The following is a 144,179-nucleotide window of genomic DNA, read 5'->3' on the forward strand; positions in this document are numbered from 1 at the left end:
ATCCCCCTGAAAAAAAATTCAGCCCCCCCCCCCCCCCGAAACGAAATCCTGGCTACGGGCCTGGTCACAGGTTCAAATCCGAGGAGCGGCGTGAGCTTCTGCTGTTAGCCCCAGCTTCTGCCAACCTAGCAGTTCAAAAACATGCAAATGTGAGTAGATCAATAGGTACTGCTTCGTCTGGAAGGTAACGGCACTCCATGCAGTCATGCTGGCCACATGATCTTGGAGGTGTCTACGGACAACACCGGCCTAGAAAGCACCAACCACCAGAGTCGGACACGACTGTCAGGGGAAAACCTTTATCTTTACTACGAAGCAAGAAAGAGGGGAGTTTGAGACAGCCAAGTTATTGGTACAGGGAGGCTGAAAGGTAACAGTAATGGAGGAGTGGCAGATCTGTTCCTTCTGCCTTATGTCAGTGATAGATAATTGACACCACATACCCTAATTATACTTTAATTCTGAGCTTGCTCCTTAATAGATTTGTGGGAGTTGAAGTCCAAGACACCTGGAGGGCTGAAGTTTGCCCATGCCTGATATAGACTCTGCAGCTCAGCAGGTGAAACTGAAGGTCTATAGGCACGACGACTACATTTCCCAGTAAGCCCTGTGCTACCAAAACCTAACTCGTAATGATTTCTGGCGCAAAGGACAACGGGAATCGTAGTTTTCTCCTCTCCATATAGTGTAGGAGCCATAAGGAAAAGCTACAACTCTTTAGAGCATTGAACCATGGCAGTTGATCTGTCAGACTGTATTGATACTACATTAATCTGTCAAGCTGCATTGATTCTTCACTGCATGGGCAAACTTGGTCCTCCAGGTGTTTTGGACTTCAGCTCCCACAATTCCTAAAGTCCAAACACCTGGAGGGCCGAAGTTTGCCCATGCCTGCTCTAGAATCTGCAGCTCAACATAACCTGAAGGTCTATAGCTACAGTGACTACATTTCCCAGTAAGCCCTGCGCCACCAAAACCTAACTCGCAATGATTTCTGGCGCAAGGGACCATGGGAATCGTAGTTTTCCCCTCTCCATATAGTGTAGGAGCCATAAGGAAAATCTTGGGGTTTCTTCCGCGTATCGAGTAGCCCCAGCCGCACCACGTGAACAAGGCGGCACGCGCCACTAGCCAATCCCAGCGTGACACCGCCTTTGTGTGTTCCCGCGCTCCTCCTCCGTGACCAATCAGAACCCAGTTCAGGTTTTTAACTGTTTTCTAAAGGGAGGGGCATATTTCTGAGCCCAGCCAATGACAAACGACCTCCGCATGACGTTCTGCCGAGCCGGCCAATGGGCGATGGGCGTTCCATTGCCGCTTTTCTCAACCCTCGCAACAAGAAGTGCCGTTGCGGGAAGCCGTAAAGATGGCGACTCCTGCCAAGCGCAAGTCAAAGGGCGCCGAAGCCGGAGAGAGCAGTGGCAGCCGCCGCAGGGGCCAGCGGAGCGTGGAGGTGGCAGAGCCGGAAGCTGGTACCCAGCGGGAAGGAGCGTCGCGCTTTGTAGAAGGTGCTATCCTGCGGATATCTATGGAGAACTTCCTGTAAGTGGGGGGGGGGGGGGGGGGGGTGAGGACTTGGCACGGGGCTTTGGGTTACCATGGAGACAGCGCTCCTATAAAAGAGGGAGGAGCGCGCTCAGTGGGTGGAGATGCTGGATGGTCCTGGCACAGGGCGGAGGGTTCTCTCACTGCAGAAGGAGTCCCCAGTCAAGACACACAATTCAGCTCCGGGTCATAGTTTGGGTGATAGTATGATAGCTGGGTCACCGGTTAGGCTTAGGGTAGTAATAATAATAATAATAATAATAATCTATATATATATAAAATGCTCTGTACATAGTGAGTACCTTAAAAACAAAAGAACCAATGAACGAAATCACACCAAATTTGGCAACAAAACGTCTCACAACACAAGGAGTGACCATCACTCAAAAATTATGATTTTGTCATTTGGGAGTTGTAGTTGCTGGGATTTATAGTTCACCTACAATCAAAGAGCATTCTAAACTCCATCAACGATGGAATTGAACCATACTTGGCACACAGAACTCCCCTGACCAACAGAAAATACTGGAAGGGTTTGGTGGGCACTGATCTTGAGTTTGGGAGTTGTAGTTCACCTACAACCAGAGAGAACTGTGGACTCAAACAATGATGGATCTGGAGCAAACTTGGCACAAACACTCAGTACGCCCAAATATGAACACAGATGGAGTTTGGGGGGAAATAGACCTTGACATTTGGGAGTTGTAGTCACTGGGATTCACAGTATACCTATAATCAAAGAGCGTTCTGAACTCCACAAACCACAGAATCGGGGCAAACTTCCCACACAGAACTCCCATGACCAACAGAAAATACTTAAGGCCATTCAATTCAATTCCCCTCATCAGGTCAAGAAAACGTAATCAAAGTCCTCCTGACAAAGAGCCATCCAGCCATAGGTATAGATAGACAGATCTGATTCACACACATAGAGATATAGTATCATAAATTTGAAAGGGACCCTTAAAGAAGGACAATATGTTGCATGTTCCAGGGTGGGCAAACCAGACACTCTCCACATCAACACTGACATAGAAACAGAAATACTGTTTACCCACAAGCATAAAGAAATTACATATATTAGAAACCAACACTTTCTAATTACTTTATTTTCCAGATCAATAGACTGGGCCACAGCAACGTGTGGCAGGGGACAGCTAGTAATAATAATAAAAAACTTTATTTATACCCCGCCACCATCTCCCCAAAGGGACTTGAGGTGGCTTACATGAGGCCAAGCCCATCAAATACAAATACAACAGTACATCAACAAAGCAAACAAGCAAATAAAACAATATAAAAACATAAACATATAAGCAATAACACAAGATTTAAAACACTATAGCAGGGCCAAATGTAATAGAAAAAAATTAAAAACACTGGGTTTGTACAGAGTAGGGTATGTCTAAACATGGGGGTTTTAGAGGGTGATGTAGGGAGATCAATCCAACGGATAAAGTGCAGAGGATGTATAGTAGAAAATTGGTCAGATCAGGGGCTTATTTCCTTTATTCAGGGAAGGCACACTAGAACAGCCACGTTTTCAAGCTCTTCCTAAAGACTGCCAAAGTGCGGGCTTGTCTGATATCTTTAGGGAGTGAGTTCCAGAGTCGGGGGGCCACCATAGAGAAGGCCCTCTCCCTCATCCTCGTTAGGGTAAGGTTTAGGGTTTGTGTTAGGGTTACGATTAGGGTGAAGGGTTAGGCTTAGGGTATTATATTCTAATAATATTCTAATAATATAATATATTGTGTATACATACATTTATAATATTATAATGTACTGCAATATGATAATAATAATATATTATAATTATATATTTACATTACTTGTAATATTACTAATAATATTATGATATAGTGGTATGGTGCAATATAGCAATGTTTAATGCTGATATTGTACTATGCTAATAATATAATATATTGTATGTAATATATACCTTGTAAGCCGCTCTTGAGTCCCCTTCGGGGTGAGCAGGGCAGCACATAAATGCTGTAAATAAACAAATAGGGTAAGGTTTGCAGTGGTTCTCAACCTGGGGTCCCCAGATGTTTCTGGCCTACAACTCCCAGAAATCCCAGCCAGTTTACCAGCTGTTAGGACTTCAGGGAGTTGAAGGCAAAAAACATCTGGGGACCCCAGGTTGAGAACCACTGGTTTAGGGTAAGGGTTCAGGTAAGGCTTAGGGTTTTACCATTAAAGAACTCTTACATTCCTTCTATAACAGGGGTCCTCAAACTTTTTAAACAGAGGGCCAGGTCACTGTCCATCAAACTGTTGGAGGGCTGGATTATAATTTGAAGGAAAATGAACGCCTATGCACACTATACATATCTTATTTGTAGTGGGGAAAAACACTTAAAAACAATACAATAATTAAAATGAAGAACAATTTTAACAAATATAAACTTATTAGTTTTTCAGTGGGAAGTGTGGGCCTGCTTTTGACTAATGAGATAGGATTGGTGTTGCTGCTGCTGCTGTTGTTGTTGTTGTTGTTGTTGTTGTTGTGTGCTTTCAAGTCATTTCAGGCTTAGGCTGACCCTGAGCGAGGGCCGGGTGAATGACCTTGGAGGGCTGTTTCCGGCCTCCGGGCCTTAGTTTGAGGACCCCTGTTCTATAATATCTTGTGTTCCGTTCTGCGTTACACAAACAGCGCTCCCGAAGGAGCGAAGCAGAAAGAGCATAAGACTCAGAACTTCTGGACCCAGCTTTCATACTATTACCGCAAAACCCAGTGGTTCTCAACCTGGGGTCCCGAGATGTTTCTGGCCTACAACTCCCAGAAATCCCAGCCAGTTTACCAGCTGTTAGGATTTCTGGGAGTTGAAGGCCAAAAACACCTGGGGACCCTAGGTTGAGAACCACTGGCGTAACCCCTAACCCTAATCCTAAACCTTACCATAAACTTTATCCTAACCCTCCCCTCCTTTCTATCCTTCCACCAAATTGAAGTATATTCCCGCCCTCAGTGTGCTGCTCTCCCTTTCCCTTATTCACACCCGCCATTGCGGAATGTGCGTAAGTCTCGGAGCTTCCGGACCCAGCTATCATACTGTCACCCAGCTCCATAGCATTGAGCTAACATGGTTATAGTGGTGTCAAACTACATTAATTCTGCAGTGTAGATGAGGCATGGGCAAACTTGGGCCCTACCTCCAGATGTTTTGAACTTCAATTCCTAACAGCCCCAGGCTCTTTCCTTTTCCCCTCAGCCGCTTAACCTTTCCACTTTCCCTCTAATCTCCCCACTCTGGTAGAAAAATGCCAAAGAGACATAGTGACAGAGTGAGTACAGGGGATTGAGGCATTTTTCTTCTCCAAGCAAGAGCTGGGTTCATACAGTGAAAGCCTAAAAGAAGCATTGATGGCCAATGTGTTGTCAAAGGCTTTAATAATAATAATAATAATAATAACAACAACAACAACAACAACTCTTTATACCCCGCCACCATCTCCCCAAGGGGACTCGGGGCAGCTTACAAGGGACAAACCCAAAAATTACAAATAGAACACAATCAATTAAAAGCATTATTTAAAATATAAAAACAATCACAGTTGTAAACAACACCAAAACAATATGGCTGAGAAAGAATATAGCTGAGGTGCAGGCTCCATGAGTGCAGTACATCCTGAAGGGAGCGCAAGGAAAGTGCAACAATCAAGTAGACAGGTCTGGGAATAGTGTTATCAAGAGTGTTGAGGTGGGCGATAAGAGGGCCGACGTAAAGTGCTGAACTTAAAGTAGGGACAGAGAAATTACTGGTGGACTGCTTAATCAAAAGCACACCGGAACATCCAGGTTTTTAGTTGTCTCTGAAAAGAGGACAAAGTAGGAGCTTTCATGACGGAATCACTGGTTTGCTGTGAGTTTTCCAGGCTGTATGGCCATATTCTAGAAGCATTCTCTCCTGACGTTTCACCCACATCTATGGCAGGCATCCTCAGAGGTTGTGAGGTCTGTTAGAAACTGGGCAAGTGAGGTTTATACATCTTTGGAATGTCCAGGGTAGGAGAAACAACTCTCATTTGTCGGAGAAAAATGAGAATGTTGCAATTGCTCCCCTGGATTAGCATTTCATGTCCTTGCTGCTTCAAAACCTGGCTGTTTCCTACCTGGGGGGTCCTTTGTTGGGAGGCGTTAGCTGGCCCTGATTTATTCTTGTCTGGATTTCCCCTGTTTTTTTGGGTGTGCCTCTTTATTTATTGTTCTGATTTTAGTGTTTTTTTTTAACACGGGTAGCCAGATTTTGTTCATTTTCATGGTTTAATAATAATAAACAACTTTATTTATACCCCGCCACCATCTCCCCAAAGGGGATTCGGGGTGGCTAATCTAAAGTCCAGAAGTACAGTACTACAAAATAAAACAAAATCCAAACAGCAAATAATAACATCAAAATACAGCACATATAATAACAGAAAATGAAATAAACATATGAAAATAATGTCATTTCTGTTGAGGAAAACCATGAAAATGAAAGAAAGGAGGAAACCATGAAAATGAACAAAATCTGGCTACCAGTATTTAAAAAACTCTAAAATCAGGATAGATAAAGAGCAACACTAAAAAAGCAGGGGAATTCCATAAAAGAATCAATCAAGGCCAGCTAATAATCTCCCAACCTCCAGGATACCTCCAGGCAGGAAGCAGCCAGGTTTTGAAGCTGCAAGGCCATTAAATACTAATCAAGGTAGCCAATTGCAACATTCACTCTTGCCTTAAGCAGACAAGAGTCCTTTCTCCGACTCTGGACATTATTCCTTAGATATATAAACCCCACTTGCCTAGTTTTCAACAGACCCCTTGACCTCTGAGGTTGCCTGCCATAGATGTGGACGAAACGTGAGGAGAGAGTGCTTCTGGAACATGGCCACACAGCAACCCAGTGATTCTGGCCATGAGAGCGTTCGACAACACAATGTAAATATACAATTACAACATTAATGTGCTACTATATGGAATGCCTTTCCATCAGAACCTCAACATACTCCAGTTTGGATCTAAACTTCTCTCTAACTCCATTACTTCTAAGGTTCAAACAAAAGAAAAAAACCCCTCAAAAGACTACATTTTTTCAGTCACACAGAATATAGAGAAGTCTGAATGAAAAGGTGGGAAAAGAAGTTTGACCATGAGGTCTTAAAACGTGCAAAGAAATGCAATTCTACATCATCACTTAGAGCCGTAGCAAACTAGGATTTTGCGAGAGCAAACTAAGCCAGCACGAGCGATGCTCCGCCTCTTTCTCCGCCTATTTCCCTTTGATAGGGCAGCGTTGCGAGCATACGCTCGTTCCGCAGCAAACTACAGGAAGCTTGCGCTCGGGCTTGCTCCGAAGCCCCGCCTTCCCCCCCCCCCCCGAGGCTGCTCTCTCTCTTGCTAGCGTGCCTGTTTTCCATTGCAGAGGGCAGGGATGCGAGCATACACTCACAGTTGAATTCTGCCAACTGCAAGAGTACACTCGCATCGCTTCCCTAGCAAGGGAAAACAGGCACACTAGCAAGAGAGAGAGAGCAGCCTCGGGGGGGGGGGGGAAGGCGGGGCTTCGGAGCGAGCTCGAGCACAAGCTCGCTCTCACTTCCAGTAGTTTGCTACGGCTGATGGAAGGAGTGACTGAGAGAGAGAAAAAATATACATCAACAGACATTCGGGGGGGGGGGGGGATTCCCTCAGCCTAGCCTAATGCTATCTAGTTGCTTATCATTGAGGACTGGACTTGAGCAGTGAATGGTTGAATTCCAACAGTTAACACATATTTAGGCATCATATTTATTTGAGCAAATCTCTGATATCCCTCTCTTGGACTTTAAATAGAATTGATGTTTTTACTACATGTATTGGGTATATATACACCCAGCGTTGCAGCTGCTCTCCTTCTTTAGTCCCTGCTTTCTCTTCTCTTCTATTTTTTCCTCCTTTCTCTTCATTTCCTCCTGTTTCTCTCTCTCTCTCTTCACCATTCATTTCTTTTTTTCTTCTTATTCTTGCTTCACTCTGAGAAGGTCTACCTCTCAATGTCTCCATGGCAACATGGATCTCTTTGTGGCTCTTTCTTTTATTCCTTCCATCTCTTCATACACCTTTCCCCCCTTCGCTCCTAGTGACATCACAGAGAGCCACTTCACATAGCAATAGTCTTTGTGGTACAGACAGACATATTTTTACACACACACACACACACATACAGATTAATGTGCACCACTTAAACATCATGGATCTAATAGGTATATAAATATTTGCCAAAATATAGTGGTTTCTAGAAAGCAGTGTAAAGCTTAAATATAATGTACAACTGCTCTTGTAGTTCAATGTTTATTCTTTTCCAGTTGCGCATGCATATATATATATATATATATATATATATCTTTAAAGGTTAACTTTGTGATGACATTACTTTTCAGGACATACGATAACTGTGTGGTGTATCCTGGGCCCCATCTAAACATGATAGTGGGAGCTAATGGGACAGGTAAATCCAGCATTGTTTGTGCTATATGCCTGGGATTGGCAGGAAAACCTTCCTTCATTGGAAGAGCAGACAAGGTGAGAAAAGCTCTTTCCAACCTTATACAATGATGCTAGCAATCTGCAGTTAATCTGTTATGGTATATTTAAATGGTGTGAGATAGTTTTCTTATAATAAATGAAAAATAGATGTGTTGAATATCCTTAAATCATTTTGGTTTTTTTGTTTTCACTCTATTTCCTATGTGTTTTCAGTACCTCCTTCTAAATCTTTGATATATTGTATCGTTGTGTATTGTAGCACCATGATAAGCAGACACAAGGTTGCTTGATTATATCTGTAATAGCAAATAAATAGATGAAGCCCTGGTCAGAGGATTCTTTGTAGTGTCCAGAGACAGTATCATGGCATCTTGGTCTGATTTTGGTTCTCCCTTTATCCCTTGAAATTCCTCTCACATTTTTGTAGGAAATCGTCTGTTATAATTTCTTCAAATATTCTTCTGTCTTGAACTGCTTTTGTTTTTGTTGTCTATATCCTCTCCAAAAAGCAGGCAGAATATCTTGATACTTGCTTTAAATTTGTATACCTAGTCATCCACTCCCATCAAACAGATCCAGTCAGCAGTAAATCACTGATTTCACTCTTCTGCAGCTGTACATTTGTTTTGATTACTCACAGGTGCACAGCATTTTTCTCAAATGTCCTTCAGGTCAGCCAAACACAGTTTCACTGAAGGAAATGTCTTCCAGCTATCACTACCAAATGTTCAACAAATAGAAAGTACAAGCCCTAGATTTCAGATTTCAATCCTTATAGTCTTTTTATATCTTAATCCAATAAAATAAATGTTGTGTTATTCTTATTCTATATCATCTAGTATTTAATGTTCAATGTTCCAGTATCTCCTATAGCTGATGTAAAAGAAAAAACAAAACAAAACAGGTCTTAAAAAGGAAAGCAATCCCATAATCTCCAAAAATTCCATTCATCCAGCTTGCGGCTTCTTCAATTGTTTACATTCTCCACAAGTCTTTGTTGTTAATCAAAGAAGGAAAAAAAGTACTAAATCAAGCAAAGAGCTGATGATAACTGTTAGGGAATTCTCCCAAAAATAGCAGAGCTTCCAAAAATACAAACAGGATACTTAATTGAGCAGTCAGCTCATCACAAGCAGAAGGTGAAGTGTTGTGGCTATAAAAGAATTCTTGAGCTTAGGAGGCAAAGATGCAGGGTCCAATCTTTAAGGTTTCAAAAGGTTTATTTAAAATATAAGAACTACAATTCTTGATAGAAAATAATTGGGTCTAAGCTTCTTTCTAACTCCATTACTTCTAAGGCTAAAAAATAGGACAAAAACCTCCAAACACTATATTTTTAAAACATACAGAGTCGAGAGAGGTCTGCATGCAAAAATACAAAAAACAGAAGAAAAATAACATGAGGTTTCAGTTATAAAGTTGGAGGAGAAAGACAGAACAAATTGATACATCAACAGACATGGGCGGGGGGGGGGTATACCCTTAGCCTAACCTAAAGCTAACTAATTGCTCCTTATTGAGGACTGCTAACTTGAGCAGCATGAGGTTGACTTCCAACAACACCCTGAAAGAAGAAAACAGACAAAAAACTCCCACGGGCAGCAGTCTCCTTAATTCAAAAACAATAAATGACTTGAATGTTTCCCAAATACGTTTGCTTGTAAATCTTGCCTTCAATGTTATTGTTGATATCAGAAGAAAAACCCTGCTCAATCATTTACCTGGTTGTTCACCAAGTGGCACTCAATCATGAAGGGGAAAATGTCTTCTACAGCAGCATTTTGGGTTCATGAAGATTTCCCTTTGGTATCTCTTTCCCAGGAGATACCTGGCAAAAGTTTTTGCAGCTTCTGCAACAACCCAATCAGCTGTTTCTCAGGCCTCCCTTGGGAGCTCCAAAGAAACGCGTCTGATCCCTGGGTTTTTTGAAAGAATAATAATAAGAAGAAGAAGAAGAAGAAGAAGAGGAGGAAGAGGAGGAGGAGGAGGATTTAAAGATAGAACTGCAAAGACTTTGGCACAAGCCAGTAAAGGTTTTCCCAGTGGTGATTGGCATACTGGGTGCAGTGCCTAAAGACCTTGGCCTGCACTTAAAAACAATTGGCACTGACAAAATTACCATCTCTCAGCTGCAAAAGGCCACCCTACTTGGATCTGCACACATTATTCACTGATACATGACACAGTCCTAGACACTTGGGAAAGCCAGCATAGTGATCTTGTTAGCTGTGTACTAATTTAATTGCATATAAAATAATAATAATACTTACATAATGGCTTGAATGTTTTATTTTTTTCATTCTTTTTCTCTTGTGCCAGGTTGGACACTTTGTGAAGCGAGGTTGTAACAAAGGAATTATTGAAATCACACTGTGAGTCCCCAAATGTGTTCATCTTTTTATTTTGCATAAATGTTTTTTATTTTTTTCTTTCTGATTAAAGTAAATGAGAAACTACAGTATCAATATACTGAATGATATACTGGATGAGCATGATTTTTCCATTTTAATTTTGGTGTTACCTATTTTAGTCAAGGGGAAAAAGTTACAAATCTTTTTTTATAACTAGGTCTAAAAGTCCAAAAAACCTTACTATCACACGGGAAATATCTGTAACAAACAACCAATCTACTTGGTTTATTAACGAAAAGCCATCCACTCTCAAAGCAGTAGAGGACCATATCTCGGCATTAAATATTCAAGTAGGGAATCTTTGCCAGTTTCTTCCTCAGGTATGTAAGGATTTTGTTTTTAAGAGAATATTCCTTTTAATGCAACTGCAGTTGTAAGAACTATCTCAAATCTTTTAATATACGTATAAAGTTTGTTTCCAAAAGGTACCAGATTGAAACAAATTGAAAAATGAATTACAGGTGGCAGCATAGTTTTGGCTAGGAATATAATATTCTACACAGATCAAAACTATCCAAATGTATCAAATCACTTGGGTACAGGGCTTGAAAAATTGCATTTTATAGCAAAATACTGCATACCCTCAGCATGTTTCTTTTTCTGATTCCTGTAAAGTTTGTTCAGATTAATTTGGTACCTTTTGGAAACAAGCCCCACTTTATTGTTTATCTACTTTTTCGGAGCGTTGCTATGTCAGAGCAAGGCTTATTCCCTCTTTAAAATTCTCCAGAGCAAACATTTGGGTGCTTTTTTGTTATTTCAAAAGGGGCAGCACAGGCATAGAGAAAGTCTCCAAACATCCACTATGGTGTGGGGGTGGGTGAGTTACTTTGCCCTATTTTTTTATTCTTGTATTGCTGCTTATTAGAAAGATCATTCAGAGAGCCCCCACCTGGGCAGCACTCTGAAACTACCCCTACACCCTATGGGCCTTTCATGATCCCTTCCTTCCATCCTGTGCTTAGCAAAGGAAGCAACCCTTTCAGATTTTCTGGGGACCAGTAGTTGCCTTTGCCCCCTGATAGTGTGGAGTTAACATCCCACCTCACTGTGGTTTTAAACTCTGTAGGTTTTAAAGTGGGAGAGGAAAGTCCTGTCTGATGATGGAAACTAAGCAAAGTCAGTGCTAGTTAATGTTTGAAAGGGATACCCGCAATGGTAGGTTATATTTCAGAGAAAGGAATTGGAAAAAAAAACTTTGTGGGGCCCCATTTAGCTTCAGCCACTCCTCCCCCTCTTTCTCCCTCCCCAGCTGGAGAAGAAAGCTGGGCTTGGAAAGGTTTGGTTTCAGCTTCTGACTCTCCTTTCTCTTTCCCAAGGAGGGAAAGCAGCTCTGTTTCTCCTTTGTTTTCCAAGTTGGGAAACAGGGGGAAAATAGCCAGGGAGGGAAAGCAGCTCAATTTTAACTCTGTTTCCCAAGTTGGGAAATAGGGGAGAAATAGTCAGGGAGGGAAAGCAGCTTCATTTCTCCTCTGTTTCCCAAGTTGTGAAACGGGGGGAAAATAGCCAGGGAGGAAAAGCAGCTCAGTTTCTCCTCTGTTTCCAAAGAGCCCTTTCACACAGCCCTATATCTCCCAGAATACCAAGGCAGAAAATCCCACATTATCTGAGTGTGGATTCAGACAACCCAGTTCAAAGTAGATATTGTGGGATTTTCTGCTGATATTCTGGGATATAGGGCTGTGTGGAAGGGCCCCAAGTTGGTAGACGAGGGAGAAATGGCCATGGAGGGAAACTGGCACCATTTCTCCTCCGCCCTCAACTTGGGGGATGAAGGAGAAATGTTGGGAAGGGAAAGAGTTCCTGTTTCTCCTTTGTTTCTCAGGTGGGAGACGAACGAGAAAGGCTTGGGGAGGGAAGCCCCTGCTCCATCATCAGATGGAGGCTGGCAAGTTTGCTAGCCTCACCCTGATGGAGAGTCAAAGGCACCTTTTGGCATACAACTGTAATGTGCCATCAAGTCAAATGTGCATCTCAATTTTGGCTAAGCAATTAACCCCAAAAAAGAGGTGCATTAGAGTTGAGTAAATACAGTATTTAAATGCATTAGTTCTTCAAAGTTTTGCTGGTTGCTTGAGAGTTCCAGTTAACTGAGAGTCTACTGTATTTCTTATTGAAAACATTTATGTAGGTTTCCCTGAGCAAATTGTTCCCAGAAGTTTTTGCAGAAAAGTTGCTTTCTGTAGATAGGATACCAAGTGGGTATTTTTTGGGTGTGTTTGTGTGTAATATTAAAATAACCTGTCCAGGTCACAGTACACGGAGCCATCTATTTGATGAGTGAAAGGCTATTTGTAGGAAATGCTTCATCGTCTGGGCAGCATGAAGTATACGCCTTCTAGTTAGCAAGTTGTTAGCAAGCTTTAGACATTGTGTGCTGGAGGTTTACATGAATTCTTTAATAAAATTGTAAACGCATATCAGTTGTGGTATTCTTGGGATTGCACAAGGAGCAATCCATTGTGGATGGTTTATCCTGCATGTATCTGCAAGAGGATAAGAACTCAGCACACAGGACCATCCATTTGTGGTGGATCCCTCCTTTTGCTATCCAAGAATGAACCCTCATGGCAAATCCAATCTTTAATTTTAATTCCTGCTTTGCAGGACAGAGTTGGAGAATTTGCAAAATTATCCAAGATTGATCTACTGGAAGCCACAGAGAAATCGGTTGGTCCTCCAGAGATGTACAAATTTCACTGTGATCTAAAGCGCTTCAAGAATAGAGATCGAGAGCTTGACGTAAGTGGCTAACTTTTATAGATAATATTTTCCTCTCTTTCTAACAAACATACACATTTCAAAATTAATGTGTAACCATGTTTCAGTTTTAAAAGGATGATATATCATTAGAGCTGCCCTTCATTAAGACCAGGAATTAGGGGTCTTAATGAAGGGTAATAATGTGTTGCATCCTCACAACTGGTCCTTGGAGCAAGGTATTTTTTTGTGATTTTTCTTTTTCAATTGCTGTTTTAAACGAATTATTGTTAAGATAATGTTTTCTTATATTGGCACAGTGTCTATCTTTTTTGAAACACTGAACTAATACTAAAAGATAAGACAGCCCCTGTCTGAATGTAGAAAAAAGTAAAAGGCTTTGAGCAGGGAAAGAACTGGAACAACTGTTCTTTCTTTGCATGCAGGATGGAGTCAAGCTGGTTTTCCCATTTAGTTTGATATATGTGTGTGTGTGTTACTTTAAAGTTTCTGTTTGTGAGTAGCTTTGGAATTATTAATTGATATTGTATTTCACTATCTCCCCCCCTCCAAAAAAAGTAATGGCTTATCTATAAACTTACTCTGTTGATAGCTACTTTACACCTCTTTTCATAAGGAAAACTAGGCTATGAATATAATTAACCATTTTGAAAAGTTGTTATGTACTAGAACTCCCTGAATTCATTAGCTGTAAATTACATTCTACAAGTTCCAGTGATTCCCTTGTCAGTTATGGTTCAGGCCAACTGACCTCCTGTTGAACTCAAGTATTTTCTGGTTCCAAATTGTGATCAACTGGAAACCTGAATTCTCATGTGATCATTTGATTTGTAAATAGGATGTGGGGCAGTTATAAAATGAGGACTAATTTTATTCATTCTGACAGAATGCAATAAAAGAGAAAACTCACAACCTCGAAAAAATGAAGCAAAAGAATGCAAGGTATGAGCAAGATGTGGAGAGATATTATACACATCAGAGACATCAAGATAAAATTGCAATTCTTGAGAAAAAAAGGCATTGGGCGGTAAGATAGTATTTTTAAAGGCTTCTTAAAATGTTTCTTTAAAATATGTAGACACACAAACTTGACATAACAGTGATAGTTGGCTATTAAAGTTATCAAATAGAAAAATGACACAGCATGGGAAAACTACATAGAATTATTGAAGAGACTGCAAGGGCCATCCGGTCTAACCCCTTGTCATGCATGACACAGACAAAGCACTCTTGACAGATGACCATCCAGCCTCCGTTTAAAACCATATTCCCAGGTATTGCATTCCATGGCCAAGAAACTTACATCTGGAAGGTCTTTGTAATATTCAGATGGAATCTATTTTCCTGCAGTTTGCTCTGTTGCTCTGTGTCCAAAGGCAAATCTACACTGGCCATTTAAGTGGATGTGGCCCAGATCAGCTCCATGGCAGCCAAGTGCCATATGGAGCTCATCTGGCATAAGAAGGGGCAGCTGCAACCGCGAACATTGCTATCCTGTGTCTCCCAGGCTCATGTAACCCAGGGACACAAGATGGCACTTAGTTCTCCTCCCATTCTCTGTGTCATGGTGGTTTATGGCTGTGATGTAGGTCCTACCTGTACAGAGTGCATATGATGACATGATTATGGTTACAGCAACAAATTCTTCAAGAAGAAATTTTACATAGGCAAATGATCAAAGATTTGGTAAAAGCTGTTCAGGCCAGTCTTAATTGCCTGTTGATTACAACCATGGAGACTTCCCCAAGATTTCCAAGTCCATATCTGGAGAATCTCCCAGTAGCTTTAAGGGTTTGTTGTTGAAGGCTTTCTAGGCCGGAATCACTGGATTGCTCTGAATTTTCTGGGCTGTATGGCCATATTCCATTCTCTCCTGATGTTTCACTCACATCGATGGCAGACATCCTCAGAGATTGTGAGGTCTGTTGGAAACTAGGCAAGTAAAGTTTATATATCTGTGGATTGTCCAGGGTGGGAGAAAGAATTCTTGTCTGTTTGAGGCAAGAGTGAATGCTGCAATTGATCACCTTGATAGCATTGAATATCCTTGCTGTTTCAAATCCTGGCTACTTCCTGCCTGGGGGAATGCTTTGTTGGGAGGTGTTAGCTGGTCCTGATTGTTTCTTGTCTGGAATTCCTCTTTTTCTGAGTGTTGTTCTTTATTTATTGTCCTGATTTTAGAGTTTTTAAAAATACTGATAGCCAGATTTTGTTCATTTTCATGGTTTCCTCCTTTCTGTTGAAATTGTCCATATGCTTGTGGATTTCAATGGCTTCTCTCTGTCTGACATGGTAGTTGATAGAGTGGTCCAACATTTCTGTGTTCTCAAATAATATGCTGTGTCCAGGTTGGTTCATCAAGTGCTCTGCATCTCAGCATTAACAGAAAGTCCCTAAGCTATTTTGAACACAGTGTAATGTCTTTAATAACTGCATTTCTTGCCAGGTATACGAATGTGTTCGTAAACAATATGAAGAGGTGAAAATAAGTCGGGATCATCAGAAAGCAGAACTCAAAGGTTTAAAGGAAAAACTGTCTCCCATGAAGTGTCAGATTGAACAGGCTGAGAAGCAATGTCGAATGCTGGATAACCAAATCAGCGAGAAGGTTAGTTTTTTAGATTGCTGTTATCAGTTTGCTTGTCTCATAAATAAGCTGAAAATCAATGTGCACACCAATTGTTTAGGTTTGTAATCTGAGGTATTACATAAAAATGAAATGCAAGTTGTTTTAATAATCAGTTTAAACAGAGCTAATTGACTAGGATATCCTGTGGGATGCCTCCTGTCTGTTCTCTAACTTAGATTAAATGCTACAGAATGCAAACTGTATTATATCATAAGAATCAAGTATTGTTCTGTGAATGGATATTCTGGATGATTGATTAATCTCATTGAAGGGACTGTTTCCAGTTCCAAATTAGGTGCTGCTGCTTGGCAGGCAGGCAGTGGTTATGATTAGCTTTATTGGAATTTAGGTTGGAAGGTGCCTTCTCCAGTTCAGAGTCTATGAGATCAATGTCTTGAACTGGAGAACTAGACCTGAAGTACAGGAAATATAATATATTGATCTGCTGATCTGCAGAAGTTCAAGCTCATACTTTTACTTCCAGGTCTGGTCAGAGCAGAAAATTCGTATTACGCGGTTTCTCCAAAAATAAGCCCTAGCATGATTATTCGGGATGCTTGTAATATAAGCCCTACCCCAAAATATCCCACAGTTAAGGTCAGCCAGACAATAGCATTTACTACGTTCATTGGAACACACGACTGATGTATTCAGTTATTAAAAAAATAGTTTTAAGAGATAATAAAATAAATAATATGTGACGGACATATGCAATTATAAAATAATATTAATAGATTATAAAATAAAATACATTATATTATTGACATTAATACTTAAAATAAAAGATACCTTATATGTTCAAGTATAAGCCGACCCAAATATAAGCTGGGGCACCTAATTTTACAACAAAAAACTGAGAAAACATATTGACTCAAGTATAAGCCGAGGGTGGAAAATGCAGCAGCTACTGGTAAATTTCAAAATAAAATAGATACCAATAACGTTACATTAATTGAGGCATCAGTAGGTTAAATGTTTTTGAATATTTACATAAAACTGTAATTTAAGATAAGACTGTCCAACTCTGATTAAACCATTAATCTAGCCTTCTTCAGTGTAAATGTGCTTATGTATCCTTCCAATAATAATAAAGAGAAAAAGTAATAAATGTAATAAAAATAATAATGATAAACTAAAACAATGGAAATGTTACAATAACAGTAATAATAGAGAAAAATAATAAATGTAATAATAATAAATAGAGTAAAATAATAAATGTAATAGAAATAATGATAACAACAGTAAAATAATAAATAACTTTGACTCAAGCCTAAAAAGGGCTGAAAAACTCTGCTTATACTCAAGTATATACAGTAATACAAATTATAGTTAAGCATTTGCAAATACCCAAGCAGCTGTCTTTGGATGGGAAGTCGGGATGTGGAATTTGGAGAGCTACGGCAATGTTCCAGAAGAAGATGACACGACTGTCTTTGAAGTACATGAAAAATTAAGAAATCCCCTGAAAATAATCCCTAATGTACTTTTGGAGCAAAAATTAATATAGGACCCAGATCTTATTTTTGGGAAAATACGATATGCGTGGTTGGGAAGGTCTGGTATTCTCTTCAGCCTTGAAGCTGATCAAGTAAAAAAAAAATGCAAGGGTTGTCCTGTATTTGTGATAAAACTCCTGGTTCAAGCACCTGAACATGCAAAAAACTCATATAACCTGCTCTTTCTAAACAAATGTTCTTTTTTACTGGCCCACATACAGCACTCTTTTTTAATATTTGTAGCAGTTCATGATGTCCCAAGGAGGGAAGAAAAGCGTTTTCTGCTGAGGTTGATTGCAAGTGGCCTATGAGCCTCATGTGGTCACCCCCTATTTTTTTTACAGCCCCATTCTTCACTACTACTTTTTTGTGTCAGGAGCGACTTGAGAAACTGCAAGTCGCTTCTGGTGTGAGATTAACTGGCCGTCTTTAAGGAGGTTGCCCAGGGGACGCCCAGATGTTTTACCATCCTGTGGGAGGATTCTCTCACATCTCTGCTTGGGAAGCTGGAGCTGACAGATGGGTGCTCATTATGCTCCCTGATTTGAACCACCAACCCTTTGGGTCTGCAGTCCTGCCAGCATAAGGGTTTAAGCCATTGTGCCACTGGGGGCTCCTTCACTATTACTTCACAACTACTGAATCAGTGTCACAAAAGGAGGCCATAATTCTGTAAGAAAACAAGGAGCACTGGTTATCACTGGTTACTAATTTTCATGTTTCATGTTTAAATGTCCTCTGAGAGTGAACTGTCCTATTGGATTTATGGTTTGTTTTATGTATGTAAGGCATTGAATTTTGGCATTAGTTTTTGTAAACCGCTTTGAGACCCCCCCCCCCCCACCCCGGTTGAGAAAAGCAATATATAAATACTGTAAATAAAAAAAGAAATACAACCAGAAATTGTTCCAATCCGGCCCAAAGACTATGCGTAGGTCAATTAATTGTATAATATAGTACAGTAGCACACACATGTTCACTCTAATTCTTTAACTGAGTTTGCTAGGACATTTCTTAATTAGAGCTAACTTCTTTTTAAAAATGTTTTACTATAGACTGCAGCTATCAGAGCAGCCTCTGAGAAATGTAAACAGCAACAGGATGCTTTGGAGAGAAAAGACAGACAAGTAAGACATGTTTTTCCTTTTAAGATCATAAGATAAATTGCATCCTGACAAAGCAAATACAATCCTCTTCTTCCTACTTGTGTTGATTTTTTTAAGCTTTAATGTTATTTTCTTTCATTCATTTTTTTTTTACAAATGTTGTGAATGCAAATAACGAGAATTCTGTATTAATGGATCTTAATGTTTTGCTTGATGTTGGCACACATCCCACATAATATGAACAGAATGGTTATTTAGATAATTTACTTCTGTATAATTTAAAAATGAAAAAGCCCATTAAAAAATTCAAGTAGAAAACAGATAAGCCTCTTATAAAGTGAAGCTGTGAAATCTTCATTGCATTATTTCCCATGCTAAGGGAGAAGGGCCATAGCTTGTAGCCATATTGTTCACACTTTGAATATCTAAGATCACATGCTCAGTCCCTCTTAGGGCAGAGATTTCCAAATGGTGTGTTGTGTCATGTTCATGTGCCGGATGCAGTGTGTATGTGTGTCACAGTAAGGTAATGAGACATGTCTAAAATCTTGGAAATGTATGTTATTATCTTACAAACAATGTATTCTTAAATAAATTATGAAAGGTTTTCATGAAATACGTTGTGTCCCCAAACATTTCATTATTACAGTGTATGCATGTGTCTGTATTTCTTATAAGGGATTGGTTTAACCTCAGGTTTGCTAGTAAAACTGAATTACTGTGTTGCGAAATAATGCATATCTGAAAGTTGTACCAGCAGCATGAAATGTTTGGAAAGCTCTGTATTGGAGAGCCGCAGTCAATCCATATCAGCAACACTGAACTACTTGAACCAAAGGTTTAGCTATTAACCCAGTGGTCTTAATAAAGCAAGTCAAGCAGATTATAGGATAGTCCAGGCATGGGCAAACTTTCTAACTTGAAGGCTGCATGCTAGCACTCCCTGCTTGGAGGACTGGCTGCCTGGTGATGGAAGGAAGAAGGGAAGGAGGAAGGAAAGAAAGACAAAAGGAAGGAAAGAAGGACAAAAGGGAGGAAGGGATTTTTTTTTGTTGTGTCAGGAGCGACTTGAGAAACTGCAAGTCACCTCTGGTGTGAGAGAATTGGCCGTCTGCAAGGACGTTGCCCAGGGGACGCATGGATGATTTTTGATGTTTTTATCATCCTTGTGGGAGGCTTCTCTCATGAGGAGCTGGAACTGATAGAGGGAGCTCATCTGCCTCTCCCCAAATTCGAACCTGTGACCTGTCGGTCTTCAGTCCTGCTGGCACAGGGGTTTAATCAGGAAGGGAATTATGGAATGAGAAAGAGGGAGAGAAGGAAGGAGGGTTGAAAGAGAAAAGGAAAGACAAAAGGGAAAAATGGAAGGAAGGAGTGGAAGGATAAAGGAGAGAAGGAAAAACAAAAAGGAAGGAAGGAGAAAGAGAGAGTGAGGGAGGAAAGAGGGAAGGATGGAAGAAAGGAAAGGGAGGTAAGGGAGGAAGGGAAGAGGCAAGGAGGAAGGAAAGAGGAAAGACGAAAGGGTGGAAGAGAAGGAAGGAGGGAGAAAGGGAGGTGAGGGAGGGAAGGTGGAGGAAAGAGAGAAGGAAGGGAGTATAGGATGGTGAGAGAGAGGAGGGTCTGAGAAAAGAGTCCAAGGGGTCGCATCTGACCCCTGGGCCTTGGCTTGCCCGTACATGGTATAGTCCTACTCTTTCAAACAAGTAGTGAAGAAATCACCCAGATTTTTAAATTTACAAATAGAATGATGGTGATTATATTTACTTGGGCAATAACTTTAGTTTATTGTCATTAGAAAATTGTGAAATCCTCCCTTTTCTTGCTGCTTTGTAGAAAAATCTTATTTATTGATGATCTGTTTGGAAAAAAATCTTTCCTTAGATTGAGGAAGTTAAACGAGCTTTCAGGAATAAGAGAGAGGCAGAAATGGACCGTCAGAAGAGAATGGAAAACACTCGTAAGATGATAGAAGATTGGCAAAATGAGCTAAAAAATACAGATAATGCTGAGAATATTCAGCCTCAGTTGGATCATGTCAATTCTACCATAAAAAATCTGCAGGAAGAGAGAGCAAATGTTGAAGGGAGTCACCAAGAGCTGCACAGACAAAAGGAGAACTTGCTGCAAGAAAAAATAGGTAAATAAATTGCATAGGTGCTATTAATATACTTGGAATTCCACAGAAATGCAAAATATCTTGTTTGAAGTTATACAGTCCCATTCAGCTTATCAATTGCATGGGAAGGAAGGAGCTAAGAACAACTTGGCTTCTACAGGGTTTTTTGGATCCTGTCATTGGTATTTGAATATGTTTTTGCACACTAGGATTTACCTAATACTTTCTCATTTTGATCTAAGTCTCCATTGACAGTGTATGCTATTGTGGACATTTATATTGGGATAGCTGTAAATTCTTTCATGCAAAGTTTAGCTCTTTCATTGTTATGTGAATGCCAGAGGTGAAAAATAAGATTTGTCTTCCTGTGTTGATTCTGGACCTTTCCCCATATACAGTCCCTCATACAAATATTTACTATCTCCTGTTCTTTCCCCCACAATTTGGTGTATTATCACCTGGAACTGAAATAGATTCAATTGGCATTGTTATCATTGCATTGTATAGATGTCTGATTAAATGCACCACTTTTTGGAGGGCCCTAGATTATGTTGGCATTCCTATCTCTAGCATCTATTAAATAAGACTCGCAATTATTACTGCTGCCAAAGGTGTTTTTACCAATTGCCACCTGTTTTTGGTTACTTAACTTTTGTGCCATAGTTTTTTTGATCTTCCCATTGTTGAGCTGTGTGTCTGCTTTAAGTGTTGAGAATACCAATTACATTTATTTCAGCTACAGATCGTAACACAATAAGTTGTGAAAAGTCAAAGGAGTTGAATATTTCTGCAAGGCGTTGTAGATCTTTCTATTGACTGTGTGTCAGAGTAATGGGCTCAGCTGAAAGCATTCTGTTTTAGACATTTTATTTTATTACTATAGTAATAAAATAGTGCCTATATTTGTGAGTATGAAAGGTTTAAAAAGTTTCCAAACATGACTTTTAAAGCTGTGTCAAAATTTCAGGGGTAACTGGTCGCATTGAGCAGTTTGAGAATTCGATGAATATGAAGGAGGAGAATCTGAGAAGGAGATTCCGAGACACACACAATGCCCTTTTGTGGTTGAGACAGAACAAAGACCGGTTTAAAAGGCCTTTCTCTGAACCTATAATGCTTGCAGTAAGTTGATTCATTTCAGTATTGCACAGCTTAATCATCACTAAAATTTACACATTGCTTAAGTTACAACCCCAGTTTTAAAAGTTTCCAAAATAATCCACTATTTTAAAATGAATGGTGAAAATTGGCATACATGTATCCTCATGCCTTCACTTGGTTCTGCAGGTATAATTTGCTTTGTGAAATTGTAAGCATGAAGAACACAGAATATTATGACACAGAAATAAAGTAAAAACACTACTACAGTGCAGCCAAACAGACTATGAATTAAAGAATTTATTTATTATAATTTGAGTCACTTCAAACAATATTTAAAATTCCATTTGTTTTTTGATAAACACTCCATGTAAGCCAGACTTTTTAAATTAATAAGCAATTAAATTGAAAATTTGCCATGGCACAAATGAAGTAGGTTTGAAAGACCTATGTGGGTATATGTGCACACCTTTGTCACACTGATAGTGTCAGACTGTGTAATATTCCTTAGTTCCTGGGTAATGTTTTTATTATATAGGCATGTTAAGCCAGATTTTATTTAATCAGTATAATATTTAGAAATGAAATGTCATCTTTCCTTTGCCATTCTTGTATTTTCTAATGGCATGGTAATGTAGTACATCACCTTCAAGTTCAATTTACAGTTATTTTTCTGTTGATTCTTTTATAATTGTTTCTATTTTTCTTCCTGCACAGATCAATATGAAAGATCAGAAGTATGCGAAGTATGTGGAAAATCACATTTCATCCAATGACATGAGGGCCTTTGTCTTTGAAATCCAAGGAGATATGGAAACCTTTCTAAGAGAGGCAAGGACTAAGCCACATGATTACAAAATGGTTGATGCCCCCATATGAAGATCTCAAAAATAGGTTGTTTATTTGCCAGAATTTAAAAAAGTTATGATATCAGTATAAAAAATTAGAAAGAGCTGCTGATTTTCTTGTCCCAGCGGTCTATTTATATAGTATTCCCACTCCATCCCCTGCAAAAATGAGAGAATAATAATAATAAAAAAAATACTTTATTTATACCCCATCTCCCCAATGGGGACTCAGGGCGGCTAACATGCACCATTTCACTAAAACAGAAATGGGCAGAAGGTGGCTTGAGGACTACATACTGTTCCTAGGGGTGGTTTTTTTCCTCCTGTGATCATAGGGTTCAAAAGTGACTTCTGTTGTTTTTTTTAAAAAAGGCCTTTCCTTGACAAAAATGTGGGAAAATGCCCCCGGCTTCCTAGAATATATTAGGGGGCAAAAAAGTAATTTTTTTGTCTACACTGGATGCAACAGGACTGTGGAACTCTCAGGGTATGAGGGAATGTTGTTCCATAATAATAATAATAATAATAATAATAATAATAATATGATCCAATACAAAGGCGAGCAAAGTGGCGGCTGTGGACTCATCTTGTTGTGTTTCAAATAATAATAATAATAATCATCATCATCATCATTATTATTATTATTATTATTATTATTATTAAAAAGAATACATTCAATGATCAGAAAAGTTTTCAAAAGCAAGTTCAATGGAGGCAGTACCATCAAGGCCATAAACCCCTGGGCCATACCTGTCATAAGATATACTGCTGGCATCATAAATGAGACACAGGCAGAACTAGATAATTTGGACAGAAAAACAAGAAAACTCATGTCCATTCATAATTCACTGCATCCTTTCAGTGATGTTGACCTACTCTATCTGCCTAGAAGATCTGGTGGCAGAGGACTTTTACAAGTAAAGCAAGCAGTTGAAGAAGAAAAACATGCCCTGGCAGAATATGTAAAGGAAAGCAAAGAACCTGCTTTAATTGAAGTCAGTAATCGGAAACTTCTCAAAGCACAGCAGACAAAGAATCAGTATATGAAAACTGTACTCCAAACCGGAGCTGACAGCTGACACAACAAAGCATTGTATAGGCAGTTCCTTGACAAAATTGAAGGAAAAGTTGACAGGGAGAAGACCTGGTTATGGCTCACGAATGGAACACTGAAGAAGGAGACAGAAGGCCTGATTCTTGCAGCCCAGGAGCAAGCCATCAGAACAAATGCCATTAAGGCCAGGATCGAAAAATCAGCTGATGATCCAAAATGCAGACTGTGCAAGGAAGCTGATGAAACAATTGATCATATCCTCAGCTGCTGCAAGAAAATCGTACAGGCAGACTACAAACAAAGGCACAACTCTGCAGCCCAAATGATTCACTGGAACTTATGTCACAAGTACCATCTGCCAGCAGTAAAGAATTGGTGGGATCACAAACCTGCAAAGGTAGTGCAAAATGAACATGCAAAAATATTGTGGGACTTTCACATCCAGACTGACAAAGTTTTGGAACACAATACACCAGACATCACAATTGTGGAAAAGAAAAAAGTTTGGATTATTGATTATTGTTGCCATACCAGGTGACAGCCAAATTGAGGAAAAACAACAGGAAAAACGCAGCCGTTATCAATACCTCAAAATCAAACTGTAAAGGCTCTGACATAAACCAGTACAGGCGATCCCAGTGGTAATTGGCACACTGGGTGCCGGCCCAAAAGACCTCAGCTGGCATTTGGAAACAATAAACATTGACAAAATCATGATCTGTCAACTTCCAAAGGCCACCTTACTTGGATCTGCGCGCATCTTTTGAAAATACATCACACAGTCCTAGACGCTTGGGAAGTGTTCGACTTGTGATTTTGTGATACGAAATCCAGCATAAATGTCTCGTTTGCTGTGACATACTGTGTTTTTGTGTCAGTAAATAATAATAATAATAATAATAATAATAATTTTAATTTATTTATTACCCACCTCTCCTTCAGCTCGAGATGGGTCACAATATAGTTAAATAAATCTATGAAATCACATTTTAAAATATAATTACAACCATGAAAGCATATATTAAAACATAAACGTATTAAAATACTGAGACAAAAGTTAAAACACAGTAAACATAGAATGTGATTTAAAACTTAGTTAAGACTTATTGGGTGGGGCTGCCAGAAGAGATGCACGTCTTTAGATGGTTTTTAAAATCCCAACAGCTCATTTAGCTGTTGGAGTTCTTCCAACAGGTCATTCCACAGTCTTGGGGCGGCTGATGAAAAGGTCCTTTGGGTGATGGACAACCGGTCAGGTTCTGGCTGGCTGGAGTTGCCGTAGCTCAGAGTACCTAAGTGTTCAGGGTGGATTGTATGGGAGAAGGCCATCCTATAGGTAACCTGGACCCAAGCAATCAGCACACAGGTGTTAGCTGGCACTGATTGTGTCTCTAAAATGAAAAAGAAACTCTAAAATCAGGACAGTAAATAAAGAGCAACACTCAAAAAACAGGGGAATTCCAGACAAGAAATTAGGGCTAATTAATACCTCCAAACAAAGGATTCCTCCAGGCAGGAAGCAGCCAGGCTTTGAAGGTACAAGGCCATTCAATGCTAATCAAGGTGGCCAATTGTAACATTCACACTTGCCTCGAGCAGAGAAGAGTTCTTTCTCCCACCCTGGACATTCCATAGATCTATAAACCTTACTTGCCTAGTTTTCAACAGACCTCACAATCTCTGAGGATGCCTGCCATAAATATGGGTGAAACATCAGGAGAGAATGCTTCTGGAACATGGCCACACAGCATGGAAAACTCAGCAACCCAGTGATTCCGGCCCTGGAAGCCTTCGACAACACATTAAATCATCACACACATTTTGGTACCTCAAATGGTATACCTGTTTTTGGGAATGTTTGACCTGCTGATTCCAAAAATGGCACTGGCTTTCCCCTATGTTATCGTTTTGATGTAACTTTAAAGTCTTTTCTCTTCCTTGGTGTTATTTTTCAGGTGCGTGACAATCAGAAGCTAAAAGTGAATGCAGTGTATTTAGCTACTGAATCGTGCGCTGAAAGCAAACCTTCAAAACCAATTGAAGAGTTATAGTAAGTGCGAAACTACTAGTCATAAAATCTAACACTAGATTAAAGAACACAATTTACACATCTAATGATGAGGGAGGATTTCAGTTGAACCAAGTGGCTTTTTCTCTCTGTTAAATTTCTATGATGGCTGTAGGGGGAGGAGGATTAGGGTTGGAAGAAATATATAATCCTGACTGTAAAAGTGAAAAGTTTGACTAAAGTTAATTTTCTATCTTAGTTTATTTTTCTTACTATCCTTGCTTTGAGAATTATTTATTTTTGTGATGGAAGGGTAAAGTAACTGAATTTTCTTTCTTCAGCCGGTATGGATTTTTCTCTTACATGCGAGAATTATTTGATGCTCCTACCCTTGTGATGAGGTATTTGTGTTTTCAATATCGTGTTCATGAGGTCCCTGTTGGAACTGAGAAGACCAGGAACATGATTGAAAGGGTGAGCCATATTATAGAACATGCAGAAGGGGTTGTAACACTTAGAAAAAACTACTGATAAGGTTTTGTTCTGAAAATAAAAACTAATACCTGTTCATTGGATATTCACACCTGCCCATTGTCTTATCTAAGTTATTGTTATATTACAGTATATTCATATTGTTTATTCAACATTTTTTATATTTATTGTTCAACACTGAAATCAGATTGACTACATCCTTTGCAGTCAAAGGTGGCGGACATCCATCCAGTTGGTTAAAACAAGACCTGGGGCTGACTGTAGTTCAGATCATGAACTTCTTATTGCTTAATTTAGAATAACACTAAAGAGATCAGGGAAAGCACATAGGGCAGGTAGATATGATCTCACTAACATTCCCAGCGAATAGGCAGTGGAAGTGAAGAACAGATTTAAAGGACTAGATTTAGTAAATAGAGTCCCAGAAGAATATGGAGAGAAGTCTGTGACATTGTTCAGGAGGCGGCAACAAAGTACATCCCAAAGAAAAAGAAAACCAAGAAGGCAAAATGATTGTCTGCTGAGACACTGGAAATAGCCCAAGAAAGGAGGAAAGCAAAAGTAAACTGTGATAAGGGGAAATATGCCCAATTAAATGCGCAATTCCAGAGGTTAGCCAGAAGAGATTAGGAACTATTTTTAAACAAGCAATGCATGGAAGTGGAAGAAGACAACAGAATAGGAAGGACAAGAGACCTCTTCCAGAAAATTAGAAACATTGGAGGTAAATTTCAGGCAAAAATTGGCATGATAAGAAACAAAGATGGCAGGGACCTAACAGAAGCTGAAGAGATCAAGAGAAGGTGGCGAGACTACAGAAGATCTGTATAGGAAGGATAATAATATCGAGGATAGTTTTGACGGTGTGGTGAGTGAATTAGAACCAGACATCCTGAGGAGGGAGGTTGAATGGTCCTTAAGAAGCATTGCTAACAACAAGGCAGCAGGAGATGACGGGATCCCAGATGAACTGTTTAAAATCTTGAAAGATGATGCTGTTAAGGTGATGCATGCCATATGCCAGTAAATACGGAAAACACAAGAATGGCCATCAGGCTGGAAAAAATCAACTTCTATCCCCATACCAAAAAAGGGAAATGCGAAAGACTGCTCAAACTTCTGTACAATGGTCCTTATTTCTCATGCCAGTAAGGTAATGCTCAAGATCCTGCAAGGAAGACTCCAGCAATACTTGGAGCGAGAGTTGCCAGGTGTACAAGCTGGGTTTAGAAAAGGCAGAGGAACGAGAGACCAAATTGCCAGTATCCGCTGGATAATGGAGAAAGGCAGGGAGTTTCAGAAAAACATCTACTTCTGCTTCATTGATTATTCTAAAGCCTTTGACTGTGTGGATCATAATAAATTGTGGCAAATTCTTGGTGGGATGGGCATACCAAGCCACCTTGTCTCTCTCCTGAGGAATCTGTACAAGGACCAAGTAGCAACAGTAAGAACTGACCACGGAACAACAGACTGGTTCAAGATTGGGAAAGGCGTACGGCAAGGCTGCATACTCTCACCCAACCTTTTTAACTTGTATGCAGAACACATCATGCGATGTGCGGGGCTTGACGAATGCAAAGCTGGGGTGAAAATTGCTGGAAGAAACATTAATAACCTTAGATATGCAGATGACACCACTTTGATGGCTGAAAGCGAGAAGGAGCTGAGGAGCCTTCTAATCAAGGTGAAAGAAGAAAGTGCAAAAGGTGGGTTGCAGTTAAACATGAAAAACACCAAGATTATGGCAACAATAATGATGGACAACTGGGAAACAGAGGGAGAAAATGTGGAGGCCATGACAGACTTTGTATTTCTATGTGCAAAGATCACTGCAGACTCAGACTTCAGCCAGGAAATCAGGAGATGCTTACTTCTTGGGAGGAGAGCAATGTCCAATCTTGATAAAATAGTGAAGAGTAGAGACACTGGCAACTAAGATCCGCATAGTCAAAGCAATGGTATTCCCCATAGTCACCTACGGATGTGAGAGCTGGACCATAGGGAAGGCTGAGCGAAGGAAGATAGATGCTTTTGAACTGTGGTGCTGGAGGAAAGTTCTGAGAGTGCCTTGGACAGCCAGAATATCCAACCAGTCCACACTTCAGGAAATAAAGCCCGACTGCTCATTGGAGGGAAAGATTGTAGAGACAAAGATGAAGTATTTCGGCTATATCATGAGAAGACAGGAAAGCTTAGAGAAGACAACGATGCTGGGGAAAATGGAAGGAAAAAGGAATAGGGGCCGACCAAGGATAAGATGGATGGATGGGATCCTTGAAGTGACTGGATTGACCTTGAAGGAGCTGGGGGTGGTGACGGTCGACAGGGAGCTCTGGCGTGGGCTGGTCCATGAGGTCACAAAGAATTGGAAACGACTGAACGAATGAACAACAACAACAATCTGGAGAAAGGTGGGATTAAAAGAGTAAATATATAAATAAAAATATAGAAGTTATATGTCAAAACCATAAAGCATCTTAAAAACGAGTTCCTTACAATTCAGTTTCATGCAAAAATTTAAAATTGCAGACATAATTCCACTTCAATTCCAGCTCTAAGAAAGTATAGCAAAGTTTGAACTTCAAATGTTTTTGCTAGTCCTCTAGAGCTGGGCTTTTAAAACCTTTCCACATGCAACCCCTTTCAGCCTAAGAAATTTTACATGACCCTAGGTATATAAAATAAGTATAAAAACCAAACATTTGCTGATAACAAATCAGCATTTGCAAGACTTGCCAAATGGGCTGATTTTCCTTTTTAAGAAGTACAGTTGAAGCTTGTTCAGCAAAGTAACTCTGCATAACAGATTCATGTACATATCTGAAACAGCCACTAGTGCAGTGGTTCTCAGCCACTAGTGCAGTGGGGTCCCCAGATGTTTTTGGCCTACAACTCCCAGAAATCCCAGCTGGTAAACTGGCTGGGATTTCTGGGAGTTGTAGGCCAAAACATCTGGGGATCCCAGGTTGATAACCACTGCACTAGTGGATGTTCAGAAAACCTTTTCTCCTGCCAATTTTTTGGGGCCCCAGCATTGAGCTAAGGGGACCCCATTTGGTGTTGAGACCAACAGTTTAAGAATTAGTGCTACAGAGAAGGGGCAGGAAATAGGCAGCTCTCTGGGTATTTATGGACCACAGTTCCAAGAATTCCCCATCAATCATTTTGATGGCTGCACTCCAACAACACCTAGAAGGTGTTCCCACCTCTGACCTTGTTTTGAAGAGATTTAAGTGAAGGAATAAGTCTTTCTACAGTTTCGGTAAAAGTGGGTATAAAAGCAGAGCAAGAAGGGTTATGGAGCAAGGCTTGGACATTCAAGCCATTTCTGTCTTCTGTAAAATTCTGCTTAATGAGTGGTAGTGAGATGGGGTGGGATATCTGTGTCTCTAACATCTGTTTCCTGTTACCCAGAATAAAAAAAATACGTGTTTGCTTTTTATTTTATGATTTCCCTTAGTTTGGCTCTTCTTTAAATGTCCCTCCCTTTCAGAATTACTTTTTTTATAATTGTATTCTGCTGGCTTTCTTTCATGCTCAGATCATAAAAGAAACTAAACTGAGACAGATCTACACAGCAGAAGAGAGATATTCAATAAAAATATCAGCTTACACAAATGAAACTGTATCCAGTAACACACCGCTGAGGCCAGCACAATTCCTTACTGTCACAGTAGATGCAGATGAAAGAAAACAGTTGGAAAATCAAAAGTCTGTAAGTTGATTTAATGTTCTTTTTTTCAAGAAAATAGCAACTTATGACTTTAAATGCTTTGGAATTAATAATTCTGCACTGTTTGGCCTCAGCAATTTGACAAGCATTTTCTATTCATTTAACCCATTATTACCACTTCGAGGCAACAATTTCAGTGAATTCACTTGCAAGGAGACTTCAGGTAAATATTTTTAGAATCAAGAGTAGTCACACCTGAGTTTTAAGATGATCTGTTCTAAAGGTTTTAAGGAGCCTTTTCTCTCATTTTATTGACCTTTGCATAATTGTCTTTGCAAACCCTTAATTACATTGCTGCTTGTGTATGCTGGGTAATTTTTTGCTCCTGGGAGATTGCACACTTACTTTAGTAACTGGCAATAGGGCAACAAGGCAGGACGGGGACTAGCCACCCCATTGCCGAACTGTCTTGTGCTAGAGCTGGAGGTGATCTCAGAAGTGGGGTTAATTTCCCCAAGACAGTCTCTAATCTCACCTTTCTAAGTAAGGACATAGAGCAATTGCTAACAACACAACTCCGGGTTTCCTTGAATAAAACAAATTATCTGGATCCATTCCAGTCTCAGTTCAGATTTGGTTATGGGACAGAAATAGCCTTGGTTGTCTTGTTGGTGTTTGATGGGAGGTTATCCTGTATAAAACCCCCAGAAAAATAAACCAGACGAAGTCTATTAGTCACTAATCTAAATGCCCTCTTGGAAAGGCCTTGACTTAGCTTCTAAATGACCTTGGTAAGCTGGCAATACGTGCCTCTCAAACGGGAGTAGTGCCATATGCCCAGCCTAACCTCACAAAGGTGGTTGTTGTTGGCTTGAAAGCCTTAAGGGGTGGGTGGGGTGAGATATTATGAAAACAATATTTACTTCAACATCATTTGCATTCTGGCAGGAAAACAGTTTTATAAGGAACTAAAGTGTTAAATATTTGGTTTCTGAGACTATAACATTAGAGTAATACAGACAGTCCCCGAGTTAACAAACTTCTGACTTGCATACATAGTTAAGAATAGGGGTAAGATGACAGGAAGTGAGAGGAACTTTACCCCTAGGAAGGGAAATGCACTCCTAAAAGAGTTAGCATGGGGGGAAAGGTGTATTAACTTTGTCACCAATCCTTGTTTCCAGAACAACCCAAAATGTTCAAAAACCAATTGTTACATTGAGGTGAAAACTTCTGAACAACAAGACAAATTTTACAGGGGCATTAACCCTTTCCTATGCTATCCAAAACTAAAAAAATATTTTAGCTAGAATTAAACTTAAAATGCACCTGTTCTGATTTTCATGCACATTCAGCTTAAGAATAAACCTACAGAACCTATCTTGTCCATAACCCAGGGATTGCCTATATTATGTTTTCAATTTATACTGAGGAAGTATGTGTTTTTAAGAGATTTTCAGCAGGCAGAAAGTTGTCCAGGAAAGCTTTCATTGCAGGGAGGTCATTTGGCAGGGTGATTCAATTAAATATACAAACCTAGAAATTTGTCTAGGTATAGCTCCTATTGGTCACTGGAACTAACTTCTGAGTAGATATGCAGGCAATTTCACAGTTGACAAAGAAATTTGTGGCTAACATTTGTAGACCTGGTTGTTGAAGGCAGACGACAGTTAATTAGTCCAAATGGTAACTTAATGTTTTGTTCAACAGGATTGTTGAATGAGGAGATATGTTGGTTTCAAGCAGCAAGTGACATAGAACTTTTGTGGGATTATGCTAAGAACATTGTCAAGTCATATTTTCCTTCTGTGCTGTTTATATTAGGAAATTGACCGTCATTTACAGTCATTAGATTCCCGTCTGGCTGAACTATCTGAGAAACAGAAACGTCTGGAACACAGAGACAATGAGCTACGACAACAGAAAAAGGAACTTCTAGAACGAAAAAACAAAAGGAAGCAGTTGGAATCAAAAATTAGCGTGAAATATGACAGGTGTGCGATTTTATAATATTACACGTCATTTGTTTAGGATATTATTTTCAAAAAAATTATTTAAAAAATAAAGCTCAGCAAATTGAGACAACTGGTTCAAGATTTGTATGACTTTAATATTAGCAGTCATAAATAAATTGGGTGGAAAAGGTATGTTTAGAAGAAAGAACTTACGACATAGAAGATACAGGTGGGCATTATTTATTTCTTTATTGTATTTATATCCCAATTTCCATCCAGAATGGGACTCAAAGCAGCTTGGAATATAAATTAAAATAAATTAGCTAAAGGCTGAAAATACTGAACAGTTGATCCTATTCAAATATGACTTTAAAGACATCAACACATGTTACATATCAAGAAGCGCACATCTATTCTATGTCCTTCCACCCCAACCAGTTAAGGCTGAAATAAGATAATCTGTGCGTATGGGCTAAAGAGAGCAGAGCAGGGGGTCAACAGTCTCCCTGCAAAGGGAAATCCATAGCCTAGGAGCAATAACTTAAAAAGCTCTCTTCTATATCCTTACTAGATGAACCTGATGGTTTTGGGACAGAGAAAGCTCTCCCTCCCTTGGTTGTAAAAATTGGGCAGGCTTTCAGATACTCTGGAACTAAGCTATATAAACAATTGAATGGTCTGGTTTAGAATCTAGAGTTTCACCCTCTTTATTTAGGTCTTCAGTGGTGCTTTATTACAGTGGTACTACATGTTTGCCTCTGATAGTTTCCTATAACATTTTAAAAATATAATTTGACATCCTGAAGCCCTTCTATTCTGAAATTTCCTAGTCGGATATGTTTGCCATCAAATTCCTTCATTCACTTCACTTTAATTTGTCCTCCTTAGCAGTTCTTTCCGACATGTAGTTTTACATGGTTTGGTTCCCTTTGCCCTAAATGTTATTTCCTTTACTATAGTATCAGTACTGCCACTATTATTCAACTACATTTCTCCCAAGTGATCTTTCTTTTGGGAAATTTGATTCAGCCAATCAAGAATTAGAGCAGGCTGCCTCAACCTGTGGAATTCTAGGTGTTTTGGACTCCAGCTCCTAGAATTCCTGACCATTGAAGAAGCTTGCTAAGGCTTCTGCGAGTTGAAGGCCCAAACACCTGAAGAGGCCTGGATTAGAGGGAAGGACATTGGCTATCCAGCTGTGGCCACCCCTTGATAAGTTGTACTTTTAACATCTTGCTCATGGAATCAAGATAGGCTAGTTCTATTCTAGTAATACTATTGAAGAGCCTGAAGGCACCAAACCCATTCCGATCTTGGAAGTTAAGCAAGGTCTGCCCTAGTTAGTACTTGGCTGGGAGACCACCAACAAATATCATGTTATATTTCAGAGGAAGGTTATATTTCAGAGGAAGGAACTGGTAGAACAACGTCTGTGGATTCCTTGCCTGAGACAACCCTATGTAATTCGCGAGGTCACCATAAGTCAACAAGTGACTTGAAGGCGCACACACACACACACACAACACTATTAAAATTATTTAGAACCTTTTTTTAGACTTCTAAGATTGCTCGTATAGCATATTTTCTGTGTATTGAAATTTATCTGTCATTTTAGTTGTTGGTGATGTCTATTAATAGTTTCTGGGAATTGTGTTGTGATTCACACAATGTCCATAAAATTTTCTTGCACAGTTTAAGACAGATGGAACAAGATGCCATCAACCTGGAAGAGGAGGATGAGCAGGAAAACAAGAAAATAAAACAAATAAATACAGAGAAAGTACAACTTGTAAAAGAAATTACACAGCTAATAAAGGTAAAACAATTTCTAAAGGGCGACTGTTGGCACTACTGCATATTATGAAATTATGATGAAATAATTACTCTAATTTCTTCTCTTGATTATGGCGCATGTATAACTACAGTGCATGAATTGATATGCATATTGGACATGATTCTTAATTGCTTGCCATTCAGTAACAGTCTCCATGTTAGAAGAATTTTGCTGAATGGTATTGGATGATATGAAAGATCAATAACAGATGTCCAACACATGCAAATATTAATTGTGTTATATGATGTGCACTAGGTGAATGCACATTGGATTGGTGGAATTTGTGTATTTGGTATCAGTGTTGTCCACCTACGTGTTCCAGTATGTGCCTCAGGAGTTGTCTAGTCTGCAAAAATATCCATTCAGATCTGTGTTAAAAGAAAGAATAATTATTGTATTTAATCTCCTTTGTTTAGTGTGAGTATGGGTGTTTTTTTCCTGCTTTGCCTTAGAGAAAGGAGGAAGGAGAAGGGAAGACCCAAGTTCCAAAGTGCTCTATTTCAGATTTTGTAAATTGCCTTGCCTTTGAAGCTCCAGAGAGCTCCGTTTCAATTTTGTAAACTATCATACTTTTGGAGAAAAAAAGGAAGGAAGAGAGAATCTGAGCCCCAAAAGGCTGTGTAACAATTGCATGAAGAAAGGCTGGAAGCCAATTTTGGACCCAAAAAAAGGGGATGCCACTGTTATGCAGTGGCAACTATTATGTAGTGAATTGCTGTAGTTAACTCACCCTGGGCAAAACAGTTAAAGGAAGGTTGAGCTTATGACATTACGTTTCTTTTAATTCAGGGCTGTGGAATGTCAATTCCCTAGCAAGTCAGTTGTCAGTCCTTAGTAATCCTCCAAGGCCTGTCTCTTATGTCCAGCGCCCAGTGCTCCCGACCTAAATTGGAAGTTGGCTCTTCCAAATGTTACCCAGATTATGTTAACCTGTACTCTTCCCCTCTTCCCATTCCTCTAACTGCTAGCACTCCTTCATTTGGGAGGTTGAATGCATAATTGGTATTAGAAGTACAGTGTCAAAGAGGAGTCAAAGGCTTGAAAAAGATCACAGATCTGCAGAGTATTTCTGCTGGAAGGAAAATGTGCACTTACTGATGCTTGCTAATTTCAACATACTCCTCATGAATGCTGTCACATTTCTGTCATGTAGATAAGGACTGCTCTGGCTTTAAATAAATGTTTAGAGAGTCAAAATATGGAATATATACCTTAGGGAGGGTGGAAAGAAGAACAAGAGCCATGTTGTTTTTCCTCACTGATGTTGCAGACACCAGTTGCACTGCAGATTGCTCAGATTATGACAAACATTTTTGAAGAAGAAAGGCACCTTCTTCAGTGCCTAAATGCTGTGTTTTACAGCAAGGAAGATATGGTGTTGATGTATTTGAGACATTTCCCCAAGACACTGATTGCACTCAATAGCTGAGCAACAGTCAGGAAAAAGAATCTGGAATGGCTCCTATCCATCCCCTCACATACTGATGCTGCACTTGACTGAGCATCACTCATTATTGGGTTGCTTAAAGTAAGGGTAGAGAGAGCTTTCCTTGGCTCTACTGCTTGTGTACTAAAATGCCACTGGATACTCCTGGGTTTTAGATTTAAGACCTATGCAAATGTCTTACGTTTTATGTTTGTTTATGGCCAATGTTTTATCGTTTATTGGTTTTAATCTACTGTTATATGCTATTTTTAGTTATGTAATGCATTTTATATTGTGAGGCATTGAATTTTGCCATTTGTTTTGTTGTGAATTGCTTTGAGTCCCCCTAGGGGCTGAGAAAAGCAGTATATAAATGAAATAAATACATAATAAATAAATAGGCCCACATATAGGGACAAAAATACATTTTCCAAGTTGAGGATCATAGTAAATAAAAAGTCCCATTATTGTGATGTCTGGGAAGATACTGTGAGGTATAGTATGGCAAAAAAGTGGAGTCTATAGAGCAGACATCCTCAAACTGCGGCCCTCTAGCTGTTGGGCCTCTAATTCCCAGAAGCCCTAGCCAGCTTGTTTAATGGTCGGTGATTCTGAGAGTTGGAGGCCCAAATTGTTGGAGGGCTACAGTTTGAGGATGCCTGCTATAGAGTCATGTAACTGGTCTCATTCATACAAGATGGAAGAGCATAATAAAAACCCACAATCCAGTTTGAAAAAGATAGTTTATCCTGGATATTCATAGACGTTAATGATTAAGCTAGAGAAGACACTGTATTTGAAGTATAGAAACTACCCACATTTTAAATTACACTATTAAAATACATCTAGCTTATACCTAAGTTCTAAATACCTAAAGGCAACAGACCCTGTCTGATTTTGGAAGCTAAGTAGTGTCAGCCCTGGTTAGTACTTGGATGTCAATGAATATCAGGTAGTGCTGTAGGCTGTGTTTCTGCGGAAGGAGCTGGCAGAACCCTATCTGAGTATTTCTTGCCTGAGAAAACTGTTTAAAATTAATTCGGTTGCCATAGGCACCTCTAACAATAAATTGTTAGCACAAAGAGAAAACATGCAGCAGTTTCAAGCATGACAAATGTTTTCTTTAGCAACTTCTCTGACATTTTTTGCAGAATTGTATCACCCTGAATCAACAAAAAACTGCTTTGGTTCTGCAGAAAACCACAGCTGCTTTTCATAAGAGCAATTCGGAGTCCGAATCTAAAGCTGCAATTGTAGAAATCCAAACTGTAGAGGTAAGAGTTCCACTTTTCACTTTCTTGAATGAACATAAAAACATACTTAATATGTTAACATTTGGACAAAGTATCTGATAAAAGCCACGGGGAACCATAGCTCTGTGACAGGGCAGAGCGTTCAGAACCTGAAATCTCAAAGTAGGGATTGGAAAGTCCTCTGAAAAACCGGAGAAAGTCCTGCTGCCCCTGAAATCATAGTTTTACTCCTGTCTCCCAGAACAGGTAAGTAAAGATGGGAAGCGTTTTTATCTTTTTATTTTATTTTTAAAGAGGAAAGTATATTATGACCCAGATAGCAAAGAAGGGGTTAAATATGGCTTTGAATAACAGAGAAGATTTTACTGTATATACTTGTGCAAAAAACTGACCCACCAAAAACCAGGGTGGACTTATATATGGGTCAGTGCAGTACCTCTGTCTGTTTTTAGTTCTTTGAATATCCACACAGTAAAATAGTGATGGCAGGGCAGCTCTTTGGCAGGGAGAGCTGAGTGGATTAGTGCTTCCTCTACTGTAGTCTCTTCCTGGAAGGGCTACGCTCTCACACTGGTCCATCTGAGAGGCACCTTAGAGAAGTGGCGATACCCCCCCTCCCACACCACCCACTCACACACACACTTTTCTCATTTTGGCCATAGCTCTTTGGCAGTTTGATGCTTTGGCAAGGAGGGTAGAGGGGATTAGTGTTTTTTTAATGATAGGACATCCTGGTTGGATTCTTCACTGCTTGCCGACCTCCTTTGAGGAGACAAGCAGGTGGCTGTGGACAATTGAGGGGAACAGATAGCAAAATGGAGCTGAAGAAAGCAGGCAAAATAAGAAATTAGGAGCCTCTTCAGCCAAATAGTTTTCATCACCACTGGTGATACTTTGCTCAGATTTAGCTGGATCTCTCTGCCAAGGTTGAAAGGACTGCAGATTTTTTTGTTTTCTCTTGGTGGGGTGAGGTCTCCCTGCTGCTGCAGCAGCGGATAGGAATAAAGGGGGTAGGTGTTTCTTTTAGGCTTTCTCAACACAGACCAAGCTCCAAGATCTGAGAGCTTATTCTGTGTTGGCAAATCCTGAAAGAAGCAACAGCCATCTCTGTTTGATGAGATTTTCCTCCACAGTTGACAGGGGTCATTTCTCTACTGTGGTGAGAAAGCAGCAAAGAGTTGCCATTACCATTATTGCCAGACATTGGAAAACATTACTGGAGAGAGTAGAAGAGGTTGGTTCTTTTTTTAGAATGGTAGTGTGGCAGGAAAATGGTGGCAGTGATCTGGGGTGGTTGACCATCTGAGGTGATGCTGACAATTTTCTTCTTTTTGGAATTATTCCCATGATAAGCTTCAAAGTATTAACACTGGCTTTTCAGTGGGTTAAATCGTAGCTCTATCCTCGACTTTTATTTGAGGGTGACTTGTACGTGATGAATACAGGCAGTCCCCAAGTTACAAACATCCGACTTATGAAAAAGCAGAACTGATAAAAGTAAGAGAGAGGGAGATCATAGATTCAGTGGAAGGGAAAAGGATCATGGGTTCCTTCTCTGGAATGGGTGCAAATTGATAGTAACCCAAAGGATTGTGAATTGCTCCTCTACACTATCCAGAGAATTGTTGAGAGCTAAGCCTGGACATAATGTATGACTAATAACAAAAGCTTGCCCAAGTCATTTTGAGCATTATTCCTTCTCTAGTATAGTAATTTGTTTTGTTACTGTTATAATTACTTCTTATTATTGACCTTAGTGGGACTTAGAACCAGATGTATGCAAAATTGCATCCTTAAGTGCACATAGTAAGGTAACAGGGAGAACGCTATATCTTCACCAAGCAAAATTTTAAAATCCTTATGATCCTTTTTATAAAAAGAGGAAGACCATTTATTTAATGATGATGATGATGATGATGATGATGATGATTTGATTTGATTTGATTTGATTTGATTTCTTACCCGCTGCTCCCTATGGCTCGAGAAGACCACCCTAAAGTTTTTGGACCTTAGGATTATAACAATAATTATTAATTCTGAAAGATAGCAGTAGCATTCCACAAGGTGGAGCAATTGCCAGGTTCTAAATAAGGTACCTTGATATGTTCATGTATATCTTCCATAATCATCAGAAAAATAATATGAAACGGCACAGTGCTTACACAGATTACACTACCTTGATAAAGTAGGTCAACATTTCTCATTCTTTCTGCACATATAAGCAGACATGAGGAGGGGCTCGGAATGTTTCCTGTGATGGTTCCTCTTACCTCTTAAATGCATCCAGTGCTTGCCCTTTGAAAGCTGTGGCTTCGGATGAACTAGACTGCAGCAGTTAGTGTCTGCTGCTGTGATATAACCAAGAAGACTTGAACGATCAATTTCATGATGTCTTGGATATTTTCCTGTTCTTGTGCATTGTGTTGATAGTCTTTCATGGTGCTTTGAGCAAGCTTGTGGCAGACAGGCAAAATACAATCCACTTTTTTCTGTGGGAGACAAATGCCACATATGTGCCTTCTGTGAGCTTAACACAGGGATTCATTGAGAGTAGTACAACATTGTTCCTTGGATTAAAATTTGTTGCCCTTGTTAACATATTGTTAACATGCATGCACATTTTTTATAAAAATGTCACGTGAATGTTGGCAGTTTTTGTGTGTTTTTTGTATTCAACATTGCTTTAGATCATGATCTCAAGTATTATCATAAGCAACTACAGTTAGTTGATTTGCTTAATGAATATGAGTAGCAAATGTGTGTTTTTATGACCCATATGGAACAGTCAGGGGGATTGTTAGCCCCATCTGCTCATCAGATAATTGGCACTGTCACCTTTGTGTTTGACAACTGTTTTGAGAGAGACTTGTTAATTGTCTTGCTGGGTGTGATTTTTTTTGGTACATGTGCTGTGCACATTTGGGGGGAAAATTCACAAAGTGTTTCTTAGAACATACATTACAGTATTTATTTTAGAACACCTTTCAAGAACATAGCAGTCCTGTTTCCTTCTGTCTGTATTGTTCATATGTAATAATTTGGGACAAATGTGAGCTTGTGTGTTACTCAAGATCAGTATTCCAAGAAATGCCGCCCCACAATTAATTCCCGTGTTCTTCTTGATGAGAGTGGAACAATTTGTTATTCAAAAATATGGGAAAATATCAATGTTGTATAAAATATCTATTTGAGATTACTGGTAACAAGTATCAGATACATTTCAAATAAAGTGCATAATAGTTCCAAGGTTGCAAAGCAAGGACAATGTTTATTATTCTTTAGAAGCCTTAATGTAACTATGCTTAATGTAAAGAAGCTTTTTCTTCAAGAAAGTTGTCTTTTGATTGATAAGAGATACATGTATTTACTTACTGGTTGCCAGTAGTCCCTCTAGCCCAGTAGTTTATGATAGAACCTCCGGTGTAACCTGAAACGATTGCCTGGATTAAGTCTCCAGAAGTTATGACCCACTTTGTGAAATGCTATTCATCTCCCATGTATGTGGGCTGCTGGATATTTGCCTCCCTCCAGTTGTTGCAGTCTGAGACTGATAGATTTGTTGATATTAGTGGTTGGCCATCAGGTTTCGTCATTGGCTTTGTTTTTTTTTTCCTGGCACATCACAGTTTCAGAAGGCCATGGTCTTACCATTTTTGTTTGAAGTCAGCAAGTTTGTTTTTTTTTTTTTACAAGCAGAAAGACTGTCCTCAATTTTCATTGCTTCTATTTGTTATAGCGCCAGGTTATGCGGTTGGAAAAAGAGAAACACACACTTTTGGAAAAGTGTAAAGAATTATTGCGGAAAGCTGAACAAGCTTGTGGTGTCCGAGCAGGTGAAAAAGTTCCAGCACTATTAAGCGAGTTAAGTACCACAACAGAGAATATCTTCTCTCTCCTTTCTCTCTGTTCAGTCTCTCTCTCTCTCCCCCCCCCCCCCCCCCATTATCTTCTTTTGGAATTGAAACTATATTCACTATGGTAATAACATATCTTCCTTAAAGTGCTTATAATATATAGAAGTTAGACTATCTGGCCCAGATACTTTGCCAGTCTTATTCTTTTTAATTGCTTTAAATCTCTCTCTTACATTATAGAAATAGTCAATATCTGTTGCTATGAACCTGAATTTACAGATAATCTTGTTTATCTAAATATTCTTCCACCTTTACTGTTGAAATTTGTTGTTATTTATATTATGAGGAATATTATTAGTAAAACCACTTTATAAAGTTCACATTATTGATTATTAATACTTCCCCCTCTTGTATCTTAAAGATTATTTTATCTCTCACTTTCTTTTCTCTATTTATAGGCCGGCCATCTCCTTGGCTTATTTGCGAGTTCAAAGTTCTTTTGCTTTGCATATTGCATCCTTTTTTCAGTCTCACAGTTATCATTAACAGCCATGTCTGTGAAATCTTTTATTTGGTCAATCACTACCATATTCACAAGAAACATTTTAAATTTCTCTTCTTTTTGTTTCCTCCAAGAGTAACTTGATTTTTCTCTTTTTTGTCTCTCTTTTTAAAAACTGTGTGCTGATTTATATAGCATCCTCTCATAAAAGCATTAATAGCATCCATACTATACTAATGTCAGTACATTTATCCAAATTATTTTCAGTTGTTTCAGTTTTCATTTTCATCCTAGATAAGAATTCCATTCAATCTCCAGTTGACAAAACCTCTTTTACTCTTTGAAGTTAAAGTCACTGGATTATGGTCAGAAAACGTTTTAGACAATGTTTCCATTTTTATAATTCCATTAACGTAAGTCTTTGAAGTAAAAAATCTCACTTTTTAAAAGGGGGGCAAATCTGCAATAGAAACAATGAAATTCTGGAGGTAAAGAATAAGATATGTTGGTCCAGGTGAAGGTGGTACAAAGAAAAGGGAAAGGGATAAGGTTTAAAAAATAAATGTTTTTTTTTTTTAAAAAAAGGGATTTGTACCTTTTTGGTGTGTATATTAGCATATCCATATTTAAATTGCCATACATCTCTGAATTAAAAATTGATATTTGCCTTGCTGGTCTTTTTTCTTTTAATGAGTATTCTGTCCAATTGAGGGGAAATCACTCTATTCCAATCCCCCCAAAAGAAGTTAATTCCCATATGAATAACTTAAAAAGAATATCGATTAAATTTTCATTAAAAATACCCCTATTTCCTCAGGAGCATAAACCCATTTCACTAAGGTTTAAATCCAGTTTCCATCAGTCTAGACCCCCATATGCCTACTGTATTTGTCTTCAGTTTTTTTTCTGTTGCCAACTGTGTTTTTGCATAGATGACAAACCCATTTTTCCCTTACCTGCAACAGAAACATGTTCTTTAACCCAGTGCTTCTTAAACTTTTTCCTCTCACAACCCCATTTTGCCCCCATTTTTTTACGCAACCCTGGGTATATAAATATATAAAATAGATATAGAAATCAAATGTTTACTGATAATAATTCATAAAGAAATTTATTTTAAAACAATTATTTGGTATACATATCTTTTTACCATTGGTTAAAGATGAAAGTAAATATGTATACTACTGAAATACATGTTTGTTTGTTTTTTGTAAAGAATTCAATCTTAGGTGAATATTTGATACTTCAGGACAGAGCATCTTCAACTTTTTTTCAGATTTGATCGATATTTTCATTTTATCATTGTCAATACCACTTTGCATAAATACGTAGTACAAACTGGCAGAAGTATGTTGAAAGCTATTTCAGAAATTGTTGGAAATTCTGTCTTAACACCAAGCCAAAATGTATTTCATGCATCCCCCCCCCCCCAAAAGAACACAAGTTTTAAATCTATATCACTTGATAACATGGCAATTCTTTTTGAACTTTCAATTGCAAATGACTGACATCTTTTATTTATATTAACTATGGTTTATGAACCCAACTTAGCTTTTTAGAATAAAAATGTGAAGTTTATCTGAAACCGTCTCCATGTACTTCCGAAGCTCAAGATTACTGAGTGTTTTCATGTAATTGTTTGTAACTCTTACAATTAAATCTTTGGGAAGGTTATTTTCAATTATAAAATCATCTGCAACTGTAGACATTTCTCAGGAACTGTTTTCCACCCTATTCTTCCATATGCTATTTTAAAAAGTAAAACTGTGCATTTTATCTTTTTAGCATAAATATGCTACATTTTATTCCTTGAAGCAACATGTTTCATTGAGTTTTTGAAAATATCTGACAAATAACACAGTTATGAATGCTTTGACAATTTGAAAAATTAACAAAATTGGATTTTTACTTAGTCAAAAATATAACAACTTCATCTTTCAATTTCATCAATCCATTTAAACTTCACTCTCTTGAGAGCTACTTTATCTCTGTATATAATAATAAGCTTTTGTAATGGGGGTCCATGTCTTAGCAAAGATTTCAAAACAAATTTGAAGCATTCGTGGACATTTTTGAAAATCTATTTGGCATTAAGTACCTATCTATTTTTGCTTCATTGACTATTCTAAAGCCTTTGACTGTGTGGATCATAATAAATTGTGGCAAGTTCTTGGTGGGATGGGCATACCAAGCCACCTTGTCTCTCTCCTGAGGAATCTGTACAAGGACCAAGTAGCAACAGTAAGAACTGACCACGGAACAACAGACTGGTTCAAGATTGGGAAAGGCGTACGGCAAGGCTGCATACTCTCACCCAACCTTTTTAACTTTTATGCAGAACACATCATGCGATATGCGAGGCTTGATGAATGCAAAGCTGGGGTGAAAATTGCTGGAAGAAACATTAACAACCTCAGATATGCAGATGACACCACTCTGATGGCCGAATGCGAGGAAGAGCTGAGGAGCCTTCTAATTAACGTGAAAGAAGGAAGCGCAAAAGCTGGGTTGCAATTAAACATCAAAAAAACCAAGATTATGGCAACAAGAATGATTGACAACTGGAAAATAGAGGGAGAAAATGTGGAGGCCGTGACAGACTTTGTATTTCTAGGCGCAAAGATTACTGCAGATGCAGACTGTGGCCAGGAAATCAGAAGACACTTACTTCTTGGGAGGAGAGCAATGTCCAATCTCGATAAAATAGTAAAGAGTAGAGACATCACACTGGCAACAAAGATCCGCATAGTCAAAGCCATGGTATTCCCTGTAGTAACCTACGGATGTGAGAGCTGGACCTTAGGGAAGGCTGAGCGAAGGAAGATAGATGCTTTTGAACTGTGGTGTTGGAGGAAAGTTCTGAGAGTGCCTTGGACTGCGAGAAGATCCAACCAGTCCATCCTCCAGGAAATAAAGCCCGACTGCTCATTGGAGGGAAGGATACTAGAGACAAAGTTGAAATACTTTGGCCACATCATGAGGAGACAGCAAAGCCTAGAGAAGACAATTATGCTGGGGAAAGTGGAAGGTAAAAGGAAGAGGGGCCGACCAAGGGCAAGATGGATGGATGGCATCCTTGAAGTGACTGGACTGACCTTGAAGGAGCTGGGGGTGGTGACAGCCGACAGGGAGCTCTGGCGTGGGCTGATCCATGAGGTCACGAAGAGTCAGAGACGACTGAACGAATGAACAACAACAACCTATATATATATTCTTTTAAATTACTGGCCAAAGCAAATCTTATATCTTTATTCCACATTTCCCTGAAGCATCCATTTGTATATTATGTTCAAAATGTTAGGCTGAGCTTGTCATATATTCTTTTCCAGATTCATCTTCTGACTCTAATTTCAAAAGACGATTGTATCCTTTTAAAGTTACATGATCATGTAATTACGCACTTCTAAATACAAATAATTTTCTCCACTCTTTTTGACAAGTTCTTGCCTTGTTTAACTCTTTTTAAAGTTATGAATAAACAAACCAGTTGAGATCTGTACCCTTCTACCTTTACAAAAATCTCCTTCTAAATACAAAAGATAGTTCTCTTTTCAAAAACACTTCCTGTGTTAAGTTAAATAGTAATATATTAGGGGAAAACCATTGCTTCTATGTCACAGGAGAGCCTTTCGGTTAAATGTTTTCAGGTACTAAAAGCACACACATGCATATATTTGAGATTGGGTAAACAATCTAGGTTCAGAAATTGGTTTAAATGAACTGTGATATTTTTGGTGTCTTGGATTTTGAAGAAGGAGACGAAGATGGTCTTTGGAGTGACAGGAGAAAGAGTCTTGTCAGTAATGTGGCTCTGGTCTTGAGAAATGCTTGGTGTCCCATCAAGGCTCAGCCCAATTACAAAAAGCCCCTTTTCTGTTCTTTTAAAGCATATGGCCATTTGCAGTAGGAGTATCATCCCACTTACACTGAAGAGCAGGAAGACTTGGCACTAGACATTTCATTGTTTTTAAGTGTCTGCATGAGATTTAGGAGGTTTCAGAGAAGAGGTGAAACTGTTGTTGAAGGTTTTTAATCCCAAAAAGGTAAACGCAACTTTTGGGTCCCTGTAGATTCTGGAGCACAAGTGTACATGAAGCAAAAGTAGAGCTTACATGCATAGGAAAGAGAAGTATTTCTACAAAACCTAACATAAATGTTTGCATTGCCATTACCATCTTATTTGACAGAAGCTTGATACAAATGTTATTTTCTTGTAGGCACTCAAACATAGCCCAAATTCAGTGGAAGAACTGTTTGCATTGCCATTACCATCTTATTTGACAGAAGCTTGATACAAATGTTATTTTCTTGTAGGCACTCAAACATAGCCCAAATTCAGTGGAAGAACTTGACGCTTTGCTGAGTGAAGAGAGGTCTAGAGCTTCCTGCTTCGCGGGCCTCAGTGCTTCTGTATGTATTTTCAGTGTTTGACTCCCACACTGTACTAGGTTGCTTGGTGATAATAATAATAATACTAAACTAAGCAGCAGGAACAAAATGTGTTGTAAATGCCTGTATATTAAAATTTTTAAAAGTCTTTTTTAAAATTAAGGACCAGTGTGTTCTATGCGGCTTCTGTTCTTTAAAAAAAGAGGAGGAGGAGAGGGAGGGAAGACGTGAAAAAAGAGGAGAGAGAGAAAATTCACTCTGGCTTTTACAACAATTTATAGAAGCAGGCTTGTTTCTTTAATACTGGGCTGACATGTATCTGACATGCCCCTTTTGCTTATAAAATCAGATGCTGCTGTTTGCGTAAAATATGAATTAAAGATTCAACTGTATGCTGATCTATTTTAATGAGCCTGCTAAACTCCATCTTGACAGAAGCTGTTGTCCCGTTCCCCCCAAAGACCTGTATTGTTTGCTGAGTTTTGTCATTTGTGTCCCACTAGAAATGTTGTAATTGCAATATCATGTGTCCAAGGACTAACAACCAGATGCAAGGTTATATATAATGCCAGAACCTGATAGTATCCTCTTAAACAACAAACATTGTCTGGATACATTCTGTGCTGGTCACATAGACCACAGATATGGATTATCACCTGTGCCTTGAATATTTCTTATGAGTACTTTGTTGTTGTCTGCGTGTATCTATAAAATATTGATTCTTAGAGTAAACTTTATCTAACTTGACCAGTGCTGTGTGTAAGCTGGACTGAAAGTAGTGCTGGGACTTGGTAGATTCTTTGTTGTCTGTTTGCCTTCCTGCTTGGTTTCAGGGTTCATTCACTGCTATTGCTTCCATTTTGTATTTAATCAAGAGTGGATTCCATTTTTAAACTGATAGGTTTGCCACTCTGGCATGTAATTTGAGTCTGTGTTTATTGGAATTCCAGTGGTGCCTTGGATTTTTGTCACTTAAGCTAGAAATGTATTTGAGATTACAAATGAACGATGTATGCATCATAGCTTATGTTAATATTGTAAATGAGCTGCCCATAGAAGGGTTTGGACTGTAAGTAGGTGCGCTGAATTTCTTTCCATCTCACAGTCTGATAAGGACCCACACTCTCAAAATAATTCCAAATGAAATAATTTTTTTGCTTTCGAGAGGGATACATTGGGAAGCAATCAGGGTTAACCAAAGTTACTTAAGTACTATATAGGTACAACTTTCCAATTGTAGTCCAATGAAAGAGTTTTACAGGCCAATGGATACTTCACCTCAGACATCAGAAGAGCTGCAAGACCGAGAACAAGCCACGAGAATAAAGACGAAGATCCACCCAGAGGAAAAGTGTTCTTGCCATACATCAAGGGAACCACTGACCGCATAGGGAAGCTGATGAGGAAAGACAACATACAAACTATCTACAGACCCACCAAGAAAATCCAACAAATGCTACGTTCAGCAAAGGACAAGAGGGATCCTCTCACTTCTGCAGGAGTCTACCGTGTACCATGCAACTGTGGAAAAGTCTACATAGGGACCACCAAACGCAGCATTACCCAAACACGAATCAAGGAACATGAAAGGCACTGCAGACTACTTCAACCAGAGAAGTCAGCCATAGCAGAGCACCTGATGAACCAACCTGGACACAGCATATTATTTGAGAACACAGAAATTCTGGACCACTCTCACAACCACCATGTCAGACTACACAGAGAAGCCATTGAAATACACAAGGATGTGGACAATTTCAACAGAAAGGAGGAAACCATGAAAATGAACAAGGTCTGGCTACCAGTATTAAAAAACTCTAAAATTACAACAGCACAACAACAGAGAGGAAACAAACAAGGACATCTAATCACCTCTCAACAAAAGTTTGCTCTAGGCACTGTCAGGCCATTATATGCTAATCAAGGCGGTCAGTTGAAACATTCACACCTAGCTCCAGCAGACAAGAGTCCTTTGTCTCACCCTGGTCATTCCACGGATATATAAACCCTTTTTCCTAGTTCCAACAGACCTCACAACCTCTGAGGATGCTTGGCATAGATGCAGGCGAAACATCAGGAGAGAATGCCTCTAGACCATGGCCATATAGCCCGAAAAAACCTACAACAACTCAGTTTTACCTTTGTTGGGAGGTAAAAAAAGTTAAGCCATTGGCCTACCCCTGAATATGTTTCAAGTTAGTTAGACAAACATTGAACTGAATACTGTTGCTCATCCTAGCTAGAAAATAAATCCTTGAATCAGTTGGATTTATATACCTGTCGATTCAGCTGGACTCTAGTTGGAACTGACCAATAGGATCCATGCTTTTTGCAGCGCATGCCCTGGGAAGTAGCCAAGGAAACAATGGAAAGATTAATCAGAAGTAATGAAGTTAATGTTGGCTGACTTACAGTTCTTTTTAAAAGACAAAAAAAAATCCTTTTCTTCTAAGAAGGTTCTTTGTGGTTTTAAACTTGAGTCCTAAACTCCTCAAAGCAAGTAGGATTTTAAACTTGGAGTAGGGGGAGGTTTGTATCAGAGAATGAATTTCATGTATGTAGGAGGGCATTAATGTTCACTCCTGTGGTCTCTTAAACCAAATTCCTCATGGCACTGCTACAGTCATGATCTGCTCATGTGTGACTTGTACTTCTCAAGGAACTGAGTATATTTCAATCCCCGTAACTGTGGGATATGTTCTGAGACTTTGTGTTGCTAGGTAAAACTGCAGATAATAGTGGACCTTATTGAAAAGATGTCCCTCTGGCCTAAGAATACCATAGAGTTGCACTAGAGCAGTGGTTCTCAACCTGGGGTCCCCAGATGTTTTTGGCCTACCAACTCCCAGAAATCCTAACAGCTGGCAAACTGGCTGGGATTTCTGGGATTTGTAGGCCAAAAACATCTGGGGTCCCGGGTTGAGAACCACTTCACTAGAGACTCTAGAAAATGCATAGAGAGGACATATTTTGTTGAGCGTTGATATATGAAACCACAGATCCAGATTATTTGTATTTGGACAACTAATAGAAAATACGGTATTCTCAGGATGGATGAGAGGCTCAATCTACAAAGTTTGGGTTTTCCACATCCAAAACCTAACTGGCAGGAAATAATAATAATAAAAAGACATTGAGAATTGCTCCTCCCATCATCCCAGATTGAGTATTCTTGGTGAGTGTAACTTCTCATTTTGCATGACTTGCATTATACTGTCCATTTGGAAGATTCTTTCAACAAAGTTCCTTCCTCCTACCAGGTAGTTGAAGAATATAAAAAAAGGACAGATGAAATTGAACAGATGACACTAGAGCTGGAGAAGGATCAAAAAGAGTTGGAGAATTATAGGAAAAATATTTCACAGGTATTTTGCATGGATTATTATTTTCATTAGTTTCACAGGTATTTTTGTACTAAAAGAAATTCTATTAAAAGTGCAATGGTGTATAATGACCAAATTCTGGTACCAAATGCTGTCAGTTAAGCATTTCTGTGTATGAAAACCAGATTGCAAGAACTAGAGTGTGTATCTGCAGGAGAACCAAAAACCATGGGCACATGTTTACATCAGTCTTCTCCTCCCTCCATTACTACTCTGATGCAAAACAACCCACAGTATGATAAAGCCCCATCCATACTTCAAATGCCAGGGATTAAGAGGTGAAGATAATGGCAACACTGAGTGTAAACATGAGCAGAATTGGCTCATGCACATCTCTAATCTGAGTGACAAAAAGTGTGAAATTGGTGGGCTGTTACTGCGCAAGGGTTTTATCTGTACAGTGGCTTTCAGAAACCACTGCTTGATGATGATTTTAGTTCATCTCTATGCATGCTTCCAGGATCTAGGACAGGGCTGTCAAACTCATTTTCATCAAGGGCCACATCAGCTTTATGGTTGCTGTCAGAGGGCCGTTAAATCCATGGACAGAGAGTCCGTGCCTACAGAAGGCCAACTATATTTTTTTTCAGATAGTGGTTGTTACTCTTTAGTTTTTACCCCATATGGGTCCCCAGACGTTATTGAAGCTCCATAACTTGATTATCCACCATGTGGATTGGGGATGATGGGAATTATGACACGAGAGCACTTGTGGTTCTGAGATTGGGGAAAGTTTAAAGAGCATTTTGAAGTCTAATATCATATCCACAAGCCTTTTATCTAAATTCAAATCCCACTATCCTGACTAAACGGAACAAATTGCAGCCTTCCAGATGTTACCGTAGCCCAACTTCTTATCAGCTGTAGTCATGATGAGGAATTCTGGAGGTGTAGTCCAGCATCTGGAGAGCCACATAAAATGACATGGTGGGGCAGATTTGGCCCGTGGGCCTTCTGTTTGACACATGTAATCTAGGGCATGGTGGAATATCAGATGGTGTAGCACAGCACAGGCTCCCCTGTTATAATAATAATATAATAATAATAATAATAATAATAATATAATATACTTTATTTATATTCTGCCCTATCTCCCCAAGGGGACTCGGGGCAGATTACAGACACATATACAGCAAACACCCAATGCCGTTACACAATTAACAAGGACAGACAATGCATAAACAGAGGTATAGGCTTTCCCATTTTTTTCAATCTCTGGCATCTGGAGCTTGTGCTTGACTCCAGCCTCAGGGTGGTGCTGTCTCTTCTAGACACTCTCCCGATCATGTCGTCGGCATGTCCACATGGGCGCCTTTTATTACTTCCCCACCAAAGTGGTACCTATTTATCTACTCAGATTGCTGTTTTTGAACTGCTAGATGAGCAGAAGCTTGGCTGACTGTTGGGAGCTCACCCCAACCCGGCTTAATTTCCTGCAGCTGGTGGTTTAACCTGCTGTGTTAATGTCTGGCACTACAACTGGATAGCCCCTGGTGGCACAATAGGTTAAGCCCTTGTGCCGGCAGGACTGAATCCTGACAGGTCGGAGGTTTGAATCTGGAGTGAGCAAGTTGAGCTCCCTCTGTCAACTCCAGCTTCCCATTTGGAGACATGAAAGAAGCCTCACAAAAGGGTAGTAAAACTTCAAACACCCAGGAGTTCCCTTGGCAATGTCCTTGCAGATGGCCAATTCTCTAATACCAGAAGTGACTTGCAGTTTCACAAGTCACTCCTGGTGCACACACACACATACAAACTGCAACTGGGTGTTCAGTGTGCCATCTTCTCTTTGCCCTCTTGCCCACCTCCTTGGCCCCAGTTTACATCTGGCATAGCTCCTTAGTGCACCTACATTTTCCCACACTGCTGCCAGAGGGGAGGGTGGTAATTAGGGGCATTAGCAGTATATTACATATTGGAAACTTCCGTTGAATGGTTATTCAATCACTGTGTGTGGAATCCTCAGCTTTGATATCCTGTTAACATGTTCTGAGTCTCCTTTATTTTTAGGTTAAGGAAAGATGGCTAAATCCTTTGAAACAGTTGGTTGACCAAATCAATGAAAGATTTAGCAGCTTTTTTAGCTCTATGCAGTGTGTAGGAGAAGTGGATCTTCACACAGAAAATGAGGTATGATTATCTGGATTATATATTGTTTAACGAAGAGAAGTAATCTCTCCCTTGGGTGCCTGAATTTTAACACCTCAATTAAGAGAGGAGAAATAATCTTCATATCTGATTGCTTTTGGATATCATTGCTTCAGAAATAGTTATGGGAAGGTTGTAGCACACTTTCTTGAGAAGTATAGACTTTTTTCCCTGAATGGAATTAGCAATAGCATACACATCTGAACACTTAAGCTTTATCTGATGCAAGACTATTAGCAGTTTCAATTGCAGATCACAAACACTCCAGATTTGTTCGCAAGATTTTGTGTTTAGTTATTATGCTAAGAGATGGCATTCAAAATAAGCATATGTAGATGAAAAGAGCAGAGGTGTGCAAAGGCTGTGGGGCACAGTTCTCCATAACAACGTTGAATTTGACAATGTAAAATAAACAAGGGTAGACTGCAATCCCATGCACATCTACCTAGGCCTGAGGGCGTTTGAAAACAACACCACTTTCCTTTGAGTAAATACAAATGCATACAGCTGAAGTAGCAGTGTAGAATACAATTGAAAAGAAGTAACACCTGGTGAGTAACCTAAAAACAAGGATCAGCAAGGACAGCACCCTCCAGTGAATCCAGGGATCTACTTGCTTTACTCAATCATATATTGAAATGAATATCTTCCTGTTCACTTCAATAGCAAGTGCTGCTGTTCGTAACAATTCTGTGGTTAGGTAAAATCTGTCTTCAGTCCCAGATCCTTGTGTTGAGCAATTTCAAAAAGCATTTCTAAAGTAAAGAAGCAACAACTGCAGTAGCAGCAGCAGTTTAGCAGATCAGAAGCTTCTTGAGCTAGCCATAAAGCGAATGAGCTTCAGCAATACAGGAGCAGAGTCAAGCTTTAAAAGTGATAAAATACTTTATTCAAACAACTACATGACTAGATAGGAAAGTAAAGCCTATCTATCTTAACTATGTAACTCTCTGGAGACATCTTGTCTCTCTCCATGTTCACAGGAAAAGAACAAAAGGGAGCTTGCAATGTGCTCGGAAACGAGTCCCCGAGAAGTATCAGCTGAACAAGCAGGGGATATGAGGAGATAATAGAGTGACAGGCAGACAGAGAGGGCAATGAGGGAAATATAATAATAATAATAATAATAATAATAATAATAATAATAATAATAATAATAAACTTGATTTTGAGACCACCCTCACTCCCTGAAGGGACTCAGTGGTTTACAGGCACAAAACAAAAAGGCAAACATTCAGTGCCTCAAATGAATACAAACGCATCAAAATAATGCACAGAAAGAACAGTAAACTTAGAACAAAAATTAAGCATTGAGATGAAAAAAAACAACAGTCTAATAAGACATGTTCAACTGAAACATGAGCAAAATATTACAACATATACCTTAAAAGCAATAAATACTGGTTTTAGCCATTTTAAAGCCGTTTTAATTACATTAAAATGGCTTTAAAATGGCTAACACCAATATTCATTTAAGATGTATCATAACAGCCATAAAGGACTCTCTCTGCCAACTAACTCACCTGCCTTTCTAAGTCCTTGATGAGGACTCTAAATTTGTGTAGGATGTTGTTGGTTTCCAACACATTGATGGCTCAGTGCTTAATAATAGAAATCTGCCAGGATAGTCCTTTAGCACAAAGATACAGTGTGCATTTCTCAATGTCTCTCTCTTTTTTCATGCTCAGACTCAATATGCACTGCCCCTGGAAAGTTGTTGACCCTCCTTTATCTTAATCGGAATGTAGTTGTTTGCATTCAATTATTGTGCAGTGTGACAAAGCTGTCTGCTTGGCATTAGTACTACATTATTAAATTAGTAAAGAAAACTAGTGCATGGTTATGACTTGAGGGTTCTAGAGAGTCTGGAAAATATCTGTGTAATTGCTCCTCCATAAATTTTGTGCCATAGGAAGTGCCATACTGAGTTTGATTTTGAATGCTAGTGCAAGGCTGCCTGTTCTTTCATGCTGGCTGTAGGCACAATCCTCTGAATTGCTGCGCTTGTGAAAAGAATTTGGATAGTTTCATTAGATAGAATTTGGCAAGCCTATGCTATGCAGCGGAGATTGCCCAGAATAGCCCAAGATACCTACCTAAACAAACTTTCAAAAAGATCACTGGGCAGAATATTCTTTATGACAGCAGTGTGTTGGCAAATCCACTATATCAATCCATGTTTGATATAGAGGCATCTATCTTCCCAAATGAGTTTTAAAGTTGCTCTTCAAACACAGTATAGTGGATCCTTTGTTTCTGTTAGGGTTTGATTCAAGGATCCTTTGTGGATTCTAAATCTCTGGATGCTCAAGTCCCATTAGAAATTGGTGTAATAAAATCTTGTATAAAATGGCAAGATCAAGGATTGCTTTGGGGGAGATTTTTTTCTAGATGTTGATGGTGGAATCCATGGGTGCAGAGTCTGTGGATATGGAGGAACAACTGTAAAGTATTAAATAAACCTTACATTTATTCCAGTGTACTGTCAAAATTGCTTGCTTTGTTGTTGAGATTGTATTTGGAAACAGGAGTCTCCAGACACTCCTACTACATTGATTGCAAAAGTTTAACTTTAGTTTGGATGTAATGTCTGAATTAACAAACTGTAGGTTTTGATGCAGAAGTTAGTCTGCAAATCAGATGTATATGTTATCATCATGATGGACAATCACTCGTGGCCGAGTATGATTGTGGTGACCCCTCCGGATACAGCAGTCCAGTCAGGGATAATTAAAAAGGCAGACTATGTTTAGGTCGCCATTTCTAGCCCTCTCCTCATATGGGGTGAACAGAGTGGATCCTAATAGGGTTGCTCTGACATGGATATAGCTGCTTAATTGCTCAACTGCCTCGGATCTTGAGTTAAAACAAGTGAATCCATATCCACCACTCACATGCTGCCCATGTTAATTTTAATGTTAAGCCAGTGACTCTAGTTTTGTCTTAATGCTCTGCCTACAGTCAGGAATAAGGATTAGCCCCTAGTACTAAGCTGATGGGATATAAAAATGAATAAATAGCTGTTGTCTGTGACTTTTCTGTTGAATATTTAGAAGTTCAAAACATGGCTGCATATCTTGGTTGGATGTGCTGTCTAAATTGGCCACTATAATTTCTGTTTTCTCATTTATTCTCAGTGGTCGTATAGTAACTTGTAGATCTCTAACACTAATGTATTTTGTGACAGGAAGAATATGATAAGTATGGGATTCGGATAAGGGTTAAATTCCGCAGCAGCACGCAACTTCATGAACTGACTCAACACCATCAGAGTGGAGGGGAGAAAAGTGTTTCCACGGTGTTGTACTTAATGGCTTTGCAGGAACTCAACCAATGTCCCTTCAGAGTAGTAGATGAAATAAACCAGGTATTGTTTCCATCATTGTTATGCATATGAAAATGGGACTTTTTTCAGTTGTAAAATATTAATGTATTCATTTCTTTTAAAGGGAATGGACCCTGTTAATGAAAGGAGAGTCTTTGATGTAGTGGTAAAAACTGCCTGTAAAGAGAGCACTTCTCAGTACTTCTTTATTACTCCAAAGGTGTGTATGTACAAACTGTTTACCATCTCTGCCTTCAGTACTTTGGATTTCTGTGTTAACAGAATAAAAATGGAGATCTAACAATAAATGTTGTCTGGAGCATTTAAAATACAGCTTAAAAAATTTAAAACTACTACATCGGTTCTCAAAGTTTGATCTTCCACATGTTTCAGCCTTCAAATCCCATAAGTCCCATTGCTAAAGTAGAAGCTGAACACAGGAGAATGCAAGTATTGGATTTGTTTCATTGCAGGAGTCATAACAAGTGTCTGCTACAATACTGGAGTAATCCCTTCCCTTCTAGGTGAATGGGATAATAACAAGGCTTTCAGGGCTTATTATGGCTAGTAACAAATTAGCATGGAAAATGAGGAAAATAATTTCTAGGGGTTAAATTTTTTTTTATAGAAGTTATCTTTTAACTGAAATTCCCAGACTACATCTAATATGACAATTTTCCCAATCTGTTAAAAAAGCAGAAGTAAAAAACAAAGTAGGCTCAGGAATCCCATTGTATGTCTACTCCCAATGTATAAGCTTGTGTCTCTTCCTAATGAGCTTTACTGTTTTTTGTGACTTCCAGGGGAAAGCCCTGCTCTCGACCTTCTTGATAAAGTAATGAGGTCTTGAAAAAGGTCTGGGCCTTTTTCAGTTGAGGCTCTGTGGAAGTTTGAAACAGATCTGTGTCTTCAAAATAATAAAGAAAATTAAGTCTTCTGAAGTCTTATTAAAAATTAAGTCTCCCAAAAGCTTTTTTTCTTCATGTGGCAAGAGTTCTCTATGGAAGGACTTCTTCCATTGAAATAAAAAAATACTTTTACAGTCTTAATCCATTGTGAATCTTGTGCGGGTAAGGCTTGAAAGCTTTACAATAATGAGTAAAGTTGAGTATCCACCAGGAGTGGTTTGAATTTCTAGGGTTTTTTGAATTTTAGAATACCTGTATTTGCACACACTGATAATAAGTTATCTTGGAAATCGGACGCAAGCCTACATATGAAATTCATTAATATATCATATACATTATAAACATAGCATAAGGTAATTTTATTCACAATATTTTAATAATATTATGTATGAAACAAATTTTGTGTACATTGAGCCATCAAAAAATAAAGGTGTCACTATCCCGGTCAACCGTAAGGATAATTTCAGATTTTGGAGTATTTTCAGATAAATTGCGCTCAGCCTGTGCTTAATAATGAAGGTTTAGCTCTATAAAGAATAATGCTGAACATCTGGCAGCTGATGTGCAGTATAGAGGCACAGGAAGTTATTAGAGGTTGTGGTAACAGTGAATGGGCTGGTGCTTTGCTATTTTCCTCTGATAGAAGCCCTTTTTTCTTGAAGTGAAGATTTATTGGAGAGCTTGTGGGCATTTCTCAAAGCTGGTGTAGGCCCTGAGGAAAATCCTATGGCGCTTCAGTCCCTTTGAGGCTAGGTTCAAAGTTATTTGAGTATGGTTGGTCCTCCACCCAGAGTGATATTACACATTGTATTATTTAGTGATGTTGCTTTAATGCTCTTTGATGACTTTTTTATTTCTAAAACATCTCTTAATATTTACCTCATTCTATTGTTATCATTTGCTTTTCTTAAATGTCATTCAGCTTTTACATAGGTCCCGCAGTTGTGCCAGTGGCAGAAATCTGTGAGGTGGTACCCATCAATAACTTTCATGTTGCGATGCTTATGTAGCCAATATGAGTGGAGTGGAGCTTTATAGTAATAGTGGAAGATGAACAGAGATCTTAATTTATTCAGTATGTGTCATCTGTAGGATATTATCTGTAGGATTTTCCTCAGGTTTGAGAAATGCCCATAAGCCCTCCAGTAAGTGGGAGGCTACACAGGGTTCTGATGGATTAACCAGCTAATTGGCCCAGTTGATTGGAAACCATTCACTGGTAGGATGTGTTAAGCATTTTGGGTTTTTTTTTTTGTGTTGTTTTGTTGTCTTGTGGTATAAACAGAACATTGAGTAAATACTGGTCATTATAGTACTGTTATACCAGCTGGTTGTGAGAGAGCCAGCTGAAGGACTAGGTAATAGTGAGAGGACTAACTAGAACCATCTGTTGGGTACAAGGCGGTCCTTTGGTAGGAGTAGGGTGCTGCTGGATTAACTAAATATTTATTATTTATTTGTTTACTGTATTTATATACCGCCTTTCTCATCCCTGAGGGGATTCAAGGTAGTTTACGAGATGTTAATGGCAAACATTCAGTGCCAACATACAAGTAAACCAGGAAATCATAACCAACCACTACATATAATTATGACTCAAAATGATTAAAATCATTAAACATACAACATTAAACAATATTTAAATATTAAAAAGAAAACATTAAAAACATCCTGGCATAAATATTCAAATAACATCATCCAAAAACCGTACACCATAGTCATTTCGATTGTCATTACACATGTTCCTTTAATTACTCTTTGCACTGCATAATTTTACTGGCCAAAGGCTTGGTCCCACAACCACTTCTTTGTTCTCTATCTAAAGGCCAGGAGGGAGGGCGCTGATCTAATTGTCTAACTAATTGTCCTGGTCAATTGAGAATACACCCATTGATTGTGTGTCAAGTGTTGTTGTATTAATGGGTTTTTTTTTTACATTTTCATTTTGTGTTTTTGGTTGTTTCTTCGGTTTTTTATTTGTTTGTTTATAATTCAGTGTATTCAGAACTTTGAGCAGCGATACAAGTCATACAGGGCAGAAGGAGATATGGTAATGGCAAGGTCACATACCCTTATAGAGGAAGGAGAGAAATGTGTTTAATACCTGTCCCACCTTCCAGTCACTCTGCCAGCCTGGGGAACTTGGAGTGTGAGCCAGACCATACAGAAAACCTCACCTTGCACTTAATCAATGCTTGGTCAGTGAAAAATGGGGCTCATATCACCTGTTATCACCTCAAAGATGAAGGAGCTTACCTAGCGTGCTTCACTGAGATGATAGTAGTCCCAGGCCCTCCCAGATTCCCTGGCTGAGCTCATGGAACTGGTCTTAAAAGTGTTGTTGGAGTCACCCAGGACTTTGCTTCTGGGCAACTTCAACATACCACTGGAGTCCAGTTTGTCAGATGCAGCTCAGGAGTTCATGGTATCCATGACAAACATAGGCCTATCCCAATTGGTTTTTGGACTGACACATTCAGCAGGTCATACCCTTGATGTGATTTTCAGCAAGGAACGTATGGATCTAAGGGTGAAGGTGATCAACACCTCCAAGTTGTCACGGACAGAACACTTTCTTGTCAGGGCTGGTATCACAGCTACAACCTACCCCTGCAGAGGTGGGGAACCTATTAAAATGGTCAGCCCTTGAAGGCTAATGGATCCTCAGATTTCAGGAGGTTTTGGAGGGTATTGTGGCTGGCATCACCAATGATACTATTGAATCCCTATAAATGGAATCGAAATCTAACTAGGGCTATTGACATGATCGCCCCCAAATGTCCTCTCCGACCTGTTACAAATCAGGCTCCCTGGTATGCAGAGACCCTCAAGGAAATGAAACAGGAAGAATGATGACTAGAGCGCAGATGGCAGAAAACCCAACTTTTATATGACAAGACATGGTATAGAGGGCACCTCTGCTCCTATAAGGTGGCAGGCATGCAGTGCAGGAAGCTTTATATTGTTGAAGACTTTCATGGCTGGATTCACTGGGGTGTTGTGTGGTTTCCGGGCTGTATGGCTGTGTTCTAGCAACATTTTCTTTTGATGTTTTGCCTGCATCTGTGACTGGCATCTTCAGAGGATTTGATGGTGGTAACACAGGTGGAAATTGTATACCTGTGGAATGTCCAGGGTTGGAAAAAGAACCAATGTCTGTTAAACTAGTGTAAAGGGTGCAGTTAGCAAGTTTGATTTGCAAGTCTTTGAGTGGGATCCATCCACTATCATGTGAGGTAATTGGTTGACTATGTGAGCCCTCACTATTTGACTGTGTGATCCTCTTAGTTACTCACATGCTAATGGATGTATTCCAACACTTGCAAATCAAGTTTGCTAATTTTTTTAGATGATGGTGTATTTTTAGCAATGTTGAAACCCGCTTTGATCGACAAGGAGAGAAATAAAATGATGATGATGATGATGATGATGATGATGATGATCATCATCATCATCATCATCATCATCATCATCATCGTCTTGCCCACCTGGCAAAAATGCCTGACTATGGTCAATAAAAAAGGAAGCATAGAACAGCATATGTATATGAGAAATAAAATATAGGTGCTGTATATTGACTAAGTCACAATTGTGCTTGCTGTGTGTGAGTGTGAGAGAGAACTGATTTAATTGAGTTATCTTTCTTGCTCACTTCACAGCTGTTACAGAACCTCACTTATGACCAAAAAATGACTGTGTTGGTGGTCAACAATGGACCTTCTATGCTCGAATCAAGAAAGTGGAACTTAGAAGCTTTCCTTAGAAGACGTCGGCGAATTCAGCCATGACTAATCAGCAAAGATCTTCTGATGCCTTTTGGAACCAAGGAGGAGAACAGTTGGAGCAAGCTGAAGAACTTAAATTTCTTCTAATATTTAAAGCACATCTCTCTTGAAGAAGCTGTTGATGGTCTTCATTTTAAGTGACCATATGTTTCAGTTTTTATGGTTATTTCTTCTGGAAGACCACAAATACGAATTCTAAGGAGATTTTTTTTTTGTATTAGCAGTCATCCGGTGGTGCATTTTGGGTTGTAGTCTTTTAGAGCTTTGATGTATTTAGATCCTTTTTGCGTGAGTTGTAAATGTTCTGATGTCACTTTTGCAGGTATTCGTGAACTGGTAAAGATATCTGTTGAGCAAGACAGTATTAACTGGTGTTTCAGTCCAGTATTGTGCACTCAAAAGAGACTGTCCAAACTGTTTAATGAAAAATTATATGTAATTTATGGAGGACTTTAAAAAGTGCTTTCTCAGCTTGCCCCTAGAGCAGTGGTTCTCAACTTTTGGTCCTCCGGGTGTTGGATTTCAGCTCCCACAATTCCTGACAGCTGGTAAACTGGCTGGGATTTCTGGGAGTTGAAGTCTAAAACACCTGGAGGACCAAAGGTTGGGAACCACTGCCCTAGAGTAACATCTTAATTGTGTTTTAGAAGAGGAAAAGTTTCAAAGAACTGCCAAAGATCCAAAACATGTTCTACCTTCTTATTGAAAACTCAGTAGGAACTATTGGGTGGACTCATGATTGATAATTTTATACCAAAGGCCATAAGATGGGACCTGTTTACATTTTCCCCATTGATTTATTGTTGGAAAAATAATCTTCCTCCATGTGTTGCAAAAAAAATTGTATAATAAATTTATACTGGAATTTTTTTTTCATTTGTCATATTTTCAAAACATGCCTCGGTTTTTAGATTGTTCCATTGAGAGAAAAATGTAGACATTCCACAATCCTCAAATCATATTCACCTTTGAACTGTTTTCCTCAACACACTACTATTATGACTGGTGATTTCACTGAATTTTTAGAATTAAGTATACTTAACGAGAGTTAGGGAGATGAGAAAGGGAAAGAGAAGAGAGGTGACTTATACTATATTATGCAGTCTTTTAATCAAGATCTTCTGGTGAGATGTAGAATTTTTCTCAAATTGACGGAAGGGTATATGTTTGCAATTCCCAATAATAATAATAATAATAATAATAATAATAATAATAATAATAATAATGTAGACGAAGGGTGTACAACCTTTTGGCTTACCTAGGCCACATTAGAAGAAAAAGAATTGCCTTGGTCGCACACTGCCATAAAACTGAAGCCACAATTTCGTGTTAGCTGCATTCATAGCCGTTCTGGGCCACAGATAGCAAGAGTATACTTCACGCAGCAGCACTGTGCCTAGTGCAAAATACATTTTTTTTTCAAAATTCATTTTTCATGACATTGTAATAGACTCTCTTGCTCTTTATTTTATTAATTAATTTAAAAAGTTTTTCATGTCTTCTGGCCAAACTGTTTGCATTTTAATAGGACGACTGACCACTGTAGTTTTATATATAGTGTTTTTAAAGTTGTTTTTGTAATTGTGATATATGATATTTTAATGAGTGTATATGTTTTTTATGGCTGGAAACCGGGCTGAGTCCCTCAATGAGGTTGAGAAGCTCGGTATAGAAAACTGTGAAATAAATAAATAAATAAATTATAATGCGAATTACAGATAATACTCTAATATTTGTAGATGTAACATACTGTGATTATTCCATTCATTTCTGTTGTTGTCAACAAAGTTTGTACTCAAGAACTGTACAATCAAGTTACCAAAAAAAAAAAAATCAGAATGATTTCAGTAGTTTATGATTTTATGTTGGGCCTCATTCATAGAGATCCTGGGCTGCATGCAGCCCATGAGCTACAGATTGGACAAGCCTCATTTTTAGGCCATAATAATAAAGAAGAGGGAATTTGAAAAGGCCCATTGAATACAGTGATACTGCCAGCTAAACATAGAATGTACTAACCATTTAATTCTGGAGTGCAGTAGATACTCAAAATTGTGCTGCATATGTTCATTAAAGTTATTGACCTTCAATGAGATGCCACCAAATTGTTTTCCCCACTGTCACATATGCAATGCTGTTATTTCTCCTGCAAAAATGAATATTATAGGTCATGCCTGAATCAGTGATTTTCAGACAAAAAGTTTAATTAATAGAAAGGGCACACAAATGTCTCATCTATCAGACTTTTTTAGTACTTTCCTTGAGAATGAGCATTTAGAGCAGTGGTTCTCAACCTGTGGGTCCCTAGATGTTTTGGCCTTCAACTCCCAGAAATCCTAATAGCTGGTAAACTGGCTGGGATTTCTGGAAGTTGTAGGTTAAAACATCTGGGGACCCACAGGTTGAGAACCACTGATTGAGGGGGTGGGGAAAGGTAAAGTGGAAGGAATGGTCTGTTGTACTACATTTTGCCAAAAGCTACACATCTGGCTGTAATGCCAACTTTATTTTGTGGCATCTTTCCTTTTGCAGGTTTTAAACATTTACGATCTTTTGAGATTTGGGTATTTCACTATGCTAACAAAAACAAGGTTTGTTTTGATTAGATCCTAATGGCTAATCATATAATTGCTTACTGTGATTTTAAGAGCTCGGGCATGACCAATTCTTTGTTTATATTGGGGCCACTAGCACTTCTTTAGTCATTATATATTTTGGCTACTATCAGAACAACTATAAATCTGATGTGAGAAAGAGAGATGAATTGGATTCATGACAAAAGAAAATATAAATTATTCCACCCTCCCTCAAAGGACCAGCCATGCAATTTCCCTTGCTAAAGTTTGGGAGTGGGCCGAATAAAAGTTCACGCTTCATGTCACACTATCGACATTCATGTCGTGCTGGCACCATGTTTACTGTTGTTTTCATAACTTCTTTTCCCTGGAAACTGAGAATGCTTGTTAGGTCCATACATAAACACAATATATACATAAAGAAAGACCATATATACATAAAGAAATGGCAAGGTGTGCCATTTCAATTATGGATTTGCTAGATTATTCTTTAATCAAGCAGCAACAAAACCGTTGGAAGGAGCATCTGCTAAGAATGCAATAGTAGCTAAATTATATGCTGTATCCTGGAAATCTGAGATTTGGATCTTTACCACTAGAGGCCACTGTAATACCAACTGCTGGGTGACTGCCTTGCCTTGAAAAGCAGTAGTTTGCACAGAAGGGGAAATCATGCCTTTCATTTTCAATTTGACTAAGGTGCTTGGGCTCCTTCTCTAAAATGTGTTGGGCTTCCTTGTTTCCTTGCAAACAAAATTTCTTTGTTAACTGGGTAGGAGTGAAAAACAGGTTTGTGTCAAGCACCTAGAAGAAACAAGAGTCAGGAAAAGAGGAAGTAGATACTGGAGATGTGGAGATGGTAGTGCCCTGATATATCACAAAGTTTCTGATAAGAGGAGAGCTGACTTCAATCAACATTTGAACCTCTTGGTGTTAGCAGGCTGATCTTTTGCTTGAAACAGATAAATAATGTGCAAACTGAATACAACTTACCAGACAGAATTGTTAGTTATACAGTCCAACACACAGGACAACAGCAATTTTTAGTGTTAGATCTTATTTATTTACTTACTTATTTACGACATTTATATGCCGTCCTTCTCACCCCAAAGGGGAATATATATGTTCCATTTATCATATTTATTTACTGTAATGTTGTGTTTTGGAGCCCCCTGTGGTGCAGTGGGTTAAACTGCTGAGCTGAAAGGTCGGTGGTTCGAATCTGGGGAACTGGTTGAGTTCCCGTTATTAACCTCAGCTTCTGCCAATCTAGCAGTTTGACAATATGCAAATGTGAGAAGATCAATAAGTACCGCCTTGGCGGAAAGGTAATGGTGCTCCATACAGTCATGCTGGCCACATAACCTTGGAGGTGTCTATGGAAAACACCGGCTCTTTGATTTAGAAATGAAGATGAGCACCCCCCCCCCCCCAAGAGTCGGACACGACTGGATTTAATATCAAGGGGAAATCTTTACCTTTATTTATAAGTGTTTTATTTAACATGCTGTATAGAGTGTAATCATGTCTTATCAAGCCTTTTTGTTTGGTTTGGTATTGTGATATGGCCTAAGGACTAATCAACAACAACAACTTCAAATGAGCCTTTATGATGTTAAGAGCATCAGAATTTAAATGGTGGATCATGCTTATGTTTCATGGCTATTTCAGAAATTGGCAGAGTTTTATTGTACAATCAAGTTGTTCCTCCTAATCCTTGTCCCTGGTATAACTCTTAGAACTGAAAAGCAATAGCCATTCTGGTTTCATCATTAGCTACTGAAGCCCAAGAATTTCCTGCAGTCTAAAGTCTGTTTCATTGCAATCTGTTTTTTCCCCAGAACTGATATTGTGACTTCTAGCAAACTATTTATAGAAATATGGAAATTAAGTAAGGCAGAATGTGCTTTACTTACTTACTTACTTAGTCGATCCCTCGTAGTCCGAGGATGATGGTCCTCCAAGTGTATTATCCTGGTGGTGGGTCCGTAGGTGAGCCCTATTCTTGATCTGCATCTTCTCCCACAGTGAGGGTATTGGTTTCCAGGTGGAAGGCGGTCCTGGTCGGGGTTGGCTTGACGCGCCTTCCTCTTGGCATGTTTCTCTCTTTCACCCTCCATTTGTGCCTCTTCAAATTCTGCAGCACTGCTGGTCACAGCTGACCTCCAACTGGAGCGCTCAAGGGCCAGGGCTTCCCAATTCTCAGTGTTTATGCCAGAGTTTTTAAGGTTGGCTTTGAGCCCATCTTTAAATCTCTTTTCCTGTCCTCCAACATTCTGTTTTCTGTTCTTGAGTTCGAAGTAAAGCAACTGCTTTGGAAGACGGTGGTCGGGCATCCGGACAACATGGCCAGTCCAGCAGAGTTGATGGCGGAGGACCATCAATTCAATGCTGGTGGTCTTTGCTTCTTCCAGCATGTTGACATTTGTCCACTTGTCTTCCCAAGAGATTTGTAGGATTTTTCAGAGACAGTGCTGATGGAATCGTTCTAGGAGTTGCATGTGACATCTGTAGACTGTCCAGGGTTGGGAGGACAATAGCTTTATAAACAAGCACCTTGGTCTCCCTACGGATGTCCCAGCCCTCAAACACTCTCTGCTTCATTTGGAAAAATGCTGCACTCTCAGAGCTCAGGTGGTGTTGAATTTCAGTGTCAATGTTGACTTTTGTGAAGAGGTGGCTGCCAAGGTAGCAGAAATGGTCAACATTTTCTAATGTTACACCATTAAGCTGTATTTCTGGCATTGGAGAGGGATTGGCTGGTGACTGCTAGAAGAGGACTTTGGTTTTCTTGATGTTTAATGAGAGGCCAAGCTTCTCATATGCTTCTGCGAAGGTGTTTAGAGTGGCATGTAGGCCTTCTTCTGAATGCGCACAGACGACGTTGTCATTGGCATACTGGAGTTCTATAAAAGATGTTGTAACCTTGGTTTTGGCTTTCAGTCTGCTGAGGTTAAATAGCTTGCCATCTGTCAGATGATTTCCACTCCAGTGGGAAGCTTCCCATCAACAAGATGAAGTATCATAGTGATTAAGATGGAAAATAAGGTTGGGGCAATAACACATCCCTAAACTTATTTTCCATGTTCATCGCTATGATACTTCATCCAGCAGTCACTGGCCAATCCCTCTCCAATGCCGGAAATACAGCTTAATATATATATGCCCTTAGATAAAACAAACACTGCATGCACACCTATATCAAATTAAAGTTGTGATAAGGACACATCTACACACACATGCATACACAAATATCCATATCTGTATCATCTACATCTATAACATATTATGTATGCTTACTTTTCCATCTCACCATGGCAGAACCTTTTCACATTGGTGGGATTGTGTGTTTCTCCGAGGCAAGAGGCTCTGCTGACAGTAGCAGTGCTGCTAGTAGGGTTTCTCATGTCAGATAGGATTTGTTGAGGAGTTGGACTAAATGTGCCAAACAGCTACTAGACAGCAGCAGTCGTGGAGGGTGACACTGGCAGAGGTCGCAGGTTCAAATCCGGGGAGTGGCATGAGCTCCTGCTGTCAGCCCCAGCTTCTGCCAACCTAGCAGTTTGAAAACATGCAAATATGAGTAGCTCAATAGGTGAGAAGGTAACGGTGCTCCATGCAATCATGCCAGCCACGTGACCTTGGAGGCATCTATGGACAACACTGGCTCTTTGGTTTAGAAATGGAGATGAGCACCACCCCCCAGAGTCGGACACGATTAGACTTAATGTCAGGGGGAAACCTTTATCTTACTAGTCATTCCAGTGAATATAGTGTTAAGCAGAACTATCATCAGATTTAGTCCTTCAGCAGCAATCCTGGTCCCATTTACTTGAGAGTGAACTCTATTCAATACATAGGATTTACATCCTTAATAATAATTCATACAACCACAGTGAAGGTGAAGCTGATGGAAGCACAGGATCATCATTGGTTGTAAACAGGAAAAATAAAACCTGGTAACATTATGTCAAGTAAAGATAGCTTTGAGGAAGGAGCAATGGAATTTTTTTAAACGCCGAAACCATATATAACAGACACTGGCAAACTTCGGCCCTCCAGGGGTTTTGGATGTTAACTCCCACAATTTCTAACAACCAGTAAGTTGGGTGGGATTTCTGGGAGCTGAAGTCCAAAACACCTGTAGGGTCGAAGTTTCCCTATAATATGCAAAAACACACCACATGTGGATTAAATACAGGTAAAGTAGAGGAAGGAAATAGAATAGAAAGAATTATTATGTTGTAAACATCTACATTTGTTATTGGCCAAAATTTGCCCGTTGTGCCTTTTTCGGTATGCTTCATTTACTGGCTGTGATTTTGGAGAGGGTTTGGTTGCCATTTTCCATCCATGCCTTGTAACCTTTAAGACTGATTAAATGTGTGAGTGTGTAAACACACAACAAACACAAAACATCAGAAACTTATCTGTTAAACTTTCAGAAAAGTCCAATTAGAAATAGATTTGGGGCCAGGTAGAAATAGAGATAAGGTGAGGGTCAGATAGAAATTGATTACATCTTGAGAAGATTGGGTAAGGCCAGTTAAGAAGAAAAGAACTGATGTGATCTGAATAGGGTTGGTTTGATGGGAGCTGACAGTATGGGAAAAGTTCAGGGAACTTCATGTTTAACTTACCCGAACAACACACAATGTTGTCCAAAATTGAGGTCCAGATACCAGATCAAGAAAATAATCCTGAGCATAAAAGGACAAAGTGAATAATGGTTGGAACTGTGGAGTCAACTTGGGGGGTGTGGGGTGGGGTGGGGGGTGGGATTCCTATGCTCAGGAATGATGGCCATCATTGATCAAATATTTGTTAGGCCAGGTTGTTTTGAAGTGTCCTCGCAATAGACCTTGCCTTAGAAAACCATATGAAATGCATGGAGATATCATAAACTGACAGGTACTTGAAGGCACACACACATGCATCCTCTGCATGTATTACTGAAGCGGAACATGTTGTCATGCATTCATTATTCATGTGGCTGGTGATGGTAAAAACCAACTGTGCTGTAGTTAGCTTTTGAAAGTTTATGTCTCTATGCTTGTAAGATATACAAATTGCTTGATGACCAAGGTCTTGGGGAAGGGAGCCATTGGGAAGGGTGAGTTTAAGAGCTTTGACACTTTGTGGGAGGAGTAAGAAAGAATAGGTTGGGCTCTTCAAAAACGAATAAAATCCAATGGCTCATAGTGGTTTGTTCATCACAGAATGAAGGGTAACATCCCGAGAACACCAACTATTAGTAGTCTAGAGAGGAAACATGGAATGAAATGAATTAAAAGGACATTAGACAGAATGAATGAGAAAAACATTTCAGAACAATGTGGAATGCAACGGTTTAAAGACAGCCATCTGGTTTCAGTCCTAAGAATACTGCCTTGTAAACTGGGACTGTAATATCACAGAAAAGGCTGTCACCCTCAATTTCCACATTTTATTCCTTTGTTTAAAATCTCATAATTTTTCATCTAGCCTAGAGGCCCTACATGGGACTTTATTATGGGACAGGATTGTCTTGCTGTCACCAAGGCCAGGGATGTAGCTGCAGGATGGAGGTGAGTGGGATGGAGGCATTGCCTCCACAATTTAAATGTTGCATCTCCCAAGGATTTTTTCCATTATTCTCTGAATTTCTAGCATTGTAATAAAGTAAAACTTTAAAACCGAGTTTAGTTTAGCTCCCCAAAGGGCAGGCAGAGATACCATGAATGTGTGAACACAGCAAATATGAATTCTAGTTGTGAACTATTTCAAGTGTCTCACTTTGCAATGATGAAAATTTGGCAACTGGAGGAAAATATTATTTAGGGGATAGAGAATGCACTTTTATTTGAAGATGTGAAATGGTATGTCACTATTAACCTTAGAAGACTCTTCCTAAAGATTTATTTTTCTCAGCGGAGTTACATGACAGGGGCTAGAGGTAGGCAAAGATGAAAAACAACACTTTTGGACTACGTGGGAGTCTTAAAATTTAAGTTTTTGGGTTGCACTTCTGTGCAGTTATAGAAGAGTGAAAGACTCTTTCTTTCTATAATTTTATAGTTTATTTTTGGTCACTTTTTTGGACCAAATTTAACATTTAATTGATAATCTGAGTCCCATTTCCAACTTCATGTTGTATTAAAATTTGCACTTACACCTATAACCATCTAAAAATGTTACAATCACTTCTGCGACAAGAACAAAAAGAAAAAAAAAGAAGTAGTTGGTAGTATATTATGGCAGACTACAGCATAAACATGAAATAATATAAACAATGCTCTGCCAAATTCTTTGAAATTTTGTCTCTTAAAGCAATATGGCACAAAGTATTTTCCTCTCTTGTAAATGGCCAATGTTAGAGAATATTGATGTTTGGGAAGTTATTAGATTTTCAGTTTGCAAAATAGGTCCACTGTTTCCCCATTCATCTTTCAAATCTTAGGAATTGCATCTATGGTCCAATAAAAATGTACATCTTCCTTTGACAATAATTTATCAAGATCGATGTTCATTCTTCTCCTGAGCTTTATCTAAGAAGAGGTAATAACTTGCATGTGTGTGTGCCTTCAATTTGCCTGTTCAGTTATGTCAACTGCATGCATGAAGAGTTTTCTTATGCAAGGAGTAAGAGGAAGTTTGACCTGTTCCTTTCTTTATAACAGAACCTACAGCACCTGGTATTCCTTGGTGGTCTCCCATACAAGTACTAATCAGGTTTGGTCCTGATCACTTTCCAAGATCAGATGGTGCCCTTGGGGTATATATAACCATAAAAGTTGTACAAGATTGTTCCCAACTGTTACCATCTTCGCCACCAACCAATAGCTGAAAACAACCTGGTATCCAACTTGTTGGGATTAAAAATAGGATTTTGGTATTATCTTATTTGTTTAGAGCATTTACATCTAACCTTCAGCCAATGCCTCCCAGAGAAGCTTACAAATTGTTAATTTTACCATTTCCTGCCCTTACCCTGACAATCTAGACACAAAAGGAAAGGGGAATGTCAAAGGAGGAAAGGACTAAGTCTCAGAAACACTAGCTGCTCTACTCTCCATCACAGCCTATGGTAGTGGCAGTTGTCTTGAAATAAATTCAAATATAAATAAATTCAATTCAGGCCATTGAGTCAAATGATGTATTTACCCATGTTTTCTATCCAATGGTTTTGGGAGCGATGAGGATTGGGAGCGACGTGGGGATTGCCCTAAATAGTGAGGTGAGATGAGCCCAGCTGATTCAAAGTAAATTCAAGTGTCTCATCTAGTTTTTTTTAATTGTGTCAGAAGCAACTTGAGAAACTGCAAGTCGTTTCTGGTGTGAGATAATTGGCCATCTGCAGAGACATTGCCTAGGGGATGCCCAGATTTGTTACCCTCCTCTGGGAGGCTTCTCTCATGTCCCCGCATGGGAAGCTGGCGCTGACAGACGGGAGCTCACCGCATCTCACGGATTCAAACCACCGACTTCCAGGTCAGCAGTTTATCCGGCACAAGAGTTTAACCCATTGCATCACCGCGGCTCCCATCTTGTCTAGTGACCATCAAGATAGGGTCATAATGTGAGGAGTAAGAAAGATGCATTGGACCCACGCTGTTCAATTCTTCAATGGAACTACTGTATATTGTTGCATGCTACAAGTTGTATCTGACTTATGGTGACCCTAAAAATACTTTATTACCGGTATATCCCTTTGACATTTTAAAAGCATTGATATGCCTAGGTGATCTAGATTCTCTTAGTGATCCTCTTCTAATGGATGTCACCAACATTCCATGTATTAATGATGGTGTCTCCGCTTAGTTAGAGGTGTGATGTCCTTCAGCTTTATAACCATCTTATTATCCCCTTCTATTTGAACTTTGGCCTTGATCTTTTCGATAGGAGTGTCGAAGCTCAGCCTCCCCTCTACTTCCAAACTCATAAATCAGCACTTTGTAGCTGTCACAGTGACTTTGAACGTCTTACCATCCTGTACCATTTCAGAGATGCTTTTCACATCCTTGCCTTTTTCAATCAACTCATCTGAAATTGCCTTCATAAATGGCTTCAATTTTCAAGGCACTGGACCATCGAGTCACATTGGAGGACCTAGGGATTCCTAGACAGAATATTTTAATCAGATCTGTGAATAATCAAATTTGCAAAACTCAAACTTGGAAATGTTGAGGGGTGACTAAATTGTACTTTCAACTCCGTTTGCAATACAGTAACTCATGTAAGTTGAGGATAAGTGGGCAAAGTGAGAGGAGGAGAAATAAACCGGGACATTTGAAAAGCAGCTGAAAAGGGGAAAGAGGATTAATTATGATTGTTCTTTCCCCAAACTGGGATGATCCCTGACAAAGTGGAGGTTACATGTAGACTCCCTGCAGCTGATGTGTGGATCCAAGTGAAATGTTTTGCAACCACAATGGACACAAATCATTTCAGACATTGCTGTTTCTTTTTATTATTTTTTTAATTATTATCTGGACAATTTATATACATATGTACAAAAACACCTATGCCTACTTTTTTCTTTTTTTACAATTTCATGTGATTTACAAAACAGGACAGCAAAATAACTTAGAAAGGATACGAACACTGTACAAAAATAAAATGGATTAAACTTGTAAAGGTTGGTATTTTACAGTGTTACAGATTTGTTAATCTGTCATAAAACAGCATTTGAAGAGCATCTGAAGTTCTGGTGCATACTGGACTAATTCCATCAGCAAACAGAAAAGAGACCTATATAGAGGTCCTCAGAGTTGTTCACAAAAGATGTTGTATAGCTATAGTTTTAAAGCCATGGCTTCTCTAGGAAGGTCTTTCAGAACTGAGGAGAGGAGCCGCCTTCACATCAGCACTCTTTTAAGAATTTTCAGAGTAACGTGGCAAGTATGTTCGCAGAGAACTTGATCTTTCTTTCTTCTCAAAATTTGCAAACAGTCGCCTCCTAAACTCCCTTTTCTTAAAAAGATTACAGCTGATTCTGAAGTTTGCACATAAAATTCATTGACTGCTTTGACACCAAGAGACAAACACATTTTACTTTGATTTGTTGTTGTTGTTAGTAGTAGTTGTTAATAAAGTTTGGGCAGCTTCTGATGTTACTTTTGGAAGACCCCCTAAGAAGCATGGTTTACACTTCAATGCTGATCAGATTTATTTGGAAGCAAGTCTTCTGAAACTTGCCTTCAAATAAGTGTGTTGAGAATTACAGCCAAAGAAACAGTCTTCTGCTTCTAAGAGTAGAGTCATGACCCTCCTTGAGACGTGTCCTATATACATATCTCTTCTGGGGGCACAGGCATGTAAGTTGCTTTTCCAATAACATATTTCCATGGATACACCTGGGCCTATATACATGTTTGGGCCTGGGAACCCTTGTCGCCATTTCTCTGCTGCAAAACAGTGGGGAGGAACAACTTGGAAAACAGAAGCAGCTAGATTACTGCTCACTCGTGGATTTTCCTTCCACTCTACATTCCTCTGCTTAACTCAGCTTGAGTAAAAGACAGTGGTTGGGTGGGGAAGGGTAAAGTACCACCCCAGGTATTATTCCTCTCCTGAAAATCATTATTTTATCCCCTGAATTACTTTTACAGAAAAGAAGTGGCATCCAATATTCCCAATCAAAGTCTGAATGGTTACTTTTCCAAGTTACATTGAGGACTGCAACTCCCCGAAACCTCCATCTGTACAGTGACCAAAATCAGCGTAGGATTATGAGAGTTGCAATTCAGAAAAATTACCATTTCAAGCTCTGTCCCAACATGATAATTGCCAACAAACACATACAGCAGCCCTTGAAAACCTAGTTATGCACACCCATATCTGCTCAAAGTAACATAGGAAGCAGTCCAGTGTCACTCTGTGACCAAAGGCTGGTGCACAAGATTTCTCCACTCATAGTGGTAGTTCTCCTTCCATAATGCTGTGGCAAAGCCAAGAACACTGGGTGTAGTGAATGAGTTGTCTGACAAGCTAAACCAGCCACACACCTTAGTGTGAAGCTACAAGTAAGGCAACTATTCACTACAAACCAGGGGCTGCACTTCAAACACCTCCACCATAAGCAGAGCGCTCGTGTGCACCTCACTATAGTGACAATTAGGAGCAGACTTCCCCCCACATCCTAGTGCCACCAGGTCTGTTGAACTGCAACTCCTATCATCTGCAGCATTGGCTGGATATAGGAATTGTACTCCATCACACCGGGAGGACTCTCGGTTGTGGGAAGGCTGATTAAGAGTTTCACAAATTTGAATGTTAAATGGTTTTTGGAAATTTTTGGCTGTTTTTGGAATCTTTTAAAATGGAAGATCTATTAGAGAATAAACCTAAACATTAAGTTAATACATTCTGTGATAGCCTTTGCACATTAAGGATGTTTTAAAGAGAGGAACAACTCACACGATTATTTTGTTTTAAACGATATTCTGCCTACAAGCTGTGCGTAAATGCAGTGTTAGGGCACAGCAAAGTGTTGTTTCAGGCTGTTTGGCTGGTCGGGTTAAGGCAAAGCTATTCCTTTAGCCTACGGTAGACAAGAAAACCGCATGTCTGGCACCATCAGGCCACCTTGGGCCTTCTAACCTGAGAGGCCAGGTGATGACTTCCCAGCTGGGAGTGAAGGTGACCATAGTGGGGAAATCATATCCATCAGGAATATACCCAGTGCCACACCTCATTTTTTAATGTGCCTCAGTCTTCCATCTGACCAGATTATTTGCCATGGAGATGTTGTTCATGGTGACTGTGGCTTGCCTTCCGAAATAACAGCATTCAGCATTCAAGCTGTAGTTAGATAATACTGCACTTGTGCTACATCAGAGCAACAGTATTGTTCTAGTTAAATGAGCAAGACTTCCTCAAGAGTTTAGGCTCTGACAAGTTGGTATTTTATAGAAGGGGAGGACGGTTGGAACGATACGACTTTGTGAGTTGCTGGCCTACCTCAAGGTCCTCACCCTAGTCACACAAGGCAGCATTAACAGTACTGGTAAAGCAGAATACTTTTTACACGAGAGCGATAGAAATAGCCAGGCTACCTATTTTTTTATATAAGGAAGAACAAACGTCCCTACAACTTATTTTGGACACCAGAAATTAATTTTGGTTTTATCATAAAACAAACGTTTCAAAAAGCTGAAACGGAGGTAGAAAGTGTGCTTGGTTTCCTGACATGTCTTCACTGAAGAAAACTCATCCCTTTTTGCTTTTAAAATGCCATAGATTGTTCTTTGCCCCTAACACCTTTATTTAGAAGCCATTCTCTTCGCATAGACAGATTTTTATAATGAACCACACAGGTAAAAATGCTAGATGCATACTGAGTTCTAGTGCTGGAAGCCACAGACGATTGTAGAATACTCTACTCTCTGAGATGTTGTTGTATTTATTTTTTTCTAGGAAGCTAGCTTTTTCTCAGGTGAAACAAAGATACTGTCATTGCAGGTGTACTTTACAAGAGTTGTATATGTACAGATTCTTTACAACGATGGGGCAAATTGATCCTGGTATAATCCCACCATCTGCAATGTGATTATCTCAGGAATTAATTTAGCCCTATATTTAGGACAGTTGCACCTCATCTTCCTTCATGCGAAGGAGGAGTAAAGAACATACGACCAGGAGAACATTTCTGGGGTTGGATGGGGTGGGTGTCTGTAAACATAATGCTCCACCATTACAAGAGATGGGGGAGGGAAAGTCTGTGATTACAACCTCTGTAAGGTTCATGCTTTTAACATTAACAAAGATGACAGCTTGGCTAGACGAGAGAGAGAGAGACCCCCCCCCCCCGACAATGATGCGTTTGCTCCTGTTCGAACGAACAAACCTTAGAGTTGAAACAGGTGAAATATTGCCATGGTCACTGACTACACCAAGCCTGCCACACAGAATGAGGCTGCAGAGTACATCAGGGCAAGGCTTGTGTCGTCAAGAAAGATTCTGACACACCTCCTGCGGCGGTTGTTGTTATTGTTGTTGGTTTCCCCTCCCTGTACTCTGTACAACAGCTGCAACTTATGAAAAGGTAGAAGTCTGTTGAAAAGTTTTTAAAAATGAGTAGTAGTTGCCTCTGATCGAGCAGAGAGTGTTTTGTGGGTGGGGGAAAGATACCTTGTTCCCTCCATAAATGCACATAGTTCCCGTTGGCTGATACAGGAATCTGGCAAGTAGATGAAAAGAATGCACCATTGAGAAAGAGAGAGTGAGAGAAAGACAGTCAGTCATAAGGAAAAAAACCCTTTACAAAAGTGGTAGCTTATCAAGATGGTAGCTGCTGTTATGCATTCATTCCAACAAAACACAGCAGAATAAAGCACTGTTAGTGGTATTCATATAGTACAGTACGGTATACACTTTTCAGATGAAAGTCTAAGAACAGCTGAAAGAAGGAAAATGTTATGATCTCATACTTCTGCCACATTCTTTAGAGTGGCTTGTTGCAATGTTGTGATTTTTTTTCCCCAACGGCAAGCCAAAAACAGAGCCACATACGTACGATCCTAGCTTATTTCTCGTTTTCCATTTTTGTTCAGAATTTTTCACCAGAAAAAAAGGAGCAGCTTATAGGCCAAAGTATAGCTAATTTAAAAACAAAGAACAAAAAACCTCCAAAAGACCTGGTTGTACCCAACAGGTCTTCCTGAGTATAAATTTCAGCTTCGCTCTTCCTTTGTTATTTTTCGTATACCAATCCGCTAATAAAAACAACAGATGTAATGGTTTTTTTTACCCTTTAACAGTCTTGAATAGAACGGTTCATTGAGAAAGAGAAGTGAACCTTCTTCTAACAATGTGCTATGGAGCTTGGTTTCTTTTTAAAACTTAAGAAATACTTATGCGTGTTGGAAAGTGGTTTTTCTAAACTTTTTTTGTTTTGTTTTTTTAAATACAAGCAGCATTACATTAGTCAACAAAACATGTCCATGACACAGCAATCACGAAGAGCTTGGAATCACTACTGTGGTGTCACAGGTCAAACCACCCAGTCGGACATATATACACCAGTGTCGATTCTTTGAACTATATATATAAAAAAGTTGCATTATTTCTGCTGATCCCCACACTTCTTTCCACCCTACCCTCCCTCCCCATTCCCACCCAGCAGCCACTGATTTAAGACTGTTGTTGGTAGCATAGCAGGGGTGGATGGGACAAAATATTAAATCTTTTGTTTTCAAACTTCCAGCTACATGTGCTTTAAAAATGCAAGTCGGGGGAATATCACTGTACAGTGGCGGATGTATTTGTGCTGATCAGTTATGCCCCTTTTGATGGTGGTGGTGGTGGTGGTTTCCCCCTCCGTCTCCGCCAGTCATTCCTTCAAAAGGAGGCCGAGCTGGCCTTTTTCGACCGCTTGATCATGCTGGGGTGGAATTCAGTATGGCGGCGGGCATGCTTTGTCAGGTGGTCGCTCCTCATGAACCGCTTCTCGCAGAGTGGACATCGGAACTGCTTCTCCCCGGTGTGGGTTCGGTAGTGCCGCGTTAGCTCATCAGAGCGAGAAAACTTTTTAAGGCAATCTGGCCAAGTGCAAGGGAATGGGCGCTCACCTGTGGGGAGGAAGAGAGAAGCAGTGGGTTAAGGAAACAGAAATAGGAAGGCTAAGGCCTGTAGTATTTGACTGATTAGAAGTTTGGAAACTGAACACTGCAGCATTTGGGCGCAGAGAGTATTTTTAAGGAAGTCTAAGATTACTGTGAAGGAAGTAACTCAAGCCATTTTTTTCAGTATTGCAAAATATCTCAACAATATCAAGGTTTCAAATCCAAATAAACCAAAGGCATAATTGGGGAAATACAGAGATAAGGCAAGTTACTGTTGTCCCTTTTTTGGGAGGAATACAGCTCCCAGATTCCTGCAGGCAGTATGTCCATTGGTCATGCCAACTGATGAATCTTGGGAAAGTTGATGCAATGGGTTAAACTCTTGTGCCAGGTGAAAAGTTTTGCCCAAGCTCTGGGAATTTTTTTTGGTACAATTCCAGTTCAGGCATATGGCACTATTCAATAGTCCAGACAGCCCAATTCTGGCAACATATGTCAAAGGTTTTCTTGAATCCTCAATGCAGGAAGGTTTCCTGTTTTGTAAGATAGCGAGTAGTCAAATTTTTATCCAGGGTTAAAAGCACAAGTTGTACTCTTGGGCCACTGGCTCTGGCTCTCATCTGTAGCTTTTAATCTGCAGAGAACAAATTAATTAAATTCATTAATGTTATTAGCCTTAACAGCATCAGTGCCAGCAACAGGAATTTCCAATACTAAGAAAAACCAAAAGTAATACCTTCAACCAAGATTGTCACTTTTTAATCTGGTTAGGTTATGAGCATGAAGAAAATACATCAAAGATCCTACTGCCAGCTTACTATGGGTGGGTATTTAACTATTTTATTAAACATTATGCCAACATATATCACTAACAGGATGTCTGCTAAAATCTGAACACAGATAATTAATAAAGAATGCAGGCAAACTCATCCTGAATGCAATATCAAAACTGTAATACTTTTGTACAGCACATTAATCTCAATCGCATAATCTCTCAAAGGATCATCATGGTCATCATCCTCATCTTCAGATTGAATCTGTTTAAATATTTGTTGTTGTAGTTGGCCAGAATCCTATTTGGGTTGTTACAAATGCATACCAAGTTGCATATTCATGACTGCTTCATATACATACATTTAGGGGATTCAAAGGGAGCATGAAAGTTTGCCAATTCCTACATACTGAGAGCTTACTGAGCCCCAGAGTGTGGTGGAGGCTTCTTCTTTGGAGGCTTTTAAGCAGAGGCTGGATGGCCATCCGTTTTGCCCAAGCTCTGGGAATTTTTTTTTTGTACAATTCCAGTTCAGGCATATGGCACTATTCAATAGTCCAGACAGCCCAATTCTGGCAACATATGTCAAATATAGTTTTCTGGATTCCTTTGAATGTGATTTTCCTGCTTCTTGTCAGGGGGCTGGACTGGATGGCCCACGAGGTCTCTTCCAACTCTATGATTCTACTGGCAGCAGAAGCTGCAATTGGTAGAGGTTAGCTCCCCCATTACTCAGGAAGTGGCTGGCCCTGCATGTGGTGAGCAATGTCCCCTGTGAGCGGGGATTGTAACAGTTACACTGTTTCTGCCCTCGTGACACAGATTGAAATTTCTTGTGCAAGGGATGGAATAAAAAGTTTTCACCTGTTGACTGAAGGGCAAGGAGGGAGGCATGCTAATCTCCCTTGGGAAGGAATTCAAAAGCCTAGGGACAGCTACTGAGAAGATCCCCAACCTCTCTCTTTCTCTCTCTGTGATCTTTCAACAACTGGGTCACAATCTATTTGAGATAGGGACTACATATATTATTTAAATGTGTATTGCTATGTACTAGTATCCAGCTGATCTAAAGAAATAAATGTTGTAGCTCAACATGAGTTCCAAGATTGAAGAATAATCTGGAGCATTGCTGCTTTGGACTGGACCTGGATTCTGATGAGCTATTTTCATCCTTCACCTCAGAGCCATGTGCAAAGTCCAGCTTGTTACTAGATGGTCACCCTTGCCTGGGCCATCCTTTGTCTCCATGACAGTCATTCAGGGAGCTCCGGAGAGCTTGTGGACATTGCCAGGCATCTCTGCTGGCATCAGTAAAAGAGCAGTATGACCTGGAAAAAGAAGGGGGCAAACAACCTCCTTTCCTTAGGACATGTGGGTGCCTTTGCTGACCTCAGCAAAGATGTGAGTGATGACCAGAAGTTCTCCAGAACTCCATGGCCAGCTGCTGTAGTGGCAATGGTCAGCAAAGGTAAGATCCATCCCCCTTTCCCTGTGTCATGAAGCACGGGCTGGCCCATGTGCATAATGGAGTGGTTCAAATTAGAAATTAACTGTCTACACCAACCACAAAGTGCAAAACTCTGGAGCAATCTCCAACTTCTGTTAATGCAGGGTAAAACCAAGTTAACCAGTTTTACAGCTCATAAGTGTGTCTATTCAGGTCCACCTTCTGGACTGTTTTGGGGTTTCTGGCCAGTGTAGGTAAGCCTCCTTCATGTGGCTATCTGTCATCTAACACAGAAGAGCTTACTCAAAGGAAACATGCATAGGATTGCTCTCTGCAGGATGCATGGTTCAGATAAATACAGTGTGTAGAAGGGCTCTTTTGGAGGGAGGGGTTTCAGAAGCCAGGATCCCCTAACCAACATGGTTAGTGGACCATCGTGCTCCAAATCATCAATGGTATAATCCTCATCTTCATCATTGTCATCATCTACAGCAAACTGTGAATGAATCAGAGAAAGCCTCTTATCATAAAAAACATTCCCAGGAGGACAGAAAGTTGGTGGCTAAGACTAAAATCCTTCCATGCCCTTTTAGTAGTTTAGGTGCTCACCTAAACAGAGTGATATTTTCCTCAGTCACTGCCAACGATGAGTGTTTTGTGTTTGGAAATGCAGAAGTAGACTGGAATGTTGGTCAGAAGAGCTTTTGCTGCTAAAGTCTTCAGACTGTTTCACCTGGACAGTTGCCATGTAGCATGAGGAGCCAAGGAACGAGAACAAGGAGAGCTCAGTTTTCTATGAATCATCTCTACAAACCTGTGTCAGTTTTCTTTCCCCTCTTCTCTTTTACTGGCACCAGCAGCTTGTAAGATGTGATTAATTATTTTTGTATCTATGAGCCTGCTAAATCTCTCACACATGGCATTTTAATAGAGTCAACTGTAGCTTTGAGGAACGAGACTAAAAAGAACCCACATTCCAAATAAATAGAGAAAAATACATCTGCTCTATCTACTACTTCGGCTGATTTGATTAAGAAAATTTCACTCCATTTCCCCTTCGAAGCTTCGACAAGGACTGATGTGACTGAGTCAAAACCTACCATTCTCAAAGCAACATTCAGATAACTAATGACATATGCTATCAAAGCCATTTACCCTGAGCAAACAGCCATTAAGAATCACTTTTACTCCTACAGACTGCTCTCAGAGAAACTAACATCCACATTAGAGATCTGTGAGGATCACATAATCTGCCAGATACTCATACCCTACCCACACGTGGCCTACAGTACTATCAAACAAAACCCAACAGAAAATGCCAGCCCCTGAGACAAAGCAAACAAAACTTACAGAAATGACTGTACAAACTCAAGAACACAAAATGTCAAAGCTCTGTTGCAAGGTAGGTGATTTTAACAAGGGCATAGTGCCCTCAAGGCGCAGGATCTCACGTGATATTAGAAACTAAGCAGGGTCAGTCCTGGTAAGTATTTGGAAGAGATGCCGCCAAAGAATAAAGGCACCAGATTCTGTTTGATCTTAGAAGCTAAGTGGGCTCAGCTCTGGTCAGTACTTGGATGGGAGACAGTCAATGAGTATCATGTGTTGTAGGTTATATTTCTCCTTCTCTGAGTATTCCTTGCCTAGGAAAACCCTATGACAATCAAGGGATTGTGACAGGTCCACAGGTGGTTTGAAGACACACACAATCACAAGCTGTATTCCAGAAGACAGAACTTGCAAAACCACCTCTGTTTATTCCTTGCTTAAGGAAACACTATGAAACTGATATGGTTACCCATAAAGAGATTTGAAAGCTCATACCTACACAGAGCAAAATAAGGTATGTCCAACCCTAAGCATACGTTTTCTAAGCTCTGTGTTATAGTCAAAGTGTGCACACATCCATTTCTTTTGATGCAATTGACATTTGCATGTATGTCAATTACATCTGAAAAGAAGGCTCATATGGTCATGGGTCAAAAACAGGGAAAATGTGCAGAGTAGTTTTCAATTTTGAATGTGTTTTTAGAGTCCTTTCAGCAGTGTATGTGCAGAATTTCAGAATAAACAGGCTTCCCTATTCAGTTCAGTAGATCTGTATTTGTTTAAAAAGATAGCTGGGTGGAGCTGCATCTTTTTAGGAAGAGAAGCTCTGCCTAGTACAGTGAGGTGCGGGTGCAGGTGACCATGAGCATATGAGATTCTGGATTATTTACTAGATCTACTCTAGCTGGATTATTTACTGTTGTTTGGCCAGATGACTGCATATTCTCAAATACAGCTTCACAACCCTATAGCCTAGAAACCTATTTTTCTAAAAATAAACCAGAATGAAAGTTGCAATGAGTATGAATCAAAATATTACACCAGTCAACATACTCCCTAAGTAAAGCCTCAGACTTGAAGTCTGTTACTAGCCATTCATTTTAATATAAATGGATACTGAGGCTTTTATGCGCCCTCTTAGAAGTCTCATGAACCAAGTAATATGCACAGACTTGGATACTTGGATTCTTGATTGTTGACAAGAATCACAATCTTAGCTAATTTTGCATTCTGTCCCAGTAACTGTCTTATTCAAACCTACTGGCAGTAACAGTGGGGAGATATTTTTGTTGTAGTTTCAGCATGACATTCAAATTAGGACATAATTGCTATTTGTAAGCAAAATTATAAAGCAACAAGAATTTTGTCATATCAGCTCATGAACTAATTAATTGATGTCTAGGCAGCCTTATTGTCTTTTCCATATGATAAACTTGAGGTATAATTTTCAACAACTGTCCCAAATTTTGAAGCCTCTTCCCAGTAATGTTGATGATTTTTTTTAAAAAAAATGTAAACTTTTCAAGTCCATTAAGCATTCAAGTGAATATTTACATTTTCTAAAGCTGCTTCTTCCTATAAGGAGCAGCTTTAGGGCCCATCCACACAGCCCTATATCCCAGAATATCAAGACAGAAAATCCCACAATATCTGCTTTGAACTGGGTTATCTGAGATAATGTGGGATTTTCTGCCTTGATATTCTTGGATATAGGGCTGTGTAGAACAATTTAGTTTTAAAATGTTTTTAGTGCAAGATACCACTGTTAATGAAAACAACATGATAGCAAAAAATCAAAGAATCTAAATTTTAGGAGACAAACTTAAATGACCTAACTCAGAGTCCACATGGACCATATAATGTAGGACTAAGCCAGAGTGGTATGGCTACATAGCCCATCTCTGTCCTACTGCAATGAAAGGATGGAGTTCCTCAGTCTGGGAGGCCATCCATACTTCTGTCTTCATTTGTCACTTCTGGTAGTGGCCACAGATCTCTGGAGAGATCCTTGTGTTGCTGGACATCTTTGCTAATGGCAGGAAAGGCGGCCACATGACTTGGGAGAAAAGAGGAAGGTGATCAAGTACCCCCCTCCCCCAAAGTGCCATCCCTTTCCCCCCTGCTGTGGTACATATACAGCCGGGCTGGTTTGAATTAGACTACACCAAAGTAGAAAGGACTCTGTGCTTCACAACATTCATTCTCCAGCTCTTAAAAGTTGGTGCAGAGCCAGCATAGACAATGGACACAGATAATGATACTTGTACACAACACAAGGACCACTGCACAGGTGTCTGGATAGGTGAGCATCGCTGAATACTACAGAGCCTTGCTATCATTTCTCAATGCCAGAACCCATAAATGGCTCTACTCTCCAAGCCTTTTGGATCTCTTCCATCCTTTCCTCCACAAGACACCCTTTAAACATTTCCTTACTCTTGCAAGGAAATAAAAGTATGTACAATATAGCAGAACTCCAGTGACTTATTAAATAAACAGTTTATTGGAATGAAAGAGTCATATGAACTATTAAGTAATAGTGGTAGACCTCTATCTGGGACCACAATACTAAGTATACTAAGTGGTTGAACAAAACATATACATAAATACAAACCCTCAATCTAAAAATCTGAAATGCCCCCAAATCTGATATATTTTTGCTACCAACTGCCTGCTTCTTCCTTTGAAGTGGCAGCTGGGGCATTCCTGCTCATTCATTCACAATGCAAAAGTGATCTCTCCTCAGAGATCTTCTGTACAGTACTGTATTCCCTGCCCCTCCCAAATATCAGGTCCCTTATATCCTCAGTTTCCCCACAGACTTATATCTCATACGCATGTAGTGAACAAACAAGATGAGGTACTGGAAAGAGATACTGGGCTGGATGGTCATGTAATGCTGGGAGGTAAGGATTTGAACTGAACACTACATTTGGATTCCAGCTATTTCACAGATGTTCTAAAATCCAAAAGAATATATCATAAATCGGAAACACTTCAGTTCCCAAGCATTTTGGATAAGGGATACACAATCTGTATTATAATTAATGGTGGTGGAGTGTTTAATATTTAATAACTGCCCCGAGTCCTCATGGGGAGATAGGGTGAGATATAAAGTTTTATCATTATTTATTATTATTATTGCTGAGGTCTGAACAGGGGTGAAGGGTCAAGAGAATCACTATTGGAGTGCATATTTATTTATTTATTGGTAGAAGAGCATTGACTAAGCTTGATAAAATAGTAGAGACATCACACTTGCAATGAAGATCCGAATAGTCAAAGCATTCCCTGTAGTAACCTATGGATAAGGAAGGCTGAGTGAAGGAAGACAGACATTTTTGAACTGTGGTTTTTTTTTTTGGGGGGGGGGGGGATTCTGAGAGTGCCTTAGATCATGAGAAGATAAAACCAGTCCATATTCCAGGAAATAAAGCCCAACTGCTCACTGGAGGGAAGGATATTAGAGGCAAAGATGAAGTATTTTGTCCACATAATGAGAAGACAGGAAAGCTTGGAGAAAATAATGAGGCTGGGGAAAATGGAAGGAAAAAGGAAGAGGGGTCAACCAAGGGTAAGATGGATGGATGCTATCCTTGAAGTGGCTGGCTTGACCTTGAAGGAGCTGGGGGTGGCCATGGCTGACAAGGAGCTCTGGTATGGGCTGGTCCATGAGGTCATGAAGAGTCAGAAGCAACTGAATGAATAAACAACAAATGTATTTAACATTCTTGGTTTTGATATGAAGTAATAATTCTTCTATTAAGATGCAGGATAATGGGGAGTAATGGTGGTGACATAATGTGAATACCTTCCTAAGCTACCTATAACCCAATTATGAGATGATCAGTACCAAAACAATATTTATGTAAAACGATGTACAACTTTATGAGCTAGGTCCAAGACGTTGTGTATGCACAAGAGAAACAAGTGAATGCTACCACAATGTAGGAAACATAAGGTCCCATGAGATACACTGTGAGAAGTAAATTATCTGCTTATTAGAAGAGGAAGATTAATCTGTGATAAAAAAGGATAAAGCAGCCCCGTAATCGCTACAACGGTTCTGTACCTAAGTGTATTTTTGTGAAGTGGTAAGGCATCATGTTGAGTACATTCTTCCATGGTAGTGTCATCCTCTTGATACCCTCATGAATTCTAACAGTGTTCCTAGCATGTTTTTCTCAGATTAAAAGCAAGGCTTTGTATTTCATTCCATTGAACTTCACCACATATTTAGTCATAAAAGATGACCTTCATTTCCCATTGTGAGAAGTATGTAAGGATGTTCCTTATTTTCCCGGGATGAGGACATCTGATGTATATAACCAAGATTAAGGTACATTCAGTTATAAGTTGGCCATCCCCACTTTTCTCTCTGTACTTTTGTATTTCTAATTTTACTCAGACTAGCTGTTGTGTTTATATTGTCTGTTTTGATAAGGCCAACTGGCTGATCAATAAAACTGTTTTGACCCTTCTTTTCCCATATGATTTTAGGGTGAAAGTGGGGTCTAGAATGAGAAATATAAGCAGTAAGTACACATGTGTTATAAATACATGCAGAAACATTTCAGGAAAAATTAACATTTGCCACCTCACTGCAGGAAGTCTTATGAGGAAAAGAACGGGTTAAAATGGGAAATGATTATTTTATGATGGTTTTTATATTTTGAAGAAGGCAGCTGGGAGTTTAAATCAGGAGAGATGCTTCTTAAGAAAGGCTTAAGTTGCTTTTATGCAACTTAAGGATATATTTAATCAAGATAAGACAAATGTAGCAATCGAGAGCTAAAGAAAATGAATGTTATTTACAGTTGTGCAAAGATTATGAATATGCCTATAAATGGTCTTTGAAATTAGACACAGAAGATGAGGCTATACAAGAGTTAAAGCTCAAAACTTTGGATACACTATCCGAATGAGATATGGGAAATGTGGAAAATGTGGTCTAAAAATACAAAATTGGTGTAGTAATTTAAAAGGAAACATGTATACACATGTAGAGATGGTACCTAACTTCAAATAAGCTTTAAAATGTCTCAGAATATTTCAAGTCAATGGTGAGGATTTCAAGATAAGGAGGGCAATTTTTCCATATGTGGGGGATTTGTAAGAAAGCAAAAAGTTTATTGGTCTAAGACAGTGCTTCCCAACCTTTTTTTGACCATGGACCACTTGACCAGGGACCACTTTGACCAAGGACCACTCTCCAACATTAGTACCAAAAGGGTTACAAATCAGTTTTTGGTCAACTTTAGATTTGGTTTGGTTATTTGGGGTGCTGATTTAGACAATTGCATTGGATAGACCACATCAGCTCTAGTTTCTGATACAGAACATATGCCACCCAATAGTCTCCATTTGCTTGCCCACAGAAAACCATATTTAATAAGCCTCAGCACTATAAGAGGGTTTTGCGAGTCTTTCCTGTTGCAACAGTGTAGTAATGGTGAGGCCACGGACCATATTTTAGTTCTTGTGGACCACTGGTTGGGAACCACTGGTCTAAGATTTATATGTTAATCCAATACATGTAAGTAAGTATGTATGTATGTAAAGATCCATTTTGTAATATCAACAGAAATGTTTTTGCTGGATATTATTGATACTAAAATGGACAGCAAATATGAATTACTTCTTCAATACAGTTGAAAGAATACTGTTTTCTCGAACCTGTCATTGACTGAAGCATCAGTGACACAAGAATGAATTGTTAAGGTGGCTGAGTTAACCCAAATCGTTTTAGTAATGGGGATTTTTTAAGGATAAGTCAATTGAAGATTTTTTTTAAAGGATTGGAAATCATTTATGAACTTTTTGAGTAATAAGACATTTACTGATGCAATAATATGTAGTTATGCTCACTAGAAATTCTAGTAGGATTATGGTTACAAGAAATTCTAGTAGGATTATTTAGTTGGAGCTGTAATGGTAGAATAATTATTGTTATTATTATTTTATTTTCATTATATTTGGCATTGAGTGTCAGAGCCCTACTGTGTTTTAGCTACATATCTCTTCTTTTTCCATTTCTTTTTCCTCTCTCACTTTTCCTATCTGTTTTTTTTTTAATTCTCTGAATGTATACTATTTTGGCTTTGACTCTAATTTAGATTTTCAGTGTTAAAAGTCAATACAGAATATATATATAGAGAGAGAGGGGAGAGGGGGGCAGTTGAGAGGTTATGAATGGCACTCAGAGTCATATGGAATCCAATGAAATGTAATGACTCGTGTTCAGAGTCCTTCTGGGCACATAAGAACCTGATAAAAAGGGTTCCGGTTGCATTGACAGTTCAGCTTTTGCAGAAGCAAAACAGAAGCAGAAGAAGAATGTAGAAGAAAGATAATGGACTAACCTCGGTATTTTTCAAGGCAATACTTTAAACTGAGAGCTCCAGACAAGACAAGAAGGAAATACAAATATAGTTTTAACAATTATACTTTCTGAATAGAAATGAAAGACAACTAGGATCCGCATATAAACCATAAAAAGTTCAGTAGGGGAAACTGCTTGGGAAGACTGAGGGCCCTTCCACACAGTCATATAACCAGGAATATCAAGGCAGAAATTCCCACAATAATGGCTTTGAACTGGGATATCTGAGCCCACACTACCATATATTCCAGTTCAAAGCAGATAATGTGGGATTTTATTCAGCTGTGTGGAAGGGGCCCAAGTTAGCCGTTAGTAAAAACCTACAGAGATTACTCCAGAGAGCGGAGGTAAATTCCTGGCTAAGAAGATCAGTTGTTCCTCTTATACTCTGCTGTCCTGCACTTGCTGGCTGGCCTTGGATCTACCTACTTGGCAATGGCTTTAATAGCTCAACTACACTTACGCTGAGACTTGTACTTTACAGACAAGAAAGCAGGCAGAATAAAACACCAGTGTAAACAAATGTCTGCCCTGGCAATGTGTGTAGTACTGCTAAAATAGCCAACATCTATTTTATTGCAACAGTTCATTGTAATGGCTCGGCTCATAGCTTGACAAAAGACCAGAAAAATGGTTTTCAAGCCAAACTCAATATTAACTGTTGTTTCTTCCTACCATAAAGTGCCCATTTTAAAAATGCACTATGTCTATTTTGTTAATATGTTTAAATTGGGGAGCCAGTGGTGGTGCAATGGGTTAAACCCTTGTGCCTGCAGGACTGAAGACCGACACGTTGCAGGTTCGAATCTGGGGAGAGCGCAGACGAGCTCCTTCTGTCAGCTCCGACTCTCCATGCATGGACACAGGAGAAGCCTCCCACAAGGATGATAAAACATCAAAACATCTGGGTGTCCCCTGGGCAACATCCTTGCAGATGGCCAGTTCTCACAAACCAGAAGCGACTTGCAGTTTCTCAAGTCGCTCCTGACACACACCAAAAAAAAAAGTTTAAATTACTGACTTTTATTTTCTGCTATGGCACCCTAGTTGTCAACACATTCCCCCTAGAGCAGACAATGTGCTCTCAGACATTGCCTATCTTGCCCTCTTGGCTGGAAGGACAGGCTGGGTCCCGGCTGGAAGGGACGGGCTGGGAAAGAGGGTAGCCAGGCACACACTGGGTGGGATGGACAAGGGGAGGGCCTAGGAGAGGGCGGGGCCAGGAGGGGGAGGGTCATTCTCAGGTTGTCCTAGCATAAGGATGGGGCGGCTCACCCTGCACCAGGAGAAGAATGAGACATGTGGCGACTGCTGCGATCTTCCTCCCCAATACATTTTCCTCAATCTTCAGGCTGTCTTCTTGGCATTAGGCTGGGAGGAGGATGAGACAGACAACGTCTGAGAGTGCACTGGAGGGCTCTCAACTGCTGTGTGCCTTCCTCAAGTCATCCTCCCGGCATAAGGACAGGGCTGCTCACACCGTCCTTATACTGGGAGGAGGGCGAGTCATGAGGTGGCTGAGAGCACTCCAGAAGGCTCTTAGCGGCTGCATGCCTTCATCCCCCATCCTTTCTGCATAAGGATGTGGCAGGTTGCCATGGCTTTATACCAAGAGGACATGGAAAATGAGGAGGGCCTGCGGTAAGAGCCTAGGGGGCTGCATCTGGCCCCCAAGCCTTGGTTTGACCATGCCTACCTTAGAAGCCCAATTGGTGCCAATGCTGGTGCCATTTTATCTCCAAGTAAATATATGACTTTTGGGTCTAATTTATTCCATTTTTATAAACAAATATTAATGATGTCAAATTGTTTAAAACGTTTTTATTCTGTTTAAGCTATTTCTTATTTTTATTCCATTTAAACTGGTTAAACTGACTGTATTGTAGGTTGGCCTGTGCTTATATGATATACAGCAGGATGTAAAATATTTTAATAACTAAATAGATAAAACTACGTCACACACCCATTTTCTTTTCTAACAGATATGATTCCTGGTTGTTACTGACCATGCTGAGTCCACACAATAATAATTTGTGTGTGTGTCCTCTCTTTTAACAAAATAATTATTTGTATATGTTTCAGTCTCACCCGTCTCACCCAACACACCCCTCATTGCTCAGGCACTTTGTTTTAATTTCTGTCTAGCGGACACTCAACTATGTGAGTTTTCTATAAAAAGGACTATCCAATTTTGAAAACAAAAAAAATCTATAATAAAACAACAACCAATTATTATATTAAATATTAAACATCTTTCACTAGAATGGAAATCCTTAACAGTTTTCTGAACTCTAATAGAGACGGACTTCTGCAAGAAATCATTGAAGTGGAAATATGATGGAATGGGAGCAATTCTTGAAAAAGCCAAGCTTCTGCAGCTGCTGTATCCATGAACATAGTTTTTCATTGCTTCTCCCCATCAATGGTTAAGAGGCATCTATGGCAACAGCTGTGGAAAGTGTACATCCACAGAGGGGGAGAGCACAGGGAAATGCACACGTTCGTTCATACCCAAATCCAAGAAGAAAAACTTAATCTATCTCTATACCAAGTGAGCTCAAAGTACAGTTGGACCTTCACTTCTGCAGGTTTAACTTTTATGGATCTGATTATTTGTGGATATGATTCCCTTTAGGAATCATTCCAGTTTACCTCTCTGATCAACGTCCACAGGTTTTTCCTTTTTCACCTGGATCCAACATTCTAACTTTAGTGAATGTGTAGGGCTGACTGTCATTCTAAACTCATGTCACTTGGAGTACATATGTATGTTCTGAATATATTATCTGTCAGTTATGAGTCATAATAGCCATATAGTATAAGCTATGATCTGGATCAGAGAGACAATGGTGCCTTCTACAATGCCATATAATCCAGATTATCAAAACAAATAATCCACATTATCTACTTTCACCTGGATTATATGGCTCTACATTGCTTTATAATGCAGTTCATAGAAGATAATCTGGATTTTATATGGCAGTGTAGATGGGGCTAATGTGCCATTGAATGAAGTCAAGAGTCAGCATTCAGAACAGAACATCCTGTCTGTAGGAAATATAATGTTAGACTGTAGATAGTCATACAGTTGGTCAAGTAGAGCTCTTCTTAGGCCTCTTCTACACTGCCAAATAAAATCCAGATTATCTGATTTGAACTGGATTATATGGCAGTGTAGACTCGTATAATCCAGATCAAAGCAGATAGTGTGGATTATCTGATTTGATAATCTGGATTACATGGCAGTGTAGAAGGGGCCATAGGTACTACAAGATTTAAAGAATTCTGATTGATACAAAGAAGAGAGATAACCTTCTGGCCTCCAGAAATCAGGCTGTTACTTCTTCTGACAAAAGGGCTCAGCTGACATAAAGTATATCCACCCAATTCTATGGATCTCTCTGCATCTCCCTATTCACTGCATTCTGCAAGAACCTGCAACCCCCCCCCCCCCCCGCCGCCCCAACAATTTAATGGATCTGGGAAGATCTATGGGGAGAAGGGAAAGACCCCTTCTGTCAGTCTGATTTAGAGAAATAACTATTGATCATGATATGGTGAAGGACACTAGATTATATAGTTTAGGAAAAGATTAGACATATTTGTCAAAGAAATCTCTCTTCAGGGCTGTAGCTCCAGGGGGGAATATAGGACCCGTCCAGGAATTACCTTTATCCCAGGAGCTACCGCAGCAAACAGGAGGGTGGCCAAATGCTATTCCCTGAAAACGCAGAAGCAATAGCTACAAATGGCAAAAAATGAGAGATTTTCAGGTGCCGAAAATTCGCATCTTTGAATGTCTGCAGGTCCCTACAATCGAAAAACATGTGATTTTTTTAAAATCTGGGATTGTTTCTGGGTTTTAGATATTTGTTCCTGATTGGTGACTTCCTAAAATGAAGGTGACAGTTGAGTAGGAGGCAAAAACTTTGCTTGGGTGCCAGAAACTTCATGAAACGTGTAGAAGGCACATTTTCTCTGGCCAGGGCAAAGTTGTGGCCCCCAAGTCAACGCTGTACATCTTTTTACAATAAGAGCAACCAGGAGCAGACATACCCTGGCTGCACAGATGACCCTGCAGCCTATATAACTCAGGAATGAAAGTTTATACAATGATTCACATATTCGCATTTTCAGGTTTTTTTTAAATTGCCCACATTTCCAGCAGAAGTCCCATGATGGCCATCTTGGGAGCCTCTAAATCCCACAAGAAAGCACAAGTGTGGATGATGGAGGCAGAAATCCTGGGATCAACAGGCCTGTATCTGGACATCTTCTCAGGTTCCGGGGTTGTCGTTGTTTTTTTTTTTATCTCTGACTATAGCGCGCAATTTGGTGCTGTCTGGAACCGCCCGAAGTCACGGCTCTGCAATAAAAACTCTTTTGTTCCAAATGAAATTCTATGGCAGAAAACTTCCCCAAATTTCTAGCATTGCAGTAAATTAAAATTCCCTCTGAGCATTAAGAAATATAATTAGACATCCCATGAAAGGGGAGGGTAAAGTTACCAAGGGCACGTGAATGTAGCAAATATGACTTTTTGGTGTTTGGGGACTCTAGAGACCAGGGTTGAATCCTTACTTGACCATGGAAACCCACTGGGTGCCCTTGGGCAAATCACTCAACCTCAGAGAAGGCAAAGGCAACCTCTCTCTCAAGAAATCTTGACAAGTAAATCCCACAATAGCGTTAACAGCTGTCAGAAATGACTTGAAGGTACACAACTACTTGAGTACTGGATGCGGCAGCAGACTTTCCACCACAAACACAACTGTGGCCTAAATGTCTGGCTATTGTTGTAAATTAATGCCAGATCAAATGGACTTTGCAAAGGAATTCATATTCTTAATGTTTATATTTTGAGTGGAGAGTTTGCTGTGCACCCACTCCATAAATAAAAGCATATACTGGATGGAGAGCAGATGAACCCAAAGCATGTTCTCACAGTCCAGAAGCACGAATATCCAATCCACATAAAGAATAAATACAAAACAATCCAAGATGCCATGCATTCTTCTTTGTCTCCTAAGGCCTCTGGAATTTGAACATTCCTCTTGCATCCAAGACTGCTTAGAGCTTTTGTGTTGTCCAGGCACACATCCCCTGTCTTGCATTAACATTAGACCACCATCCTCACCCTAAGCTCTCTGGATACCTATTTAAGAGAGTAATATGTCAGAACTGTCCAGAAATTATTATTACGCTTCCATGAAACAGCTCCAAAAACGTGTTCAGGTTAGAGTTTCTATTCCATATTCCAGAATGGCTGCTCTTATCTCTTTGGGCTGTTCCCTTCTATCCTTTTTTTTTCTTCTAGCACTGATTATTCTGAACGAATTATTACTGGCCAGCCAACAGAGTCTGAACACCCAATCCAAGGACTTGATCTCGGAATTAAGGATTCCACTCTCACTGAATCCAGATGTTCACATACGGCTGTATACTTCTTGGCCAGCTGGCAACTTGAAATAATACTAATGCTAGCAAGAAAGAACATGGATTCAGGTCACTTCTTGAAAGTATTGAAAATATTACTGTAGTTCTCTCAAACTAGCCAAGCTGGTCAAAGTATTTTGAGAGTTATAGTCTAAAAGAGTAGCTTCATAAGTTCTCTTCAGGCTTAAGGTTGATGAATTGAATTTCTATCCTCTACAGACAAGAACACTGAAGGGAATGCCTGGTATCCTTTTGGGCAGTGCTGACACACAAATGGCTATCTGCATCAAGTTCTCTGTGCTAATGTGCCAGGCACAGTAGGTATGGGCAGCAAATTAGTTGTTCTCACTTGGATGGAACAAATGTAATTTGAACTGCTGCATGGCAGAACAGTTCTCAGCGCACCAGTTAAGCAGCAAGAGTGGGAAGCGAGATCTCCAGATTAACCCAGTGCAGATAAGAAGTATGAGCAAAATATCTACTTGTCTGTACAAGATATTTTCCTTGCTGCATTGTATAACATATGCAAGGCACCTGGCATTCCCTGTATTAAAATAATGAATGCTAGGACAGATGTCTTTATACTGGAAAACAGTGTTTTCCATTCCACACCTTCATACGTGCCCGCCCCCCTTTCCTGTGTCTTAGTGCCCTGCAGAATTTAGAAACTTGCATCTTTTTTTGTTTCTTTCTGAATGGGCAAAGGGATGTGAACATGTTTTCTTAGAAGAAATGTGTATGCACATTGCCTCTTTGGACTAGAAAGGGCAGAGTGACATTGGTTGAATAATATCTGCAGGTGTTCAGGATGAGCAAGAGCAAGACCAGATATTTGAGCTTTCTTAACCTGGGTCCCATAACCAGCTTGATATGAGTAAAGCAACACTTTTCTGTGGTTGTGCCTAAGGGAAGAGTGTACATACTCAGAGATACATGTGGTCATTTTTTTCTAAGTGGCACACAAGCAGAGTTCAAACTCTTCCCTAGTCACTTTCCATGATAAGATATGATTTGCAATAACAATTCATTAACTGCAATTTCCTGGCTCATCAGCACCACTGATCTGAAGATCATTGGTGTGTGTGTGTGTGTGTGATGCTTTTCTTTCCAAGAAGCTCCTGTGTTTTTCCTGGACTCTGCTATGGAGCAAGAAGAAGCTTGATTAGTTGGCTGTGTGTGGGGCTTGAGTACAAGTGAAAGCTTCATCCTAATTGTGGTTCATATAAGATGCTTACTACAGTTAATTGAATTTAGTTGTCATCCTTACTCACTCATCCCTAAGTGTTTGGGGTTCTGTATAGGACCAGTAGTTTTCCAACTGTGATCCTCTAAATCAGTGGTCCCCAGCCTTTTCTTTGACCAGGGACTACTGTGACCAGTGACCACTTGACCAGGGACCCCTTTGACCAGAGACCACTCTCCAACATTAGTACCAAAAGGGTTATTAATCAGTTTTTGGTCAACTTTAGATTCGGTTTGGTTATTTAGGGTGCTGATTCAGAAAATTGCATTGGATAGACCACATCAGCTTTAGTTTCTGATACAGAACTTATGCCATCCAGTAGTCACCATTTGCTCGCTCACAGAAAACCATATTTAATAAGCCTCAGCACTATAAGAGGATTTCACGAAACCAGGTGTAGTACTGGTGAAGCTGCAGGCCATATTTTAGTTCTTGCAGACCACTGGTGGTCCACAGACCACAGGTTGGGAACCACTGCTGTAGATGATTTGGACTTCAGTTCCCCAAAACCCTGAGCTCTGAGCAAGCTGATTCTGGCAGCTGAAGCCCAAAATTTCAGGTGCACCAAAATATGAGTATCATTGGCATAGCTTATTGTCTTATTAATAATATCACAGTACTAGTACTATCACAACTTTGCTGTTTTGGCATGGGACTGGATCTAGTATTGTAGGTGGGTTTCCTTAAGGGGCTTTTGGGTGTAGGCAACCAGGTCAGGGGCAGATGGCTTTTCCTTACTTCCAGGTGGAAAGGAAATCATGCAGGGCTACCCAAGAGGCATGTTGGATGAATGGAATTCCAGCTACCAACAGAAAGATCAACTAATGAATGGGCCACCACTGGCTAGTAGGCCGGACAGCTGATGCTTAGAGCAGTGGGACAAGTCAATTAAGCTGTAAGTAACAATATTTTGAACTTTCCCATTCCAACAAAATGTGTGTAGTGCTGATTCTTGCTACAAGTGAAGCCCTGAAATCTGGTGTTTTCAGACTGCCCATTACTAGTAACCAAGGCTACCAGTCTTTCAGAGCTTGGATTACTCCCACAATCACCCTGCCAGCATGGATTCTGACAACTGTAGTCCAAAACGTGACTATCCTAAGCTTCAACTTCTTGGTATGAAAGGAAGAAACTGATAAGTAAGTATGACTTGCTGCTTTCCATATATATTTTAATTCTCGAGCTAGAATTTGACAAGGTTCTTGTGGGTTTTTTCGGGCTATAGAGCCATGTTCTAGAGGCATTTCTCCTGACGTTTCGCCTGCATCTATGGCAAGCTTCCTCAGAGGTAGAGGTACTGAACAGCATAGGAAGCCAAGAGTGCAGCAGTATTATAAGGGCAACATACAGAAGTGGTCTGCAATATTCTTTTTCTGGATAATACTGTGCAAGCTTTCAGAGTTAACAAACATGATCAGGGTCAAGTTCTATTAGATGTAGTTTTCAGGCATCTTGATCTAACCGAGAGAGACTATTTTGGTTTACAATTGGCTGATGATTCTACTGATAACCCGAGGTGGCTGGATCCAAACAAGCCTATCAGGAAACAATTGAAGAGAGGATCGCCTCACAGTTTGAACTTCAGAGTCAAATTTTTTGTAAGCGATCCTAATAAACTTCAAGAAGAATACACACGGTACCAATATTTTTTGCAAATTAAACAAGACATTCTAACTGGAAGGTTGTCCTGCCCTTATAATACTGCTGCACTCTTGGCTTCCTATGCTGTTCAGTACCTCTACCTCTGAGGAAGCTTGCCATAGATGCAGGCGAAACGTCAGGAGAAATGCCTCTAGAACAGTGGTTCTCAACCTGGGGTCCCCAGATGTTTTTGGCCTACAACTCCCAGAAATCCTAACAGCTGGTAAACTAGCTGGGATTTCTGGGAGTTGTAGGCCAAAAACATCTGGGGACCCCAGGTTGAGAACCACTGCTCTAGAACATGGCTCTATAGCCCGAAAAAACCCACAAGAACCTAGTGATTCCAGCCATGAAAGCCTTCGACAATACATAGAATTTGACAGTTTTCTAATTCAGGTGAAGAGGAAGGGGCAATGAAAAAGCTTCCACCTAAACATTAAGAAGACATTCCTGATGATATGAGCTGTTCAGCAATGGAATAGATTGCTTTGGAGCAGGAAGGACTCTCTAACTTTGAAGATCTTTAAAACAAGGTTGAATGGGCATCTTTCAGGAGTGCTTCAGTTGTGTATTCCTGCATGGCAGCAGGTTGGATTTGACAGCCCTTGTAGTCACTTCCAAGTCTATGATTCTAGGAAATGAACATTTGATAACAATAACTGTAAATAATTTCAACAAAAGTAGTCCACTGTACCCTGCAATCCTGCAACCTGTTATACATATTATATTTAAAATCAAATAGAGTGCATATATCACTAGCATATGCATTAAGTACCGTAGTAACAGGATTCTTGCAAAGGGAAATCCTTCCTGCCAAGCCAGTAACTTCAAGTAGCCATTTTGTTCACGAGACTATATCCATGAGCCATCCATTCACATATCATATTTCTCCCTGTGAGTAAACAATAGAGGAAGAAAAAAGGTGGGACTTCTGATGTGAAAATACAACACCAGACGGTGGCTCAGAAGGGTGTACAAGGACAAACAACCCACAGCAAGGAGCTTGTTCCACTCTCCATTTCTGCACTCATTTCATTACTTAAGGGAAAGACATTTTTTACATATATGGATGTATTCATATATTATCATCTAGGTAGCCGAGCTCTGGGTAAAATGGAACTTTTGGGTTGCACATATCCTGCAAAACTCCTTGTGTTTATGTATTAAATGGCACTGCCATTTGCTCCCTATGGGGCACATAGGCAACCTCAAAATGTACTTTGTTCCTTCTTTGCCCTCTTCTAAAATTTTGTTATGCTACTGGCACAACATACTGTGAGAGTCCTCTTTCAGTAGATTAGTTTTAAAGTCCTTAGGTAATTCTCATCTTGTCTTCACCTGCAATTGCAGCACTTTAATGTTAATTACCATTGTGGACTTAAGGGGTGGGAAATATGCAGCCCTCCAGATGTTGTTGAGCTGCCACTCCCAGATTTTTTCATACTTTCCTATGCTGGCTGGAGTTGCTGGGAATTCGAAGTCCCATGGCATTTGGAGGGCTGCACGATTTTGGATCAAGGAGTTATTAAAAATGTAAGTTGATATTATTTGTGCAAGAATCCTGGAACTCACACCATGAAACATGGGAAGGATGCATTATGCAACCATCAAATCCCAACTTTGCAGCTGAGACTCTGACTTATGGCAACCCCTGCAAGATTTATTTAGAGGTGGTTTCTATTGCCTTCCTCTAAGGGTGAGAGAATGCAACTTACTATGGACATTCAGGGGTTACTATGGACTCCTGTAGTTCTACTCCAACACTTAAAAACACTAACCATGGGGGGCTCCCAGGGATACTTAGTGAGATACAGCATGACCTCTGTATCTGTGGAGGAATATTTCTAGTCCTTACTGAAATGAAGGATTTCCAGCCCAAGAATATCAAGGAATTGTACTGGAAGATCTAGACAATGCCCAGTGAGTGCATATTTTGTCAGATGGAGCCCCAGGTGGCGTAGTAGGTTAAAGCGCTGAGCTGCTGAACTTGCTGACAGAAAGTTCGCAGGTTCAAATCTGGGGAGCAGTGTGAGCTCCCACTGTTAGCCCCAGCTTCTGCCAATCTAACAGTTCGAAAACATGCAAATATGAATAGATCAATAGGTACCACTCCGGCAGGAAGGTAATAGCGCTCCATGAAGTCATGCTGGCCACATGATATTGGAGGTGTTTACAGACAATGCTGGTTCTTCGGCTTAGAAATGGAGATGAGCACCAACTCCCAGAGTTGGACACAACTGCCAGGGGAAAACCTTTACCTTAGATAAAACATAACATGCCCATCCCTCACTGAGCATTTTCTAAGTCCACCAGTACAATTCCTTGATATTCTTGGTTGGAATACCTCTAAATGAAGAAAAAGCTTGAGTGAAAAATTATTGTAAAAATCTAATAGTTAGATTTACAGACCACAGCACTTTCACTCTCCATCTTCATCTTGATCTTCCACTACCTTCAAGATTTTCATGGTTTGGACTATGATAGATTACTCTTGCAGGGCGAGGCCAGAACAGACAAGGGGTTGAGGTTCATACAGCTGTTCACTGGCTTTCATGTTCCCATTCACTGGGGTGGACCAAGCCTATCCTAAATTTGAGAATACAATGGTTCCTACAGCTGGGAGATCTCGCTAGAAATGCTTTGTGGCAAGGGTACTGGAATGGCTGAAACTGCCCGTGTGCTCATACATCTTAACAATTATAATGAATCAGAGCTCAGTGAAGAACATGTTACTCAAGGAAAATGAGTAGGAGGGTGAACATGGGTGCCAAGAGCAGAAATTCAGTCCCTGTTCTTCAGAATAAAATTCAAGAGCATGTGATAAGCATTAAAAATGTAAGACAAAAGAGTAGCTGAAGGCGAACACGCATCGTCTTTACACTGAGGCTGTGAGAGACTGCATAGTAAATCAGACTGATGGCCCAGAAACCAGATGCAGAAAGGGGTTATTATTGTAATCTTAGAAAAGTTACTTTTTTCTACTGCAACTCCCTCTGCCTGAGTGAGTCTGGGAATTATAGTTCCAACAAGTAACATTTCCAGGCTTTGTTTTGTAAGCTACTGGAAGAACTAGAGATAGGAAAAAGAGATGTGCTGATGAAAAATGAAAAGGGGGGGGGGGGGGGGGATACTAGAGCCAAAAACAAGATCTGACAGAAGAACATAGTCAGGAAATGCCACTTTATAGCTGTGGAATGCAACAAGAACCACGAGTTTCCAATCTGGCTGGCAAGGTTTATATTTGCATGTAGAGCTCACATGCTCATTCGCTCAGGACAACACTATATTGATCTACTGGATCAAGCTATGAAAGACTCCCTTGCTTTTCTCATTTGCATCTGCTGCACTTCTGCTATAGTAGTATTTCTGGTTCATACTAGGTCACATACTAGAACAACTGTGCTTCTTCAGATGTTGTTCTGTTCTAGTATAATTTCCATTGACCCTGGCCATGCTGGTTGGACTAATGAGCTAATAGGAGCTGGAATCTAACAATATCTGAAGGGCCTCTACTCCTCTACTCCAGCACTTATTTGAGACTGTTTCATCAGTCATTTGTGCCATTTATAAATGTTGCAAGCAATCATCCAGCAATACATTTACTTACTATAAATTGCTGTTATTTCAAATCAAATCTCAAAGTATTGTTTAATAATTGCCACACAGCACCTTTCTTGGTAAAAGACACATGGCTAGATTCAATGTTATTCTCAACTGCAATCAGTTCAAGGTTGGGAATCATGTGACCTTTTGGTTGCTGATGGACAGCCACCTTCCTCCTGTCTTTCAGAAGGAAACTTAAGACCTGGCTATGGGACCAAGCATTCAACCAGTAATAACAGCAAGTAAAAGAAGTTTTAAGACAATGAATTGACCTGGACTGGACCTTGGACTCTGGATCTTGGATTCTGATTTTAACAGGCATGTTTTTAATCAATTGTTCAATTACTGTTTTTAATATTTTAATGCATTGCTGATTGTTGATTGTTTTTATGATGTCGGTATCCTATGATGCTTTTGTGAGGCCGCCATAAGTCTCCCCTCGGGGGTGAAAAGGGTGGGGTAAAAATATAGGAAATAAATAAATAAAGTCCTAGCATTCCAAGCCAGCATGAAGGAATTCTAGGAGTTGCAGTCTTCTGAAGGGCTGTTCAGTTCCCACTCCTGAGTTAGATCACTTAATCAATGGGAGAATCATAAGTCAACACTTACAAATGTCCTATTGATTCCACCAGTCCACTCTGGTTAGGATTAACAACTGGATTTAGTCTAGACTTGAATAACTGATGCTATTCACTGAACTAACTTGGTGGGGAAAAGTCTTGAGCTCAAAAATCATTTGAAGTAGTATGCAAGTGGGCATATATATAAACATGATCGGTCAATGAATAATGCAAGTACTTTACATTACTAACTTACAGAAGGGCCTTAGTCAATAGTTCTGAGGAACAGCAATCAGATGCTCTTATCAGTAGAATATAAACCAGTGGCAAGAAGCAGGAACATGCATGGTATTTTTGATACTGCAGCAGTTCAGACGAACTTGAAGCTTGCTCATGCTGCTTCTTTCTGTCTTGCAGTTGAAAGATTTTGTTTATTAGTTCTAACTTAATGAAAGTCAATGCATTTCTACCACTTTAGGTATTATGCTTCCTACTACCATGTGGATCCTTTCTCTTCCCCCTCCTTTCATTGCTAAAAGGAAACAAATCTCGCATAAAAACAACTGGCGTGGCATTTCAGGCAAGCGAGCACGACTTTTGTGGCTTCATAAATGAGTGTACCAAGCAAGCGGGCTGGTGCTCACACACGGTCTTTTCCTTCCTGTGTTCTGTGTTTGTAACCACAGGAATCACTGCTGAGTGACACACGACACTCCTTTTCCTGTTCTTCTTCCATCCTGCACAGCGCACGATGCCAGTTCCGTGAGCAGAAAAGCAGGGCTGGGATTCTCTCCCGGGTTTCCTTCCAGAGCAGTGAGAACTAGGCCAGAACGACACTTCAGCGGGAGTTCAGCCAGGATCCATGTTTTGCCACTCCCTCCTGGAGGGAGATGCAGCTTTGTACACAGATGCTTAAATACTATCTTTTACTGGCTACTAAAATGAACTCCTTTCTCTCTCAGTCCAGTTTTATTTTAAAAGACATCAGTGTTCCATGCTGTTTCCCCACGTGTTTTATTTACAGTGGTATTTTATGCAGAAATACTAACACTGAGCATTGTAAACCTCTGCTTTCCCCCTCTCTTTTCCCCACTACATTGGCTTCCATGTGCACTCATTTGAAATTGCTATGTGAGTTGGGTATGTAATCAACCTCCAAAAAGAGCTTTTTTTTAAAAAAAACAAACAAAACAAGATGGTTTGCAAGAATCTGAATGACCGCAACATACATATTTCATATATTACTGAGTTAACATTCCACTAAATAGTTGTATCCTCTATCATTCATATTTGCTAGGTTAGAGCATGGATTGCTCTTAGGGCTAAGCTAAGTTACGGATAAACAATATTCACTTTGGCTCCTTGTCCCATTTTTAAATGAAGGAAATTTATGGAAAAATCCTTATTCACAGAACGTAGAAGGAAAGCCTTTCAAAATTTAACCAACTCTGTATCAAGGTGGTATTGGGAATCCTCCTCAAATTAGAACAGTGGTTCTCAAGCTGTGGGTCCCCAGGTGTTTTGGCCTACAGCTCCCAGAAATCCCAGCCAGTTTACCAGCTGTTAGGATTTCTGGTTGAAGGCCAAGACATCTGGGGACCCACAGGTTGGGAACCACTGTATTAGATAATCTCCAAACATGCAACTTCTAGAACAGAGGGAAGTCTCCATTCATCCTACCGAGTTTTCCGCCAGACTGTGTCAAAAGAAGCATCAGATGAACATCAGTCACACCCATTTCCAAAAGGAACAATCTCCAACTCAAATGCAGAGACCTTTTTTCTTGGGAACTGTGGATACCAATCTTATAACCACCGAAAAGTTATATTATGGAAGTGGTTCTCACTGAACAACTGTATCCTCTATCATTCATATTGGCCAAACCAGAGCATGGAATGGCTCTTAGATCTAAGCTGAGTTATGGATAAACACTCAACATTTTTAAATAAAGGAAATTTATGGAAAAATCCATATTCACAGAATGTTGAAGGACATGCTTTCAAAAATCCATAAACCCTGTATCAAGGTGGTATTGGGAATATTATGGCAGTGGTTCTCCTCTATCATTGATATTGGCCAGATCAGAGCATAGAACTGCTCTTAGAGCTAAGCTGAGTTATGGATAAACACTCAACATTCATTTGGCTCCTTGACACATTTTTAAATAAAGGAAATTTATAAAAAAAAAATCATACTGACAGAATGTGCAAGGAAAACCATTCAAAAATCCATAAACTCTGTATCAAGGTGGTATTGAGAATCCTCGTCATATTAGATCATCTCCAAGAATGCAACCTCCAGAGCAGCAGAAGACTCCATTCATCCTACTAAGTTTTCCCGCCAGACTGTGTCAAGACAAGCATCAGATGAACATCGGTCACACCCATCTCCAAGAGCAACCATCTCCAACTCAAATGCAGAGACCTGTTTTCTTGAGAACTGTGGCTACCAATACATAATCTCATAACCACCGAAAAGTCATATTATGGCAGTGGTTCTCACCAAACAGCTGTATCCTCTATCATTCATATTGGGTAGATCAGAGCATGGAATTGCTCTTAGGGCTGAGTTATGGATAAACATTCAACATTCACTTTGGCTCCTTGTCTCATTTTTAAATAAAGGAAATTTATGGAAAAAATCATATTCAGAGAATGTAGAAGGAAAGCCATTCAACCATCTCCAACTCAAATGCAGTGACCCCTTTTCTTGGGAACTGGCTACCAATACATAATCTCATAACCACTGAAAAGTCATATTATGACAGTGGTTCTCAACCTGTTGGTCTCTCAGATGTTTTGGCCTTCAACTCCCAGAAATACTAACAGCTGGTAAACTGGCTGGGATTTCTGGGAGCTTTAGGCCAAAACATCTGGGGACCCACAGGTTGAGAACCACTGTATTATGGTAATAAAACATGTTCCATCAATTATAATCCTACAGGTCATCATTATAGTTTACCCACCATTTCATACTTTCTCATGGATCATATTGAAAAGATACCTATGCAGCATGAACAGATACTACGGGTTTTGTGGGAAAAGGTGGCAAAGGTGGCATTTGCCCATCACTTGGTCCTTCACAAAAGCTCTCCCTTGCTAAACCTACGTGGAAGTGGGCTGTTTGCTCTTTCAAGGCATCACATTGCCATCTGCTAGTGATGTACATGCAATGACTGCAGCATACTACCAGCTGTACTCAGAAGCAGAGAAGGTAGCTCCATATTACGGATTGAAGTTTGACCGAGGAAGAAGCAAGCATACCCTTGGAAATGCCAATTTTGACTCAACACAAGCAGATAAGTTAGTTCTCTAAAATAAAAACGGACCAAAACGAAGACAGCCTTCATATTTCTCAAAGCTAAGTGAGCACAGAATGCCTGTAAAAGGACAGATGTTTTCAGGTTGTATTGAGCATCTCCAACTGCATCCTATGGGCAGGTTCAACCTCACATAAACACTCTGGTTTGCCTTGCCTGCCTTTTTGCTCCCCAGTTAGTGTTCTGTTCCCAGGCAGTTAAGACATTAGGAGCGCCCACGTGTTTCTTCATGAGATTTCGGAAAATACGTCATCAATTCACGCCGACTCATGAAACCTGGCCACGCCCATTGACTTATAGAGAGACAAGATGTGCCAGGAAGGCTAAGCCAGGAACAGCACTAAGAAAAGGCGGCTACTATAGCTTCAGAAGCTAAAGGGGGAGAATCGTGAGGTTAGCTCACTGCGCCACATACTCCTTTATTTATGTTGGGGAAAAAGGCCATTTCCAATGCTATGCCATGTTACATAAAATGGGTGGGAAGGCCTTTGGAGAGAGATAAAAACTTGTCCTGGCAAGAGCTGGTCTGAATCGATTGAAAGCCCTCAAAGCTGTGTGCCTGGCACCATCTCAAGCCATCCACATAGGTCATTGGCTGTCTCTCTCTCGCCCCCCTCCCCCAAAATATGCACACATATTCCTTTTAGCTTCAAATAAGCACTTTTTTTTGAACTAAACAGCTCCTCTACTGGTCTGACATTCTCCGTGTAAGCAGTCTTCAGCAATGTGCAGAGAGGGAGGAGAGAAGGGGGAAAATGCAAGATTGAGTCGCACCAGAAGCAAGCGAAACGCTCTGCCACCCACCCGCCCGCCTGCCAGTCCCGACGTGCCATTTGCCTTCACGCCCTGTGTACCCACATGTACCCACCCGCCTGCTCCCCCCGCTTTTTCTTAGAAGCCTGGAAGAGGGGAGCCCTTTCTGTGGCAGCAGAGAAGCCGAGCCAGCGAAGGAGAGACAAATAAGCAGCACGCAGCATCTTTAAGAGAGGAGTTCAAACGAGGACAACCGACATACTGAGGAGAAAAAAATAAAAAGGCAGAGATGGAGAGAGGCAGGAGCCGCAGAAGCAGCAGCAGCAGCAGGAAGACTGAAGCCTCGCTCGCTCGCCTTTATATAACCGAAGCCATTCTGTAAACAGGTTGGGCTTCCCTGGCAAGGTCTCCGCCTGCCCAACGGGGTCAACCCCCGGCTGCACCTCCTCACCCCCTGCCTTATGTCTTTTAACTCTATGCTCTACCCTGCAGGGAGAGGGAAAAAAATAAAATATATTATGACTATTACTCAGTTAACCCATGGGGATTGGTAGGTGCTAGATAAATGTCATTTCTGGTGGTGTGAGTTATGATTAAAAATAGGTCTGTTACTGTGTCCAGTGCCACGAGCTCTGCATTGACTGGGTATTAATACTGAAATACATTAATCAGAAGGCAACCGAGACAAATGTAACTGAATGGGACACAGTTTGAATGTATTATCAAAACAGCAGTATTATTTCTTCGAAGAAGACCAACCTAACTGAACGTAAGACAATTGTACTGTATGATCAAAACAGCATTGGGAATGCAGTATGATGTTTTGCTCAGTCAGTGAACTGATCTTGGAATCACCATGGAATGACAGGAATTGGAAGGGACCACAAGGGCCATCCAGTCCACCCCCCTGCCCTGCAACTGAGAGTCTATTGTATTATTAATTATTGCTATCATTATAATTAAGCGCCCCTCCCAATATTCTTATGCCACTATTCTTATGCCTTTCCTACAATTTTTCTGTCAGTTGCTTAAGAGTGCCAGTTAACTGATGACAGAGGGATAGAGTGGGAAGGGAGCACCAGGACCATCCAGTCCAACCCCCTGCCATGCAACTGAGAGTCTACTGCATTATTCATCATCATTACTATCTCTCCCTCTTCCAATGTATCTTCTGGTTTCTTTAGAGTTCCAGTTAACTGATCATAGAGCTGGGAGGGACACCAAGGTCAACCAGTCCAGCCCACCGCCATACATCTGGGAATCTAATGCATTATGTATTATTATTATTACGTCTCCCTCTCCCAATATTATGGCTTCAATTGCTTGAGAGTTCCAGTTAGCTGATCACAGAGCTGGAAGGGAGCACCAGTGGCATCCAGTCCAGCCCAATGCCATACAACTGAGAGTCTACTACATTATGTATTATGTATTATTATTATTATTATTATGTCTCCCTCTTCTAATATTATTACTTCCATTGCTTGGAAGTTCCAGTTAACTGATCATAGATGGATAGAGCTGGGAGGGAGCAGGACCATCCAGTCCAGCTCACTGACATGCAACAGTGAGTCTAATCACCATTACCACTGTCACCATCATCATCACCATCATCATGCCTCTGATTATTCTCAGTGCTAGGAGGGTGGGCATTATAATAATAGTTGTTGTTATTATTATTATTACATCTCCCTTTCCCACCATTATTGCTTCAATTGCTGGAAGGTTCCAGTTAACTGATCAAGGAGGGACAGAGCTGGAAGGGGCCACCTGGGCCATCCAGCCGAGCCCACTGCCATGCAAGAGAGAGTGTATTATTATTTTGCATTATTATGTCTTATTATTACATCTCCCTCTCCCAATATTATTGCTTCCATTGTTGGAGAGTTCAGGTTGACTGATCAAGGGAGGGGAGGGGGAGGAACTGAGATGGGAGGGAGCACCAGGGCCATCCAGCCCAACTCACTGACATGCAACAGAGAGTCTAATCACCACCACCACCACTACCACCACCATACCTCTGATTATACTCAGCCCTAGGAGGGCGTGCATTATTATTATTATTATTATTATTATTATTATTAATTGTTGTTGTTGTTGTTGTTATGATTACACCTCCCTCTCCCAATATTATTGCTTCCATTGCTGGAAGGTTCCATAAAACTGATTTGGGGGGGGGGGGGGGGATAGAGCTGGGAAGGAGCATCTGGGCCATCCAATCCAGCCCACTGACATGCAAGTGAGTCTACTGCATTATGTCTTATTATTTTGCATTACTACGTCTATTATTACACCTTCCTCTCCCAATATTACTGCTTCCATGGCTAAGTTAATTGATCATAGAGGGACAGAGCTGGGAGGGAGCACCAAGGCCATCCAGCCCAGCCCACTGACATGCAACAGAGAGTCTAATTACCATTACCACCGTCAGCATCATCATCACCACCATCATCACACCTCTGATTCTTCTCAGTTCTAGGAGGGCATGCATTATTATTGCTGTTATTATGTCTTATTATTACACCTCCCTCTCTCAATATTATTGCTTCTACAGCTGGAAAGTTCCAGTTAACTGATCAAGGAGGGACAGAGGTGGGAGGGCACACCAGGGCCATCCAGCGTGGCCAATGCCATGCAAGGTAGACAATCACCCTCGCCCGCACCCCCACCCCCACCATCATCCTGCCTCTCTCGGCGCGGGCGCGCGCGTGGGGTCTCACCTGTGTGCACTCTGTAGTGGGCTTTGAGGTGGGAGGACTTGCCGTAGACCTTGCCGCACCCGCCGTAGGGGCACTTGTGCCTCTTCTCGGCGGCCAGCTTGCCGGCTTTGGCGGGCGCGGCCCCGTCGTGCCCTCCGTGGGGCGCCGCCGCGGCCCCCTTCTTGCCGGGGCCTTGGAGGAGGGCCAGCGGGTCCGTGTCGGCGGGGGCGGCGGCGGGGGCGGCGTCGTGGTGGCGGGGCTGGGCCTGTCCGCCCACCTCGGGGCTGGCCCGGGCCTCGCTGTCGGAGGACGAGGAGGCGGCGTCCTCGTCGTCGGGGCTCTCGACGCTGTCGCTGCAGACCGAGGAGGGGGGCGCGGGGGGCGGCGGGAGGGGCCGGTACTTGTTGAGGTCCAGCAGGCTCTTGGCGATGGTCACCAGCGTGCAGTAGTCCTTCCAGGCGTCGCGGGGGTCGCCCATGTCCTTGGTCACGGCGCCCGCCGCCACTTCCTCCTCCTCGTCCTCCTCCTCCTCGGGCAGCTTGAGCAGCTCCTCGCTGCCTTCGCGGCCGGCGTCCGTCGGGGCCAGGGACCGGTTGGAGATGGAGACCAGGCACTGGGCGGCCACGAAGTCCATGTAAGCCACGGCCGCGGACATCCTTTCCTCCTCCTGCCTTCCTTCGCTCCCTCCCTCCCTGGCGGCGGAGGAGGGGGAGGGGGAGGAGGAAGAGAGGCGCCCCCTCCCTCCTTCTTTCCTTCCTTCTTTCCTTCCCCAAACCCACGCGGGTGGGGGCGCCTGGGAGGCCGCTCCAAGGGCAAGCGAAAGGGGGCCGATCCAACAAGAAGAAGGCTAGGAACCCCGAGGACAAGGATCCAAAGGGAGAGCAACTTCCTGGCTGGTGTCTCTCGCCTGCCGCCGCCCTCTTTCCCAGGCTGGGTGGGCGGCTAAGAGGCAGGCAGGCAAGCAAGCAGGCAGGCAGGCAGGGAGGTGTCGCAATCGCACCGAGGGCTGCGGATGGTGGGCGGGGTGGGCTGCCTCCTCCTCCTCCTCCTCTTCTTCTTCCTTCTCCTCCTCCTGCGTGGACGGCGTGGGCTTTACATAACCGCGACGACCCTCCCGCGACAGGCGGCGCCTCTACCTCTTGACCCGCGCCGCCGCTGCTGCTGCCTGCCCCGGGGCCACCACGGCGCCCTCCACGCGCGCCAGAGCGGCGGGGCCCCCTCGGGCATGCAGACCCGCGAGTGGGCGCCCAGCCTCCTTCTTCCTCTTCTTCTCCTTCTTCCTCCTCCTCCTTGACCCGGGTCACCAAGGGCGGCTGCAAGTCATCCGATCCGCGCCTCTGCTCGGCGTTCAGCGCGCCCCTCTCTGGCCCCGGAGCCCCCTCGCCCTGCGGCCGGAGCCCGCCCCACGCAAGCCCTTCCCCGCCCGCCCCGCAGAGTCGGCCCTAGCACGCCTTTCGCTGAAGCCCATCCCGCAAGGCAAGGCAGGCAGGCAGCGTCCCACGCCCGCGGCTCGCCTCTGCCCGGCTCTCCTTCCTCCTCGCCCGCTCGCCCGCCTTCCTGCCTCCCTGCCTTCCTTCTTTCCCCGCGAAGAAAGCACACACCCCCGCGGGCGGCGCGTCTGTTTACCTTCTCCCCCTTCCACTCAGAAGGGCCCTTTTGGCGCGGGGGGCGTGTCCTCCCAGCCCGGCTTCCTCCAATCCCGAGGCTCCCTCCCCGCGCCGCGTGCGGCTCCGGGCCCCCCTTTTAAAAGGGCGATGCGGGGAAGGCGGGGAGGGGGAAGAGGAAGGCGGGGAGGAAGGGATGGAGCCCTCAGGCACCACAGAGCCCCTCCCCCGAGACCCAGCGACCCCCAAGCTCTTCCCCTCGCCCTCCCCCTCCCGCCAAGGAGGGTCTCCCGCCGGAGACCGGGTTCAGAAGCTCCCCCCAAGTCCTGACAGTCCCAGCAACCCAGCAGCCAATCCAAAGTGATGGGGCTGATGTCACTCGGCCGGGCTCCGCCAATCAAAAATACATTCCGGGCAGGTTTCACTGGTGGAACCCAAGGAAATAGGGAGCCCAGGTCAGGAATGTGGCAAGGAGGCCAAGGGGGAGAGGGAAAGGTCAACACACCCACCCACCCATCCACCCATCCATTCAACAATTAATGGTTTCTTTGGGAAACATACTTTCTGGAGTTACAAAGAACTTCACCAAGTCCTTTCTTAAACTCTTGATAGTCCTCCTAAGTTCTAGGTATGGACGGAAGGTAGGCCAGGTACCCTAAAGCAGTGGTTCTCAACCTGTGGGTCCCCAGGTATTTTGGTCTACAACTCCCAGAAATCCCAGTCAGTTTACCAGCTGTTGAGATTTATTGGAGTTAAAGGCCAAAACATCTGGGGACCCACAGGTTGAGAACCACTGCCCTAAGGGCACCAGATGCCATCTGATATTGGAAAGTAAGAAGGGCCCACCCTGGTTAGTATTCAGGTGGGAGGACACCAAGGAATCCCAGGTGCTGTAGACTCTATTTGAGAGGAAGGACCTGCACAGCCACCTCAAAGGATTCCTTGCCAAGAATATCCCCAAAAATTCGTGGGATCACCATAAGTCAACAAATAACTTGAAGACACAGGCAGAACTTCTAGGTGTTGTTGTGTGCCTTCAAGTTGTTTCCAGCTAATGGCAACTCTAAGACAAATTCATCACAAGATTTGTTCAGTGAGGTTTTCATCTTTGCTTTTTTTTTGAGGATGTGGGTGTCCAGGGTCATCCATGTCTGAATAAGGATTCAAATCCTGGTCTGCAGAGTCATAGTCCAAAATCAAATCTACTGCACTATACTGGCTGCTTCACATATATGTTCTAGGTGTCCATTGAAAATGTATTTGTGTGTTTCAAAAAGAGAATATAATCAAACATTTTGTTGTTCTGTTCTGGAAATTGCTTGATGAAGCCACCTCAGACATTTGTCATACCCTTAGAATTTTTACTACGCTCAGACTTATATATATGTGGTACATATGTGTACCACACCTGTGGTACATACATACACCCACCTACCCCCCCCCCCCCCACTGCAAATGGTTGAGGATGGTTGACATCAGAAGGAAATGAAATGCAAAGAATATTGACAGTGGTATAAAACTGGCAATGTAAATATTCTGGCACTAGCTAAGACACATAGTGTGATAAGAAACCTTTATTTGGATTCACACTTCTAGTGACAGAGCCGAACTTTTTGAAGAATGCAATCTTTCAGTCTAACCTCCCTTTTGGAGTTTATCCATTATGGCCACTGTGAAGGTCATCATGAAAAAGGCCATTTTCATTGACTTCTGTAAAGTGGCTAATAAATTTAAGACAGGGTATCTGCCCTTGGAAAGGAGTTGCAGAGCCAAATGAAGCCGTGTAGCCACTGGAATGGTCCTCTCTCTAATCCTAAGACAATGTATCTTTGGAGTTGTTGGGATCTCTGGAAATGATCTCCATTGGTGGACAGGTTCATAGAGAAGGAGAAGGTCTTTCAGAAGTTTTCCTTCTAGATTAATGGTTCTCAACCTGTGGGTTCCCAGATGTTTTAGCCTTCAACTCCCAGAAATCCTAACAGCTGGCAAGCTGGCTGGGATTTCTGGGAGTTGTAAACCAAAACATCTGGGGGCCCACAGGTTGAGAACCACTGTTCTAGATTAATAAGTCTCATTGAATCATACATGCCCAATTCACAAGCATTATTAACATCTAAGACTCTATTTTTTATTATTTAAAATATGGGCTTATATCGAGCACAGATATTGCAGTAATGTAGGGATTTCAACTTTGGGCTTGGACTCTGGAGACCAGGGTTCAATTCCTCCTTGGTCATGGAAACCCACTGGGGGACTTTAAACAAATCATACAGTCTGAGGAAAACCTCATAAGAGATTTACCTCCCAGTCATAATAAATCAGAAAGAACGCGAAAGCACACAACATTGTTGCAATGAGAGCATTTGAGATCAAGGCCAGGTACAGGAGAACCTCCAAATGTGTTTTCAAAAGAAGTGCTACTCAGTGAAGCCTACTCTGTAATTAAGCTCATAACATGTCAATAAAGGAAAGGGACACACAAAGAATTTGAGTCAGAACCTCAACAGAAGTATAGGAGGGGGAAAGAGTGTTATGATTATTATAACTAAACACAGCCATTTGTTTGATATGCAAAGGAAACCATGGCTGGCAGCCACTGGGAATTAAAATAGGAAAAGGTAAGAGAAGCGACTCATAGCTACGTGTTTCATCATGCATATCACCAAACACTCCCCACCCAATACTGGTACAAAGGGGACCAGTTGTCTCATGACAAATCCACTTGCTGGATGATCTCCAACATGAAAAGTACCCTCCACCCACCACCATCATCATCATTGCATGCTATATCTATCATCGTTATGGACTCATAGCCAACTGCACAGTCCTATGATCAACAGTCCCTGGTGTTAACACCTGTCTGGAGTTCTTAATAGTGTGGTGAGAACAACTGTTGAGTATAAAGAAAGAGAAATTGAATTCTCCTTCTACGTACAGTTCTCTGTCTTCTATACATGTTTCTCTCTGGCTAAAGAGAAGTGTCATTGCTACAGAACTCATGCTTTTGTTCATTGAATTTTACCCCAACTTCCTTCTTGAAGGTTCTGGAATCATCATAATTAACTTCACACATGTTCATCTCTCTTGTTACAGTTCTCATGCCTTGGCTTATGAATGTCCTGGGTGATGAGCTCATTCTTTACATACATGCTGAAACAATCATTCCTTCCTGGCCCTTGATTGGCACTTGATCCACTATGACTGCTAAATATTTCTTTACATTTGATCATTTGAAATGTTATCCTCCAACAGAGTACAATATTTGGATGGTGTTAATCCAGCACACACACTCCCTGTGATGAGAAGCCTAAGGCTCTGGTCTCCCCACATCCTGTTCTGTAACAGAGAGATAGCTCTTAATGGACTGATATTTTTGTAAGTTCCAGAAACAAATGTTCAGAAGGAAGTATCCTGAAAGCTTCACTTTCCACATGTGGTTTTCCATGTCCATAATATATAGCAGGGACAGAGAACCTATTGGACCATTATATATTTTGGACACCAATTCCCACACACTCTCATAGTCAACCATGCTGGATGAGTGTGATGGCTGTGGTGCTTGTGGTAGGCCAAAGCATCTGGAGCCCATGGGGCCAAGAGCAACTTAGCTTTGACAACATGGTTATTTTATTGGCAGAGGCTAAAGGCAAAGGCAACAAGAAGAAAATGGTGGTGGTGGTAGTGACAACAAAAAAGAGAAAACTCTTGCAGCAACCAGAGAACCTGCTGACTTTGAGCTATTTATTCCTCAAACAGAACATGGCTTCTGGCAGGGTCAACATCACCAAAGTAGAATGTTAAACTCTAATTCCCACATGGTGTCATAGTCAACTATGCTGGGTTAGTGTGATGATTGTGGTAGGCCATTTCACCAAATGTGTCACCATTTGTTACCTATCCTTGGGTGACTGCAGAGAGAGTTAGATCACACACTTAATAGTGTGTTATGCAAGCATGTTCCTCTGTAGTTCATGTAGCCAAAAGACAACCCCGGAGTGTAGTTTTTGTTGCCCCTGACACCCTCCCAGGCTAACCTGGGCTACCCCATACAGGAGGGTGAATGACTTCTTCTGGAATGTTTTCCTTCTAAATAGATTGCAGGCCCTTCTTAATTTTAAATTACCATTTTTCAATACCAAAAACAGACTTCTGGTTACTTCACTTTTAGCTCCTCCTCCTCTTTTTGGCATTGTTGGCAGTTACCAGTCCTGGAGAACACTTTCTCCATCCAGGTCCACCTTGGTGCAATCCTGAGTGCATTGAGATTCTTGGAAAATTATTTATTTATTTATTTATATCCTGCCTTTCCGAAGCCTGAAGGCGACACAAGATGGCTTACAGATTGGCAGCCATTCGATGCCATAACAGTCCACAATGTAGTTAAAATATTTAAAATAACATTATAAAACAATATAAAAACCATTAAAAACATATAGTAACCAATGTCTTCCTGTTTTCCAGTAGCATCGTCTAAGCCGTTCCATGTTTCAAATTTACATAATCCCATATTTGTCTATTTCACTGCATTTCCAAAGACTTGTTCAAAGAGCCACGTTTTTACTTTTTTTTGGAAGTCAGGAAGGGGGGGGGGGATCTAATATCTCTAGAGAGAGAGTTTCACAGCCGAGGGGTCACCACTGAGAAGGCGCTGTTTCTTGTCCCCACTAGATGCGCCTGCGAAGAAGGCAGGATCAAGAGCAGGGCCTTCCCAGACGTTCTAAAATTCCTAGATGGTTCATAAGGAGAGATATGTTTGGATAGGTAAGCTGGGCTGGAACCATTCAGGGCTTTATAGACTAAAGCCAGCACTTTGAATTGTTCCCAGTAGCAAACTGGCAGCCAGTAGTGTTGGTGCAACAGAAGAGTTGTATGCTCCCTGAGCACTGCTCTGGTTAACAACCTGGATGCGCTCGCTGGACCATTTGCAGCTTCCGAACAGTCTTCAAAGGCAACCCACATAGAGCGCGTTGCAGTAGTCTATACAGGATGTAACCAGAATGTGGACCACCATGGCCAATGCAGACTTTCCAAGGTATGGGCACAGCTGGTGCACAAGTTTTAACTATGCAAATGCTCCCTGGGTCACTGCCGAGACCTGGGATTCCAGGCTCAGCGATGAATCCAGAATCACTCCCAAAGCTGTGGAATATGCTTTGCTGTCTCCATAAACCCCCTGTGACACATGGACCAGACCTTTGCTTTTGTCATCCCCTGCTGCTTAGACTTGGCTTCTTTCTATTGACTTATGTATTTCCTTTAAAATACACTTGGAATTATGCAGGTTGTAACTTTAGTTTCCACACTTTATTTATTGGATACATACCCAACTTTTCTTCTGGGAGGAAATCCAACATTCAATAATATTCTAATTATTTTGTTATGTCTACTGTGGTTCACTCTTTTGGGCTTTTTTTTTGAAGACAATTGGATAACATTGCCTTAAAACAAAAATAGAAGATAAATATGTTGCAAAAGCAAATCTCTTTTATTCACTTTCTCCAGATGACTCACTATGCACATTGGATGAGAAGGTGGCACACAGATTCTCTTACACGAACAAAATCATGATTCATGTACAAAAAAAGCATTTGTAACATTCAGGAAACGGCTCTGTGATTTTCCATTGAGCCCTCTTCTTCAGGAAAGGTCACTACTCTTGAAAGGTTCTAAAACTGTAATAAGGGCAAATGCCCAATGCATTTTGGACTTTCGTAAATTTCATTACAAGCATTCTGATCAAAAATAAACAGAAGATGAACCAAGTGATCTTTTGTCTCTAGTCATGCCTGGAAACAATTTTCTATGTGTTTCTGTAAGTAATCCAAAGCTATATCCACACTAGACAATGACAGCAGCTTGACAACACATTAAGTGTTATGGTTCAATGTAATGGACTTTTGGGATGCGTAATTTTAGAAGACATTTACCTTTTTCTGTCAGAGTGCTCTGTTGCTACTACCACAAATTATGACTCTGGAAATTAGGGTTCAAGTTCCCATTTAGCATGGAAACCTAGTGGGTAATCTTGGGCAAGTCATACTCTCTCAGCCTCAGAGAAAGGTTGAGCCTTTTGAAAAAAAAATTGCCAAGAAAACTCTATGATAGGATCCTCATGAGCTGGAATTGACTTAGAGGCACGTAGCCATGATGACAACATTATTTATATTTTATTATACCATTATCTTATGCTGTATTTTATTTAATATACTATTAGTTCCCTTAGGCCTCATTATATGGAAAGGCAGACTAAGGAATTAATAAATACATATAAAAGAGTGGCACCTGGGAAAAATAGACTGACTCAAGGGAAATAAAGGGGTTGGTTATTTATTTACATACTTTATTTATTTTTATCCCACCTTTCTCCAGATTAGAGATTGAAAGTGGCTGTATAGAGGGACTCAAGGCAGATGGAGCAAGTTAACTGCTTTGAGCTATCCAAGGTCCTGCAGTCCTAGTCAGATGTTACTTCCTTAAAGTCTGGTTCAAACAAACAAACAAACAAACAGACAGACAGACAGACAGACAGACAGACAGACAGGTTCTGTTTCACTTCAAAGACTAACACAAGTATTACAGCATCAGTTCCAATTGCAGCTTCTGGAACACCATAGTACTGACTTCAACAGTGGCCATAATGGAGAAATGAAACTCCAAAGGGAGATTAGACTGAAATATTGCATTCTTCAGAAAGTTCTGCTTTGTCACTAGAAGTCTGAATCCAAATAAATGTTTCTTATAACACCATGTGTCTTACCTAGTGCCGGAATGTTGTATTATCAATTGTATACCACTATCAATATTATTTAATTTCCTTCTAATATTGACCACCCCCAGCCATTTGCAGTCTGTATGTATGTTCTCTCTCTCTCTCTCTCTCTCTCTCTATATATATATATATATATTCATATTCTGAGCATTTCCATCTATGACATGTAATGGTCCACAATCAACAAAAACATTTTGTTGTTTGGTTATGGAAGTTGCTTGATGAAGCCACTTCAGTCATTTCTCAGGCTCTTAGGATTTTGACTTCTGATTATGTCAGGACATTGGTGGAAGATTTTATAAAAAGTAGACAAAAACCATATATGGATTAAGTGGCATATATGGTTTGGCCCTAAATGAAAAATTCCATTTCAGAATAAAAGACAGAATGTGTGCGAACATGTATTACGATGATACACTGATCGTTCTTTATCTGCTCTATTCTTTCCTTAGACAATAAAAGTTTTTATAGACCTATGAATCTTTCCATCTATGGTGCAAGGAGCAAAGTTTCATAACCTGATTTTCCTTTCACTTTATCATAACTCTTCTTAGGCAGGCATTCAGAAGAGAAAGTACACATAAAATAACAGTAATAATAGTCATTTACAAGGCTGAAATAATTAGATGAGTTTAAAAAAAACGAATTAAAACAGAACAATGAAATTATGTTCAAAGGATTATAATCTGGATTAGTTAAATAATGTAACAAGATATGGATGATATCAATTAAATACTAGGATAAAGGAGGGTTTAGAAAGAGGCATAGAACAAACCTATATACTCAGGTAAGCCCTGGGACGTAGGACTTACAGCACATCTACACTGTAGAAGTAATGCATCTTGATATTGTTTTAAATGGCATCACTCAATGTTATAGAAACCTGGGATTCATAGTTTGGTGAGGCACCAGAAAAGAAGGTTAAAGACCTTGAAGATCTACAACTCCCATGATTCAATCTATAGCATCAAGCCCTTGTACTGAAATTGTTTCTAGTGTAAATGCGTGTTTACTTTCAAGTTAGTATGAAAAGAAATTCAGCTTTAGTCGTTTCAGAGTAAAGTTATTGAATTTAAAATAGCTATGACTAAGTTAAGTCACATTGATTTAAACAGGTCTCTTTTAAATATTACATACTAAAATTGGAATCTATCCAACTCATAACCATGAGAATGAAAGAAGCAGGTCTTTAAAACATTTCTTAATCTGGATCTACACAGCCATATAATTCCATTTCTGAATTCAGATTGTTTGCTTTGGATTATGTGACAATGTAGATGGGACCTGAATTGAACAACAGGTTCTACCAGATCCCAACTGCTTGCACATTCTAGTCAGAAGGAATGTTTAAAGGGAGAAAAATCACATGAATTAAAGAAATAAGAGGTGTTCTGATTTAGAAAAAACTGGAGAATACAAATATCAATGAAGTAAAAGTAAAGTAGAAAAATACATGACAGCTGGAGAATAAATACAAGATACAACTTAATATATGTTTAGTATAATCTTATGCATGGTTCCTGAAAAGTAAATCTAACATTATGATTAACAGAGCTCCCTGTGGTCTTAAATTCAATAAGAAAAGAAATGTATAATCAATCAAGAAAAAGCAATTAAAAAGCAAGATGGTAATATCCCAAGAAAGAAAATAAGCTGAATCATTAGATGAAAAATTGAGATAAAAATCTGAGATAAAATTTGAGTAAATGAAGGGTTACAGTAATCTGAATTAGATAAAATTAAAGAATGAACTATATAATGTTAGCTTCAGAAGAGGTTCATCTGAAACGATTTAGAGTTAGGATTGTGTGCCCAATTTCATTTTCCAATGTAAATACATAAAATAGCAGAATATTAACTTACTTAGGAGGCAAAGGCCTAGCATTACCTAATAGTTGAGAACTGAAAATTGTAAATAAACATTAAATAGTATTTGTATTAGTAGAACCACATTTACATGGGATCTGACCAACATATTTGCTTCAATTATACATGCAATCCAAACCTGAGAAATATTTAGAAATATTATAAAGTCTATTTTATCTGAATTGGGGAAAACTTGGAAAATGTAAATGAGCTACACCAGTGGTTCCCAACCTGTGGTCCACAAAGAACTAAAATATAGTCCACAGCCTCACTGTTACTAAACCGTCGCAATGAGAGCGACTGGTCTTGCAAAACCCTCTTATAGTGCTGAGGCTTATTAAATATAGTTTTCTGTGGGTGAGCAGATAATATCTACTGGATGGCATATGTTCTGTATCAGAAACTAGAGCTGATGTGGTCTATCCAATGCAATTTTTTGAAGCAACATCCCAAATGACCAATCCGAATCTAAAGTTGAGCAAAAACTTATTTGTAACCCTTTTGTTACTAATGTTGGAGAGGCAAAGTGGTCTCTGGTCAAGTGGTCCCTGGTTAAAAAAAAAGGTTGGGAATCACTGAGCTACCGTTTTAATAGTTCTTATGGACATTATACTTTCATTGTCCATTGAAGCCTTCAAAATAAGTAAATAATGTAAGAGTTGATTGTTTAAATATTTGTTTCTATTCTCTACAGATTTAATTCATGAAACTTGTGGCAACGTCTAACACTTACACCTGAAAAATGCAAAATAGGTTATAAGAATCAGATGAACTAAATGGTTCATGGCAAATATATACGTTTAGATTATTATTTGTGCTGGAGTTGCAGATTTTCATTTATCAAGTGGCATTTACGTTTCAAATTCACAGCAAAGTGTTTGAGTATAAACTTCTTTGCTATGTTGGGGCTTGGGAATGTTTTTCCTTACCTTACCTTAAATCATTTAACCAGAATTGCATGTATGTTCTTCACTCAATTTATTATTAATTGCAAAAGAAGCAAAACATTATTTCTCAAATACTTTCTAGGAGTCACCAAGCTAGCTATGAAGAAGATTTATCTAGATTTGGGAGCATTCAAAATAGGTCAGATGAATCAGAGTTCAGAATGCCTTCAATGGTGTTTAAATATCAATGTGATCTATGTGTCTCCCTGAAGAGAAACAGCCTTTAAAAATATAGCACATATGAAATTTCAGCTTACCACCTGTAAGAAAAAGTATACAGGGATTTCAAAATAAAAGCTGACTTCATAAATGTGGGGGGGGGGGGGGGAACAGAACACAGTGAAAATGAAACAACATGAATAAAGGAATGGATTTTAAAAAACCTGAGAGAACATCTCTCTAGGAATTTCTAAATGAACCTGCCTTTCTTCATTTCTGGGGCAAAACTTGGTATATGAATACTGTGCCTGGCATCCACATCCAAGGTGCAGTGGTTTAATTTACACTGGGCTAATACTATGTGTGGACAGGGGTGGTCATGAACATTTCTTTCTCTAGCTATAATGAAGATTACACCTCACACATATTTATCAGTAAATGATAAAAATGGATTTAATCTGACATCAGAGCAGGTTCTAGGCCAAAGCATACCCTAGACCAGTGGTCCTTCGGGTGTTTTTGACTTCAACTCCCAAAAATCTCAGCCAGCTTACTAGCTGATGGGAATTGTGGTATCTGAAGTTCAAAACACCTGGAAGACCAAAGGTTGAGAACCTTAGACAAGAAGATTTCTTCACATCAGCCTTACAATTTTGAATACTTTGGTTTTACACTGCCCATGTGACTATTTCAGATGAGGGCAAGCAAAGTGTAGCTAGCTACTGAGCTTCATGGGGTCACCAGGGATGTTTTTGTAGCTTCTGATGGTGGAAATGTTTCCATGCCTTTGAGTTGAGCTTTTTGGATCTTCAAAACTATATTAACAGTGGGGGAGCCAACAAGGACAAGTAGGTTGTTATAGCTTTCTTGTAGATAGATACCTTGTGGGTGGAAGGCAAGTAATTTTCCCACCCAGTATCATTCAAACTTATCCTTACACAATAATAACGTGACTCTCACAAGAATAATGCAAGCTTAAAAGTGTCCTCCATGTTTTTAGAGTAGCTGACTTCCAAGCAAATGTCCATAGGATAGGCTGCAATCACCCTTTGTTATTTCTGGGAGAGCTCAAAGTTAATCAGTCTTAGTGACTGAACATCTAGTACACTTCTGACTGGTAATGCCTGAGAAGACTGAATTACATTGTGATCTTGGTAGTCCAATTTCACCAGTTCATTTCAAAAGTGTTTCAGCCACTTTTAGATGGGGGATTGAACTTTTTCTCTCTGCCCATCTTGTCCTAGGCCCATTTTACATACACTATTTCCAAACCCGATAAGAAGTATACTTATATTTATAGTTATTTATGTTATGTGAGCTCTAGCTTCTGCCAAACTAGCAGTCCGAAAACATGCAAATGTGAGTAGATAAATAGGTACCGCTTCGGTGGGAAGGTAACGGTGCTCCATGCAGTCATGCTGGCCACATGACCTTGGAGGTGTCTAAGGACATGGAGATGAGCACCAAACCCCAGAGTCGGACTCAACTAGACATATTATCAGGGAACAACCTTTACCTTTTATGTTATGTGAACTGCTTATATAGTACACCCCCCTTATCCACAGATTTGGATCTCCCCCTCCCCAATATGTTTGTGGGCCTCACTAAGTCCTCTAGTATGATTCTATTGTATATTTCTAGCCCAAGTATAGTTAGAATACATGTTCACTATTATCCATGTTCTTAGGTCTTAGAATGTATCCCCAGTAGATATGGGGGCCATATTGTATCATTTCCTTTTTGTACAGAGTACAGTTTAGCAGTATTTGGAACCCAGGACATCTTAAGGCCTGTATTCTGGGTGATCACTTTGCGTTGCCTCTCTGAAATCCAGCCCAATCATCCATACTGCAATCCAAAGTGCATCAATGTTGTCAATCTCCTTTCTCCACCCTGCATTCCTTCAGACACTAATTCTATATCTTTGTTAGTATGGAAACACCCTCCAGCAAGGAAGAAAAAAAAGAAAAGAAACCTGGTCTATTTAGGAAAACACCATGGAAGAGAGGGTCTTCAGGAAGAAGCTGAATAATAAGTGGGTGAGGCCTTGTGCATAATGATTGGAAGAACATTCCATGCCTTGGGTGGGTGGGGGAGAATTGGATAATGTGAAACAGAGACAAAGGGGGAATTGATACTGGTGTCAGTGCTGAGCCAGCAAGGCAACATGCGAAGGAGGGAAGGAGGCAAGACCTTTTCTTCCAAGTTGTCCTGGCGTTAGAGCTCTTCTCTTCATGGAAGGGCATTTTAGGGAATGCGCTCTTGAACAAGCAACAAAACACAAGAACTGAAGTTGAGCTTTCTCCCAGGGCCCTTTCACATTGTATAACCCAGAATTTCAAGGCCGAAAATCCCACAATATCTGCTTTGAATTGGGTTATCTGAGTCCACACTGCCATATATTCGAGTTCAAAGCAGAAAACATGGGATTTTATAAAGTTGTGTGGAAGGGGCCACATTCAATACAAAAAATTTTCTGGGGGCAGGAAGGAGAGAGGGAAGCAATCCAGAAGACTGCCTGCTAACCTTCACATTGTTCCTCCCTCCCTTCACAAAAAGATACAGGTTGAACACTCCTTATGTGGCTGAGATAGCGACACCTTTGCTTTCTGATGGCTCGACGTACACAAGCTTTATTCCATGCACAACCTTGTTGAAATTATCGTCTATAAATTTCCCTTCAGATTATGTGTATAAGGTGTATGTGAAACACATAATTCTGTGTTTAGACTTGGGTCCCATTTCCAAAATACCTCATTACATGCATATATAAAAATACTGGTCTTCCAAAATCTCTGAAAATTCTGGTCCCAAGCATTTTAGATTAGGCCTACTCAACTTTTATTCAGCCATAGAAATTTGTAAAGGTTTAGTGTCCTTTAATGGGAATTCCAAAATCCGAAACACTACAAAATCCCATCTTTAAGGTATCTCATATGGAAACATTGGTATATCAAAATCTGTAATCCAAAAAATTACGGTCCCAGGCACTTTGGGTAAGGCCTACACAACCTTTACTCAGCCACAGAACATTGTATAAGTTCAGCATTCTTTACCAGGAATTCCATAATCAAAACACCACAAAATGTCATTTCCTTGATTTATCTTATTATGTGCATATATGTCAATATAAGTATTCCAAAATCCAAGAATTTTGGATAGGGACTCTCAAGCAACCAGAAAACAAATTTTATCTGGCACCTACCAATCTTCACAGGTGCCAGTTAACTGAGAGTCTATTCTATAGGTGTTTCAAAATCCAAAATGCAGAAAAATATAAATTCCAGGCCTAGGCATTTTGGATAAGAGGTTCTCAACCTTTACTCAACCACAAAACATTGTTGAGGTTAAGCATTTTTAATCAGGAATTCCAAAACCCGGAACACTACAAAATTCCATGTCCAAGGTATCTCATTATGTATGAAAATAAAAATTAAATTATTGTTATTATTTGATAACAAACTCTCTGCCCCGGAGTGTGGTGGAGGCTCCTTCTTTGGAAGCTTTTAAGCAGAGGCTGGATGGCCATTTGTCAGGGGTGATTTGAATGCAATATTCCTGCTTCTTGGCAGGGGGTTGGGCTGGATGGCCCATGAGGTCTCTTCCAACTCTTTGATTCTATGATTCTATGATACACAACAAGATGAGTCCACAGCAAACAAGATCATTGGCTTTTGTATTTGATCACACATCTGACATTTCCCAAGTGTCTAGGACTGTGTGATGTATCAGTGAATAATGTGTGCAGATCCGAGTAGGGTGGCCTTTTGCAGCTGACAGATGGTAATTTTGTCAGCGCCGATTGTGTTTAAGTGCAGGCCAAAGTCTTTAGGCACTGCACCCAGTGCCTAAATACCTGTCTGTCTATCTATAGATTCTGAAATACGTGTGTGTGTGTGTGTGTGTGTGTGTGTGTGTGCGCGTGTGTGTGTGTATGTATACAGGTATTTCAGAATCTATAGATTGACAGACACATACACACACATTGTGTACCTGTCTATATGCCAATACAGGTATTTCAGAATCCCCACATATATATGTGTGTGTGTGTATCTATCTATCTATAGATTCTGAAAACCTGTACACATATACGTGTGTATGTATCTATGTATGTATATATGTGTGTGTGTCATTGTGTGCCTGCCTATATGCCAATACAGGTATTTCAGAATCCTATCTATCTATCTATCTATAGATATATAGACAGATGTATATATATATACACACACGCCTGAGAACTGGCATTATTGCTTTTGTGAGGATTCTGAAATACCTGTGTTGGCATATAGGCAGGCACACAATGACACACACACATATATACATACATAGATACATACACACGTATATGTGTACAGGTTTTCAGAATCTATAGATAGATAGATACACACACACACACATATATGTGGGGATTCTGAAATACCTGTATTGGCATATAGACAGGTACACAATGTGTGTGTGTATGTGTCTGTCAATCTATAGATTCTGAAATACCTGTATACATACACACATGCGCACGCACACACACACACACACACGTATTTCAGAATCTATAGATAGACAGACAGGTATTTCAGAATCTATAGATAGACAGACACATACACACACACATACACGCTTGGGAACTGGCATTATTGTTTTTGTGAGGATTCTGAAATACCTGTATATATATATATATATATATATATATATATATATATATATAGGCAGGCACACAATGACATTGTGCTACATGCACAATGGTGGACCTTCTCTTAGCAACACCAGAGGCACTCCAAGTGGCCAGAGAACATTTAAACAAAACTTTGTGTTTGGCTTGTCTGGTTATTTTAAATGCAATACAACTGTTTGGTTCGCTCCTGACACGATAAATAATATATATGTATGTGTGTGTGTGTGTATACAGGTATTTCAGAATTGATAGATAGATAGATAGATAGATAGATAGATACACACACACACACACATGCCTGGGAACTGGCATTATTGTTTTTGTGAGGATTCTGAAATACCTGTATTGGCATATAGGCAGGCACACAATGACACACACACACACATATAGGGGTGTGTGTATAGGTATATAGGCAATATATTGGCATATAGGCAGGCATAGAATGATATATATATATATATCATTCTGTGCCTGCCTATATGCTAATATATTGCCTGTGTGTGTGTGTGTGTGTGTGTATGTATGTATGTGTGTGTATATATATATATATAATTCTGCGCCTGCCTATATGCCAATATTCTGTGCCTGCCTATATGCCAATATATTGCCTGTGTGTATATATCATTCTCCGCCTGCCAATATATTGCCTATAATTGCCTATATATATATATATAATTCTGTGCCTGCCTATATGCCATTATATTGCCTATATACATATATACATATACATACACACACACACACACACACATATATATATATATATATCATTCTGTGCCTGCCTATATGCCAATATATTGCCTATATACACACACACCCCTGTGTGTGCCTGCCTATATGCCTATATATATATCTAGGCATATAGGCAGGCACAATATATATCTGTGCCTGCCTAAATGCCAATACAGGTATTTCAGAATCCCCACTAACCCAAAAATGCCTGTTCCCAGGCCCCGTGGATGAGATCTTCTCCAGCTGCCCCTAGTTCCCAAACTTTGTTGGGCGAAGTTCCTCCTCCAATGCAGAGCGAGGGAGCGAGAGAGCGAGCGAGCGAACGGCGGCGGTGGGCCCCCCTTCCCCTCGCACTGCAGGCTGCAGAAGTACGTGCAACGGAGCCACACGCTGTTCCGGCGAAAGTACAGGCGTCGCCCTTTTAAGGCCGTTCTGCAGGCAGCGGAGGGGCGGGGGAGGAGGCGAAGGCGCCCGGGTTCATCTGAGGACACAGTCCCAGTTCTCAGAAATCCCTTCGCTGCTGGAACATCGAGCTCCCTTTTTTTTTTTTTTTACTGCAGTTGAACAAACTGCCCTAGATTGGGGGCTGCTGGCTGAGCCCGCCCCCAGCTCTCCTCCTCTCTCTCTCTCTCTCTCGTGCGGGGAGCTCAGGGCGGCCGGGCCCACGTGAGCCGCACTGAAATTAGCACCTACACCTCGCAGGGAAGGAAGGAAGCAGGCAGGCAGGCAGAGAGAGAGAGAGACCGAGAGACAGAGGCAGACAAGGGGAGGGCCGGCTTCCCTTGGCAGCCAAGGTGGCTCCTGCTCTTGCTGCCTCTGCTCCTCCTCCTCCTCCCGCCGCCTGACTTCTCGCCCGGGGCGTTCATCAGGGTTCATGCCATTCAGTGCAAAAGGCAGGAGAGAGAGAGAGAGAAAGGGGCACCCTCCTCCACTTTCCTTTGCCACTCGCCTTGCTCTCGACCCTTCCCAAGGCCTCCCAATGGCTGCTTGATGCTGCTGAGGCTGCTGAACCCATGATGCCACCACCACCACTTCCTCCATCCCCATCCACGCCCTATTCTCCTGTGAAATGCAAATATTTTGGGAGATGCTAAGGCATATTTTGGAAAAGGAGGAGGGGGGAAAGGAGGAGAACTCCACCCTGGTGCTTGCTTACTGAACACACTGGCTGTGAGAACGCCCCCACCCACGCGGGATCCATAAGGAGAAGGATATATATTGGAGAAGGTATAAATAGGACCATTCGAGGGAGCAGCACACGCTTGGGGGCACCGTGGAAAAAAAAGGGAAACTAAAAAAAGCCACCACCCTTAGACATCCCCTTCCATTCCTCCGCCCCCCCCCCCCTTTGGAGTGGAGCATGGATGACACATTTGCAGTGATTCTGTTCCGTGGGGTGTTTCTCAGTCCCTCCCCCCTCCTTTTCTCTCTCTCTCGCCTGTAGCTTTTCCCCGTGAGTCAGAGTGATGCGTTTCCTGTAGCTACTGCTTTCTCTCTCTCAATCTCTCTCTGTGTTTTGAACAATTTGTTCCCTCCTCCTCCTCCTCCTCCTCCTCCTCCTCCTCCTCCTCCTCCTCCTCCTCCTCCTCCTCCTCCTCCTCCTCCATCTTCGAGAGATAAAAGCCCAGCCCTCCATGATTTTGGGGTGCCCAGCAGCAGCAGAAGGACTCGTTGCCTCACCAATCTCTCTCTCTCTCCCCCCCCTCCCCACCATTTCTTTTCACTCTCTTGTCTCCCTTGACCTCAAACGTGCCAGAACATATTCACACGCACGCGTGCACACGGCGACACGCGTGCCCCTGGCCTCGAGGAGACCTCAAGGAGAGTGGGCAGCCCCCTCCCAAATAAAATATAAAGGGGAAGGGGTGAAGTAGAGCAATCAATCAAACATCTAGCGTTGAAAGAGAGGGACAATTATAGCATCATAAAAAGGTGTGCTGGTTGTCAATCAGAAAATCCCACCTAGGGAGCCCCTCTTCATAAGGCTCAAGGATACACTTCAACCTTTCTTAACCCTCCCCATAAGGCTCAAGGATACAGTGGACCCACCTTAACATCCCCATAAGGCTCAAGGGTACAGTGGACCCCCCTACCTCTCTCCATAAGGCTCAAGGATACAGTGGACCCCCTCTTAATCCCACACAAGGCTAAAGGGTACACTTGGACCCCTCTTAACCCCCATAAGGCTCAATGATACACTTGGACCCCTCTTAATGCCCCCATAAGGCTCAAGGGTACATTTAGACCCCCCTTAACACTTCCCACAAGGCTTAAAGGTACACTTGGAACCCCCCTAACCCCTCCCGATAAGGCTCAAGGGTACACTTGGACCCCCCCCCCTTAACCCCCCCCCCTTTATTTTAAAGTACAGCAATGAATGAAATCTGGGGGAAGAGATCCCTTGATGACAATCCTAATCGTGCTATGGGTGTCGCCAGAGAATCCCACCCTCATTGTGGACCCCTCTCCGAAAGGATACACCCCCCCCCCCCCGGTTAAGGGATCATAAGTAGAGCAATCAACCTGGGGAGGGAGAGCACCTTCTGCTGCTTCAGTTCTCACAGCAGAACAGGGTTTGCCAGGGAACCAGGCACACGCCCCCCTCCCAGGCTGGCCTGACACACCCCTCAGTCTCTCGATCTCTCCCTCCCCCCTCCCCTCCAATTCTCCCCACGGTTTCTGGGGACCTTGCTATCTCGGCTGCTCACCCCATTGCCCCAAATTCGCCCCCGCGCCCCCTCTCCATGGCACTTGCTCGCCCCCCTCCTCCTGCCTTTCCCCCTCCTCTCTCTCGCTCTGTCTCCCTCCCAACAGCAGCTCCTCCTCCCTCCCTCCTCCCTCTTCCCTCCTCTTGGGCCCGCCCTCCCGCCTGTCCATCAAGTGGCCGCCTCCCTCCCGGGCTCCGCCCGCTTTCACCTCAAATAACCCGCCGTTCCTCTCCTTCGCCAGCCCTCCTCCCTTCGCCTCGTAGGCTCTCCTCCTGCCTCCATATTGTACACACGGAGAGAGCAAGCTCGCTCGCGCGCTCTCGCACTCTACAGCCCCCCCCTTCTCTCTCTCTCTCGCGCGCGCACGCGCCCCCCGCCCACCCTCTCTCCACCCCCGCAATTTCAGGAACAAAACACACAAGAGTTGGGGGGTTTGGGGTCCGCTCTTTTCTTCCCCCCTCCCTTTGCAATGCATATTGTCTCTAGCATTACGCCCTCCCCCTCCCTTCCACCTGCTGAACTCATTTTGCACTTGCAATTGGGGGCAAAGGGTCGCGTTTCCCCTCTTTCCCCGTGCTCAGCCCCCTCCCGCCCCCCAAATAAAAAGCATATTCAAAGTGCAAGGCTGGATCTGCACTGCCATAACTGGATGATAGGGTCAGGGTAGAGTATAGCCATGCAAGGCACTTTCAATGGAGTTCTACATGTACTTTGAGTTTGATTGAAAGTATTATTTATTTCAGCTCATATAGATGGAGCTGCATTATAGGATTAGTATAGAGCAGGCAGGCAAATTGGTTTTGGATTGCAACTCCCACCATTTCCCACAGCCTCAGGCCCCTTGCTTTCCCCCCTCAGCCACTTAAGCTTATTTATTTCAGCTGGTGTAGGTGGACCTGCATTATAGGATCAGTATAGAGCAGGCATGGGCAAATTTGGACCCTCCAGGTGTTTTGGATTGCAACTCCCATCATTCCTCACAGCCTCAGGCCCCTTCCTTTCCCCTTCAGCCATTTAAGCTTATTTATTTCAGCTGGAGTAGCTGGAACTGCATTATAGGATCAGTATAGGGCAGGCATGGGCAAATTTGTACCTACCAGGGGTTTTGGATTACAATTCTCATCATTCCTAACAGCCTCAGCCAAATTTGGATCTTCCAGGTGTTTTGGATTGCCACTCCCATCATTCCTAACAACCACAGCCAAATTTGGACCTTCCAGGGGTTTTGGATTGCAACTCACACAATTCCTAACAGCCTCAGCCAAATTCGGACCCTGCAGGTGTTTTGGATTGCAACTCCCACCATTCTTAACAGCCTCAGGCCCTTTCCTTTCTTCCCTCAGCCACTTAAGTTGCAGTCCAAAACACCTGGAGGGCAGAAGTTTGCCCAGGCCTGCTGTGGAGCCATGCAATGCACTTGAATACAGTTATACATGTATTTTAATTTGTATTTAAAGTATGTATTATTTATTTCTCCAGGTGTAGGTGGATCTGCATTATAAGGTCACTTTGGACCCACTTCAATGCATGATATGGGTCTACAGTGACCCCACAATGTGGTTGCAAACTGCCTTGAATGCCAGTCTAGATCCAGGCTGAGAGAGAAGAGGAAGCACCCGGCGGCGGGCATCTGTTGCTCCTCTCCTTGAAGCTGGCACATTGCAGACACTCGGTGCTGTTTACTTCCCTCCCCTCCTTTGACTGGGTGGGGAGCCCCAGTGCCAAATATTCACAGCAACAGTCATGAGATTTCCCTGGAAAGGATGTTTACGAGGCCAGGCTTTTCTTTTTTTAAAAATAGGCAAGGGTTGCGCCACTGCTCGCTGGAATGGAGGGGGGCTTCGGGTGAGCCTGGCTTGGCTTCTTGTGGGAATGTCTTCTCCTCTGGCTCTCTTCTGTGCTTCTCACACAGGCAGGCCACCAGTGTGCCCAGTAGAGAAGCCGTGATGGGCAAGGGAGCCTCCCTGGGGATGGGCATCACTGCTGTGCTGTTGCCAGGAGCCCCTTCCTCGCCTGGAATGTCTCTCATTCCAGCACATCAAAAGCTGCATAGAACATAAGGAAGATCCCTGGGCCACGTAGAGAGCATTCCACAGAACAGGCTGTTCCCCGCCACCCGTGTGTGTGTATGTGTGTGTGTGCGCGTGTCCCTTATCTCTGACATTTCTGGAAAAGATACGGCTCAGTGCTTGGCAATGACCAGCCCTGCTACTGCTGCAACTGAAGGAAGCCAGAGGGTTGTAGGGGGCGCTCCTAAACCATCCTCCTGCTTCCAGGCAGGCAGCAAGAATGCATGTGTTATCTTGGCTGTTTACAAGGACTGGTCTGGTGGGAGTTGAAATCTGGGAAGGAGAAGGGGGTCACATGAAGTTATTATATATTTTGGGGGTTTGATTTTTGTTGACTGCCTGGGTACACTTTTGTGCATATCTCTCTATATAAAAGTCACATTTTATTTGGATTGTTGTGAGTTTTCCAGGCTGTATGGCCATGTTCCAGAAGCATTCTCTCCTGGCGTTTCACCTGCATCTATGGCAGGCATCCTTAGAGTTGCATGGAGCCCCCAGTGGCACAATGGGTTAAACCCTTGTGGCTGGCAGGACTGAAGACTGACAGGTCAGAGGTTTGAATCTGGGGAGAGTGGTTGAGCTCCTTCTGTCAGCTCCAGCTCTCCATGCGGGGATATGAAATAAGCCTCCCACAAAGATGGTAAAACATCAAAACATCTGGGTGTCCCCTGCACAATATCCTTGCAGATGGCCAATTCTCTCAAGCCAGAATCAACTTGCAGTTTCTCAAGTTGCTCCTGACCATAAATAAATAGATAAATAAATAAAAATTTCAGAGGTTGAAAACTAGGAAAATTGGGTTTATATATCTGTGGAATGTCCAGGGTGAGAGAAAGAACTTTTGTGTGTTTGAGGCAGGTATGAATGTTGCAATTAGCCACCTTGATTAGCATTTATTTATATGTATTTATATGGAGCCCCCGCTGGCGCAGTGGGTTAAACCGCTGAGCTGCTAAAGTTGTTGACTGAAAGGTCACAGGTTTGAATCCGGGGAGCAGTGTGAGCTTCCGCTGTCAGCCCCATCTTCTGCCAACCTAGTATTTCAAAAACATGCGAATGTGAGTAGATCCGCAGGTAATAACATGCCATACAGTCATGCCGGCCACATGACCTTGGAGGTGTCTATAGACAATGCTGGCTCTTCGGCTTAGAAATGGAGATGAGCACCAACCCCCAGAGTCAGACACGACTGGACTTAATGTCACTGGAAAACCTTTACCTTATGTGTATGTTTGATCCACAAAGGCTACTACATAGTTTTATGGAATCATAGTGTTATAGAGTTGGAAGACACCACAAGGCCCATCCAGTCCAACCCCCTGCCCTGCAGGAACACACAATCAAAGCACCCCGACAGATGGCCATCCAGCCTCTGCTTTAAAACCTCCAGAGAAGGAGACTCCACTGCACTCCGAGACAGCATATCCCACTGCCAAGCAACTCTTACCATCAGGAAGTCTTTCCTAACGTTTATTTGGAATCTTTTTTCTTGCAATTTGAATCTGTTGCTTCGTGTTTCCAATCCTTTGATAATTTTGTTGCCCTTCTCTGGACATATTCCATCTTGTCAATATCCTTCTTGAATTGTGGTGCCCAGAACTAGACACGGTGTTGTTCCAGGTGAGATCTGACCAAAGCAGAATAAATAGAGTGGGACTTTGACTTCCCTTGATCTCAACACTATATTCCTATCGATACAGCCTAGAATTGCATTGGCTTTTTTAGCGGCTGCACCACACTACTGACTCATATTTGGCTTGTGGTCTACTAAGACTCCTGGATCCCTTTTACATGGACTGTTTTCAAGCCAGAAATCACTCGTCCTATATCTGTGCATTTCATTTTAGTACCTACATTTCTCATTCTTGAAAGTAATTTTGTTAGTTTTGGTCCAAGTTTGATGGACCAAAATTGTACAATACCCATCATGATCCAACATGAAACAATTGAGGGGTAGGGGGCTGATCAAGGATGATGGGAGTTGTTGTTAATTCACATCTGGAGAGCCATGAGAATCCCACCAACGATGGATCTGGCCCAAACCTGGGACACATACCCATCATGGCCAATTTAAAGCACTGGCAGGGTTTTTTTTGGGGGATGGTGGCGGTAGTGGATTGATCAGGGATTGTGGAATTGTAGTCCACTCACATCCAGAGAGCTGCATCATGGCTACAAAATACCTATCATAGGCAACGAACATATAGAGACACACAACATACAGAGTCGACTCTCAGTTAAACAGAATTCAAGCAAACAGAATTTTTAAGCAACTGGCAACCCCCATGAAAATACATGTATAATACAATGAAACTGTGTTACATTAAGTTTGTCTTTATTTGTCTTTATTTGCTATTAATTACTGTATTTCCATATTAATGTTAAGTCATTGAATAGTATGGGGTATAGTATTAGGCCTGTTTCTAATTATAACTCTTAAGCAAGCAGAAATGACATTTATCCAGCACCTACCGATCCTCATGGGTGTTGTATGTGAGTGGTAAATTGCTCATTTATTTTAGCAAACTACAGGGTACTTCAAACCAATAACAAAGCATTACTTTCAAAAAAAGACCTGCTTAATTTAAAGTCAGCAAGTGCTAACCAAATAAGGAGATCTTGTGACATTTTCAGAGTTTCCTTTTAGCAGGTCTCCAGGAGAAGATAGTCTTCAAGATCATGTCAGCGCATGCACTTCACATATGGATTTGGGTAACTGATAACGCTAATGACAACATCTGTCTTGGATATGGAAAAGACAGCAGGTGGCCTTTCGCCTGTCTGATTTTCAAAACATGACTACCAAAATCCATATTAGGACAATAACCTTTAATAGGCTAACCCAAAGATCACAAACAGTGTGTGGGCTTCTCAAACTCTCTTCATCGGGCTAGATGGTAAACAAGCAACGGGTGAGGGGGTTGACTTGTGTTGAAGCCAGATAATCTGCATTTAGTCACAGTTTTAAAAGGGAACGTGGAAGATCTTGTAGGCTTTCAGATTAGACTGTGCTAGGTGCTGCGATAGTTTATAGTAGCAGCTAAGAATATTCCTAAGGCAGCTGGGTTGAGATAACAATGTTTGATCCTTGCTTTTAAAAACACAAAATGCAGCTGTTACTTTGATTCCTCTAAACCTTTTGACAAAAAATGCAGGTTTCTTGGTAGGTGGAATTTAGAAAAGAAAGACTAGACAATTTTTATAACAGCCAAGCCGGAAATTGTTTTAGATGGTGTATTGGGTTTCAGAAAATTAGTTTAGTGACATAACTTATTGGTTGTAGGAGGGCTGTTTCCCCCCCCCCAAAAAACAAAGTTCCTGCTTCAAGATGGTATAAAATTATTTTCTTGCCGTGTTTGCCTTTTGTGTCTTTAGTTGCTTCCAGATAAGGCTTTGGTTGTTCCATTCACAAGAATGATGCCACCTTCAGCTCATAACCTTTTCTTCCATTTTTTCTTCTTACCACAGAAAACTATCAAGAGCGAAAATATGTAATAGCTACACGATGCCCTTTGACTTACAGATTGTTTGTCTAAAAACATTCTATATCAGCAAGGCCAGGGCAAACCTCCTCTGAACAAATTCTGCCAAGAAAACCTCTCTGGATCACCCTAAGTCAGAAATGACTTGAAGGCAAACAATGATAACAATCCTAAATATGAGACGGAGCTTCCAATTCACCTTTACTCTCTTTCTTAACTGGAGTCACGTGTGTTATGGGAAGTGTTTTCACCCCTTGACATTTTCCTGAATTGGAAAGTGGGGAGGGGTGAGGGGCAAGTGACATCTCCCCATTGTCTCATCAGTGATCAGAGGTTCAGAGGAGATCCTTACTGCATATGTCTTGCTAGCCAATAGTATGGCAAGGGAAGAGATTTTGATTCTGCAGATAGAGGCATGGGACTGCATGTTTCCCTTTACATTGAGAAAACAACAGTGGGCAACAGTAGAAGACATGACATCACGAGAAGCAATTTACCCAATCGCTATCTGCCCCACTGAACTAGTCTCAAAGTGAAAGCAATTTGCCCCGAGGACCCAATGTCAACACACTGTAGGTTTAAAAAAATGAGATGCAAATTTGCTCTTATCTTCTCTATTTTGGGATAGCACCTCAGGTTATGCACCCAGTTTCATGTGCTGACTAAGCGTGGGGAAGAGCCATCAATGCGCCTTTGTCTTTTTTTTACAGGTCTCCTTCCATTGTCTTCCTCACTGTAACTTAAAGAAACTAAAAGGCCTTCACAACATATATTCCTGCATCATAAGGTTAGGAAAGCCTTACATAATTTTTGTTTAAAATTTAGAGCACAAAGAAATGATTATAGACTTCCCAGTAGACAGTTCTCTTGGGTACCAACACTTTCTGACATTTATTTAGAACAGGGGTCTTCAAACGTTTTAAACAGAGGGCCAGGTCACAGTCCCTCAAACTGTTGGGGGGCTGAATGAATTCCTATGCACACTGCACATATCTTATTTGTAATGCAAAAAAAAAAAAAACCCACTTAAAACAATACAATAATTAAAATAAAGAACAATTTTAACAAATATAAACTTATTAGTATTTCAATGGGAAGTGTGGGCCTGTTTTTGGCTGATGACATAGGGTTGTTGTTGTTGTTGTTATTGTGTGCTTTCAAGTCGTTTCAGACTAAGGTTGATCCTGAATGAAGGCTGGGTAAATGGCATTGGAGGGCCGCATCTGGCCCTCAGCCTTAGTTTGAGACTCCCTGATTTAGAACATAAACATAAGTAAGTATGACCCCCCAAGATTTGCTGTGGAAATGCAAAACTATGGATGGTAGTGAACCCTATTACAATGAATGACTTCTGGTAGACACATATTATAAAATTGTGCTGGAGGACCTAGAAAATTCCTAGAGAGAGCGTCTTTCTAAGCACTGCTAGATCCTCCAGCATAGTACTATGGCCAACTTAGCATACCATAGCATCACAGTGGAGGACTTAGGAAATGCCTAGAGAAAACATACTTTTCTTTTGGACATGGGCAAGTGCAGATACTGGTCCAGCCCTAACTGGGGTGGTGGTGGTGTCACATTGCAATGGTAAATAACAAGAGAGTGCTTAGATATCTGTTATGGGAATTTCTATGTCTTCAGGTAAACAGGTAATAAAGGAAGGCCTAGCTGAAGTATCCAGGACCAGATAATCTGCATCCAAGAGCACTTTGCTGCCACGACAAACACGCATATTTATTGCAGTCAGTAGACTGTTAAAACAGCATGTTAAATACATTTTATATCAGCACATTAAGACATTCACATTTAAAATATGAATACAGTTTAAACAAATTGATAACTATAAGAACATAATATATTAAATATAGTAATGTTACAAGAATACTTAGATTTTAAAAACTGGCCATTTGCTGAGTGATTTGTCTGAATCTCAAAGCAGGATAACCACTAGATATTTGGCAGAGTGCCCAGGGAAATATTGCATGATGGGATACAGTAGATCTTCCTTGGCCCCTTGATAAAAGGTACATGAGAAATGGTTTCCAATTTTTGATTATCATATGGGCAGCATCTCTTACCCAATTTAGTTTTATTAATACTGACAATTATAGGTTAGAGGAAGGACATTACACCTTGCATGGGATAAAAACTTTCTATATTTTTGGATAGTTAGCCAGTCTGAATAAGGCATCCTAACCTTGTAACACTAAAGGAAGATGTAGATATAATCTCAAAACTGTCAGGATTTGTAAATCACACAGCATTTCTTTAAGTGATAACAGGATCAGTGTCTCTGGCTTAACCACAGGTGTCATTGTAATTGGGGTGTAGTGACTACTGCTGACACTATATTATATAGGTTGTAGTAACTCTGTGTTGGTTTGATGAGGATGAGGATGGTTGTTGGAGGATTGTAGTGTGTGTACATAATGTATATATTGTGTTTATAGTGTTCCTGCAACTAAAGAGAAAAACTTTCCTTTTTGGAAAGAACAATTTTGTTTGTGTGTTCTTGTTCCTGGAGAAGATGACTACAACTACCAGAAGGTATCTGGCTTCTTAATTGGAGCTATTAAAATCCCTTCCGCTTTAACAGGGAATTTTATGACTGCATAGAACCCCTGACAAAAACTACTGTCAATCATCGTTGAGAATTCTTGAAGGGCAGGAGAGGCACTAGTAGATTGGAGAAGGGAAAACATTGGCTTCATTTCCCAAAAGGGCAAAAACAAACCAAAACCAAAAAGAAATCCCCCAAAAGGTGACCCAATCAACTATTGACCAATCAGCTTGATGTTTCTAGATTATGTGCTTCTAGAACAAATAATCAAACAGTTGGTGTGTACTTCAAAAGCACACTGTGATCACTAAGAGCCACAATGAGTTTCTTAAAAGCAAGCCATACTGAACTAATCTTATCTTTTTTTTTACATAGTTACAAGTTTAGTGGATCAGGGTGGATGTAGTATATCTTGATTTCAGTCTGGCTTTTGAAAAAGTCCTTCACGAAGCTGGCAAATTATGGGCTGGATTGTGTTACAGTTAGATAACTCTTTAATTCAGTGGTTCTCAACCTGTGGGTCCCCAGGTGTTTTGGCCTACAACTCCCAGAAATCCCAGTTTACCAGCTGTTAGGATTTCTGGGAGTTGAAGGCCAAAACATCTGGGGACCCACAGGTTGAGAGCCATTGCTTTAATTGGTCAACAGACTGAAGCCAGAAAGTTGACCTTCATGGAGAAAAATCACTAGTGGAATACCTCAGTTGCTTAACATCCTTAGAAATGAGTTGGACGATGAAATAAAAGGAATGCTTTTCAAATTTGCAGATGACACCAAATTAGGGAGGAGATAATACCTCAGAGACAGGAAGAGAATGCAAAATAACCATAATAGTTTGGAGAGATAGGCCAACATTAACAACATAAATTTCAACAGGGATAAATGTCAGGCATGACAGGAAATGTGAAATGCACAAATGTAGATGGAGGACACCTGGCTTGAAAGCAGTACATGTGAAAAGGTCTTTAGTGGACCACAGGCTAAACATGGGTCATCAGCATCATACTGGTAAAAAAACCAATGTAGTTCTGTGCTATAGAAACAGGACTGTAGTGTCCATACTGAGGAAGTCATAGTCCTACTCTATTCTGCTTTCATCAGACTTCACCTGGAATACTGTGCACTGTGATTCAGAAAGATATTGACAAGATGGAATGTGTCCAGAGAAGGGCAACCGAAATGATCAAAAGCCTGTAAATCAAGCCTTATAAAGAATGGCCAAGTGTTAAGGGAAGACCTGGGGAAGTGCAGTGCCATCCAATTGCAGCTCAAAGGATGCAGTGAAGGGGGCCTATGTGGGAGAAATGATACAACATTTAGCTTTGTTTTTGACAGAAAGCAGATAGGAGAAAGTTGGTCTAGAGATAGGGGAACCTTTGTAATAGAAATAGGACAATCAACCAGGAACACTGAATAGGCTTTTGGGGAGATATGAATAATTAAATAGTTTAGGATTAATGTGTAATCTAACTGTTTATTAATAAATCTGTACTTATTTATTGTTTACCCCCACAATGGTGTCTGGTTGTTTCTGCTAAGTTTTGATAGAGTCTGGTCACATGTACCATGGTGAACCTACAGAACACCACATTGACTTGTCTGTAAAGGGATCACTTGCAACCCAGGATCTTGAAAGGGCCTTAAAATTAATTTAAAATTATTTCTTGCCTGCTTCTCCTCATGGCTCACTGATGGAGCCCAAGGGTTTGGAACTGCAGGCGAGTCTTGCGAGGAAATAGGAGCTGGGTATGTTCAGAGAGGTGACATGATTTGTGTTGTGCCTTGTTGTGTACCTTCAGGTTGTTTGCAACTCATGGCAACCCAAAGATAAACCAGTCATGGGGTTTTCTGGGGCTGAGTGTGTGTGACTCAGCCAAGGTCTTTCAGTTGGTTTCCATGGCCGATTAGGGAATTGACCCCCAGCTCAAACCACTATACTGTGCTGACTCTATGGTGACATGATAGCCATTTTGTCATGTAGATGATGTTGAAGATGAAGCAAGTTTTTCTGCTTCTCCAGAGACTAGAAAAGACATTCCATTTAAACATTAGAAAGAACTTTTTTTATTATAAGAGCTGTTCAGAAATGAAATATCTCAATGGGTGGTAGGCCTTCCTTGTTTGGAGGTTTTTAAACAGACAAGGTGAATTGGCATTTTTGGGAAGTGCTTTGGCTATATGGCAGGGGGTTGGGTTAATTGGCCCTTGAGATAGCATCAACTCTAGGATTCTATGATTCATTCTATTCTGCAATTATGGTCAGAATCCAAGCAATAAGCTAAAGATTTTTTTTAACAGCTGGGTTTCTGTGTAACTACAGTCTCTTACACATTTTGAACAAAAGGAGATGGTCTGGAATGTGATCAGGTGGGGGTTGCAGGGAAAGACAATCAATGTTCTATTGTTTAGGATAGTCCAGAAAATAATGGCTGAGACTTCTCCAAGGACAATATTATAAATACTCTCTGTTACAAGAGTCTCTGTGTTTTACCCTCCACAATTCCATGTTCGTTCTCATTTTCTGTTGGGGGAGTTTATTGCTACAAAAGTAGTAATGGTCAGCTATCAGGACAAACTATTGTCCTCTACTGCAGGAGTGAGAAACACACTATTGGGTTCACCTTGTAACCAATGGTGACAGATCATAGAGTTGTAAACTAGTGACATCTGGGGCTCACATGCTGCCTATCTTTGTTTCCCATCCATGAGCGAGAAAGTACCCATTTGAGATACCCTTGCACAAAACTGAATGACATCTGCATCCAATGTAGTTAGGTCCTGTTTTTCATATCAAGAGCAAATGTGAAAAATAAATTATATCCATGATTACTGGAAGGTGATTTATACATTGCATTGTCTCCTATAAGCTCTGGATGTGGACTGTCAATCATGACCATGAATGTAGTTTCATTGCTTCTCCTGTATCTTGTCTCACTTGTAATCTGTGCATGGATATGTGGGGTTCAGGCACATTCATGCATTTGTAGGGATGCCACTGTACAACTTACCTGCTTTGTACAGAAACAAAAAACAGAGTTTCAAAATGTAGTCATGCCAGGTAGAAATTACGTCAATTACAAAATGTTTCAAGAGGAAGATATGTCAAGCAAACCTTTGTCATGGCTGCCTTCCATCTGGAACTCTGTGTCCTCAATGTGAAAGACCATGTGCACCCAGAAAAGGTCTTCCCAGTTATTTACAGATCCTCTGCCAAGACTCTACCTCTGGAGGCCAATCATACTTGGCCACGATGATGACGACGACAATGATTATGACAATGATGATGAAAATCATATGAATGCTAACTCAAAAATAAGTCCCATGGCATTTTACAGAACTTACTATGAAGTAGGAATGCTCCAAGGTGCATCTTCAACAAACCTCCTATCCAGCTTGCCTAGTGTTTGATATTAAATTCAAGTAAGGTCTTAAAGAAGGGCCTAAATACTCTAATGAGAGCTTATTCTGTCTGGTCTTGATTCATGGCTTGATTTACTCATGTGTAAAGTGAGAGCAAATACACATTTTACTCTTCCCCAGGGGTAGACATGTCAAAGTGCTGAGTCTTCCTCAAGTCTGTTTGCCATCATATAATTCCACTGCCTAAATACTCTAAAGACACCAGATCCTTTATGCTTTTGGATGGGAGAACACCAATGAATACCATGTGCTGTGGGCCTTATTTCAGTGGAAGGATCTAGCAACCCTACCTCTGAGTATTCCTTCTCTAAGAACCCTTAAGATATAATCTCCAGATGACTTGAAAGCACATAAACAGATACAGGCTCTTAAGAACATTGACTTAGACAATCACTGACCTAACAAGGTAAAATACAACAGAATGTCTCCCCCAATAGCTTCTTCCATTATGTTTTTAAATTGTTTTAAGATTTTAGATTGTTCCAAAAGTTTGTAAGAAAGTTTCTCACTTTGGAAAAATGGGAAATAATAGTTAATTAGAGATTTTTCAGTATAATTGCACCTCACATGAAGGTAGGAGTGAAAGAACTGTATGCGAGACAGATGTTTCACTGAGATCTTAGATAGTTAAACTGATATATGATTACCTGAAGGGAGCTTATGGTCATAATACAGCCCACCACCAGGAACATATGCTCTTTATCAAGTTGGACAATGTGACTGTAATTTGCAGTTTTGGATTTTGTACTCAGAGTATTGCTGGCTTGACAACTCTGCAACATCTTATCCTCTTAAAGCTTTTTTATTAATTAGCTCTTATTGCAAGAGCACAGGCACAAAATCCTGTTTTTGTACATGTCATCTCTAAATGAAATGTGCAGTCTATTATTGTGCTCTCTAATCAGTCAACAGTGAAATGGCAAAGCTTAATCTATACTCCTATGGTTATTTGAAATCTGGAACTTCGTTGTACTCCACCAGCCTTAATTAGGTCAACACTGCATAGCTTTTTTTAAAGCACACCTCATTTTACATACACAGCTGAATTCTGAGGCTGGATTGCAACAGGGATCTTGTAAGAGGTATCATAAAGAATTGCTGGGGATTTAAGAACATTCATTGTTCAATTTATGCTAGTGAGGGAAAGCCCTCCATGGATTTTTTGGGCAATTAGTAGCAAGATACATTGACTATTGTCTTCCATAATGTATCATGATTAGGCTACTATGTTGAGCAAGGCTGTGTTTGCAGATTTTTGTATTGAATATAAGATGTCACACTAGTTAACCCATATCACTAGCATTTTCCAGTCTCAACAGTATTCCCAAACACCATGGGAAGCTTACAACTGGGAAGCCCATGGTCCCTAGCAACTTGTACTGATCCAAGCAGCTGACTTGACGATATATCTCTATATGAGCCTGCTTGTATCTTTTGCACTGGGCCTTCCTTCTGTCCCATCTGCTTCACAGATACCTCTAATGGGGACATAGGAGAGGCCTTCTTAGTGACTACTCTGAGGTTCTGGACCTTCCTTCCTAGAGAGGCTAGACTGGCATCTTCCTTGCTATCCTTTTGTGTGCAGATGAAAACCTGATTGTTTTAGTAGGCCTTCAAGCTCTGACTACTTAAGTCCCAAACTGGGAAAACCACAGGAGCAGAAGAATGAGAATTGTGCTACTGAGGTGGACTGTCACTACTAAGGAAGGATAGAGCCAATATACCTTGTGGACATTGGATAGTCAATTTTGTTTCTCTGGTACCTTATTTGTGACTAGATATTAGCTTGATTGGTCTAGTAGTCATTATTGCCTTCTCCAAAACGTTGTCATGCACATTCATCCACTTTTCAAAACCTAAATTTCCAGGGCGGATTTGGGAGAGGGGGGAGGGCTCAAAATCTGGCTGATCCCAAACAGACATGGATATCTGTATCAGCACATCTCAGCAAAATATTTAAGGAAAAAAAGTACCCCTGCTCTTATTAAAGGCAATCAAAGGATTATAACTTTATAGAGGTGGAAGTTCAGCCAAGGATCATTTTGTCGTCATTATGCCTTCAAATAATTTCCAACTTATGATAACCTTAAGGTGAACCTATCATGAGGGGCTTTTTTGACAGGTAAGATTTATTCAGATGGGAGTTGCTTTTGTCTGATTTTGAAAGTCACTTGCCTATGGCAACCCAGGGGGTTTCTAGGGCTCAGCTGGGGATTCAAATTCTGCTCTTCTGAGTCATATTCAGACAATCAATTTGCTACAATACACTGTTCTTTAGTCTAGCCCCATATCAGCACTGGAATCCTTATCAGATAAATTGCTGAGAAATGGCCATCCAATTTGTCCTTTAAGGCACCCCCAAAGCAGTCTGTTTTCCTGCTGAACAATGTATTATCCCCAGAAAATTCTTACTGTTTAGCCAGAATGTCTTTTCTTATAAATTGAAACCAAAAGTTCAAAATTGTTGGCCCTATCCTCTGGAGCACTAGAAAACAAGCCCATTCAATTTTCCAAATAATAGCCCTTCAAATATTTAAATATAGTTATAAGATCACATCTCAAACTTCTTTTTCCCAAGCTAAACACATCTAGCTCAGGGAAGATTGAAAACTAATACTGGACATGATATGATAGACAATTTTGAAAGAAGATTGAGATGTAGGTTGATGCCCTACAAAAAAGAACTTCAGCAGAAAATTTTGCTAATTTTCAAATGTTAGTTTGATATCCTTTGCTATAGATCAATTCTCAATCTTTGGCCTTCCAGATGTTTGGGCATTTAACCCACCCACCCAGAGCTCCAACCACCATGAGCAATCTTAGATGATTACCAAACTATGGTCTAATTGTGCGTTTCAGTGTCACAAACTTATTCTCATAGAAAGGAGGAACATGATGGTACATCCCTCCTTCCTATTGCATGTACGGACACGCTGTACGGACACAGATTATGCTGCTTATCATACCATCTCATAGACCACTCCTGCCAACCCATAATTTGCCCTTCATAACCATGCCCACCTTTTAGTAGTTTTTGGCTGAAAGAATTGCACAATTTTGAGGTTTCAGTAGTTATCATGAGAGCCCACAAATTCATGTTTTGCACCATTTGCAGTTATCTAGTAATACATCTCTTGGTAATGCCCATCATAATAAATATGGATGGCACAACAAATATGAATATTACAATTCATATTACAAATATGAATATTAAAAAGTTTGTGTTACCAGGGGATAGTATAGTTATCAATGGCAAACTTTGTTTTGGGGTGCTGGGCCAGCAGAACTCTAAGGGTTCCAGCCAGTGACAATGTTTGTTCATTTAGATCTAACACACAACATCACAATTAAAGGTGTGTGTCCACTTTCAAAAGGCAATCCTAGGTAATAAATCAATACTTTTCGCTCATGCATGAATGTAGCTGATCACACAAAACAGTAATTTTTTCAAAAAAATATCTTGGCAGTATATCCTTTATGAAGGGAATGCTTATACAACTAATGATAAACCAGAATAGTACCAGGAAACAACTGTGAAATTGCACAGTTAAGAAAGAAAGAAAGAAAGAAAGAAAGAAAGAAAGAAAGAAAGTAAGAAAGAAAGAAAGAAAGAGCTAACGGGGCGAAAGGAAATAATGGCTATGCAGAGAGCCTCTCTTTCTGCTCACCAGAAATGCAATGGATGCAGCTTGGGAAAAGGGAAGTGGAACTTATATTATTGATAGTACTTGATAATATTGCCTGAAAATAATACAAACACAATCACCACAAACCAGCAACATTGCAAAGTCAGGGTAGTCCACGCTCTGGTTACATCCTAAACAGACTACTGCAACAACGCACTCTATGAGGGGTTGCCATTGAAGACTGTGCAGAAGCTTCAAATGGTCCAAAGGGCAGCAGTCAGATTGCTCACTGGAGCAGCATACAGAGAGAGGACATCTGTGTGTCCTGTTGTGTCAGCTCCGCTGGCTGCCAGTCTGCTACTGAGCACAATTCAAAGTGTTGGTTTTATTTATTTATTTTGAATATTTGTACCCCGTCCTTCTCAACCCCCTGGGGAGGGGACTCAGGGTGGCTTTAGCCTATAAAGCCCTAAACGGTTCCAGCCCAGCTTACCTGTCAGAACATATCTGCCTCTATGATCCACCTTGGAGGCTAAGATCGTTGGGGGAGGCCCTGCTCTTAGTCCTATCCTCTTCACAAGTGCGACTGGTGGGGATGAGAGACAGAACTTTCTCAATGGTAGCTCCTTATCTATGGAACTTTCGCTGGGAAGTAGCAGCCAATAATGAAAGGAACAAGGCAGTGACATCTCCGGCCCATTCTCTGTTCAGATATCAGTCAGCATGCCAACACCTTAAATCAAGAAATAGTTTTCTAAGATCTACAGATATACTTGCAAGTGAGAGTCCAAAAGTGGCAGGCTAAAACCCAGCACCTTAATCCATGGCTGATACCAAATGAGAGCCTCCCTCCTGGGCACACAGAATACTGCGCAATTTGGAAGGTGCTGAACAGACTGCACTCTTGACACCATGAGAGCCAACCTTAAGCAATGGGGCCCACAACATGTGAGTGTGGAGAAGAACAAACCACAGACCAGCTATTACTATGCAGTTTGAGTCCTGCCACATGCACAATGGAGGACCTTATTATAGCAGCACCAGAGGCACTCCAAGTGGCCAGCTACTTGTCAAAGAACATTTAATATAATGCCAAGTTTTTAAACTTCATGTTTTCTGAAATATATCACTACTGTATCCTTGGTTCACTCCTGATACAATAAATTAAAATAAATCTATGGAATTCCCTCCCTAGTGAAATTAGATTGCCCCCCTTCCTCCTGACTTTCAGGAAAAAACTAAAGCCATGGCAAAGACACAAAATGGGGGATGCCTGGCTCGAGAGCAGTACGTGTGAAAAAGATCTTGGAGTCCTCGTGGACAACAAGTTAAACATGAGCCAACAATGTGATGTGGCGGCAAAAAAAGCCAATGGGATTTTGGCCTGCATCAATAGGAGCATAGTGTCTAGATCTAAGGAAGTAATGCTACCCCTCTATTCTGTTTTGGTTAGACCACATCTGGAATATTGTGTCCAGTTCTGGGCACCACAATTCAAGAGAGATATTGACAAGCTGGAATGTGTCCAGAGGAGAGCGACTAAAATGATAAAAGGTCTGGAGAACAAGCCCTATGAGGAGCGGCTTGAGGAGCTGGGCATGTTTAGCCTGAAGAAGAGAAGGCTGAGAGGGGATATGATAGCCATGTATAAATATGTGAGAGGAAGACACAGGGAGGAGGGAGCAAGCTTGTTTTCTGCTTCCCTGGAGACTAGGACGCGGAACAATGGCTTCAAACTACAAGAGAGGAGATTCCATCTGAACATGAGGAAGAACTTCCTGACTGTGAGAGCCGTTCAGCAGTGGAACTCTCTGCCCCGGAGTGTGGTGGAGGCTCCTTCTTTGGAAGCTTTTAAACAGAGGCTGGATGGCCATCTGTCAGGGGTGATTTGAATGCAATATTCCTGCTTCTTGGCAGGGGGTTGGACTGGATGGCCCACGAGGTCTCTTCCAACTCTTTGATTCTATGATTCTATGGCTGTGGGAGCAAGCTTTTGGTCAGTAAACAACAAAGTAAGAGACTACAAGTAACACAGTGATGACTTGGATTAGCCCTGGAATGTGATTTGGATTTTGTGATTTAAACTGATGTTTTAATATTTATGTTTTTAATTGGGTTGATTTTAATGCAGTTGTTTATTTACCAATATGTATCTGTGTATATGGCATTGAATTTTGCCTTTGTCAGGCCTCCCTGAGTCCCCTTCAGGGCGAGAAGGGTGGGGTACAAGCGTAGTAAACAAACAAACAAACAAACAAACAAATAAAGTGAACTAACTCTAAAGATGCTCCTTGACTAAAAACTACTAATTGAACCTGAAATATATATGTTCTATGATGCAAACATCTGGGAGTGGATAGTAATATGATGCTTCAGCAAAAAAGAGAAAACGGTGCTATAATTTGACATATATTGCTTATTTCCTTCATTGGTTACCTCCTATGTTGTCCTTATGAAACCTTTCCTCTTGTTTTAAAGGCAGTGTACACAGCAAAATTAAACTATTATTATAATCTGCTGCAATTTCCACTCTGTTCCTTTTATGCAGCATAATAGTGCAAGCTTGCACATTTACTGGCTGAATCTTCATGGCAGAAATTGGTCCTTCATGGATGTCATTGTTGTAGGTGTATTTGGAAGATGGGGAATGACGATATTGCACAGTTCTTGCATAAAAAGGTTACTACTGTATAATTTGAGATGTTCAGACAATGTGTTTCAAATGAGGGGAAAAATGGGATGCAGTACAAAACACATGTCTAAAGCAGCTGCAAATAACTAGATGTATTTGGATACAGGACACAAAGAGTTGTTCTGAAGGTGTTTATATTAGGACTGGGAAATGGGTGGACTCCACGCATGCACTGCTGCACTGAGCTCCCATCAGCCCTAGTGAGCATGGTCAATCCTGGGGTGTTATGGGAATTTCTGTCCATCAATGTCCCATGTTTTCCATTTGTGATATATATACAATAGCATTTTCCTCCACAGTCATAGCTTCCAACTCATAATTTGCTCTCAGGCAATACTTGTTTTAGGAAAATCATTGATAACAGCCTCCAATGGGATGTAAGAAATTATGACTGGTGGAGTGTAAGTAGTATGAGCAGGGAAGCCATATCTGAATATAAGGTACTTGCATGTGTTGGTTACCTTTGAGTCACTAATTCAATCTGCTTCTAATATATGAGAATCTGAGAGATAAAGTTAAGTAAAGGTAAAGGTTTCCCCTTGACATTAAGTCTAGTTGAGTCTGACTTGGGGGTGGTGCTTATCTCCATTTTTAAACCAAAGAGCTGGCGTTGTCCGTACACCGCCAAGGTCATGTGTCTTTACCTTCTCGCAAAAGTGGTACCTATTGATCTACTCATATTTGCATGTTTTCGAACTTCTAGATTAGCAGAAGCTGGGCCTAACAGTGGGAGCTCACCCCACTCTCTGGATTCGAACCGCCAATCTTTTGGTCAGCAAGTTCAGCTGCTCAGAGGTTTAACCCAATGTGCCACCAGGGGGCCTAGGGGAGATAAAGTACCATCTCTAAATAATATTGCTGGAAGAAACATTAACAACCTCAGATATGCAGATGACACCACTCTGATGGCCGAAAGCGAGGAGGAGCTGAGGAGCCTTCTAATCAAGGTGAAAGAAGAAAGCGCAAAAGCTGGGTTGCAACTAAACATAAAAAAAAACCAAGATTATGGCAACAAGAATGATTGACAACTGGAAAATAGAGGGAGAAAACATGGAGGCCGTGACATACTTTGTATTTCTAGGTGCAAAGATTACTGCAGATGCAGACTGTGGCCAGGAAATCAGAAGACGCTTACTTCTTGGGAGGAGAGCAATGTCCAATCTCGATAAAATAGTAAAGAGTAGAGACATCACACTGGCAACAAAGATCTGCCTAGTCAAAGCCATGGTATTCCCTGTAGTAACCTACGGATGTGAGAGCTGGACCTTAGGGAAGGCTGAGCAAAGGAAGATCGATGCTTTTGAGCTGTGGTGTTGGAAGAAAGTTCTCAGAGTGCCTTGGACTGCGAGAAGATCCAACCAGTCCATCCTCCAGGAAATAAAGCCCGACTGCTCATTGGAGGGAAGGATACTAGAGACAAAGTTGAAGTACTTTGGCCACATCATGAGGAGACAGCAAAGCCTAGAGAAGACAATTATGCTGGGGAAAGTGGAAGGTAAAAGGAAGAGGGACCGACCAAGGGCAAGATGGATGGATGGCATCCTTGAAGTGACTGGACTGACCTTGAAGGAGCTGGGGGTGGTGACGGCCGACAGGGAGCTCTGGCGTGGGCTGGTCCATGAGGTCACGAAGAGTCGGAGACGACTGAACAAATGAACAACAACAACACTGATCCCAAACAAAAATTTAAAAATCATACTACAGACAAACGTCTCTATAAATTTGTAACACAAATGATGTGAACAAACAGTATCACATCTATATCTATCACCTGAATTATATTGGTCACTCTCAGTTAGAACAGACCTACTCATACTGAATCCATTAATGAATTGTAAATCCACACACAGCTAAATCCCATGGTTCAATGGGTCTGTTCTTGTTTAGAACTAAAAGATAACTTTAGGAATGTATTCTGTAAGTGTTCATTATTTTGAATGCATGTCTTAATATGCCGACTAGTAGGGCTGTCCAACCACGGAAAAATTTGTTTCTAAATTCGATTCATTTTTAGGGGGTTTTTGCGTTTCGTTTTTTAAAAGAATTCCGAAATTTTTCTTTAAAAAAGTTCAATATTTACGAAATTTCGGAAATTACGAAACAATTTCGAAACAATAACGAATCGATTCGTTAATGGCGGACGCGATTGCGCAATACGCTAAAAAACCCTCCAAATGGGACAGGGGGAACTTCTGAAGCTTCCCTCTCCCTCTGTTGTTGACTGTTGGTGTGCTAATTTATTTTTTTATCACTGATAAAACAAACAACGACTATAAAACTTGCACCAGACATACGGAAATAATAACGAAATAATAACAAAACAATTATGAAACAATTTCGAAACAATTACGAAACAATTACGAAACGAATTGGAAAAATTCGTTTCGTTTTTTAGTTGCTCCTGAATGGTTCAATATCGCTTCGTTATAAAAAAAATAACAAATTAATAACGAATTACGAAATTAACGAACGAAACCGCCCAGCCCTACCGACTAGTTTACTCATGTACCATTCAATTTGTCTTTGCTTAACCAAACCATACTCCAAGTATTTATGAGGACTAAAACTGTGGCTAATGGCTGATAACTTAAATTAACAGCTGGATCACTTTTGCTCATCATTTCTACCTGAAAAAATAAGAAACACTTTAATACTTTCAAAAATCTTCTACAAGCTCATAGTGGCTATCTTACAGTTCAGTCAGATGAATTACTCTAATTTTGTTCAGAGAATGAAATGTCGCTTTGGGCAGCTGTTCTTGGTGCTCAAGCATCCGTCTTAGCAAGTTGGTAGGGGGATATTACTTTGTCCTAAATTTAAATCTACTAAAACTGTTTTTACACCAGGTGTGGGCCAACTTTTTTGCCTTGGGGCTGCATTGTGGGCCTGGCCAGGAGGCTGGGTCAGGAGGGAGGGGAGCTGGGAACATCCTGGGTGGGGAGGGCCCTGGAAAAGGCAGGGCCAGGAGGGGGCAGGGCAGGGCCCAGGTCATTCTCAGGTTGTTCTCCCAGCATAAGGACGGGACTGCTCGTCCCATCTTTATGCTGAGAAGAAGGTGGGACATGCGGTGTCTGCTCTGATCTTCCTCCCCAACCTCCTCCC

The 144,179-nt window shown here is 40.8% G+C and overlaps 2 protein-coding genes across 3 annotated transcripts; one reads left to right on the forward strand and one right to left on the reverse strand.

The window, feature by feature from the left end:
- Positions 1-1,304: 1,304 nt before the first annotated feature.
- Positions 1,305-59,338, forward strand: SMC5 (structural maintenance of chromosomes 5). 2 transcript variants are annotated; one of them, XM_067464425.1, is made up of 24 exons: positions 1,305-1,542; positions 7,951-8,092; positions 10,376-10,428; positions 10,625-10,787; positions 13,075-13,209; positions 14,075-14,215; positions 15,635-15,796; positions 18,369-18,440; positions 20,301-20,556; positions 21,503-21,657; positions 22,351-22,464; positions 25,491-25,585; positions 25,885-26,017; positions 29,580-29,753; positions 31,536-31,705; positions 33,359-33,482; positions 36,078-36,200; positions 39,916-40,039; positions 44,848-44,945; positions 48,185-48,289; positions 50,318-50,437; positions 53,643-53,822; positions 53,905-54,000; positions 58,348-59,338. In XM_067464425.1, the coding sequence occupies exons 1-24, from the start codon at positions 1,367-1,369 to the stop codon at positions 58,474-58,476; spliced, it is 3,240 nt and encodes a 1,079-aa protein (XP_067320526.1). In that variant the 5' UTR covers positions 1,305-1,366; the 3' UTR covers positions 58,477-59,338. The 2 variants fall into 2 exon arrangements, with proteins under 2 accessions (XP_067320526.1, XP_067320527.1); XM_067464426.1 differs by having other exon boundaries at positions 36,123-36,200.
- A 10,150-nt stretch (positions 59,339-69,488) lies between these two features.
- On the reverse strand, positions 69,489-104,591 carry KLF9 (KLF transcription factor 9). Its single transcript, XM_060762213.2, has 2 exons — positions 103,796-104,591; positions 69,489-74,599 (listed from the first exon to the last, which is right to left on the reverse strand). The coding sequence occupies exons 1-2, from the start codon at positions 104,427-104,429 to the stop codon at positions 74,370-74,372; spliced, it is 864 nt and encodes a 287-aa protein (XP_060618196.2). The 5' UTR covers positions 104,430-104,591; the 3' UTR covers positions 69,489-74,369.
- Positions 104,592-144,179: the final 39,588 nt, after the last annotated feature.

The sequence above is a fragment of the Anolis sagrei genome, chromosome 2, assembly GCF_037176765.1.
Source record: "Anolis sagrei isolate rAnoSag1 chromosome 2, rAnoSag1.mat, whole genome shotgun sequence".
Taxonomy (NCBI): Eukaryota; Metazoa; Chordata; class Lepidosauria; order Squamata; family Dactyloidae; genus Anolis; species Anolis sagrei.

Excerpts from the sequence above, each read along its gene's own strand:
- SMC5 (XM_067464425.1), top strand. The coding sequence starts at position 1,367 with ATGGCGACTCCTGCCAAGCGCAAGTCAAAGGGCGCCGAAGCCGGAGAG. Across the intron at positions 1,543-7,950 it reads ATATCTATGGAGAACTTCCT|GACATACGATAACTGTGTGG; the intron begins GTAAGTGGGGGG and ends ATTACTTTTCAG. Across the intron at positions 48,290-50,317 it reads ATAGGAAAAATATTTCACAG|GTTAAGGAAAGATGGCTAAA; the intron begins GTATTTTGCATG and ends CTTTATTTTTAG.
- KLF9 (XM_060762213.2), bottom strand. The coding sequence starts at position 104,429 with ATGTCCGCGGCCGTGGCTTACATGGACTTCGTGGCCGCCCAGTGCCTG. Across the intron at positions 74,600-103,795 it reads CCACTACAGAGTGCACACAG|GTGAGCGCCCATTCCCTTGC; the intron begins GTGAGACCCCAC and ends TCCTCCCCACAG.